The 144,179-nt window shown below is 38.6% G+C and overlaps 2 protein-coding genes across 5 annotated transcripts; both read right to left on the bottom strand.

Annotated features, from left to right (window-relative positions):
- Positions 1-65,257: 65,257 nt before the first annotated feature.
- Positions 65,258-128,634, bottom strand: LOC150078329 (lewis-type alpha-(1,3)-fucosyltransferase-like). 4 transcript variants are annotated; one of them, XM_090384656.1, is made up of 2 exons: positions 128,553-128,634; positions 65,258-66,551 (listed from the first exon to the last, which is right to left on the bottom strand). In XM_090384656.1, the coding sequence occupies exon 2, from the start codon at positions 66,526-66,528 to the stop codon at positions 65,269-65,271; it is 1,260 nt and encodes a 419-aa protein (XP_090240782.1). In that variant the 5' UTR covers positions 66,529-66,551; positions 128,553-128,634; the 3' UTR covers positions 65,258-65,268. The 4 variants fall into 4 exon arrangements, with proteins under 4 accessions (XP_090240782.1, XP_090240780.1, XP_090240783.1 ...); XM_090384654.1 differs by lacking the exon at positions 128,553-128,634 and adding an exon at positions 89,804-90,593; XM_090384657.1 differs by lacking the exon at positions 128,553-128,634 and adding an exon at positions 89,990-90,593.
- On the bottom strand, positions 92,951-94,081 carry LOC150078330 (lewis-type alpha-(1,3)-fucosyltransferase-like). The gene has a single exon (XM_090384533.1). It carries the CDS (start codon positions 94,079-94,081, stop codon positions 92,951-92,953), a length of 1,131 nt encoding a protein of 376 aa, XP_090240659.1.
- Positions 128,635-144,179: the final 15,545 nt, after the last annotated feature.

Below are 144,179 nucleotides of genomic sequence, written 5' to 3'. Positions count from 1 at the left end.
AATTTTAAAAATGATGCCCCAGGGGTTCTCATTACAGGAGGTAGACACCAGAGTTTGCCACGATTGCTTTTTGTTTTTGCGAATTTCTTTAGTATATTCATTCCTGACTGTGCGATAAGCTTCCCTGGCTGCAATAATCTCTTGGACTTGCCCGCTGGAACGTTTTCCTAGCATGGTGGACCCTTCTTCTTAGGTCGTCTAGGTGGTGGTTCCACCAAGGGACAGCATACCTATAGGGCCTTCTGCGTAGGATGGAAAGGTCGCAGACACTTCTGATAGTAGCGGTAATGCTTTTCACACAGTGATCACGAGTTAATGTGTCAGGGAGTGGAATATCTTCAGGGAGTCTCGTTGACAGTTCAGTTCGAAAGCGCTCCCAGTCAGCCTTCTTGACGTTATAACGTATCACATCTCTGGGGACTGGAACGGCACGTTCCAGAAAACGAACCAGGGAGAAGGATATGGCTCTGTGGTCCGACGTAGTCCAGGATTCTTGAACAGTCCATCTGGCGAGCGTGACAGCAATATCTGGAGTCGCCGCTGTAACGTCAATGTTGCTCTCCCAGAGGGGGCCGTTGTAGATGTGGAGATGATCAGGGCGGTTTATAACTTGAAGTCCTGTTGTGAAGAAGAAATCTTCGAGTGGTGCACCATTCCTATGAGCAGACCTGTCAGGTGTGTGACTGTGAAAACTTTAATAACCCAGTGACGAGAGGTGTCTACAATATATGAGAGGGTGGAGGACAATAAAGTGAAGTGAGTGAAGTGAAATGCGCGGGACCTGTCAGCTGATTTGAGACAAAAAGTTGCTCGTTTTTTTTTTGTTTTTTTTTGTCGAAGATTAATGACTGAATCTTTTTCTATCTTTCAAAATATGGACTTACTTTTACTGAAGTTGTTTTTGAAGTCATGATCACCAATTACTCTCACTTCAAACATTCTAAATTACTTTTTAAATACAGCATAGTCTCCTCCTTGGGAAAACTTTCCCAGAAGAGTAGACTGAAAAATGTATAACTCTGGAAAGGGGTGGTCCTTCGCCGCAATCGTTCTTGTAATTATTTTTCGAAGAGCTTCGGTTGATGATAAGTCGAAGTTACTTTTCAGTTGTTTTTTTTATATATAAAACTACTGAACAAGCTCCTCAAAGAAACCAACATTGTCGAATTTGAATATTGTGAATTACGATATACTGCTGAATATACATTGGAATCAATATACTTCTGCTAAGAGTACACCACACTGATTGAGGGGAAAAAAAAAAAACTCAAGTATAATTTTAAAATTATGAGCACTGAACACTTGATATTGATTTTATCAAGTTGAAAATGGAACACACACACAACGCAACGCTAGAGTAGTCGGGATGGGGGAAGGGAGCTTTATCCGAACGTAGCGTTCAGCAGTGTAAGTTTGCTGGTTGAGCAGTGAGTTTTATTTAGAGTTGTGCAATACTGATGCAACTCGTAGCGAAGTTCCTCCACAATGTGAGATAGATGCATTAAGCAGCAAACAAATTAAGTTGAGAGTAATGGAGTAAGGGGAGGGATATTGGAGAATAATAGGCTGTAAGAACATTGGATCTTGACATTGGATTAGAGATGTTCATTACGAGACGTCAGAAGTTTGAGAAAGACAAATTTATGCCCCTCGTTGTTTCTCATCGTACACGTGAACAAGAGCCTGTTAAAGGGCTTAAAACGTGATGCCCATTTAATAAAATGAGCATCACGTTTTAAGCAGACATGGTATCATTCGGACATAAGCGATGCTGAATTTGAATATGAAGAGTAAAATGTATACAACAGGAAGTACAGAAGGACAGGAAAGGTGGGGGGGGGGGTTATCCTCTTAGTTAAAAAGCATATTGAAACTAAGACAATGCATCCAGAGTTTATAGGCCTAATGGCTGTGATGAGTATAAAAACAGCTATAAAGAGTGGACCACCCCACAACTTTCCAGATATTGACTGGAATTCTTGGGGTGCTCACTCACACACTAGCAAGACTTTTGTGGATTTCTTGGATGATTGTTTTCTGCAGCAGCATGTTCGAGAGGCAACAAGAGAGTGCAATACTCTTGATCTGATAATCAGCAGTGATTCTTCGTGCATTAAGAATCTGCAGGTAAAAGACCTAAATGGGTATTTTTATTAATTAATTAATTAATTTAATTTAAGTTTATTAATTTAATGCAATTCAACTTTCAGACTTAATAAGATAATTTCAATTCGCTGATGATCACAGTAATAATAACTAGTAGCAAATTTCCTCGTTGTTTGACAAGAACAAAGAGGAAATTTGCATCCAATCAACAAATTTTCTGTTGTGATGATTGAGGAACTCTAAACTCCAGAAAGTGATGAAATGGTGGGGCACAGAGACAAACCGTAGTTTACGAGTTTCGAATTGAAAGTGAAGGCAACTAAGAAAATTTATGGATAGCAGTTGAATTAACGATGGTAATTTAATAGCAAACAGGGACCCTTCTACTTAAACAAAATTAATTACATTGGAGTCAGATGGTTGAGCTGATTATCCTGCCATATTTACTGAAGGCATTCATTATTATGGAGAAAGTGTTCGGAATTTCAAATGCGCATATACTGGAAAGTTAGTTGGGGGAGAGGGCAAGACAATTCGTATTACAATGACGTCAGTTTCTGACGTTGTAGTTAATGTTTTCGATGTTTTGAGATTTAATTCGTTCAGTCTCTGTATCAAAGCTAATATTTCGTGATGTAGTTAGATTAATTCAGTCTCTGTATTACAGAAGATCAAGAGACTGAAAATGGTGTGGAAATAAAGTTTAACAGAAAACAAGATGGTCAAATTCAAATTTGATGATCTTAGAATGCCGCGGCCCAATTTGGATTAACTACTGTATAAGTTTGGTTTATGTTAAATTGCGTGGAACACCCACAGGAAAAATAAAAACCTTGCAGTTTATTGCTCAATGAATAAACGTGACGTAATTTCGGCAGTTTAAACCTTCAGGCAATGCCCACTTCTTTTTTCTTAAAACAGTTCTTAATATGTCGAGAAAGTTTGAGCTCTTTCACATCCAAATACAGACGAAAAAAAGATTAAAAAAAAAAGAGTACCAAAAGGAAGGAATTTCAAAAATATGATAATGCACTTCTCAATGAAAGAGCCTTTGCTGTCCCAAGGGTAGGAAAACATCTCGCGATTCTGATGGATTTTTGTTCCTTGCTTATCCCAACGATACGATAATGTTTTTAAAATACGAAAATGATGATTCTGAAGCACTTCAAGAAACTTAGAGAAAAATTAGCTTTTACATTTACCTCCAGTTTAAATCGATAACTGTGCAGCGTTGTGCGTGTTCTTAAGAAAAGGAAAACGATAAGGAAACGTCTCCTGAAGAAAAGGATGCGAGGCAACTAAGTAATAGCAGCTTACGTGGAAAAAAGGGACAAGAAAACCGAATTTTACGAGTATTGTAATTGTGCAGTTCCACAAATATAGTGTGAGTGTTAAACTTTAACTTGAGAATTGTGTGTGAATTCTGAATAAAGGTTGTAAACAAAAAAATTCTCATTAACACGTTTGAATAAATCCAGCGAATCACTTTAACACTGCGAATATTAAACGAAGAGTATTTATCAGACACTTAAAATAAATAAATACTTATTTTTCTTACCATATAAATGTAGATAATTGAAATACATTCGTGACAAATTCCTTCCATAGGGGTGGATGTCAGGGAATGATAGATCACGGATAATTGGGATAAAAATATGTATTGGTTAATGAAAGTTCAAGTTCGCAGTTGGCAAACAATCTTGTCTACTGGAACATTGACAGTCATTGTACAAAATGTTCGATTTAACAGAGATGGAACCCTTCGCGATGATATAATGGTTTCAACACTTGTCATTTGTTTGGTGAGGTCTAGGTTCGAGTTCGTCGACGACTGATGGAATTTCTAAGGGCCCTCAATCGATGCTGGAGTTAGCGAAATGAGGCCGAGAGAGAGAGTAGGGTCCCCCCACACACACTTCTACAGCCAGTACGCATATTCAACTGCTCCAGGGGACCATTAAAATGATAATTATTATTACTAACAGACATGGGATAGGGATAATACGCTCCACATTGGTAACTTTCACAAGCATCAGCGCGGTACAGTACTATTACATAACATAGAGAAATATTCTTGGGGAGGAGGGCTTTATCAATCTCGGCCTATAATAGTATGACATTTTTTTCTTTTTATTAAAGGCCATTTGCGCAGCTAACGGATTGGCAAAAATATTAAAGACAGGGGATAGAATAGAGCTTTTATTCAAGGAAATAAAAATTGATTAATAGAGCACTCACTCATGAGATGGCGCTGTGATCATTTTACAGCTGTAGAAAAGTGATGAAAGGACTCGACACACACGCTCTTACCATAAAAGAAAAATAATAAAAAGAAACATCCAAATAGTAAAGTGTATCGCATAAACGTTTAACTGTCTCGTATTACATTCGAATACTTTCTTGAGCTTAGAAGCGTGCGAATAATCTCGAAATCTGATGATAATCCTTCAAATTCGGAGAGGGGGGAAAGAAAATCAATTTTTTATATATATAAAATGAAATATTCCAACATTTTTTATTTTATTGACTACAAGATACACAACAGGTAACCATTAACAGTGTATCTGAGAGCAGAACAATGAACACAATTGATAACAATAATCTGAAATCCAACAGGTAGATAAACATTGACATAGATTTAAAAATTAAAATCGTATGTACAAAAGAGGATTGCATTAAGTTAAGTTACCGGTAAAACAAATAATAAATAAATTAATTAGAGAGTAGAAAAATAATTTAAAAAAATAATAATAAACTACAATAATTAGATGAGAGCTAGTCATTTTGCATTTGAAGAGAAGAGGCAAACTTGTGGATGGAGTTCATCAGTGACTGGGAGTTGCCAAAAGAAGTCAATGAGAGAGTCATTTGCTAATTCTGTGGACTGAACTTCATAAAGTCCGTAGTGGCAGAGTCAGGGTGAAACAGTGTAAAGTTCCTGACTTGTCTACAAGTGGCATTTAAGTTGATTTAAGTATATCAGATGCTTCATAAGTTCCAGTGAGTACTTAGGCTAGAAGGATAATGTCAGCAATAACTCTTCTAGTGCACAGAGGCCTCAGATGAAAGTAATCACACAGCGATTCATAATACACTGAGTGACAGAATAGAGGATTGCGGTACGTAAGGTAACGGACAAAAATGTGTAAACAGACATAGCGAATATCTTGAAAGCAAATTAATGATTTATTTCGATTTTTAAATAATAGGTGTAAACATAGCCTTTGACTCATTGTTTATTCTACTCTATAATTAATATCATAATTTTATTTATTTATAAGCTGCATATCATAAATAAAGTTGCCTTCCTGATAACTGAATGCGCATGGTTGTGCTTTTTGACCCACAAAGATAAACTATTCATTGCTGTCATGGCTGTCTCCTGCAAATCCAGTCTGGACGTTCCTGGTACACAAACCACAAGACCATCCGCATAAGCCACACGATGACAGTTACCAATATCCACCTACATCCACAAATTTAATACTAGATTCCAGAAGATGGATCCCAGGACTGAGCCCTGGGGCACCCATGACTTACGATTTTGGAAAATGCCATATGCTGAGACCTAATCACCACTTTCCTGCTTTTTAAATAACTGCCCATAACTCTATATAGAAGAGTGGGACTTGAAAGCTGCCACAGAGAGCAGAGTATGCTCTCATGCCATACACTGTCGAAGGCACCCTCTAAACCAATATACAGCACAAGAACATACCTGCTGGCTGATTGATTTATGTAATCCACCAGATCTTTGACAGCATCCTCAGCTGAACATTGCGTCTTAAGACCCTACTGATATTGAAGCTGAAAACCAATTTCATTCAACCAATCAGTCAATCTTAACAACAACAACCTCTCATAAATTTTTGCTATGTTCGGCAACAAAGACATTGACCTATAACTCCTTGGATCACTTAATTCTTTCCTAGGTTTGCAGAACAATTTTACCAGGGCTACTTTCCAAAACCCAGGAAAAAGTCCTTCAAGATAATATTTATTAAATGTGTTAACCAAAAAGTGTGGATAAACTTCCAACATCTTCATAATCACACTATTTTCAATAAGATCCAACCCTGGTGTTGTACTGACATTTATATGTTGACATACCTTTTTAACTTCTAGCACAGTAAATAAAGTTTGGTCATTAGGGCCAATTCAACCTCCTTGCTCCTCTGTGTCCTCAGTAATTACATCATTCAGAAAAAGATTGTCATCTCTCAACTACCTGATTAGGTGAAAAAAACTAAACTATTATTTTAAGGCCACTCGAATAATGAAATTCGTCTGCCGTTCTGTGTATCTAATGTCTGTTAATTGCATGTGTTCTATGGTCGATTTGTCTGTTTTGCTGGACGATAAACCTCAGTTTCTGGTAGGAACCTTGCTATCTACGCCTGAGACCGACTAACTCAGCCACAGAGTGAAAAAAGTCCATTAAAGTTCCTCTCGTCATCGACGGGATTCGAACCCGGGCCTTTTCCACCCGGTGTGGAGAGGACGGTGACGATACCACTGTGGTACGCGCGCAGACTATCTGATTAGGTAAAGTGTGTTGATGTCTAGCGGGACCATGGGTTTCCCTCATCTACGCGTTGCTTACATTGTGGGTGTGCCAGTTTGCTGGGAAAGCCAGAGATTTAAAAGTGTCTGGGTATTGAATTTGTGTTATGTCGTGTACCGTTGTTTATCTGGTCGTTTAGCCACTAGACTTCTGCTCAGGCCCAAAGTTACTCCACTTATGCCTCGTGGAGGCAGACCAGGAACCTAGTAGACTATTTTTACTCTAACAGGTCCTGCTGCCTAATTTCCTGAGATTTCAGCGGCTAGGACCTAAAAAAAAATTATATATATATAAAATATATATACGTGTGTAATATGTACATATGTGCGTATCTTCAATTGCGTGGAAAAAGTATCGCTTAGACGTAAAAAGGCCGAAAGTGGGCGTAATTAATTTGAAGTTGTTTAAGGTTTTGGTGTGAGGGCATACGCACGTGTAAAGATAGAGGGGGAGGAGACGGTAGACTGGGGGGAGTGAGGCAGAAGTATGTGGACAATAGAGTAGGCAATCCCAGCAAATCAGTGAGGCATGCACATGCCTCACCAGAAGGAAAGGAGGGGGTAGGACCCTCCCACCCCAGGATTTAAAGAGAGTCGGGCTAGGTTGCCCCGCTCAGATCGCCATGTGGCGTCGACAGTTGGACTGCATGACACACACGACAACTCCGTCCGAGTTGTCGGTCCGGTATTTGTCCTGGCACAGGAGCAAGGATCCCTTCGTTCCATCTATGTGGATGTCCTCAGGTTCTGCTTGTGGTTGTAGGCGACTAGTCCGTGTACCTCGTGGGTGTTCATTATTAAGTTCACTTTTTGTTCCTCCTTGGTTGTCACAGTCGATGTACCTATGGTTCAGTCCGGTTTGTTTTTAGTTGGGGTCTCATTCTTGCGGGCCATCCCCGAGTGTTTATCTGTTCTTTTGTTGTGTTTGTAGTAGTAGGCTATTCGCCTGCTTTGTGAATTGACATTTGTCCTTAGTCGGGGTCTCGTCTGTGGTAGGACACTGGGTTTCCTTTTCATTTTACCTGATTAGTTCCAGGCTTTTCTCGTTGGTTACTGTTCATATTTTTAAACAGTGCCTTGGGGCTTAGATTTATCCTGATCCAGTTGCTTTAGTCAGGATTGAATTTATCCTGGGAGTGTTGTCAGTTGTGGGTGATGGCGTAGTTGGCTCTTCATCTTGCAAACAGTTTCTGGGTAAAATCAGTGAATGCTAGATGCTCATCTTTGGTGTCCAGGAGTTGTTGTTCAACTCCTCTTGGTACGTATCTGATTTTAATGATTACAGTGTTGCGTAGGTCGACATAGAGCTGGCAGTCATACACGAGGTGCTTCCAGCTCTCTAATCCTCCGCAAATACAGGTGGGGTTGTGTTGGATTAGGTATCATTGTACATTTGTATAGTATCTTATATAGGATGGCACCTGAACGTTAATTGATCTCCGCCTTTGTACAATGTGATGATTACAGAAAGCACTGTAAAAGGGCAGAAATGTGTATAATATTATGTTCGTGCAGTGTGTGTTTGGTTGTTTCTGGCCGTTTTGTCACCAGGCAGGCGATCACCTGGAAAGCCTGCCCAGTGTCCGTCTGCACCACGGGGAGGTAGGCTCCAACTACGCATGTGTCGCGACCACCCTCCGAACGCTCTGGTTTACTAGCTCTTACTGCCCTGATATCAGAGCAAAACAAAAAAAAAAATAAATAAATAAAAAATATATATATACTGTATATATATACACACAAGAGACGGGTAGTAAATACGGGACAAATGCTCGGGTGATATTTAAGACTGGCGTCTGGCTGTCGGTGATAGCAAGTTTTGGCATCTTAGGAAGTAAAAGGTGTTAAGTGAAACAGAAAGATGGCGGCGAACTTCAAAGCAACAGACGGCCTGGGAAAAGAACAGTGATATTAAAATGGGAGGTTGAATCTAGCGGGGATGAACATAGCAGGGGAAACCTACACTAGCGAATAGTCGGCATGCAAATTTAAATATTGAAGTACGAGTGGTTAAATTTCTGAGCGAAGGTGGGCCAACACAAAAGGGTGGTACATAAATTCGGAAACCAAAAAGAGAGCGCACGCAGCCAAGAGTGTCACACAGTTGAGATTTTGTTGGTTTTTTGTGAAAATGAGTTAAAGGACACACAGTTGAGATTTTGTCGGTGTTTGTGGAAATGGGTTAGTAAAAACACAGAGTTGAGCTTTTGACGGTGTTAGGGAAAAAATGAGTTATAAACACTGAGTTCAGCTTTTGTTGGTGTTTTGTGAAGATGAGTTTAGGAAAGACAGAGTCGAGTTTTTGTCGGTGTTAGTGGGAAAATGAGTTAATAAGTTGTGTAGGGTTAGATAAGTCCTGTCCGTCGTCGGAAGGCAAGGGTAGTGGCCCTGAATGAAGTGTATGGAGGAATAGTAGTCCGTCATCGGAAGGCAAGGATAGTAGCCCGTTTGCAGATGAATGAAGTGTATGGAGAAATAAACCTGTCCGTAATAGGAAGGTAGTGAAAGTGGCCAGCATGAAAATAAGTAGTGTAAAGAGAAAAATAACCCTAGCCCATCATAAGAAGGCAGTGATAAAGGCCAAGGAAAGAAATAACCCTAGTCCATCATCTGAAGGCAGTGATAAAGGCAAGGCGCAGATAAGTGAGCTGAGAAGGTAAAGTTGTAATCCCGAGTCCGCCAGAATAACTGAACCGAAGGTTAAGTAGCAGTATCGAAGACGAGCCCATAAATTCCTAAGAGACAGTGATGCCCTATCGAGACGTAGACTACAGCCCATTGAGAAACTAGAAGTCCTGAGATGAATGCCCTTGGCAAACGATGATGCCATTCCCAGACAAGGCGCTGAAGGCCCCAAAACGGAGAAATCCGATTCGTAAAATTAAGTAAGTGACTAGTTATAAGGTATTCTCACTTACCTATAAAGGACTGTAGGAACTCTAATATCAGATTAGTAGAAATTTAGAAAGATGTTAATGGAAGGTTGTACAAAGGTATAAATAAATATACATAAATATAGAGATTATTCAGATGATAGTTATGGGTTTTGATTAATGTATAATTAGACATGTGTAGAAAGGCAAGGGAGAGAAATATGACATTTGTTATTAGTTATTGTCTAACATATATGTATGATATATTTTGGAAGGGAAGGGTAGAGAAATAGAGAGAAAGAAAAGGAACTTCTGAACGTAGCTAACCCTTTGGGACAAGCATTAGTCCAGAAATTGAGGTCAAATGTACTATCTGTCTTGATTAGGGAAAGTTTGTGAAATCATATTCCCCAAGACAAAAAAAGGACATTAATTAAATCAGAAGTTAAGAGTGAAATTCCTAAATCTATTTTTAAGGTAAGAATTTGATTTACATAGGTTATATATAAAGAGTGTTAACTAAACCTCTTAAGCAATTATTGTTCATGTGTGAAGAAAGAAGAAACTTTAGCAGTTTTTTTGTGTAAGGATATTGATTATGTTGTTTATAAAGAAATAACCCTTCTGGTGTAAAACCAATGTATTTAATCCCATATATATCTGATGCTACATAGGCAAATTCGAATAATATTAGTATGTGCTTGAGTTTGATCATTTTTTCATGTATATATATATGTAAATAAACTATGTTATGTTATAAATTAACGTGTGCTTTTGTCATTCTTGAACATTCAGCCTTTCCGAAGGGAATTATACGTAATTGAGAAGTTCCCTTGAATCTGGAATTCTCCTGTGAAGTCCAAGGCAGATGTGTAAGTGGGGGTATAGGAAAAAAGGTCTATATAAATAATAGGGAACAAAATATTGAAGATTAATCATTAAATAGAAATAAAGTAAAGTCCTTATATCCCCTCCCCCAACTTGAAGTTTTCTCTGGTGCTCAGGAAGTCCGGCTCATTTCCGGGGACAGTGATACTGGTAGAGAGAAGAAGGTTCTGTCGGAGATCTAGGTATTGATGGCAGTGGTATAAAATATGTTCCCGGTCTTCTGGGTCGCCACAAGAACAGAGAGGTGATTCAGCAAGGTTGAAAGTTGCAAGTTTGGCATTAAGGGAGCCATGACCAGAGAGTAAGTAGAGAGTGTACAGACCAGGATGAAACCATTTCTGAGTGGACTCTAACGTGGCAAAGGTGACGTTACGGATGAACTTTAAAGTAACGAGACCCTTAGAAGTAGCGGACCATCTGTCTTGCCAGCTCTGCATCAAAATATTCCAACAGCGTCTTTTCTCTGTCTTGGGATCCACAGTGGCATCGATGGTAATGCCAAGAAAGGTGACAGGGACAGCGTGCCTAATATAGAAGCAAAAACCTCTGTACGTAAGAAAAAGATCGAGGGGCAGACAGCCGTTAAGGACCTGCAAAGCAGGAGTAGACTGCTACAGGCCCTGCACATCGCTAAAAGCATTTTATGTTGAATGCTGTGAAGTTTATTCTGTACTGAAACCTTCTTAACATGTCAGAACAAAGCGGCCGCGCCATAGGAACAAACTGGTAGAAACACAGCTTTGAATTTTTAACTGTAGAGAAGGAGAATTAAGACCCCAAGATTGTTTAGAGAGACGCAGAAGTGAGAAGGTAAGTTTTTTGACTTTCTCTGAGAGATCTTCCAAGTGTTTCGTAAACGTAAGTTTACTATCAATGATCATACCAAGAAATTTTAGAGAAGAAACCATGGAAAGTGATTTGTTTTGAAGTTTTACAACAGGTGGTCGTGAAATATTAAGCGAACCCTTAACCAGCTCATTTTAGTTTTCGTGGAGGCTATGGATAATTTATTTATGGTGGACCATTGAGAGTGATCTGACATGACTAAGTTGGCAATACTTTCAAGGGAGGTACGGGAATTGCCCTGGATCAGCAGGGTGAGATCGTCTGCATAACCAATTTGGAAGTATAAGGAATAGTTTTAAGGAGCCATTCGTCAAGAACGATGTTCATGTTCCAGGAGAGTGGTCCAAGAACAGAGCCTTGGGGGCAACCCCTAGTGAGAGAGCTGGAGACGGAGTTAGATCCAGAAATAACAGAAACTGTACGGTTTTAAAAATAACTTCTTAAAGGTTATAGAGAGGAAGAGGACAATCGGCAGCACGTAAGCGAGCAAACAAACTAGACCACCATAACAGATCAAACACCACAGAAAAATCAACAAAAATAGCAAGAACGTATTTAAAATTTGCAGAGTTAACTCGAGAAAGGAATTCAACGACTGCTTCTTCAGTTCCTCGTCTAGTTCGGAAACCATATTGATCGTCTGATACAAGAGAGGTGTTCATGAACAGTGAAGTGAGTCTTATAGCAATCAGCCTTTCAAGTGTTTTGGCCAAATGCAATAACAGAGCAATAGGACAAAAGAACTTGCCACATTGGGTGTTTGAAAGTTTAGGAATTAGTTTAAGAAGAGCTGTCTTCCAGATAACAGGGAATGTGCTTTCATTCAGACATTTGTTGAATAGAGTTGGAAGAACCGTTGGACGTAGCTTGTGGAATTGTTTGATAAAGATGCCCTCATGAAGGTCGAAGCCTGGACAACCAGAGTTGTTAATATTTAGGACAGCTGTATCCACTTCCAGCTGCGTAAATGGCTGAGATTCAGAAGTAGCAGTGTAGGAGTTATTGAGCTGTCATATTTGTTGATGAGTAGTCAAGTCATCCTCCGACCGATCAGAAGGAAGAAGATTGTCCAAGATAGTGTTGATGGTGTCCTTCCAGGTGAGAGTTTCGGTGCCGTTTGCGGGTACCGACCAATAAACAAATCCTATTTCCCTAGGGAAATAGGATTTGTTCCTCGTAAGGCGATAAACAAGTCCCCTTGAGTCCCGATTGCCAGTAGAAGTAACCAAGTTCTGCCAAGATTTTATTTTACAGGTAGTGATGGTTTTGACGTATTGCCTTTTGAGAACCGATCTTGGATTAGATAGGTGGTAGACGTCAGAGTGCCCTGCATATAGATGACTGGACCTAGGGTATCCTAGCAGAACATCGCCCAAATCATGACGCCACCGGCTTGTTTTCGTCCCATGGTGCATCCAGGCCCCATCACTTCCCCAGGTAAACGACGCACACGTACCCGGCCGTCCACATGGTGCAACAGGAAACGTGATCCATCGGACCAGACGACCTTCTTCCAATCACTCAAGGTCCATTTTCCATGCTCGCATGCCCATGGTAGGCGCTGTCGCCTGTGAACCGTGGTTAGCATGGGCATTCGGAGCGACCTACGGCTACACAGCACTATTATTAGTAGGGTTCGATGTACTGTGTGCTGTGGCTACTCTCGTCACCAGCATTCCAATTACCGCCATAGTCCCCCTTCTGTTGCCCCGTACCATCCGGGAGAGCCTCCGCCCACCTCGAGCATCAGTGAGCCGTGGTCGGTCAACGCCGGCGGTTCGTGGGTTTCTCCTCCTCGAATCACTTTCGGTAGGTACTAACTATGGCTGACCGTGAGCACCCCACCAGTCGTGCCGTTTCGGATATGCTCTGAACCAGTCGTCTGACCATTACAATTTGGCCTTTGTCACACGCCATAGTTCATCTGCAGTTGCTTCGATTTGCATTACGACTCGCTGGTCATAATGGTTTGGCTCATCGGTGTATAAACAACTTCCCTTAGTACTGATCACCTGTATATCTGCAGTCTTCCGGCGCAAGTTTTGTGAACAACGCCCATAGTCCACGATTTCGTCGACAAACTCACTGACAGATTTTTACCAATGCAAGCACTCTCCATTATACGTTTCTTGAAGGCAGATTGATCTCCAAAAAGCAAACAGTGAATGCTTAATATCGACTCTATATTACTGAATAACTTTTCTTTCTGACACATTTTGAGACCTGGCCAGCACATTCAAGCCGTCCCTTTGTGGCTGGCCTACAGCTCACCTGTTAACAGTGCATCTGAAGAGCAACTGCACAATGTTTATGCGAACACAACTAATCACTGGAACTTCGATTTTAATGTTTATTAAGTGTATTTAGTTTAAGATTATTTTTCGTTTTTTAATAATATTCAATTATTTTATTAAAAGCGAGATTATGTCCAAGGGAAAAGGAAAAAGATGGTAAGCTCTAATAGAAAAGATTGTAAGTCAGTATGTTAAAGAAATGTAAGATGAAGATTAATTTCTAAGTGGTGGAAGTTTTCATGTTTCTGCCAGCTACCATCAGCTCTACAGACCCACTGTAAAATAGCGTGCTTGCTTTATTAAATAAATCCTTTTTGTTTTATTCTAGAGGGCTTGTCTGGGTTTGATAAATAACCCTAACAAAAAATTTAGAGTTAATATAAAAACATGCTTTACTACAAACAAAACAGCTCAACGTAGTTTCATATTACTGCTGTATAGCTTATAGAACGTTAAATCAAGTGTGTGAGGAATACGTAGTAGTCAGTTGTTAGGCAGCAAAAGCCTGGCTTTCTTTCATCATTTGACCATTCTAAATTTATTTTTTCATGCAGACTGGGATCGCATTATTTCTTGAACAAATTCCGCCAGTAGTCGTGTTTCCTAACTATATTCTTAGCGCTATAATGAGCTGTTTTTTAGTTGCTGACGGGATTATATTTGAAAATCTTCTCTTCGGCACAAAATTCAGAACTCTTCTGTTTGCCATAACATATCTAAGCCAAAAAAAAAGTTCGTATTATGTTACTACTTAATTTACAGTGGACTCTTCCGAAATACATGGACATTCTCATCGTCGTATGAGAACACGGGTTACTTTATAACCAGTGTACAAGACACGAAAAATAATTCTCTTGTCAACTCTTTGAAGAAACTTTCCGAACTGAATGACCAAGCCAAAGAACTGAAAACTGGAGCTATTTTAGGATTTGGAGAAAGCATTTTTATCAGTATTTCTATTTTGGAATTAAGCTACTAGGCATTATATCTGTAAGTCTCATGTATTTTATGGTTGGGTCACTGTTTGTACAATAAATAACCTTGTACCTGAGAGGGGAAAAAAATCATCGCATCTTGACCGGCTAAGTTGGCCACGGTCTGAAGAGATCTCATAATAGCCGCTCTTATTCAAATAGACGAAAATCTAAAGCAATTATGAGATAATTAATATCGGCGCCCAATAAGCATCGGGTTATATCCTGGAGATTATGACAGATGATCCGATTCAAAAACAAAATATTACCATCACAAAAATTGCCCACACTGAACTGGTAATAAAACAATTACTGTTCTACGCTGAAATTATAATCAAAACAGGTAATCGACACACGAATGGGGAGCCACAGAAAATTTATGGGATTTTTATCTAAATATTAAGAATTCTGTCGAGTTTCGAAATGTAATTCTGGTGTTTCTTCTTTTTGCAGAACGGTAGAAAAAAATCAGAATTAGCAAAGAAACACAAAAAAGAAAGGAGGAGTAGAAAAACTGAAAAAAGGTTCGTTCCTATGGTGATTGGAGTTGCGAACTTTCCGCTCAGTAACAAACCACATTACACAAACTTTAGGATGATTACGATGCTCAGCTAAACTTCACGACTGCTGAGATTCCGCGTCTCTGCTTTGCTCGGAAGTAGCTGGATTTTAACAGCAAAAAAAAAGAAAAAAGAAAGGAGGATAAAGAGATTAGCTCTTATTTCACCCTTGGGATGTTTTACAGGACTTCTTAAAGTAGCCACGGGGAATGATCAGTTTGATATCTCCTTAAGGGGGGATTAACTCTGTCTTCCACGGGTTTAAGTTGTACAACTTTCGCATCAAAGGACAAAAGGTAGTTTGGAAGTATTTCTTCCAGAAATGAACACGCAAGCCATAAAGAGAAGGTTGTTTCAGGTCGAATGTCATCTTTTTCCTAGTAAGTTATTTTCATACGGGTCTGCACGATATTTTTCAAAGCAGTTAATCTTTCTGGTAGTTAAATAATGGGTTACTAATTCCTACTTAATCATAATATATAAGAACTCCAAGAAATGAAAGAATTTAACAGAATGGATTTATTAAGATTGATTAATGCTCAAGGAAAGATGTAGAATATTTAGGCTTTATAAAGGTGTGAAATGTTGTTCCAAAAGTTTCAAAGCACGCACACAAGTCTATATTCTGGTATCCATAAACCGATTGAGTGGCCATACCAGAAAGAGTCAGACTGCGGTATATCTATACTTGTTCCCATATGCGTAGACATGAAGATAGGACAGTTAACATAGACAGCTAGATATAACCGAAAAACTTAATTATGGGAACTAAAAGTTCATGTAGTTTTGGTATAAAATGAAAACTATTTTGGTTTACACAATAAGACTTATTCAACCAATTAAAGGGATAATGGAACGCTTATAATTCTTATACATAGTATAGCTGAAGGATTTTTTTCTCACTCTCCTCAGAAGCAGTTCCCACCCGGATAGAAAATAATTGCAGATTAGAACCCATTAGGTTAACCAAAAATGGCTAACAGGGATCGGTAGAGTGTACACATTATAAGAGTCAGCAGAGAACCGTGATTTGTTTTTCAGTAGTACTCGGTAGGTTGTGGGAATCCTCTTAAGATTGGGGAATGGAAAGGGGAACAATGACTACATAACTGCCAGCGAAGTGAAGAAAAATGACTGCAGAAATAGGAGGAAAAAAAGAAAGACCCGATTGCATCTGGAGCACGGGGAACCTCGACTGTTTGTTTGCGGCCACCTGGGAAGAAGAAGTTCAAGCAAAAAAAAAAAAAAAAAAAAGGCACGCGCATCAGTATTAGACGGAGAGGGAATTTATTGGGCAAAGAACAAGAAATGCACGATCTTGCTACCACTACGTGCTGCAGAGCTATTCCTGAACATGACTCATTCCATAACGTTTTGAGTCATAATTAAACAAATGATATTTCAACATAAAAAAGAGGAAAAGTTACACACAGTGATGACACATAATGAGATTTCGTTCTGGTGCTATAATTTTAAAGTTATTGTAGTAGAAATAATAAATAATAGCGCAATAGCTCGATGTAACCGTCCATTACCTTGTTGCTCCACTCGACAAACTTCATATTCGTGAAAAAAATCATTTTGATACATGACACTGGTGTTCATTGCATGGGCGTTTACGTGGCTCGTGAATAAGAATCTGTTTATGCATGATTTCAATAACGCGAAGCAGTAAATTTACATTTAAGAGATTCGTTTGTTTGCTGGAACTCAGCCATTTAGGGAGGATAAAAACAGCGGTTGAATGTAAGCTGTTATTGGGCATTTATTTTTGATGACGTGTCATTTTTCAATCTAACAAATCTTATTCATGCAATACTTCAGCGGAATTGCGAGTTTATCATCCCTCAATGCGATTCTTGCTTGAATAGAACCCTGCTGGCAATAGTGGGGTCAACGCTTACCACTTCGTTTGTGCGTATTCTTCGCAAAAGCATGCTCAATGCTGATGGGATTCTTCCTCTAGCTCAGAAAAATCACCTGAGAGGGCATAAATTCAAATTGAGGAAAGACAGATGTAGGATAGACGTGCGGAAATTTGCCTTTAGCCAGCGGGTGGTTGGTTGGTGGAACAGACTTCCATCCCTTGTGGTGGAGGTTGATAGCCTAAATAAGTTTAAGGCTCAGCTGGACAGGTATTGCAAACGAACAGAGGGGTGAAGTGGAAGTGGGTTTTTTTTTTTTTTTTTGGCTGATGCTGCATAAGCTTGCTTTCTTGCATCAAATGCCTCTACTAATGCTAATGCTAAAATACCTTAAAATGCGTGAGCGTAACTCCTCGTAGATTTACATGAATTTGCTTCACTATCCCTACATCTCTATGTTATTGTTAAGTTCCAGATAAAGACAATTTCCAATACCCAGGAAACTCTCATCCACTAAGGTAGTTTTACTTATTGGTACATACTAGATATAAATGTTACCAATGTGCTCTAAGAGGATTATTAAAATGTTGTTTAAAGAATCCTTTTTCTTGGTCTTTTATTTTCCTTTGGAATTTTTCTTGAACTTTTATGTCAGTTGTGCATCCTTCATTGTTATTTGTTTTTTTTTTTTTAGGAGCATTAGCAACTAAGGCCATATTGCTCCGGGATATGCCGTGGTCATTCCCTGACCTTTCCGCATCCTCCGTATTTGGTGGTCACGGGCTCGAAACCCCGTCTAATCAAGAAGCGTGTGCTAAGCACTGCTGCTCCTGCCCACCCGGCTACCTTGCATCCTTCATCAAAAGAAATATTACCTTACTCTGTTCTCTTATGATGCAGAACTCTTGATAGGAAGTTTGTCATTTAACATTAAACGTGATAATAGGGCTGACAGAATCCATCTAAGTGTGTTAAAAGAAGCAGCAAATGAGGTTAATCAAACCTTTAGTCACAGTAATTGGAGCATTCTTACATTTAGTGGAAGTCCCTAAGGATTAGTGATGCAAATTTTGATTCTATTGACGGATGTTTCAAAGGACGATGTACGTATTTACACTAACCTGTAAGTCTGACTTCTGTGAAAGGAAAAATAGAGAAGTCAGCATTTAAAGAAGTAATATCATCATCATTAAAATGGCGAATACAACTCTTGTTTAAAATCGCTAGTGGAAGACAATTTCTGGTCATTTTCGCCCACAGTTAAGAGTTGCTCTTCACAAATATACCATTACATCAAGTCAGCACGCACGCACTCCAGGTTCTGGCCGGAGTCCTCCCGCTGGACTTGGAAATCATCAGATGCGCCCTGACATATAATATGGCAAAAGAAATACCGTGCACTATCCTGAACTTCACGTTGGATCTCACCAACAACAGGAAGCTTGAAAAAACCAGATTGCTCGACCACCTCCGACAGGAATGGCAGGATCGGTGGACAGAATCTACTAAAGGGGAAATCACCAAGAAGTTCCTCCCTAGCGTAAACAGAGTCTTTCCAAACTCCCGAGTTGGTTCCAACCAGGGCTCCACGTCACCTTACTGCTCACAGGGCACGGGCCATTTAATGCAAAACTATCTAGCTTCCGAATCACTGAGGATCCCCGTTGTCTCTGTGGCCACGAGGAGACATGGCAACATCTCATGTATGACTGCGACCAGTATGAGGACCTGCGATGCAGGCTCACCACTGCTATCACCTACTTCCCACAGAACATGGAACAACATCTTCTCGACTCGGAACAAGAATACAAAGCCCTTACCATTTTTGCACAGAAACTCTTTGCTAGAAGGCGAGCACTTATAGCAAACCACCATGCACAGCACCCAGAAGCTGATGATGAATCCCAAAACCAGGACTAGAGAAAACCGGAATACACACAAGAAAACTGTACCCACAACTACGAACATGACCATCATTTAGCCTTGTTCACGAGGGAACTGACAACCAGGAAGACCTACGTCTGAACCAGAGACAACCTGACATAGGACTTGATTCATGTATGACCCTGCGACTGGGATCTGACTCCTAACATTGAAAAAAGAACACCAAAGAAGATCCAGTTCAGATCGCTTGGACACGCACGTGCTCACAATTGTCAATGCCTGATGGCGACCTGTACCGGGCTCCCTTTCCTGGTACCTTTACTCCCTTTCCCCTGGTGGGGAGGAGGAGACAAGTCTTGTCTCCTCTCCACCCCTGCCAACCCTGATTCTTCTCCTGGTGGGGCTTGGGCCTGCCTCACTGAAAATCCTGGGGTCGCCTTCTCTATCGTCCCCATACTTCTGTCTTTTCCCCCCAGCCTTCAGTCTACCCCCTACTCTGCCTAATACGCCAGCGTATAACCCCACACAAACTGCAAAAACTTAACTTCGTCCAAATTAAACCGCATACACCTCAATTGGCTTTTCTAATTCCAGAGTTCACCCCTACCGAGTATATATATATATTTTTTTTTTTTAGGCCCTAGTCACTGAAATCTCAGGAAACTAAGTGGCAGGGCCTGCCAGAGTAAAACTTCATTCTGTGTACCTGGTCTGCCTCCACGAGGCCAAGTGTGGACAACGTTGGGCCTCAGTAGGGGTCCAGCGGCTAAATGGCCAGATGAACAACGATACACAACACTACACATATACAAAATCCACACACTTTTAAATCTCTGGCCTTCCCAGTGAACTGGTACACCCACAATGAAAACAACGCGGAGATGGGGGAAACCCCTGGGGCCGTTAGACATCAATACACTTTACCATTACATCTTCTGGAAAGGTCATCACAAAAGTCGAGAGATTCATCACACCTTATGCATATGTCTTTGCGTGTTATTTTCTGTGGGGACCAATACTCAGATAAACTTCAAGCCAATTTTCAAGGTGTAACAAAATTCGAAACAAGTGATTGGACGAATGAGTGTATATTAATGAACGAGAACAATAATTTACATATTCGTGTTAAATCTGAGAGTGGTTAAAGAGCAGAAATTCTCTCAGGTTAACGTAGGCAGCTGTTATTAATCTCACGTAATTTTATGTACTGCGAACACAACCGGAAAGCTGTTGGAATGTTAGAATAAGGTCACATGATTGAGTTTGACCCGTATTGTTTTCGAAGGTGTAGTGTGTGCGCAGTAATTAATCTTTTGGTGATCCAACGTAATTACCGCCACCGTTGAACTTCCTTTACGTAATGAACGGTCAACGCTGTGCAATTAAGATTATTTCAGTGCCTCTGGAGGTGGAACTAAAATTGATAACAGAGAGAGAGAGAGACCAAAGACTAATATTTATCACAATGAAACATTTGTTCGCCTGTCTTGTCTTGTTCAGATTATCTGGCTGAAAATTGCCTCTCGTCAGATATAATGAATATGAGGAAATTTCGTTTCATAAAGGGAACAAATAAGATTGATGGGTATTGCTAGAATTTAATTAGCATACGGGATCTACACACAAACTCCTGTCATAGCTTCCTTCCGATATATACTGAGTGCTCGCTTCATTAGGCGCAGCTACCGTTTTCATGTAATGCAGCACCCCTTCAGCAGCAGAATCGTACCACGCGATGTAAAGCACGTGGGCAGATAAGTAGGAATATTGTAAGTGGGAAATTCAGTGCGAGAATATACAAAAACATTTAAGTGACATTGAACTTGACATGACACTCTTAGATACACGAATATCTCGAAAATTGAAACCCTGCTGGAGTTTTTCACCTATCATTGTGTCTCGAGATGGGTACTAATATCCAAGTAAAATCCAGCCAACGGCGATCCGTTAGTCGGAAACAGTTCTTTGCTGAAAAAGACCAACGGAGGCTCACAACGTTTGTATAGGGTAGCAGAAAGGCTATGTTAATCAAATAACAACTCAGTACAATAGTGGTAACCAAACAGGCGTTTAAGAACTCATAATCTGTCATAACTTGCCACGGTTGTGGAATCGTACCTTGTGGAGGGTGGAATTGAAAGATGATTATTATTATATTTGTTTATTGTTTTATTTTTTATTTCGTTCCCTATTATGTTTGTCCACTTTATTCTTATTTCCCCCACTTACGCATCTGACTTTATTTCCTAGGAGAATTCCAGATTCGAGGGAACCTCTCAATTGTGTATAATTCCCTTCAGAAAGGCTGAGTGTTCAGGAATAACAACTCACAAATTAACAAACAACAAAGTTTATTTACATATACAACATAATATACAATTGAATAAAAAACATGTAATATGCATAAAAGGTTAAGTCAAGGATACCTTGCATATATTATTCTTATATTAACAATCAATATGCTATTTTCATCCTTATAATCATTATAATCTGTGTTTCATCATTATAATCTGTGTTCTCGCCATTGTGTTACAATAACTGAAGACTAACCTTAACTTTCCTAAAGTTTCTATTTGTTATTAGTCTTTCAGTTAGATCAACAATTCTCCATTAATACAAACACTATATTCAATTATCTATCCTTAGAACAATCAAATATTCTCACATAAAATTTACTATATTCAATTATCTATCTTTAGAACATTCTAAGATTCTCACTATAAAATTTATTATCATTTCTAACATATTATAATCCTTTGAACAACAATTTAATCTATTACTTATCTTTCGTTTCTCTTGTATTTTACAATAACCTTTTTGAATTAATTAAACTCTGTTAGTATATATAATTTACTTAAGAGATAATTTATCAATCAATTTACTTGTAGTGCTATCCTTTTTTCAATAATTAATCACTATACTGTTTCACTTACAGTACTAACTATTATCCTTTTTCTTTCCTTTGCTTTCCGGGGCGGTTCCAAGCTTTCCTGGCACTCAGGGTACCTTCTGGGGATCTCTTTCATCAGCTACACCTGAATTTGCTACAGATGATTTTTTTAGGAACTCTTTGCTGCACTGGGACTGGCGTTCTTTCTCCACCTCATTAAAACCTATCACAAGGAAAACTCATAGGGCATCTCCCACTAACTCCTTCTCCTCCCCACTTTATTAAAACTTATCACAAGGAAAAACTCATAGGGTGCTACCCTCGTTTTACCGCTTCACCTATTAAGAACTCTTTCAAGAAGAAAACTTCCCAGGGCGCCACCCTTCTCTTTTCCCATCACGACCAAACACTTAACTGTTAACTGACACATATTTCCTACCACAACAGAACCCTCAACTGTCCATGTTACTAACTCATTTTACTTATCTCGACGAAAATCTCGACTGCTGTGTCCGCTGACTATTTCATTTCCCTAGCACCAACAAAACACTCAACTTAGAATCCCACTAACCCATTTCCATAAACACCCACATAACTCAACTCGGTGTTGTGACTGTCTCACTTTCCCAAGTACTGACAAAAACTTCACCTCTGTATCCCCTAACTCATTTCCATAAACACCCACATGAATCTCAACTCGGGATATGACTCTTTCCTACTCAGTCATTTTCTAACACAAAAAAAACTCAACTGTCTGTCCTAACTCATTTTCTCAAACGCCGACGAGAATCAAAAACTTTGTCTCCCCCTAACTCATTTCCATAAACACCCACATGATCTCAACTCGGGGTACTGTGTATCTGTCTCCCCCTGTTCACTCACTTTTTGTTCATCTCAAAACTGTACCGCCTACATATGTCAAAAACGCCCTAGTTTTCTTAGTTTAACCAATCTTACTCATTTTATCAACTTTCTCTCTCTTCTTATTCGCTCGTTTTATTTTCTCAAGCTGATTCCTTGTTGCTCGATCCAACTTCTCATTTTACGAAGTCTGCAAACTTTCTTAGGCCGTCAGCACCTTTGAAGTCAGCCGATTATAGTTACTCTGTAGCAGACTAATTTCCCACGATCTAAAAACTTGCCATCACTGCCAGCCTTAAATCTAATTCCCAGCATTTCTTCTGTTTTTACTGTCCAGGTGTAACCGATTAAAGAAATGTCCCGACAACACATGGTCCACCGCGCTATTGTTTACCAGAGTTGACACCTTTTACTCATAACAGTTGCAACCAGCTTCCATTGTTTTGGATGCTCCTGTGCGCTGGGAACCGAAGAACACTCCTTCCTTGCCATTAGCCTTTGTCAAGCTTAACGCTGACCTTCATAAACGTTGTCTAATTTAATCCTTGCCAGTGATCTTAGTAATATTCTTAACTTGTAATGTTCCGCTCCCCCATATTGCCATATTATAAGTTTTACTTTAAATAAATCTCCCTCTTCCACAAAATATTATATTTGTATGATTTTACATCTTACAACCTGACTACCGAATCAGCAAAACTCTTGTCAGCAAAAAACAAGAAGGTAAGGCTACAGTGGGAGCAGGAACGCAAACAGTGGAAAGTGGAGGATTTGAAAAATGGTACCTGGTCTGACGAATACCGGTTCCTGCCGTTTCACACTTTACGAGTGACTAGAATATGGCGAAAACAGCGGAAGTCCATTAACTCATCCTTCCCTGATTAAACAATGAAGACTGATGGTAGTTTGAGAGGATTTTTTTTTCATGTACATTGGGGTCCGTTGGTACCGGTGAAGCAATATTTAGGTGCCACAGGTTATCTGTAAATCGTTTCTAACTAGGTGTATCGATTCATAGCATCCATCTGCAAACGGATTCTTCCAACAGGTAATTGCCGTGTCACAAGGCTGTCAAATTCGATGCTCCTAAAGAATTTTCAGAAAATCTGTGGAACTGCACGCTTGGACCGGGTACAAGAATTCGGTAATCGTAAGAACTGTCAATTATGCTACTAATCTTTGGTCATTGGCATGCGCAGTGTTATTTATTTATTTTATTTTTTTATAATACTTGCCGATTCGTCAGGGTTCATGTCAGTCTACTAGTAACCTAAGGACTTGAGACCGATCTCAGTGGGTTGCTCTCTATTAAAAGTGTTTGAGAAAGCTATCTTATCAGCACTGATCGCCCAATGCTTCTCTCATAGACCGAAATATCTGCACACCGTGATCCCCAAAAGATCTACATATACAAACCTACTGGATACCCTATTTAAAATTCAAACTGCTCTCAACAGTAAATCTCAGCTAGACGTCATCTTCCTGGATATTTCATCTGCTTATGATAAGCTCTAAATTCCCGCTCTCATCAACATTCTGGAAAAGTACTTTGGCATTACTGGAAGCCTGCTAAAAACCATCAACCGCATCCTTACACCAAGACAACTCATCATCAGCTATAAATCCTTCCAACAGGAGTGCAGTATAACGAGAGGAGTACCACAGGGAGGTGTCCTATCCTGTGTACTGTTCGCCGCTGCCCTTGAACCCTTCCTCGCAAGGTATACTGATTTCTCATCGTATGCAGACGACCTCAAATTATACATAACGTCTAAAGAAGCTGAACAAACTCACCTGACCAATCAGCGAGTCTCCGTCCTGATCGACAGCCTTGTAGCATATCTACTGCAAATAGGTCTGGAAATAAATGCATCAAAGTCAGCTCAACTTACCTTTACAAAAAAGAGAATAAAAAATGACATCACAGCCTATCACAACGGAGTGCAGATAAGGAAAGTGAAGTCTCACACCGACCTCGGCTTGACTTGGGATGAGGGCCTCACTTTTCAGACCCACTTCTCGACCATGAAAACTAAGACTTTCTCGGCGATGTGGGCAATTCGACAAGAGCTGACGGGGTTACTGAACGTAGATGTAGTCGGAGGATACGTTCAGCGATGCCTACAACCTATCGCATTGTATGCATCACCAATCTGGTCTTCTGCCCCGACATCGTACATAAATAGATTCCTCGCAGTTGAGTACTGGGTAATGCGATGGATCAACAGGGTCACGGGCAATGCTTTCACCATCTCCAGGGCTGTGTTATATACCAACTTAAATATGACTCCCTGGAGAGTTCACATTGCATCCAGGAATATTCTTCTTCTTTCTCAGATGCTTACCGGTGTGATCGACGCCCCCAGTCTTCGAGGACTTATCTCTACTCCACGTGCTGGACGCAGTAATGACAGTCCCTACTTACCTTTGCATTCTAAACTATCCAACCTGTGCTGTCTGAAGAACTTCTTCCCAAACAACGCAGTGAACCTTTTCAACTCATTGACAATAGACCCTATGAAATACTCCGAAAGCAAGCAGTACAGAGTGAAGAGCATCTCAGAAGCGCACTGCTTACTTCAACTATAATCTTGACAATGAGTGAACTTGTAAACAATATTGTAAATATACGCACTTGTGTAAATATTGTAAATAATTGTAATCGTGCATTTTTGTACACTCTTCTTATATTGTAAATACTGTAAATAATTGTAATTTTTGCTTTTTGTACACCCTTCTTATATTGTATATAATTGCAATTCTTGCATTTTGTACACCCTTCTAGCCGGTCGGCTGTGTATAAGGGGTGAAAGCAAACACTTGCTTTTTTAATAAACGGATTTTAATAATAATAATAATAATAATAATAATAACTGACAGAGTCGGTTTAACTTTGAAATAAAATTTTAATTCAACAAAGAATGTTAATGAAATAACATTTTCCTTTCAAACTTTTCTTTTTTAAATATTTACTAATGGAAGGTAATCATTCATCTCTCACTTATAAACTCGGCTTGGGTTACTTTGGTTCTGCACTTTCATTATTTCAGAATTAACCTCAGATTCCATTTGTACAGAATTAATTATCTGTACAAAGTCTCCCCAAACAACTTTATTTTGCCTTCATCTACTTCCCACTACGAAGCCCGAGTTAATCTTCCATCACAATCATAAATCGACAGTTTAAGATTACAGAATGCTCATAATCTCCTCTGATCTGATTAGCATAACATTCTAGAGGCTGTTATAGCTTTAAGTAGTTTTAAATTTTAATTTATGATAATCATTGCTGCTCCAAGGAAGGCCAGAATTTTCCGGGCGTCGTGGCCCACAGTTAAGAACTCTTCCATCTATGTATGTAATAAAGATGGTCTTCGATTTATGACGTATAAATGGCGTTATTTTCGGTAATCCTTCTTGACAACTGCTATTTTAATCGCAAAGGTTAAAGATTTCACACCTGGTGGGACTAATCAACAGTTGTTCTGCCCTCTTCATAAAAAGTAACGCGCAGCGAAAAGCTTTTAAGTGTACGGGCACGGCATAATTGTACGCCTACAGCAAATCCTAACTTTGCGAATTTACGCTAATGGATGTAGTCTAATTACGCCCTCATATTTCTATGCAACTGTCGGAAAACTCGTTAAGGTGGCCATTTCGTTGTTAACACATCGCGTGCTTCGTGCATTACTCTGTAATTTGAGACACACCTAAAAGTAGTAACTTTAGATAGCTATGTAAGTCTTAAGTTTCATTATAGACGAAAGCCTCCGCACGCATATTTTTCACAGCTACAGGTCAAGCAATGTGAGCAGGACAAAGGGTACTGCCGAGATCATAATGAAACGATTTAACTACTTGGCATTAACTTTCAAGGATATCATTTACTATTTCACAAACGTTGCGTGGCTTGATCTCTTAGAGATCAAATGAAGCGAAATTGAAGAGGTTTAGTAATAGGAAATGTGCCACAATATATATAGTTTGATGGATTTGTTTAGAAAGATCAGTGGTAACATTATGATGGAAGGTTGTAGGAAGAAGACAATCTTAAGAGTAACGCTACAAGATTTGTCAAATTCTAGCTACCGTGGGTAGCACAGTTAGTTTTCCATCACACTGGATGGAAAAGGCTCGAGTCACGTCAATGAAGAGAGGAATTATGGGTTCTCCAACGTGGCCGAGTTAGTCGGCCTCAGAGCGAGGGTGGGTAGCATGGTTCTCTTTCCCAGTAACTCGGGTTTTTCGTCCAGCAAACCGACCACAGAACAGAAGCAATTTACAGACATATACGACGCAATATGGCGTAAGTTTCTGATGCACCTAAACCCCAACAACTACATCTATTTCTAAAACTTTTTTGGGCGATGCACTACAGACTAATGCAATCCACAAGTCTCCCAGTATACTTCCTACTGAACTGCCTACTAAAAAGGTGTCGAAAAATATCTTTCAAAAATTGTATACCTTTTCTCCATGCCACTTAATTCTCAAAAAAGGATTCCCCATACCTCTTACGTTTTCATATAAGAGAACGTCGCAGCCTCTTTCTATATTTCCTATGTGGAAATCTTTCTGGGTTAACGGAAAGAGCGTTGCCCCTTTCTACGGTGTTAGAGAGAAATATCCGTGAAATACACGCGGAGTTTGAGAGTTTAATGCAATAAGTACTTGGTTGGTAGTAGTAATGGTTCCGTCTTCAGCGATTTGTCATTCGTGTAACCTCTGAGACGGCAGTATGATCAAAGTTGACTGGTAGTAACGATGTTACGGGAGGTAACTTGATCTCTCTCTAAGGAATGATATTCTAATGGACAGAAGAGTAATGACTGATGCTGAGCTCCTTTGCGACCCTATTCATCCAACGAAGGAACCAATACTGAAGCTAAATGTATCACCTTAAATAGGTGGGATGGCAAGATGATTGATTATGATAAGATGAAAGGGTTGATACATTTCAGAACATACTGTAATGAGCCTTGGATGAGAGATTCCTGCAATTTCTTGTTTGATTTCCCACCTACACTCCCGTCTAAAAGTTCGAAATCACGTTTCATTTTTCAAAGGTTCTATTATAATAGGACCAACTTGTTTAGCAAAAATCTAAAATAATATTTAAGAAATTTCTAGAATATTAACGAATATTTCAGAAGGTGTAGAAGACTATGGTAGAACCTTGTAGAAGATTTGTTGAAACAGACCTTAACAGCGGTTTAAAGAAGGTATTTGAACTTAAAAGTTAAAATACCTTCTGGTTTAAAGAAGGTATTTGAACTTAAAAGTTAAAATACCTTCTTTAAACCTTAATAGTTTAAAGAAGGTATTTGAACACGCGTGAATGGAATTTGAATATACAGCTTTTTTTTTCAAAATCAAGTCGATGTTTTTTCAATGAAATATACTTACAGATTATGGAAAATAAATTCATAATCAGGGATACCTTATTTTGCTGGACGGAAAACTAGAGTTTCCGGGGAGGGGGACCAATCAACAAAAAATAACTCCCTCATGGGGTATGAAGAAAAAAAAAATGAGTTCCTCGCATTAGTGTCGGGATTCGAACCCGCGCCTTTTCCGCCCAGTGTGGATAGCCCAGGGATTATAATCACAGACTTAGAGATATCGACGTATAGAAAGAAATTTTAACTTGTGTTTTCTTTACTCTTAGATCCGCGACTTTTAGATAGAGGTTTTCTGAAGAAGACTGCGTTCCTCCAGTAATTGCAGACTAAAGGATGAAGAACCGGAGATCCTGTTGCGATAGCACGACTGATGATATTTTGAATGTTTACGCTCCCAAGCCGGGCTGCGAATGCCAACTCTAGGTGGCTGCTTCTGTAATCTCCCAGAGGGGAATCAACGTCTAGTCTTAGCGTAATGGGAACACGGATATGTGGACCAATACAGTTTGGAAACTGTCTTTTCTTCTCCTGAAACTGTTCGTTATCTTTATTGCTATACTTCACTTTTCCTAATCTTCTATTTCCGCTATCTGGCAGTCATAACAAACAAAATATTTAGATATACAAAAGGTTGCAGGAAAGGTGCTTTTGAATAAATAACTGCAATACTTGACGAAAATGAAATTTACTTTTAATGCAAGATGGCATTACAGTTGCTTTGTTGACATTAATATCGTTGCTCAGAGACTTTTGCTCCTGCTTTAATCAACTTTCCATAAAGAGGGAATAGGCTCATTCTTGCCAATATTTTTATAAAATAATTCTTGTACCAAAGTGACAACTGAACTGTCTCTTAGAGGAAATATTATTTCAAGAAATCTTTTTCGATAATATAATATAATTTTACGTTACACTACAACGACAAGGGTGAAGGACAGAGCTGTATGAAGAATACGTTAGAGGCTCGAATATGTTAAATTTTCAACATATATTCTGTTGACTCCTTGGGTGGTTCTAAGTTCGATTGGAATTGATAGTATTCCTCCAGAAATATTCCTAAAAATTTGAAACAGGAGCTCTGATCCACTTCAAACTTTCAATGCATACAAAAAAAATATTTTAGGAATCTTTTGTAACAAATTTTCACGTCGATGGGTTGACTTATTTTGTTATAAATCATGAATTATTAATATTTGTTAGTGCGTCTGAAATGTAACGCACTGAGGTCATTAACAAAATGTTGTTTACGTGCTTGGTTTAATTTCAACCTGAAATCTTGGGCAAAGAGCTACGCAAGGAAACTGCAATTATCAAGATTGCCTTAACAGACTTAATTACGGAAGAGAATTCCAAGAATCTTAACGATGTGAAGCGAATGTTTCTAAAACACTCTTGAAGCCTTGATTTGCTTTCAAGGTCAAGTTTACTTTCCATTGTTTATTCAGCACAAAGGGAACATACAAATTTTCTCGGTGACAATCGGAAGGAATAGTTACTTGTCACTCGTGTAGAGAGAACTGGGTTTGAATCCCATCGAAGAGTAGAAAAATCGAGACTGCAGTTAAGTGGTTTCCAAAGGATCTGTACCGCTTAAGTCATTTAGAAATGATGGCTTAAGTCATCTCTTAACTGACGATGAACGATGACTTAAGACATTTTAAGCGTCTTAACTGACGCTAAGCGAAGACTTAAGTCATCCATCATTAGAAACGATGACTTAAGCAGTTTAGTTTCATCAAATCGGAATCCAATAATTTCATCAAAGTAGTTTCTATCTTCCCGTTGACTGAAACAGGAAGATAAAAACCACTAATGGCCATTCCCGACTCGTATTAAAGACTGGTGAAGATCTTAACACGTTTAATGTGATAATGCTGTTCCTTTATTAAGTCTTTCGCTTAAGGACTGGATTATGTCGCTTATACGGTAGGTTATGGAACCCTACGGTATAAGCGACTGCACAAACGCTATCTCTTAGGAGTAGTCAAAGAACATTGGAATCTTTCGATGTTCAGAGAATGGTGCCTTTTTCTTCTTTGCACACAGCCTATTAGAACTTTTTCTAGAGAAAAATACAAGCCTGCAGCAGGCTATCTCGATAATTATGTGAAAAAAGCCCATGAGGGGTAATGACCCTTTATAAAGAGATTATACACAGATGACAAATGCGACTTTCCTCGAAACAATTGGCACAATAGATAAGGTAGATTTGTTCACAATTTCACTATGGACAGCTGCAGTTTCTGCGATTTTTGTGACGAAGTATGGATAGAGAATGTAAATTTTGTACAAAAATGCAGTTGTAAAATGACCTTAACTATATTTTACAGTCCGTGCACTGTCACTATACGCCTTAAGTACGCTGTCATGGTTAGCACTGCGGTTACGTCGCCATCCTTTCCCATTGCATGGAAAATGCCCTGGTTCAAATTCCGCCTCGACGGATGAATCCTTTTAACGTGGCCGAAAAGTGAGGGTTGCAAAGTTTTATTTCCCAAAAAAAATTGGGTTGTTCATCCAGCATCCAGACAAATCGCCCGAAGAATACATAGTGTTGGAGATAATACACTGAGTAGCTACTCTACATTAGGTACACCTATCTAATAGCGAGTAGGTGCAGCTTTAATCCTCAAAACAGACTGGATTCGTCATGGTACGGGCTTAATGAGGTATCGAAAGCGATGCTGGTCCATGATGACTACTGAGATGCTAGTCCATGATGACTGATTAAACGGATGGTTTACTCCGAAGATTAAACATCCTACAGATGCTCAATTGGACTGAGTTCTGTTGACTTTGGAAAACCACAAGTAGGCTGTAATTAATCATTTCATGTTCATGGAATTATGCACAATTTTGACCTTGTGACATGGCTTACTTTCCTGTTTAAAAATCGCATTCATACATGGATGCACTGCAGCCATGAAGGACGTTGGAAACAGTTTCCAGATAACCTGTGATATCTACATATTAGTGATTTTTATTATTATTATCATCTGTTTATTAACCCTGAACAGCCAGTGGGATAGGAGGGTGTACAAATATATTTTTTTAAATACAGCGTACAATTTCATACAAATTTTTGATATTTAAAATAATGAAATTGTTTAGAAAATTACATTCACTTAATAGCAGTAACTTTAAAATAAAATTGATATTAAATAAATTAATATTGTAATTACAAATACAGGTTGTCCTACATATTTTTTCTGTCATTACAATTTGCTTTTATTTATATTTTTGCATTAAATTATTTACATTTCTCATATAAATAAAGCTCGCATTTTATAGTAACTCTGGTGATTTGGTCAAGATTTCGTTAATAATTTGAATCTTCTATTTTCTCCAAACTTATTTGGATCTTTGGAGAAGGTGTTGAAGTATGTTACACGGGAACATTCCTTTCAAGGAGTCCAGGATAGTGAGCTTCATTCTAAAGGGACGTTGCTCGCTCTGGTGGTTTCTATTGCTTGCTTTGGGAAGTGAGATAATATCCTCTATAGATGGGGCATCAATCTGATGGGTTAGCAGCTTAGAGAATGTGGACAGCTTTTTTTTTTTTTGAGAACAGTGAGCTTCCAGGGGGGGGGTCATGCCTAGATTGACTAAAAGAATAGGTTTGGAGATGGTGAACGGGTTCCCTCCCAAACGGTTCAGCCAGAGCAGAATCCAGTATTCCATCCCCAAGAATCTGTTACGCAGAGAGGCAGGTGCTGAGGGCCAGATTTCAGATGCGCATAAAGGTATAGGAGTGAGACACGGATCAATGTATTCACAAAGCAGACTGATGTTGTGGCAGCCTACAAGCTCAGCCGACCGGGCTAGCCGGGTGGGTAAAGTGCCTGCCTGGCAACCCAAAGGTCGCGGGTTCGATTCTCGCCTCGGGCTTGGATCAAAGTACTACAAAAACCTTGGGAGGTGCATTATGGCCACAGAAGCCTATGCGCCAACAACTACCAGAAAAAAAAAAAAAAAAAAAAAAAAAAAACCTACAAGCTCCTGGCGGATAGCCCAGAATGCAGCATAGGTCTTCTTCTTTGTCTTCAGGAACTGACCTTTGAAATTTAAATCTTCATCCCACGTTAACCCTAGCTCAGTATGCGATGATACTTTTAGGATAGTCTCGCCCTTAACTACAACTCAGGATGTCATTCCTGAACTTCCTCTTCGTAATTGTCATGTGGGCTGACTTCGCATTGTTTAGTTGGAGTCCAGCTAGCTGTAAATAATCTATTAATTGTTGAATTTGATTGGAGGTTTGATTATTAATTTCCTGAATCTGTTTGGGATCTTTTGAAATAATAAAAAATTTTAAATCATCAGCGAAGGAGCAGAAATTTGGATGTGCAGCAAGGAATGGTTCAAGAAGAATTGCATGCATCAGCATTGTCACCAGACAAATGACGTATTTTTGCCATTTCTCAATACAGGTCCACAGGCAAGTTGTGTAGAAGTCCACTGACTGTCCTTCAAATCACGACTCAGCCATAAAATGTTTTTCACGAAAAAAAGGACTTGAGGGCAGGAAAGAGGAAGAAATCGGGAGGGCACAAGTTTGGGGAGAATAAGCAGAATGCGGCAGTATTTCAAACTCACATTCGTCGGGCAGGGGCATTATGGCGGAGCATCACCTTGCCAGCACTTGGTTGCCTTTTTGGAGGCATGGATTAGAAGTCTGGAGAGCTCATCTAGCAGATACTTTGCTCATATATAACTGTTGATGGATGATGAAATTCTCCATAGATCCTACACTAATTTGGAGCTCTGCAGCTAGATCTTTGACGCTAATACGGTCTATATCTTCTAGGATTAATGCCTCAATTTCAGCAACACTATTCTGTTACAGCAGTTGCTAGTCATCCTGGGATTTCGTCATCATGCACATGATGACTTTTAAATCCACTGCTTCCACTTTTGAACTGTTTATAGAAATGTGCAACAGCACTGTAACCTGGGCAGTCTTCTCCATAAACAGCGACCATTTCTTCATGGATTGCTTTGGGTGTTTTTCCTTGCAGAAAGAGCAACGGAATCACTCATCTGTATTCCACTTTATCCATTGTGGTACTTCACTTCATTCAGAGCTGCAAAGAAAAAAATGAACTGTCAGATATAAGCCAAAATTTGTGTGGTTGCTATAAATTTCAACGTGCTAAACAAAAAAAATCATCTTTCTACCCCAACTAATTCTGGGCGAATGCAAAATTTTTTTGAAACCCCCTTCCCCTCGTAAGTTAATATTGATTATAATTGAAATTGATTTGGCGATTTCTTAAGGGAATACAAAAAAAGGGAAAAGAATAACTAATATTAATGAATCTTTATATTTAGATAAAAATATTGTATGCTAAAAGAGTTGGTAAAATGGTAACTCCACCAATGGTCATAAATCTAATCTGTGTTGAACGTTTCGTATTTAGTGTATTTTCTTTGAAGGGAAATAACGAGTTGACAAAATCGTGAAGAAAAGCTTACTTTGATGAAATTGATAAATATATTATAAGCTAATGACCTGGATTCCTTAAGTGGCCAGTGTGTTTTCCAAGGCATGCAGATCACGAAAGCGGCATTACTCTTCAAACGCTGATTAATCGAGGTCATGCAAACTCCGTACTATATACCGGTTCGCTTTAATGTGATTAAAAATTTAATTAGCGTCCAACGTGCTAATTAAATTCTCTTCCAGAAAATCCTCGTTGAGGAATTCCTGTCAACTAAAATTCATTTAATGTTCTACTTACAAGCTAATTAGAAGCGAACGAATGAATCAACCTGTAGCTTTGTTGTCGTTTTCCCAAGGACACAGATATCGTTCGTTAATCTTTACGAAGAGTAAACTGTGCACTGTTGATCTGAACAAAAACGAGTGCCTCGATGATACAATTTGGTCAAGATACCACTATACTTTTAAGTACAGTACGATCTCCCATTTGAACATTCTACTGGGCATATTCCAGTTATAAGAGTTGGTCCAGAAGCTGGGAAGTTGGCCAGCCAGATGATGGCCGTAGATCTGCATTACAGCTATGGTAATTCCATTCAAGATTATCAGAGAATTGTTTCGGATATTAACTTGGACTTCTATGAGCTAAATAGAAAGGTTTTCCTGCACGAGAGAGAAAAAGGGACCCTCAATAAGAAACCTCCGGCGTGAAAAGAAAGGGAAACGTATTTATATTGGCGAGATTTTGTTACTCAATTAATAGGAGTTGAATTTTATACGGGCGAAACACTTTGTAATGGCAATGGTGTCCTTTGAGAATACGAAATAGGCGCATTAATTTAATGATTAATTCGAACTCAGATGTTTTCCATCAGGTTGTGGGATGGCGGTGATTATAATCACTGTGTAGCCGTGAGGGCTTTGAGGGGATTGGCACTGATCATAACACGCCATAAGTAGCATCTGCCCATGTTTTGTTTCAGAACGGGAATAAATTTAATCGATTCCTGTACCTCATTCTGATCCTGTGGAAGACGCCAATGATAATGCGAGATTGTTGTAAAAGACAAACTATGAAAACACAAATGTCAATCTGTGAAGGTGCTTCAAGATTGCTGAAGAATGCCTCAAGGTGCTCAAGAATTCTTCTCGTGTTGCGAGATGATTGCATCAAGTTTCTCTGCTTCTTTGGCCTTTAGCGCAACTGAGCAACAGGTCAGATTCAGGAAGATTTGCACACATTCTCTTTTGATATCAGAATAAAATTGCCTGAAAATCATTAAAAACATAATTAACATTATATTGTAGCATAAATAGACATGATATTGCTGCTAGCACGTCGTGTTAAGCTAGGGAGAGAAGCAATTTGTCAAAGATTTGGATATCAAATATCTTCCAGTATGGGTGCGTAACGTTTCGATATTGACGAATGTTCTGGTGAATATGCCAAATGGCATATCGATTGTGGTACGAAACTGTATTGTCCACGAAGTTACAATCTTTGTACTCTGATTCTTTCAGACCAAATTTGGATCGATCACGTGAGTAAAAACCGTGGGAGCATTTCTCGGGACAGCAAAGGCATCGAGAAAAGGTATCTGAGAAGGACAGGATGCAGCTATTTATGGCTGAGTGCCTTTGGTGTTTGTTACGAGGTTATCCCAATGACCACAAAAGTAGAGTCCAGTACATTACGTCCAATTTTCAACAAATTGTCGTTGTTTATTCCCTGCTTAATTAGCACCAATTGTACACAAAGGGAGGTTTCTCTTTCGATAATAAACATAGATACAGTATATTTACATGCAAACTGGTTTTCAGGAAAATGGGGAGGGGGGGTGGTATTGCGTTGCAATGAAAATATTATATTTATGATCAGCGCACATCCAAAATCGTAAAAGATTAAAACAGCATGAAATGAAGTTAATAGAATTCTTTTATAAATTTGTTCGGTAGTGTTAACATTTACATTTTTCTCAGAACATTTCAGAGCAGTTTTTGTTATATTTATTTGTTTTGCACTCAACACTTCACAATATTTAGGTGGTACTGTGGTAAAGTGTTTCGCTTTCATTACTTGATTCAACTCTAAGAGGTTATTGTGACCACTTTGAGCAATAAATCACTGCTGTTCTTCGTTTGACCTTCTTGCTTCTCTCGATCAATCAGCAGCTGTTTCTTTCCGCTAAACCAACACACAAGAACTGTCCTATTTTCTTCCCATTCGTACAGATGACAGCGATAGGTTATATTGCTCTGTTTGTCTCCAGATTCATTTCCCAGTGGAATGAAAGAATCGTTTTGTCTGTTTTTCACTTTGACCACAATCCTTTGTTCTGTTTCATTTTCAAGCGCAGTGTCACTATGATGAGATGTTTTGGAAGTTTAAAAAAGGATGAAAACAACGCACCCGTATCTTTAAAAACTGAACAAACCCGAAAAGATTCCATTAAGGAGAATTGCATTAATTGTCGATATCAAAGGACAAACGTCGATTTCGAAATAAATTCTCCAGGAAAACAAAAGAGTGAAATACACGAGGAAAAAAACCAAAGAATAAATCTAAACCGAACTAAAATATATTTTAGTTCGACAAAATTCAAGCAAGCTATTCTTTGAAAAGTAAGAAATTAATAATTCTTTTTACAAAAGAATTTCAAAAAATATCTTAATGAATTCCGGTACACCTTACTCTCACATCTTATAAATTCAGCTGAGAGAAATTAAAAATGTTTTTAAGATGGCTGGTCCTTGTGTTCATTTAAAATACGCACTCCAGTTTATTAGGCAGTTTGCAAAAACGGTTATCTGGCACAATTGCCAAAAATGGGTCAATGATGTGACATCATTAATTTCATACAAAGTATATAACGTTTGTATAAGTCTATTTTTGACACAATTTTTTTTTAAAATTCAGCTTGCAGGGACGTTTTAAACGAAACCACAGCTTTGTGTTCACCAAAAGGGTTTAAAAAGCAGGTTGAAGAGCCAAATTCAATCGTTCTCAGCATCCAAAATTATTGGCTTGTTTATCACCGTGGCTCTTTCTAAATTTTGGGTTAAAATGGTTGGAACTTAACTGTTATCGAATTTCATTAATTTCTATGTTCAGTAGCTTTTTTTAAAAGGTAATAGTGAGCAGATTTATTCTTTCGCTACAAACAGGAATAAAGTTTCGGTGGCTGAGGTTATAGGAGGGCTTGAAGAATAGGGTTGATGCTCTCAAACTAGTAAAACGGATGGCCCTTCAAACACTCATCCATCTACTCCAATGCCTGCTCCAGCATCAACCAACACAGAAACATCCTCCGCAGCAGAGATCCCTGATTCCACAGGAAGTTGCTACAGACGGGAGAGAACTTCCTCCCGTCCGATCACGTTCCGATTGCTGCTATGATATCTCTGCAGGCACGTAAGGATGAACGTACACAAGTACAAACTACAAACACTGTCAGGAGAGTATACAATCCAAAATACATCAATATTGGAAAAGTTACTACCCTTTTCCAACTTTACCCATGGAACATACTGGCTGAGCTTAACATAAATGAGGCTGCCTACTGGCTTTCGAGATGGATGGAATTCATTGCAAGGTCTGCAATGTCCAAAACGTGCATCCTTAGTCCCACTCAAAGCCATGGTGGCCTCCTGACTAAGGCCTTTAGGGAAAAACAAGCAGCCCATGCCTCCTACAAGAAGTCGCCTTCACGAGAGTCATACGCCAAATTTTCCAAAGCAAGGATGGATTTCCAGAAGAGTAAACAATTTACTATTGACAATATCATGAACGGCCGGCTATCCAGGGGAAAACGTGTGTGGTCTACAAGTCATACTTGCACCCCTCTATCTTCAGATGTCCAGGAATGGTGTGAGCATGTGCTGCGTTTTAAGCGAGATCACCGTGTATCCGAAGCATATGCTTGGAACGAAGCGTTTAACGTTTCTTCACACTCTAGTAATACAGAAATTTCCGAAGAACAGCTAATAAAAATAATAAATTCACTGCCTGACAAGTCCACCGTAGGAATTGACGCAATACCTCTTTTTAGTCTAAAATTGCTTCTTATTTCATCAGCAAAGAGTTCACTCAACTCTACAACAAAGTACTCAAATTTGCACAGGTTACTTCAAGCTGATTGTCATACGGAGTCGTGGCAGTTCCGAAGAAGCCTCGTGCGAATAGACCGGCTGACTTCAGGCCAATATCAATTGCTTCTCCCTTCCTGAAATGCCTCGAGAAGTGCATCTATAATGATGTAGCACTCGCAATCTTTGCGCATAAGCCAGAACATACCCATTATGCCATGCCTAATAGATCTACTGTAACCTGCCTACAGTCATTATCACAGAAAATACTTCATGCCTGGAATGACAACGAAGATCTTCACACCATTTTTCTGGACATGAAATCTGCTTTCGTCTCAGTCCAAATAACACCCCTTCTTGCCTTACTTGAGAGATTCTACGGAATATCCAGAAATATGCTCGAGATCCTCAATAATCTACTATCTAGGAGAATGCTTCACTTCACAGGCAATGGCATTACAGTCTCTAAAAGCGTTGAAGTAGGGATCCCACAAGGTGGTTCTCTCTCAGCCTTGCTATTTGCAGCAATATTCGTTCCACTAATGGATCAAATTTCAGCTTTCGTATTTTTTTCGTAATTTCAAATTTCAGCTGATGATGACTTGCCATGCAAACGCCATGTTGTTGATTCACAAGAAAGACAAACCTCCTCTGAATCTGTAAACAGCTACCTAAATACATTATGTAAGTATGCCAAAGTTTTTGGCCTGTCAGTCAATCCAGAGAAGTCAAACTATCTCATCTTTACGCCAAGTCAGATGACTTCTGCTGATACTGCATCTTCTCTACTTCCGGAATTGGCATGAAATGTTCTGACTCCCACAGACAGTGTCAAATTCCTAGGAGTAATCCTTAATGCCAACCTCACCAAAAAAAAAAATCCAAGCACAGTATTCCAAAGCCCTGAGAGCGTTCTGGGGAATGAAAATTGATCTGTGCAAAACGCACAATAAGCAAATAATCAAGAAATACTTCGCAACTTATTTCTGCAGTGTGCTCTCCTATGCCGTGGAAGTTTGGTCGGCGGCACCACCCACTAGCCTCAGGAAACTATGGGGCCTCGAATTCTGGGTGCTGAAGTGGGCCAACTTGTGGTCGCACCAGATCTACACAACATTACTCTCTGCTGCAACCTGCAATATACGCCCATAGTCCACAGAGCCCATGTGCTAAAAATAGTCATTCCTTCATCTGTGCTCAGCTAAGCAAGATCACATCAACATCTGGAATACGGTTAGTTGGCGTTTGCCAGGCAGATATCTGCGTAGTACCCTCTCCTTGTGCTCAAGTCTCCAGCGGTTACAGAATTTCAAGAGACACTTCCCAAATGTGACTCTGGGCACTCTCAACATCGACATTGACCTGAGGACTATAGACAAGGCATATCGCGATGGCATCTTGTCCTATCTTTCTGTTTGTAAAGGACATTTATGTAAGTACCGATCTTAGTTAGTTAACCGATGTCTATTTCATGTTCTGCTCAACTTGTAGTCCTTTTTTGTTGTAATTACTTCTTCATTTTTACATTTAGAGTATCATCTTTGTTTTTATCTATTAATTATTATTTAGTTATTATTATTTTATTTCATTTCTTTTTTCTATTATAAAACAAAATCACTTGTATAAACAACGAATTGTAAGATTCCTCTGGCTTTCTGTGTAAGGAATCACGATTGTATAAAATTTATGTTAATAAAGAATCTTATTATTAGATGGGGATTCGACTGTCAGGACATTGAGGTGGGGGGGCTCGTGGGTAGCACAGTTGGTATAACCACCATCATAACCAAGTAAACACATGGGTTGTGTTAGGATAGCTAAGAATAGAAACAGGTGCAGGTATACTTGCGTGTACACCAATGATAGGAGTTTAGTAAATAAATTTGATGAATTTGAGGTATTGCTCAAAACATCAAAGGCAGATATTGTTGGGATTTCAGAGACGTGGTGTCACACAGATATAAGGGATGCAGAATTGCAATTTGGGGAGTACAACGTCTACAGAAAGGATGGACAGGATAGGAAGGGGGAGGGGTTATGCTATTAGTTAAGAAACACATAAAAACCAAGGAAGTGAAGCCAGTCGACATCGCTGGACAGTGCAGTGTTGAGTCAGTTTGGTGTGACATAAGCATTGGGAGATCAAAATTGAGAGTAGGAGTGTGCTATAGGCCTAATGACTCTGATGAGTATAATAAGGAACTGTACAGGGAAATAGAGTGGGCCAGTAAATCCGAGAGTCTTATAATGGGGGATTTTAATTTCCCAGATATTGACTGGAATTTGGGGGCTGGTTACTCACACACTAGCAGGGCTTTTGTGGATTTATTGGATGATTGTTTTCTACATCAGCATGTTCGGGAGGCAACTAGAGGGAGTAATACTCTTGATTTGATTATCAGCAGTGATTCTTCATGCATTAAGAATCTGCAGATAAATGAACCACTAGGTGGCAGTGATCACAGTGTGCTGAAGTGGGATTTACTCAAAGAGGTAACTACCATTAGGGGTAAAGGGAAGGGTTATTGCTTCCGTAAAGGCGACTACGATGGACTGAGACAGTATTTAAATTCACATCAGTTGGTCCCACTGAGACAGTGGGACCAACTGATGATGTTACCAACAGCAAATTCAAAATGGGAAGCATTCAAAGAACTTATCTTGGAAGCTACTAGGCGTTACATACCAACTAAGAAATATTGTTCAAGGTTTAGGCCAAAATGGATGTCAGATGAACTAATGAGGCATATGGCAGAGAAGAAAAATGCATGGGATACTTACAAATTAACACATAACACAGAAGCCTATGATAGATACAAGTTCATATGCAACCAAGTTACAAAGGAGGTTAGGCAGGCGAAGGCAGATTACGAGAAATCCTTGGCAAGGGATGCAAAGAAAAACAGCAAAGAGTTCTTTACTTATGTAAACTCTAGAAGGAAGGGGATGAATCAGATTGGTCCACTTGATATTGATGGGTCAACTGTTGATGATCCTGCTCAGGTAGTTAACAAACTAAATGAATATTTTGCATCGACATTCACACATGAGGAGTTATTCAGCAAGGAGAATGCCAGAGGTGTATTCAACTCTAGCAATAAGCTACAGAATCTTGAAATAACTGGGAGTAAAATGGAGGAGAAACTGTTGAAGATAAACACAAGAAAGGCACCCGGAGTGGATGGGATCTATCCAGTTATATTAAAGGAGGCAGCAAAGGAAGTAAGCAAACCCTTAGCCATAATTATGAGAGCTTCCTTGGACTCAGGGGAGGTACCCATAGACTGGAAATGTGCAAATGTGACCCCAATTCACAAAGGAGGATCAAAGGCTGACACAAGTAATTATAGACCTGTGAGCTTAACTTCTGTTCCAGGAAAATTAATGGAGGCACTGGTTAAAGAAGCACTGCAGGATCATTTAGAGAAGACTTCGGTTATAGCTCAGACACAGCATGGTTTTGTTAAGGGGAAGTCTTGCCTGACCAACTTGATTGGATACTATGATGCAGTCACAAAAGAACTGGATGCAGGGAATAACTTTGATATTATATACTTGGATCTTAGAAAAGCTTTTGATACTGTTGCACATGGAAGACTGCTACACAAATTGGAGCAGTGTGACATTGGAGGCAAATTGCTGCTATGGATAAAGGGATGGTTGAGGGGGAGAAGACAGAGAGTGGTAATCAATGGACACTGCTCATCGTGGACTAATGTTATTAGTGGAGTCCCTCAGGGCTCAGTGTTGGGTCCATTATTGTTTTCTGTATTTATAAATGATATTGATGATGGTATATCAAGCTTAATGTCCAAGTTTGCAGACGATACAAAGGTTGGCAGGGTTGTCAAGGACACTACTGACACTATGCTGCTGCAACAGAATCTGGAAAGGTTGAGCAGATTGGCTGAGAGGTGGCAAATGAAGTTTAACATTGACAAATGTAGAGTACTACACATGGGAAACAGCAACCCCAGAGCAACGTATCAACTCTGTGGTACTACACTGACAGTGGTAGAGAATGAAAGGGACTTGGGAGTGGTTGTGCAGGCAGATATGAAGTTCTCTGAGCAGTGCAGACGGGCTGCAAGAGTAGCTCATGGAGTATTGTCAATGATATACAGGAATTTTTCCAGCAGGGATAAGGAAGTGATTATTCCATTGTATAAGGCAATGGTCAGGCCACACCTAGAGTACTGTATACAAGTCTGGAGGCCTCATTTCAAGAAGGATGTAGAGCTGCTGGAACGAGTACAGAGAAGGGCAACAAGATTATGAATGGAACAAAGGGGTGCTCTTACGAAGAAAGGCTTAAGTTTTGCAAATTACAGTGTCTGGAGACTAGGCACCAGCGAGGTGATCTGATAGAGGTGTATAAAGCCTTGAATGGTTTAAGCATGCTCAATGCTGATGGGATTCTTCCTCTAGCTCAGAAAAATCACCTGAGAGGGCATAAATTCAAATTGAGGAAAGAGAGATGTAGGATAGACGTGAGGAAATTTGCCTTTAGCCAGCGGGTGGTTGGTTGGTGGAACAGACTTCCATCCCTTGTGGTGGAGGTTGATAGCCTAAATAAATTTAAGGCTCAGCTGGACAGGTATTTTGAACGAACAGAGGGGTGAAGTGGAAGTGGGTTTTTTTTTTTTTTTTTTTGGCTGATGCTGCATAAGCTTGCTTTCTTGCATCAAATGCCTCTACTAATGCTAATCTTTCCAATACGGGGTTGAAAAAACTTGAGTTAGAATCCAGTCAATGATGTGAGGAATTTTTCTGGACCTTTTTCACAATTTGGTTAAGTTAGTCGGTCTTTTGGGTGTGTTCTCTGGTCAATTTGCCTGCTTTGCTGGACGAAAAACCCCAGTTTTTTCAGGGCAGGAGTGAACCTAGCTATCTATGCCTGAGACCGACTAACTCAGCCACGGATGTAAAGCCCATAAAGGTTCCACGCGTCATTGACAGGATTCGAATTCGGCCTTTTCCACCCGGTGTGGGGAATTGCTCAATGAATTCCTTTATTTATAGGAGTTACAATAAAACCAAATAGACTTAAAATTGAATAGCAAATAAATTTAAAGTATTGATCAAAAGCATCAAATGCAGACATCGTGAGGATATTTGGGTATTCAAATTTTCATTTATATATTCAACTTGGAAATGCTCGTAATCAATGAAACTCTGGGGATTCCCACGCAACGCTGAACTATAGTCGAAGAGGTGATTGTACAGAATTAGCATAAAAAACTAATAAACAAAAGCTAAATAAAAGCTGTTATAACCATATGCACTCCAGTTATGCGGTACACAATAATTTGAAACAATTTTTAGCTCCAACAGAATTCAGAAGTATTAAACACGAAGACGTTGTTTTTTAACATAAGCCCTAAGGTTTTATATTGAAATTAAATTGCCTCAGGCAACGCCAGATACTTCAGCTATTTGATTTATATTCAGTATTAAGTCTTAGAGTAATATTAACTCTCCACGTGAATTTCTGTTAGAAATTAAATCCTGGAAATTTACGTCAAGTGAAATGAAGATAAAAATGATATGTCCCCGTTAGCAGTCAGTAAGGCAAGATATATTTCTTTAATACGTAAATCACAATTATTTTTCTTAAAGATATCCTTCGGGGATTTGCACACTGTTCACTGGGAATACTTAAAGCGAGACGCAGCCTTAGTTTTTGTATTTTCACGACATGGATTAGATTAGACTGGCGCGGTAAGGGCTCTAACTCAATAGCAGGGCAAATATATTGCATAATTACACAAGAACTTGAATTGAGTACTTCTAATTTCCAGGCTTCCCTTTCTTTATATAACCGTTTTATTCTCAACTTCTTAGAACGAATAAAGTATTTTAATACAACAGTCCATAAACGTTACTCTAAATGGGAATTCATGTATTGACGCAGATAGGCAGCTAGGGAAACAACAAACAAGAGTTAGTCTGGCAGAAAGATAATCCACGAGTGTGACAGCAAATGTTTGGCCAGCCGTGTACTCAAAAATCGATAGTTACAGACTGTCGCAAGAATCAGGAAAAATATGTTATGCTAACGATTTAAAAATAATGATTCCGAAAAAATATATATTTTAGCAAACCATCATGGCTCGTTTAGGAGAAACTTGGGTACACCATATCGCGATGGCATGTTGGAACACTCAAAAGAGCGTTCCAAGTCAGTACCATAGAGCGCGAATGATGCCGAATCGTACTCAGAGCTTTCTAACGATTTATAGTATCTGCCATCACTGGAATATTTTGGTAGGGAAGTCTATATTGCCACTTGCAATCTAATTTACAACACAATAAAATTCAAATTTCGTCGTTTCAATTGCAATCGTCCAACTCAACATCCATTTTTCACTGACCACTTGAAGGGAAATTCTTTAAAAGCTACCTAAAGCTACCATCAGTTTCGAAATTTAATATCTGGGATCGAACGTTGAGAGGGATGGAGGACTGAGTGCAGAAATACAGCATAGAGTGCAATGTGGATGGTTGAACTGGAGAAAGATGAGTGGGGTGCTGCGTGATAAGAAAGTAAATTGTAAAATGAAGGGAAGAGTTTATAAAACTGTGGTTAGACCCGCATTGATGTACGGTGCTGAGACATGGGCAATTACAAGGGCCCAGGAGAAAAAGATGGAAGTGGTAGAGATGAGGATGCTAAAATGGATGTGTGGTGGGACGAGGAAGGGCAGGATAAGAAACGACTACATCAGAGGTACGGTTAAGGTGGGCCTCTGAGTAAAAAAAAAAAAAATGCAGGAATCTAGGTTGAGGTGGCTTGGACAGTTGGAACGAAGAAGTGAGGAGTATGTGGGGAAGAGGTGCGAAAAGCTGGAGATGATAGGGAAGAGGAAGAGACCTAAGCTGAGACGGAAGGACAAGGTGGCAGAGGATTTAAAAGAGAGAGGGTGGAGGAGAGAGGAAGTCCAGGATAGGGAGGAATGGAGGAAAATAATTAAGGACGGAAATGCTGACCCCATATAAAACGTGGGAAGAAGGCGAAGATAAAGACTTGAAGGGAAATTCTTTCAGCCAGTCTGCTGACACCTTCAAGGATCCTACTCTTTCACAAATGCCCCATTTGAATTCCCGTCAAAACTTCTCACCGACTGTCCTTTGTATTCACCAATTAGCCGCTAGCACTCTGTCCACTTTACTTCAAGATTAACAAACATCAGACTGACTACAATTTCAATTCATAAATGTTTAATAAGTTACCCTTTATTAAAATTACTTTGATTCCCAATTTTGTATAAATTTATGTCTTCTCTAAACTTTCCAACCTGGGTTTCAGGGTTTCAGGCCCCGTGTATCTTCTTGGTGAGAAATACGATATAAATAAATACATTTTAAGGATATGAGACACTCTAAGACAGATTGCTTTCAAAGACGTTCTAAAGGAAAGTACTTTGTTTCTTTCGGTGACAGTACAGCGGTTTCGCCATTAGTAACCCGTTGGGAGAGGTCCGAGTTCAGGCTCCGTCTATGATTGCAGGAATTTCTGGAAGCTTCCTTAATCGGGACTGTAGTTAGTCGATCTCAAGTGGAGGGAGTAGAGCTTTTCCCAGTGAAAGATTCAAGGTTTTTCATCCCGTAAAACGTGCAACTCCCCGTGAACCCATTTCTACAAACAAAACTCGAGGGGTTAAGGTGCTCGAGTTGCTGATGCGTCTAAAACTATACAACAAACGGTACTACTTTGCTTTTATCTGTTTATTAAGAGACAATTTCATGCGTTTCTTTTATATCTGGACTATTTCCTAACAACTGTAAGAAACAATTTCTATTCAAAAACAGAAGTATTAAATGAAATCGGATAAATTACAGGTTCATAATAATCATGCGAGGCCTCTGGGGTTTTGTAAACTGCAACATCAGTTTTTCTAAATTTACAGCGTCGTCTTTAGAACGTTCATTTATTATTTAGCCCTATTACATGAACATTAGAATCACTTGAGAAAAACTAATTTCGAGATTCTCTGCATATGACTGACGTGGGTTGCTAGTACTTTAAAGACTACATCCAGATCACTCATCTGCTTATTGTAGACTCGCATTTAAATTTTCACGCTTACATTAATCCTGAAAGAGTTGGTTTATGCATACTTATTGCACATACATCATTTCTACTACCCCGGTAGCATCGTTTAATTATATCTCATATATAATTAAACGGAAATTTACAAATGTTAAATATTGATAGCACTCCAGAATCCGGTTGCCCCTCCGTACGTCTGCTAAAAGTCAGAAAGGCAGTGATTGGCTCACTGCTTCTTCCCCATCCCCCGGTCCTCCTCGGGCGCACGGAAGTGTCACGTGACAATAAGTCGCAGCCAAAATAAAGAAAAACAGAAATGGCAGTACGGAACATAAAATACATGAAAATAAATACAAATTCATAAAAATAACTCCATTTTTTGCTTGAATCCCTCTCGAAGTCGCGTAAAAACTAACCATTTGTCACTAAACAAAAATGACTACTTCAATACCAAGAAAGGTTACCTCATCAATCAGGCCGGTATACTTCACAAATCCTATTGATGCTTGAATCCCTCCTGAAGTCGTGTAAAAACTAGCCATAAAAGCCATACTAATATCACTGCTGCAAGAGTGCCTACGACAGCACAAACTCTGCGAGATAGGACTCGAGCTGACCATCGACTGTTCTTGATGGCAGTAGCTGTTTAGTACCACTCCAGGAATCCTCTATACTGTTGTTGTTAGCACCAGTTTCAGGATGGCTGAAGTGAAGCGAGTGGTTAGCAGCTATGTGCTGAAACCCTTCGTCACCAAGACAATCGTACGACTTCCAGCAAACCGACACTATACTACTACCGGGATAAATGGAAGTATTGACGATGTCTAGTCGGACTTTACTCCGACTTTCAACAACCCTGAAATGCAAATTTTTAAAAACAAGTGCGTTTTTTGCTTGAATCCCTCCCGAAGTCGGGTGAAAACATAACCTTTTTTCAGTAAAAAACAATGGCAACTTCAATACAAAGAAAACTCACCTCATCAGCCGTGGCCAACGACAGCTTTTTTGCTTGAATTCCTTCCGAAATTGCGGCAGAAAAAATATCCAAGAGCAACACAATGGCGATAACAAACAACACACTGGCAACAGCAAAGAGAACACGACACCAAAAAAAATATATCCACCAGCACACAAAAACTTTTAACACCAAAATGGCGACGACTACACAAGAACGACACACGTGCAAATAATAATTTCGCATTTTCCCTCGAAATCAGAAAGTATTCTACATCCAATCAGAAAGACAAATTACACATTCATAGTACTGTAATCACCCAATCACAGAACTCGACAGTACAGTCACTCCGTTCTAGGACCATGCCCACGACACGAAGACAAGGGGTCGCCAGATTCTGGAGTATGGCGTTAAATATATATTTTTTTCCATTTACTAGTAAACCAGAAATTAAAGTTCATTTAAATAAATTTAACCACTATTTACTTTGTTCATTCCCTTATTCGTAAGATCAACTACACTCACTTGACAAGTTATTAGAAACATTTATTGTTCTGAAGAATATAAACCCTAAAATATATGGAGTAATATCAGAAACGTAACTAGGTTACAGCGAGGGCGACCAAGGCCAATGTGTCCTATCGATGATTTATCGAAAAATAGCTTGTAGAGATAGGAATGTCATAATCCCACTGTATAAGGCAATTGGAATACCGTGTCCAAGAATAAAGACCGCAACTAAGAAAAGACATCGAGCTTCTTGAAAGGATCCAAAGTCCTAAATATCGTTTTATAACCAATCAGCATTTTTGTGAGAAGCTATTATTAAGTACTGTATCGTGTGTGGAATTTCCTGCATATTACACAAAGAGCATTTATGATTGGTGATAAGGTAGAGGAATCAACGTAGCAACACGTCAGCACCCCAAAATAACGAATAAAAACGCATTTCAATAAAATTATCACAAGTAAGGCAGAGAATTTGATTTGAATGATATATATAGTAATATGAAAGTCAAACGTTAAAATAAAATTAGCTAACTACTGTATAATTTTATTTTAGTGTTTGACTTTTATTTTAATGTTTGACAAAAAAAGAATAAAAAGCAGTAGTAAAATTTACGTGAGAGAGGGCAACAGAGATTTTCTAAACATGCAAAGGTAAGCGACTCCAAGCGCCTCCTATCTGTATTTTGATCAGCATTTAATATCGATTATGAATATCGGTCTTCTTCACCAACCGTCGTTATATTTCAATAATATTTCCATAAAATATGCAAGTATTTCAGCTTAACTTGTTTGCATGCGATTCTTAGATTCTTATCAAACAGTGGAAGTCGAGCAATTTAACATTCGATTTTTGTTTTGTTATAAATTCCTTTTACCTTTTCTTGTCCTTCCATCTCTTCCATTAGAGCATGAGTCATGACCTCAAAAGGTAAGGATGCCACGACTCATATTCAGAAAAACACCAAACGACTAGACTTATCTTTTGCTGTTTTTGTGAAGCTATAACAGCAGGAAAATATTTTGCAGTGTTACAAATATCCGAGAAATATATGATTGTTACACTCTCTGCTAGTAATAAATAGATTCTAAACTTTACACAGGGACAGTGCTTTAATTTCAAGCATTTTGATCAAGATAACCTGTAAAACATTCGGTTCTAACCTTATATTAGAATTGTTAGGCCCAATGTTCCTTTTATTTCGAAGTAATTGTTTAAAACAGTTCTGGAGACTGGCTGCTAGATATTTCATAGATGAAAGCTATTGATTGATAATACCCTAAGATTTACAGACAATCGGATCAGCTTCTACTCTGGAAGGGGTGACCGAAAGGAGGCCGAGTAGATTTTATGCATGTCGGAAAAGGGAAGGAGGTTGCCCATACCATTGATGTCAAACTACTGTAACTGGATTAGGATATCTGATAAGATATCATAATCTTATCAGATATTTTTCTTTATCGAAGACTCACAACTTCCTAATCTGAAATATCTCTTTTTGATCTCGTTTGGCCAAAAATGTCATTACTCCATTCTGTCAGATTCACTTGTCTTCTATCTCTCTCTCTATCTTCCCTTTGTTTGGACAACTGGACACGTCACTTTGGACTTTGGATCGTGACCATATTGCCTTCGCCAACGGTCTAAAAGACCGTTGGCGAAGGCAATATGGTCACGATCACTTCTACTGGACATTTTTTTGGACATTGCAACAGTGCTAATTTGAGTTGTTGGTTTTGGATCTGAGCTGAGAAAATTAAAACCATGAGGTGTTACTATAGAAAAACACGAGTTAGTAAGATTAATAGTAATAGCCATATAATGAAAGGAAGTCACAGGAAAAAAAAACAGGTACAGAAGGAAACACAAATTAAATGCTTCCCTCCTCCCACAGGTAACTTTTCAGTTGACCTTTAAATTTATTCAAACTGTCAGCCTCAACTACCTGTGAGGGCAACGTTTTCCAACTACCAACAATGTCGCTGAGTTGGTCGGTCTCAAGCGAAGGCACCTCGCCTGAGACTAAGGTTTTTTTTTCTCCCGGAAACTGGGTTTTTCGTCCAGCAAAACAGAAAATCGACCACAGAACACACGCAATTCACAGAAAATATACACAGAGCAACATGGGCTAAGTAGCCGATTCTCCTAAAACCCAAATAACACGCACACACAACTTCATAGTTTAAGCTTTCGTTTTAGCTTAGATGTTGTTTAAGCTGGGATTTATAAAATTATTTACAAAACGAAGTTCAACTTTATTTTTCCCAGCTTAAAGGATTTTTTTTCATTAAAGCCGTTTCTCCCTTAAACGTATATTATGGCGTCGTTTTGATGATGCTCTTCAGTTCTCAATCACAGACTCTATGATGAATACTATTGCTAATTACTCTGCATCTGACTATGCAGAGTATGTCCAGGATGCTTTGTTTAAGGCCTGTTCTCGTGCTGCTAAGTGCTGCCTAAACATCCAACACTGTGGTGGAGTCACGACTTGTCCATCTTACGCCGTCGTGTGTTCCGTGCTCGCCTGTCCTTCCAACGACATCGTACGAGCTGGCCTACCGCAGCAACTAAAAAATGAATATCGCAACCTCAAAAGGCAATTTTACCAGTCTGTTGATTATCACAATGTTGAAACTCTGACTTGGACTAGCACTGTCAATGCCATACTTGATGCACTTCTTCCCTCAGATCACCCCTGCTGTGATCTTCCTATTCACCAACAAATTAGATCTCTCGACAGTGCCTATCTTACTTCTGAATCTACTCCCTGCTTCAGCCAGGCGAAGGTTGATTTGGCAATCTCCTAAATCAATAATAATAGCTGTCCGGGAATTGATAACCTCGAGGGCATTTTTATTAAGCGACTACACAAACTCTATCCATCTGTCTTTGTCACAATGTATAATAAATGCTTGAACGAGGCAACTTTTCCTGTCCTTTGGAAGATGGCATTGTTAAAATTAATTCCCAAACCTGGTACTCCTATCTCTGCTAAGGCATATCGTCCTATTGCGTTATTGTCCAACTTGGGTAAAACTCTTGAGCGACTTATTGCTGTCCGTCTAGATTGTCTATTTACTGAACGCTCATTAAAATCCTCCGGCCAGTTTGGCTTTCGTACAGGCCGTGGAACTGAGGAGGCCTTGGTTGAACTGGTTGAACTTCTCTCCAGAGTAAACAACTGCACTTTTAAATATGCTATGGCTATTTTCGTAGATTTCTCTGGAGCCTTTGACTCCCTTTGGTGGGACAGCTTCTTTGCTCGCCTCAGGGCTGCTCGATGCTCCTCACAACTCTACAACTTAACCTGCAACTACTTTCTCCACCGTTCTGTACAAGTCATTTCTGGAAATCGGCAACTTAGTCGTTTCGTCTCTCGAGGATGCCCACAAGGTTCGGTGCTTGGTCCACTCGTCTGGGATTTGGTTCTAGACGAGTGGCTTCTCCGTTCAACTCCCAATGCTTCTAAAATAGCATATGCCGATGATCTAACCCTTCTTGTCCTTGGTAATTCTCGTGCTTCTTTGGAAAGTACTGCGAGTAGCATTATGAATGATCTGTGCTCTTGGTCCGCTATTAATAAACTTACCGTTTCTCCTAACAAGACTAAGCTTCTTTATGTAAAGGGCAACCTTAACATTTTCAGGCCTCCGATTGTTAAACGTTTTGGTCGTTTTCTCTCCATGGTTGACTCGCATAAATTTTTGGATATTATTCTAGATCGTAAGCTAAACTTTCAGAAACATATCTTGCACCTTCATGATAAAATAGCCAAGTATATTTGAGAAATTTGAGAAACTTCAGAGGTTGTGTACATATATATATATATATATTATTGTCTTGCTTTTTGATTTTGAAATTACCAGTTCGAATTCGCACAAAAGTAACGATCCGAATGTGCAGCTTGATTGCAATGATAAAATTTATTGACAGCTTCGTGGTTTCTATTGGCAGGTGCTGTCTACTGATATGGAAGACACTGCCTGAAAAGATGACCAGCGAAGCGCATGTCTGGTTGCCGCTTGTCATGTCATCTTCGCCACACTGTATCTGTATCGATAGCCAACCACCTTGACAGTTTCGGGATAACTGAGGACGACAGTAGCGGGAATTTATGTGGCTCCATCTAGCGTATAAGAGATAAACCTGCAATGGAGAACACGTTTAGATTACATCACGAAAACTGATGTGTGGCATCAACAGGAACCAGTTGACTAATTCGTTTCAACGAGAGCAGCATTGGATGCAATGCAAGTGTTGTTCATTTGAGATTGTTGAAGCGTATCGCCACCCTCTTTCTACATAGCCTTTCTGTATGACATATACAAGGCGATTAATCCAGAAATAGATCATGAAATAGTAAATGGGTTATCGGATATCCTTTTTCTCGCCATTGTGAAATATGAAGTTTAAAAAAAATAAACGAATGTTTATTATTGTCGACGAGATACGTCAGTCAGGCATGACCGACAATAACGCTCAATACGACACGCAGGCCAAGGGTTATCAGTGTGAAAATAGTAAAGACGTTAATAAATAAGTGAACGCGTGAACCTACAAAATAAGTTTATTAACAATAAAATACAAATAAAGAGTTGCCATAATATACGGTAAATTGTATGGATGTCCAGGGTAATAGAGATGCGCAGTATTGGATTATCCGAGCATCGGCTCTGCCATGGACTTCCTGTATTGGACGCATTCCCTGGGGTTTTTTTTTTTTTTTGTATCACCCACAAATTAGCACTCGCGGTTAATACGGGGATGTAATCACTGCAAGGTTGGCATTACTGGATATAATCAAGCAGTTGGTGGAACTTTCCACAAATTTGCTGGGGAAGAAACCTGTTCACGAGTTCAAGACGGTTCCGATCATTGACAGGGAAGGTCTGTAGACATGTATAGTATCTTATGTAAGGCGGCTCCCAAACGCTAGTTCAACTCCGCCGTGGGACACTGTGATGTTACAAAAACTCTGCAGAAAGGCCAGAAATGTGTGTAATGCTGTGTTTGTGCCGTGTATGTGTTTGTTATGTTGTTTAGTTGTCTCTGGCCGTTTTGCTATCAGGAAGCAACAAGCACCAGGGAGGTGCGTCCTAATACCCGTGCACGCCGCGAGGAGGCGGTCCACAACCGAGCGCGAACCGCAGCAAACCTCGAGTGTCACGTACTGAATGTCGAATCATTCAAAATATGAGCAAATAAAGTTAATCTTAACAATAAATTTAAAAAAATATATAGTAAAATAATCAAAAAAAAATAAAGATAAAAATAGTCCAAGAGAGAAGACTCATTGCCTGGGGAGAATGGTTGACACTGAGTAGACAGAGGCTGACGAAGATCCAAGTAATTTGGACAGGTGAAAAGAACATGCTGCCAGTATTCTGAGCTGCCCCAGTTACAGAGGGGTGAATCAGACAGGTTAAACATAGCAAATTTAGCACGAAGGGAACCATGACCAGTTAGAAGAAAAAGAGTGCGGAGACTCGGACTGAACCATTTTAGAACAGACTTTTGTAAGGCAAAGGACACAGATGGAATAAACTTTGTGACCATGCGTATTTAAGAATAAGACCACCGATCTTGCCAGAGTTGAACCATAAATTTAAGGCTTCTTTTCACTGATGTAAAGTTAGACTGTCTCGAGCAAAGACTGTTCTTCTTTGACCAAAAGCTGGGGATTTTATCTTTTAAAACATGATATTTTGATGCATTTGGCCTTAGTTACCTCCGCATGTTTTCTAAACAATCCTACTTAAGCATAAGTTAAGTAATTATCAATCAAAATTCGTAGCTTAATGCACTTATACTGAACAATGTCATCATCAAAATTCCGATGACATTGAATTACATCCACTACCCCTAAAACGTCCACTGATGCCAAAGAGGCAAAGTATGCCATACATAATCATTTGGATAATGCAGTTTCGTCATTAAAATTACCACGACTGAAAGGAATGGATGCTTCAGCTGAAATAGGGACAGTTATCAATGTAGACAAGGAAATTTTTGTGTATCAATTCAGCAGCACTTATGAAACGGTCCATGCAGATCAATATGAAGTATGGCTTTAGTAAACAGCTGTGCAAGCAGCCTAACTTCTCGGTAGGGTAGTTTTAGATACTCGGTAGTTTTCGTAAGAAAAAAAATCATGTTATACTCGCCTGAGACCGACTGACGCTGCCACGTTGTGAAAAAAAGTCCATTAAATTTCCTCGCGTCATTGATGGTATTCGAACTCAGGTCTTTTCTGCCTGATGTAGGAGGTCATAGTGAACATAGCGTGTATTTGTCAGTGATACCAGTGGTCCCCTTCCCCCCAAAGCCGCGTAAAAGTGTCACTGCGAATAAGCAAAATCTGCCAAGGCCAGATGAGGGTTCAGTTGTGTGCCGGTATCGTAAATGTTAGTGTTGTTCATCTAGCCACTCAGTTGCTAGAATGCCTTCTCACCAGGAAGGGACTTTCCCGTATCCGTACAAGGTACGAGAAGCTGGACCAGGTCAATAGAGAGACGCCTGTAAGGGTCTACCCCTCCTGCCAAGAAAGAAGAGAGGACACAACAAATGAAGAAAGGATACAGGGGAGAAGGATAAAAACGTTGAGAAGTAGTGGAAACCACACAGAGAGAGTTCCACAGGCGAGCAGGAGATCAGAAGCCTCTAGCGGGAGAACACTTTGAGAAGGGCGAGTAAGGACAGAAAGACAGCACAGCAAGTTGATGACAGACAGAAACAGGAGAGAACACCGAGAGATTGAAAGAGAAGGCACTCCTTCCCCAAAAGAGGGTCAGTGGGAACCTAAAGTGTTTGCAATGATCTCGAGCTTTCACTCCTGAGAGCGGAAAAGACTGGGTTCAAGCGTAGTCCAGATAAGCGGGCTAGTAAGAAGCCAGAGGGATGACAGCAGAGAATGCAGTGGCAATAAGGTGTCTTCTTCGCTTGAAGAGAGCCATACAAAATTGTAGGAAGGCACTAAAAGCTCCTTGTTTACAATCAAGGAATGAAGTGAATTAAGGTCTGGGAGGCTGGTCTTAAGGAGGAGCTGTTGACTGAGGTCGGAATGGCCTCACCTTCCGCAGTTCTGCAGAAGATGAGGCCATCCTTCTTTCACAGCGCAGATACGAGTGTCATCCTCAACAACCAAAATCTGTTTTAGTCGGGCATTGATTGAGCCGTGGCCGGTCATCAAGAATGTAGTTTCTATGTTTGGAGTAAACCAGGCAAAGGTGTGTTTACTTAAGAAGCTGATGTCAGCTGATGAATTTTGTAGCGGCTTTGCATTTGCCTCCGGAGGACCATCGTCCCTTAAATTGGTAAGTGGATGTTGGGAGGCCGGTAATTCTATCAACTGTGCTACCTCCGAGGGCTAGGAGTAATGTAGGACTGTATCCATTGCAGTCTGAAGAAAAGCTTTCAGAACGAGCATGTCAGAACTTTCCCATCCGCTTGACAAATCAGGCGGAAATGATTTTCCAGAGCAGTTTCTCTCAAGTGCAGAGTCACTTCCACATTCATGTCTAAAGTCCCAACGATGTCCAGGAAAAGAAATTGGCTGACACTGAGACTGTACGAGACGACGACGGTCACCCAGCATGGCTTCAAAGCAAGAATGAAGTCTTTACCTTTAGTTAGAAGCGATTTATATTCTAGGGCGCCTCCGTAGCCAGGTGGGCAGGAGCAGCAGTGATTAGACCGGGGTTCGAGCCCGTGACCACCAAATACGGAGGATGCGGAAGGTCAGAGAATGATCACTGCATATCTCCAGCCCGGATAAAGGGTGAGGGTTGGCGTCAGGAAGGGCATCCGGCCGTAATAATTTCATGTCAAAGCAATAAAAAAACGCTGACCTCATATATATAATGGGAAAAGGAGAGGACAAAAAAAAAAAAAAAAAAAAAAGAAGCGATTTTCATTCTTGTGGAATTATATATAATACAGAGAATATGTTTTTGCCCTGGCGAGGTACGATGGTTTGCCTTCTGGCCGCTTTAATAGAGTCTGATAAACGAGATGGAACTGCGCCGGATTTTTGATAACGTTGAAAATTTTAGACGTTTTATAGAATTTACCGAAATGGTTTGTATTCGAAGGGAGAGGAATGTGAAGGCAGTATAAATTGCATTTGGAAATTGGATTTTGTGAAGTTTTCACGACATTTTTATGTTTCTGTTGTCTGTATTTGCTTAGAATTTATTAATGCGTATTTTGCTATCTTTATGGAGCTTTTAGATAAGACTGTTAGACAGTGAAGACATGCCTCGCAGTGGCGGTAACACCTTTCCATGAAATCTGACGAGACAGGTAATGGCAGGGACTAAGGGATCAAGGAGGAAAATCGATTTTTAAATTATGTGTTAAACACGTATACGTTTTTGATCGGAGATACGTTAACCAGTTTCGAGCGATGGCTCAAGGAAACGCGAAAGGTACAAAGGTATTGCGAAAAATGAATGCATTCTGAACGAATAACGCACTGTCGAGGCATGAGAGCCCTAGCTATGTGAGCAGGCATTGACTTTCTGAAAAATGGCTTTTAGGATGAAACGTAGAACAGGCAGGAGCACTGGTCTTGGAATGTTTTCAGCGTAATGTCCTTGCCGTCCATGTATCATCAGTAATGACCAGAGTTGAAGAGCCTTTGTAATTGATCTTTCTCCATACTACGTTTCTGGCTTATGCTGCCTGGATTACTTGCTGTTAGGCAACATAACAGAAACGTGATTGATCACTAGCGACTCTCTTCACCGTGTTATTTACCTGATAATGATTACACACTTTTTATAGCACCTTAAAATTCCTGTCCGGGCGATAACAGTAACATTATTGGCGGTTCTTCTGCACCGATCATTCGACGTTTACGTCCATGTATCACAGTTACACATGCAAAATCCATCCATTCTTTTTAGGTGGGACAGTTTGAATAACGTGCAGTGTATTTGCTTCTTGGTATCAACTACCTAAAGTTTGTTTGTACACGTTTTTAAAATGAATTTGAAAGCAACAGATTTTGAAAAGTGAATAATTTATTTGCATGTGTCCTTCGATTTTATTTATTTATTTTTGAAACTGTAACAGTAGCCGTGTGTTGTTTTCACGTAAAATACGATATTATGCAAATGATCTGACGATTTTATAATTATTTAAAAAATTGTAAAATTGCCATATAAATTATGAACGGTTATTCGCAGTTCCAAAATAAAACATAATCCAAAGTTATATTAAAAAAGAAAGAAAAAAAAGGTTGAGTTGAATAATAGAAAGAAAATGATAGAAAGTAAGCTGCAAGTCAGATGAGAACAGTGTCGACTCTTCAAGCGGGTCGAACAGTTATCGGGAGTCTCGAATTTCTTCCTCTTTCTTTCGTGCAAAGGTCTGGGACCAAGAAGTGTCTCGTGAGCTGGAGCTCGTTCCTGCGGGAGAAAGAAAACCACGTCAAGCCGCTGAAAGAACGGCTCGCTAATGGAAAGCTACAGGGTCGTCACTTTCGCCTTCCGCTGCTGGTGGGTACGGGGGAGGGCGTGATGATATACGAGTCACATTACAGAAACGTGTTGCTGCCGTGTCCGCAGTAACTTTTCATATCTGTGCACGTGCAGTCGGAGGGGCGTGGAGGGGCATGGGGGGTGGTGGTAAGAGATGGAGCGTGTTTGCGATGTCAATACTAGAGGGATAAGCATATGATTGATGCACGTAAAGTAGGGTAAAAGCTTTCTGTTCAATTCCAATCAATTTCGTCCAGTGGACTTCCATTAAATTCGATGTCACTCAATATGAGCTTCTCGCCCGTTTCATTTCGCACGCTGAGCAACGGTATCTCGTGTGTCCGTCGAAGTTGGGTGGCGGTGAAAAAATGTTAAAAGATGGTGCATATCGTTACAGGGTATATTTTGGCTGTTCATTCGTGGAAAGAAATCTTACTACGAACTCGATAAAGGAATATGAAAGAAGAAAAGGATACATTTTGATTATAAAAGAACAAGAAACAAAGACAGCCATTAAAAACAGGAACGGTGTTATAAGATAATCTGCAAATCGTTAGACGGAAATTGCTAGAATGTTCGTGAGCAGTAACCAAATAACTTTAAATTAAGCTCGCTTAAAGGCCCCGTTGTCTTTAGTATGTCCATCATCCCTGACATCGATACTCTAAAATCAGTTCACTTCCTGTAGAGAGACTTCAACACAATTTTAGTTTGTTTCAGAAAGAAATCTGTCTAAATGAAATCGGAACAATAAAAATCTGACATTTTTTGAAGTAATTATTCTATATAATCCTATCCTATCAAAAATCATGGGTTAATTGAAGAGAAGAACAAATAGGCATTCATTCAAATGAATTAATTACACGTTGATCCACCTTGGATTGTATTGATAGCTTCAGTAAATCATACAAGACTTTCTAGAAATTTCTTGCTAGAAAGCTGGTGGTGTTATTCTCCACTCCTGTTCTCCAAAACATTCATGAGTTCCACTAACAAAGAAGCCTCCCGACACAGCCTTGTTCTTGTCCTAATTCTCTATTCTAGTTCATCGAAACAATATTCGTTTGGGTTCAATTAGAAACGTTGTGCTGGCCATTGCAATGTTTGAGAATTACTCGAAAAGTCTAAAGGAAAATCCAACTTTTTTTATAAACAATACGTATAATGTCGTGCTTTTCTAATTCCCTGTTCAAACTCTTTTACAAGCAGTAGAAAATGATACACAGTTGATACCATCATGCCTTCTAAATGGTGGTCCCACTATTGACGGATTGCATTTAAGAATGCGTAAAGAATGGAAGGACGCTTTTTATAACCTTATTTTAAAACTTCTCACAACCGGAAATGTAATCCGTCAATAGTGGGACCACCATTTTTAGAAGGTATCAACTGATGGTATCAACTGTGTATCATTTTCTTCTGCTTGTCTAAATGAAATCGGAACTGGATTTCAAACTGGATCCTTTCTCCTCCAAAAACCTCGAGTTTTCATCCCCTAAAAGGCCAACCGACCAAAGAAAATTTTCCAAAAGTACAATCGCCATATACACACTCTTAACTTCAATCGCTTTAATGTTTCAGGAGATTATGGCAGTCGCTAGTGAAGACTACAATCACAGTGAGTGGCGTGTCCTTATCTATGTGGTCCAACAAATTCCTTGATTCTAGATGAGCATTTGCTACATTGCTACATTCTTAGTGTACTCCGAAGCTCCCACTAGTCCAACACGAGCTAAAGATGAGGGAGCATAAAGTAAAGACATTTGGAGCGTTTTAAATGTAATTTTTATTTTTAATTCTATTTAAAATTTCTTTATAATGAACCCACACAAGAGAAATGTCTTTCTTTTTTCATCATAATCGTAGTCTGCGTAATTATCCTGTTCAGCGACCATGTTAGCCATGTGAATATTATAAATTAAAAGTAAAGTTAACGTTGTCACCTCGTTCTAAAGTAAATACATTACGCAGCAGGCAAAGAAATGGTTGTCATTGTAAAGTTAGCTTACTCCCTGCCCTTCAAGGAATAAGTAAATAAGACACGAAAACTAACATGGCCGTCTGTGTGTATTTGTCACTCTCGCGGACGAGGCACCAAAAGGAACAGAGCGAGCTGCCGAGTAAATAATTGCAACTGGAGAAAGTGTTAAAGTCTTTGCGGACTGACATAGTCGCTACAAATCGACCAATAAATGAAACTACCCTTAAGGGTCACTTGGCACGTCTCTCTCTCTCTCTCTCTCTCTCTCTCTTCATTTACAAAGTGGGACATTTTTTTTTTATCTTAAGGTCCATTATGATGGAAACGTATTTTAATTTAAGCCACAATCAGAATTATCTTTCTCAGAAAGGGCAGTAAAGGTTGCTGTAGAAGAACTTGTCTTCCCTGTATGAGCTGAGACAGGAGATGATGAGAAATCATTTCAAGTTCGTGAATTTCAATTTAAGACAGGAAGTGCTACTAGTCTGCACCAAACATTTTACGAAAAATGAAATTGCTTTTGCGTATCGACTTTTCAAGGCTGTGGAAATATTAGCACACCACGGTTATAGTAAAAATTAATTAAATTTCAGTTACGAAAAAAAACAGAGAAAGATTAAATTTCAAGTTCTGATTCTTTAAAGGAAAAAATTTTAAATCAGTCAGCTGGTAAAGAATAAACAAAGCTCTTTCGTGATAGGAAATGTTTATTTTTGCAAGGAAATTTGCAAAAATAAACAAATAATAATAATAAGAATAACAATAATTGTTAATATTAATCTCATTTTTCATCAATTTACCTTTTGCAGTATGGAGCGTTAATGCGCATCCTCAGATTAAAGGAGACTTATGAAATGGATGGACATGTCCAGTTATGGATATTTAAAGATATGTATTCTAGAAATAAACCATTCTAATATTGAGAATTTGGGAATTTGGGACAAAGTGGATCGCTTAAGGGATCATCTCGATGAATTCTCACCTCTCCAGATGGGATCATGTCAATTGGGTTTAGGATAATTCCATATATCACACAGAGACAAGAAATTAGAGAATAAATGAAGAGTAAAATGTTTAGGGAATCAATGGAAATTTGGTCACTTAAAAATGCAGAAATGGAAAAATGCCGACATGGAGAAAGTAAAGAAAAAACATTGAGTATCACTTGTATTTTATTTTATCTATTTATTTTGTGTAAAATATTCGAGTCAATGCAATTTTTGTAACATGGTTGGTTGAGGGTGGGGAGATATTTGTTGAGAGACCAATTGATGTGAAAAAAACAACTTGAGGTATTCATTTCATAAATACATCTCTCGATTCTTCGAGCTTCCCAATCTTCAACCATTACGTGCCACTATGATAAAATGGCTTCAACAAACTCCTGAAAAACTCTAGAAACCGAAGAACAACAACAACAACGATTCCTTATTTTCTTTACACCTGGTCTCCATGCTAACGCCCTCTGGGAACAGCAGTGGTTATGATAACTGTTCTACTATGCCGTGTGGAGGGCTTGTTTCGAATCCCATCAAGATGAGAGGATTGATTTTGGCTGGTGCACGGTCCCCTCCCCTGGATATCAGGGATGTTTTTATCAAGAGGACAAGATAAACCCAAAATAGAATACGTGCGACTTAGAACCATTATATACAGACGCCTCATAGCCCTAGTTGCTTTGGTACAAAAAATAAAACCCCCTTAATTATCTCTTCAGCTATGGTAACCAAGTGTATTTTGCCTAAGCGACCCTAAATCAGGGGTGTCGAGAGCAAGCACAGGTTGTAGGGTTTTAGGCGACTTAGTCCATGTTGCGCCGTATATAATGTGTCTATAAATTGCGTGTGTTCTGTGGTCGATTTGCTGTTTGCTAGAAAGTTACCCACGACTGAGATCGGCTAATTCAGACATGTTGCGAAAAAGACCCATAAAAATTCCTCGCCTCATTGACGTAATTCTAACTCGGTCCTTTCCACCCAGTTTGGAGAGGACGGTGATTATACCAATTGTGCTAACCACGAGGGATAAGCCACAGTATTACTGGAGTTGTAGAGAAAAGCTAGCAGTCTCTACAGAACAAAATCTTGCAGAAAGTACGCTGTGGATATTAAAACCCATAGGGTTCATTCTCCATGTTAAATAATTTCTTTCTAACCAGATGTTTTTATCTCTTGTCCTAAAATACGAAAATTATAGTACACCTGGGCTCTTTTACGCTTTCTAGAGAGCCACCTACAGATTAGAGGAAAAATAGCTCGCTTTCTACCTTGGCTAATAAACAAAAAAACAATCCATTTCTCTCTGGACAGAAAAACGTTCAAGAAATGCTAATACAGAAGTAACCAAGGATGACGTGCTGTCTGGTCTTCTCTTCACTATATTATTTCTTCCATTTCTGAATGAAATCCCTGATTCTATCGGCCACGCTGATGATGTAAAGATGATTAAGTTAAATATATGAATATTCCCCAAACAATTACACGAAGCATCAATAATTAATTGATTGAGTCTCTTTTCAAATGCATCAATTGGTTGGTTGTTGTAGGGTTTTAGGCACATCAGAAATTTAGGTCACTTGTCGAATATAATATGTCTGTAACTGATTATGTTTTGAGATGGATTTGGTGTTTGTTGGACGAAATTTTCGAGTTTCCGGGAGAAAAAAACACCATGCTACCCTCGCCTGAGACTGGCTAATCCAACTAAGTTTTGAAAAGATATAAAAATTCCTAGCGTCATTGACGGAATTCGAACTTAGGTCTTTTCCACCTTGGGTGGGGAGGACGGAGATTCTTGAAACTGTGATACACAGGAGGGCAGAAAGAGATCAGTACTATGGGAATGTATGTAAACATATTTCTAAACTATTAACGTTTGTAGGGAGTTAGCAATCGTGATAAAACGTAGCAAAATGCAGATCAATCCCAGGGCTTTTACCTCTTCTCAACCAGCACGCTTTCTTTGGTGATACCTTTGAATTTCAGCTGAGGTTCAACAATCATATGACACTACTTTGTTTAAAACAACTGAGATTACGATCGCAGGCCAAGCATCGTGTTGTCCATATCAGAGATTTACATGCAACCAGAAAATGCATCATTAATATAGTTTATCGTGGCTTTTGATTTCGGTTTGTGTGTATGTATGCGCGAAGATTGGTAATATTATCTCAGTGCGTAACATATACAAACAGAACATGAAGGTCTCAGTGTACTGTAGAAGTTGATAGCTTAAATTCAAGGAGGAACTGGACAAACTTTTAGAGGGAATGGTTGTGTGAAATTTATTTATTAATTTATTTTTTTTTTTTTTGTGGCTGATGCTACATATGCTGATACGCTTGCTTTCTTGCATCACACGCCTCCATTACTATAAATATTATATTACGGAAAATAAACTATTATCTTAAGTTGCGTGTATTCCAGTAGATCAATGGAATACGCGTAACTTACAGATAATATTTTATACCAGACGAATCTGGATCGCTAAGTTTTTGTATTTTATTAATAGTTCCACCTCGGATAAAAATGTAAATGTAGTGCGGTTTTACTGAATGATTTCACGAACGAAATCAGGAATTCGTGATTCATTCGTTCATGAATTCATGAACGAATAACAAAGCTGGAATCAACATTAAGATACTAACATTCTCTAGAACGTTACTTAAACGTGTTACTCTTTCAGATCAATGAATATTCGTCGACTGAAATTTGTTATTATAATTTCGATGTCACTGTTGCTTTAATTTGGAATTTTAAGGTATACAACGTGTGAAAAATAGTTCCAAAAAAGTATTACTGTGGGCAGTCGAAGAGAGCAGATGTGTTTTAAGTTGGTTACGGTTTAGCTGAAGGAGATTAGCATCAAGTGTCTGGTAGACAATTTTATTGAAATTTAATTTCTATAATTTTTAAGACTTATTTCATAATTTTGTTTATTTTATTGCAGAAAATTTGCGAAATTATTTCTACAATTTGTAAATTTAATCCTTAGCTTTTCTAAAGTATTTCTGCTGACTTAAATTCTTTCCAGTAACTTCGGTAGCTTAATTTTCACTTCACTGGTGGATAAAGTTCTAGTAACAGATTAATGGATGATTGTTTTCTACAGCAGCATGTTCGAGAGACAACCAGAGGGAGTAATACACTTCATCTGATTATAATCAGATAATTATCAGCAGTGATTATTCATGCATTAGAAATCTGCAAATGAAGGAACCACTAGGTGGCAGTGATCACAGTGTACTAATGTGGGATTTACTTAAAGGTATAACTAGCAACAGAGGTAAATGGAAGGGGTTTTCCTTTCGCCAAGATGATTACAGTAGTCTCAGATAGTTTTTAAATCTGTGCAGTGAAACCAACTGATTTACCAACAGCAAGTTATAAATCGGTATTCAAGGAATTAATCTTGGAAACTACTAGGCTGTTCATTCCAACTAAGAAATACTCTTCAAGGTTTAGGCCTAAATGGAAGTCAGATGAACTAATGAAACTTGAGGCAGAGAAGAAAAATGCATGGGTTACATATAAATTATCAGGCGGAACAGAAGTAGATATAAGCTGGTCTGTATATCAATTCACAAAGGAGGTGAGGCAAGCGAAGACAGATTACGAGAAATCTTTCACAGAGGACGCAAAAAAAAAAAAAACAGCAAAGAATTCTTTACTAATGTAAACTCTAGAAGGAAGGGGATGAATCAGATTGGTCCACTTGATGTTGATGGTTCTACTGTCGATGATCCTGCTCAGGTAGCGGACAAACTTAATTAAGATTTTCTCATTTGCGTACACATATGATGAATTCTGTAGGGAAATGGAAGCCAGAAGTTAAACAAACTCTGACAGGGAACTAAATGATTTTGTAATAAGGGAGAGGGGTGGAGGAGAGATTGTTGAAGATAAACATAAGAAAGGCACCTGGGATGGATGGAATCTATCCAGTTATATTAAAGGAGGTAGCAAAGGAAGTAAGCAAACCCTTAGCCATAATTATAAGGTCTCCTTGGATTCAGGAGGTGTGCAAATGTATCCCACAAAAGGGGATCAAAGGGTAACTCTGGTAATTATAGACCTGTTAGTTTAACTTGTGCTCCGGGTAAAGTAATGGAGTCAATGGTTAAAGACACAACGCAAGGATCATCTAGACAACACTGCAGTGATAATTCAGACACAGCATGAGTTTGTTAAGGGAAAGTCTTGTCTGAGAAATTTGTTTGGATACTATAATGTAGTTACGAAGGAACTGGAAGCAAAAAATCATTTTGATATCATATACTTGGATTTCAAGAAAGCTTTCGATACTGTTGCGCATGGAAGACTGCTGCATAAATTGGAGCAGTATGGTATTAAGGGCAAGTTGCTACAATGGGTAAAAGGGTGATTAAGCGGGAGTAGACAGAGAATAGCAATCAATGGACTATGCTCTTCTTGAACTAAAGTTATTAATGGGGGTCCCCTAGGTTTCGTTGTTGGGCCCATTGTTGTTTTCTATAGTTATCAATGATATTGATGAAGGTATGTCAGGATTATTGTCAAAGTTTGCAGATGATACAAAAGCTGGTATTGTTGTTAATGATAGTTAATCAGAGTACGCCTCTGCAACAATAATTTTCCCCGCCAAACACTATTGGAACTATGATCTAGAAAAGTTCAGCAGATGGGCTGAGAAGGGGCAACTGAAGTTTAACATTCACTTTGACATTGACTACATTAACAAAGTGCTGCATATGGGTATCAGTAACACCAGAGCAACTTACCGACTGTGTGGTACTACACTTAGGGCAGTAGAAAAGGAAAAAGACCTGGGAGTAATTGTGCAGTCAGATATGAAAGTTTCAGAGCAGTGCAGACCGTTTGCCAGAGCAGCTCATGGAGTCTTGTCAACGATGTACAGGAACTTTGCTAGCAGGGTTAAGGGGGTGATTATTCCTTTGTATAAGCCATGGTTAGGCAGGCTGCATCTTGAGTACTGTATACAGGTCTGGAAGCCTAATTTTAGGAAGGATGTAGAGCTGTTGGAACGAGTATAGCAGGGCAACGAGATTGATGAGGGTTTAAAAGGGATGTTCTTACCAAGAAAGGCTTAATTTCTGCGAATTGCAGCGTCTGGAGAATAAGCACCTCCGACGTGATCTGATTTAGGTCTATAAGGCTTTGAATGATTTCAGCAAGCTCAATGCGCAGATGGGATTCTTCTTGTTGCTGAGATTTCGCATTTGAGTGGCATAAATTCAAATTGAGGAAAGACAGTGGCAGAATAGATGTGCAGAAATTTGTCTTTATCCAGAAAATGGTCGATTGATGGAACAAACTGTCGTTATTTCCATCTGTCGTTATTTTTTATTTTTATTTTTATTTATTTTTATTTTTTTTGCTGATGCTGCATAAGCCTGCTCTCTTGCATCATATGCTACTACTAATGCTAATGCTAAAATCATGACCCAGACCGAAATGCCAAGAGGCATTTCCAGTGTGAATCATGAGCTCCTTGCTTGTGTAGTATGCAGCATGTATTAAAAGGTTAGTCTACTTGAAAAACCAAGCTGTACTCACGATTCTTTTCCTAACATCCAATACAAGGAGTGTATTGATATCAAATTAAAAATTGGTGCGTTACTAGAAGACTTTGTGTCACTGAAGAAACGACTGCTTGCCCTAGAAACAAAGTAGTTTGTTACTTTACTTTTTTTTTTATTATTAACCAGAGCATATTACAGTTTTCGTCTCGTATCATTCAGTAGTTTGTGCATTTATGTCCAAGGCATGAAGCCTTCATTTAGCATCCATTTCTTGCAGTTTGCATCATCAAACATCCATTTCTTTAAATCTTTCCTTGCAGTACGGGATGGATTGTTTTGGTGTAATTTTTCGCACAAGTCGCAAGCCCATGGATTCAAATATGCTTTATATTGGGATTTCCACAAGAAGTAAGAATTATATAAAACGCTGTCATTTCCTATGAATTTCAAATATTTTGCTAGTGCACTCGGGTCGGGAAATGCAGTTGCATCAATGAAAGCATTTGAAGGTAAATAACGAGTGTAATTTGCCCCACCAAACACTACTGGAATTACATCGTAATTTATAACATTAAAAAACTTTTCTGTGACGTAATCTTTGCAGATGGAATTTTCAAAAGAGAGATAGAATTTATAGTTTTTCAAAACGTTATCGTAACAGGCCTTGGACTGCGATGGTTCGCATGTTTTGTTTCCACATTTCCCGTATATGTCCACACTAATATTCTTCTGCAATTCCCGTACATAATCTTCTCTCTTACTATAAGTTGAGCAGTGGCTTACAAACCATACAATTTCTTTTGTTTTGTCCTTTAATAAATCTTTCGTGGTGTCAAAAGCTCTCTCTTTAAAAGAATAAACGATTCCATACCTTGCTACGATGTCTGAATCTTCTCTATAAGTCATAGTCCAGTTTATGAGCCCATTTAATTTCGTAAAAAGATTTACTTGGCCAATTGGTGACTCCAAAGTCTGTAAAACCCAAATTTGCTTTTGATTTCTGTATGTCGGTAGATTGTTATTTGACAGACCAGAATAATGAAACCACACCACATCGGCCTGTTCCAAATACGATCTATTGTTTGTAACAAAACAGCTGACCTGTGCACATCCCTGTTTAATGAAAGTAGCGTTGCCGGGTAAAAAGTAATAGAAGTCGTTAGAGTATTTTTGACCCGAAAATGTTGTCCAGAGAAGAATAAGCTTTGGTGCCCTCTTCATGCGTAGTAACGGAACTTTCAACCCTCTAGATTGTCCTTCAATGTTATTTATTTCCAAAAAGGAATATGTTTCTTTTTCCTCCTCAGCTGATTCTTCTTTTAATTCAAAATATTGGTATTCAGTCGGATTTGTTCTCTGCATTCGGATCGATGATAACGGAGAAATAAACAAATACATCGCATAAGCCATTACAGCGAGACTCATGGTTCGAAATGTTATTAAAAGCAGTTTCCTTCCAGATGGAATCGGTGCTTGTTTTTCTGTTGGCATGTTCTTCAATCAACAGATTCAACCTGCGAAATGAAATAGAAGCATTAATTTAAATATGTAAAACGGCTTCTTGACAATAAGAGTAATATTTATCTTTCCTAGATAAGGAACAAAATCTAACAAAGCAATGCAATTTATAAAGAACTTACCTACTTTAAGATGCTAAAAAAAAAAAAAAAACTTTCTGAAATACAACTGGGACGTTTCGTTAATCACAGAAATATAAATATAACCATAGGGTAATTGAAATCTACTTAGTTTAGAATTAAAAACTTTTGAAAGATCATCACGCACACTACACAAATAGAGAGAAACCGTGAAACAAATAATACCAGTGGTGGACTTTCGAGAATCATCTCCAGTTGACCCATGTGTTATAAATAAGAACTTTGCTGCATTTAATATGGAAGTAAGTTTAAATCCCATAATGCTCTTGCACAATGCATAATTTCGAAAACTTTAAGTGGTTTTAACTGCCATAGCTGTGAAACCAAATAACAGAACAACAAGAGATGAATTCAGCCGAAACTATTTGATATCCAATCCATATGTTAATAACTTGTAGCCGGATCTCAATTGAATGAAATTTGTGTTGAGTGGAGTTAGCAGATGGAGTGCACCTGTGGCTGAGTTCTATCCTGCAGCAATTAGTCCGGAAATTTGATTGGTGGTAATATGCTCTAGTGTTAGATATTGTGATCGAACAGTTAGTAACATGTATTGAAACCTGGTTGGCACTGAATTGAGCAGTCAGATTTTTATTTTAAAGTCTGATTTAGTTAGAATGATTAGAGGGTAGCCTTTTCTTTTTCTTGCATTATAACGTCTTTATTCTGCCGTAGTATTTTAATATAATTCATTTGGTGAAAGAGCCGGGGGGATGTTACAACGGGCGTTTCTCAATTAGTCATCCTGATAAGATGACTAGTTTGTTGAAATTTGTTATTCTGTGTAAGAGAACACTTGTCTGCAGGAGGGTTCGTTAACCTATGATGTCTTCAAAGTGTGCTGAGCCTGTGGTCACTTACATCGAGGTTGAATCAGAATTCGACGCACTCAACGTTCCCGTTTTGCTCCAGCTATTATAAAGCCCCTTCCTCATTGGCGGAGTCTTTACGGTAGCACAGTAGTTACAGTCACTGTGCAACCGTAAAGACTCCAAGGGTGGAAAATGCCCAGATTCCAATCTCGTCAATGGTGCGAGGAACTTTTATGGGCTTAATTCATAAAGCGAGTTAGTCTGTCTCGGCGAGGACACCAATGTTTTTACATCTAAAAACTCTGGTTTTTCGTCCAAAAAAAACGGTCCAACCGACCAGAGAACAGACATAATACACACTGGTAGATTCTTGGAAGGCCCTAATGTAATAGATTTTTCCCTCTTTAGTGAAGATGTTTTACTCTGTCCTCACTTCATAACAGGACAATTAAGCTGTCAGCAGGAACAGAGTTTACACCAGGCGTATCACGGCTGGAGTCCCAAAAAGGTTCGGGTCTCTCCCGGCTTCTGTTCACTGTGTTCATTTCTCCACGGGTTCGTAACAGGGCGGATCTCACCTTTCATCCCTATCACAGCCTAGGACAATTCTATCCAGACAACATCAACATAGTTCTTCACGTCGGCACATACCTCAAGCAACATGATTTAAAAATCAACTACAGTAGGTCTGGCTGCATGCTCTTCTAGGTGAGACAAACTGTTAATAAACTTAATTCGCCCCACCCCTTTGCTTCTTATACATCCCCAGACCATCTGAACGGCGGGGTACTTTACAGTCGGTGTTATGCAGAATGGTAAGCCTCCGATTTTCGTCTTCTGACATATCGCTTCCCATCCGAGCCATGCAGGTTGAATTCCGATTCGTCAGAAAAGATGACGGTGTCCCATTGCTCTTTTGTCCATTGTTATTGTTATTTTTGGCGCAAAAGAAGGCCATATTGCGCCTTCTTTTGTCCATGAAGCATGCGTTTCAGCCCAAGCAAGTTGCTTCTTCATGATTTGTTGGGCCAACAAAGGCTTCTTCTTGGGCCGATATGCATGCAGACCACATCCTGAAAGCCGTCTTTGGATAGTTCGTGCATTTATTTCAACACCAGAGGCCAGCTCAAAGTCCAGTTTTAGATTAGGAGCACTAGCATGGCGATTACAAAGTCATAGCCGTTTCAAATATCGATTTTGGAATGGCGTAGTCACTCTCTTACGGCTTGATCCAGGTCTTCTCTTCACATCACCGATTTCACACTTTAATTTCAGCATCCGGGATACTGTTGACCGGTGGCAGCCTATTTTATCAGAGATAGAACGCGTAGAAACCCCTTTCTGGGACAGAGCAACAGCTGCGCTTTTTTTTATTGGTGTCAACTGAACATATGGAGCCATGCTTACACCTGCGCAAAACAGGATATTAATAAGCTTGTATACCTTTCCAACGCCGTATTGATAGAAACGGCTGATGCAATACTTTGCAATTACTGACTATTGCAATAGAAGCGTTATATGACGATAGTTTGCTTTGTGACAGTGTGCATAGTGTTGGGGGGAAAACGCCTCCTGGGGTTTACCACATCTGCGCCATATGAACTCTGTGGAGACAAACAGTATCACTGTGAAAGCCAGAAAAATGTTTTGTGTTGTGATATGAAGTATTGTTCCTGGTTCTGTTGGGTGTCTTTTGGCCGCAGGGCCCTTGGTGGGACCCCACGTTGCCCGCACACACACCAGTAGAAGGTAGCCAGGCTGCCCATAATTCTCTGGCTAGTCTCCTCCAGATCGCCTGAGCTTCTTGGAAAGATACCAAAAAAAAAATATATATATAGGGTACAGGGTGTACAGGATATACCGGAGAGGGTAAAGGAAAGGAGGTACAGACAGAGGATGTAAGGGAAGGCATCCTCCGCAGGTTGGGTGGGAATTCTCCCACCTAAGCGTAAGTGGAAGGAGAGGGCCCTCAAGAGGGTGGAAAGACAATCACGTATCAAGAGAGACATGGATGAAACAATTCAAGCGACCTGAGGAGTGTCAAGTTCAGTAGCTAGAAGTGGTCACAATCTAGTTGAAGATGTTCAGTATATGAGAAAAGGGTATTGATCAATGTGCATCAGTTCCAGGACGTTGCACCAGTGATCTTCTTCTGGTGAAGAGATTATGGGCGAAGGCAGAGAAAGCGTGGTACTGGTCTTCCTCATTGATCAGAAAATGTTCATTTCCTCGAGGCAAGGCATGTATTTTTGATATGAGCAACGTTCGTAGGTCCTCGTAGATCGGGCAAACATAGAATAGATGATCCCAGTCTTCGTTATCACCACAAAGACAGCGAGGGTCATCCACGATGGGCAAGTTTGTGATTTATGGATCCATGGCCTGTAATCAGGAAAGTGATATATAACCCTGGGCTTTACCATGCTGGAGCTTTAGGTGAGATCTGGGCTATTTCAGGTAAGAATTTTTTAGTGATGGAACCTTTTGGGAGGAGGGGGTATTCCATCTGTTTTGCCAGGCGTTAAGAAGGTAGACTTTCTTTACTTATATAAACTCTAAAAGGAAGGGGATGAATCTGATTGGTCCACTTGATATCGATGGTTCGACTGTTGATGATCCTGCTCAGATAACAAACAAACTGAATGAGTATTTTGCATCTACATTCACACATGAGGAGGTTAAGGTTTGAAAATGGCAGAAGGTTATCAAATTGTAGCAGGGTGCTTAATGATTTTGTAATAAGTGAGAGCAAAGTGGAGGAGAAATTGTTGAAGTTAAACATAAGAAAGGCACCTGGGGTGGATGGGATCTATCCAGTTATATTAAAGGAGGCGGCAAAGCAACTAAGCAAACCCTTAGGAAGGAATGGTGTGATTTTTTTTTTTTTTTTTGGCTGATGCTGCATAAACTCATACACTTGCTTTCTTGCATCACATGCTACTACTACTACTACTAGACTGCATTCGCTTTGTGACAAACAAAATGACTGTAATCAAATAATGTCTTATACGTTTCGCTACACATGTGAATTTTTTTATGATGCAGTTTTTTGTCCGCCACTGTAGGTCATACTACTTAATCATAATCATCGCCAGACCGTCAGACAGGAGAAGGTGCCAGACCAACTCATCCCCATACAGATCGAAGCTGCGTAGCATGTCCTCCCTGGACAACATATCTCCTTCCAAATATTGAATAGATTAATCATAGATGTTGATGAGAAGCTCTGCAAGGACAGAACCTACAGATCTTCCCTTCTTGCAGACATGTATGCCCTCGTCATGTTCTAGGTGGAATGAGATGCCGCGCTATCAACGCTCTGTTGTATTTGTATGTACTTTTATATGTTGTATCTTTATGTATCTTCACCAGAGGCTGTTTATGGTCGTGTATTGTATGTGGGCTCTGTACACAATGCATTTGTCTGTCATTTATATTTAATCTCTGTATGTAACTCGTGTCCTCTAGCTGCACAGCTGTAAAAGGATATTTCTTCGAAAATAAATTGATATGAATAATAATAAAGACTCTATTCTATTCTAAAAACTCCTAGAACACATTTGTGTAGTTGGCTGATTAATATAAGTGATTATGTAATTAGTACAGGCATTTTAATATATAAGTACAATCATTTAATTGCATTAACACCAAAAATTCCACCAAAGGCATAATCGCTTTATGCCTTTGGTGGAAAATATCAGTAACAGCAGCTTTGTTCTTGTATGGTCTGTGCCACTGGGGAACAGGAACTATCCGGTTGACCTACGGATGTACTTGTAAAGGAAGTTGTCTCGATAAGTCATAGAAGGGGCTAACTGACAAACTAGATGTGATGCAAATTTATAACTACAATTTTACGCTATATATAAAACAAATTGTTTTCGGAAATCTCTATTCAATCGTCACACAATGATTCCACCAGTGATAGAGAGAGAGAGAGAGAGAGAGAGAGAGAGAGAGAGAGAGAGAGAGAGAGAGAGAGAGAGAGAGAGAGAGAGAGAGAGAGCCACAATTCCAAATTAGAAAGAGTATTTCTTTATCATGATAGTTGACTATAATGCGCGGCAGACTCGTGTGTCAATTGGCATGTATTCTGGATTTCAGTGAATGTATCGTTATCTTTAAAAATATCCTTGTCCATAGCGTAAATATTCAACATTTCTGGACGTACCTTATCTTCAATGATGTTCAGATGAGCTCTGACGTTCACGGTTTCCTCCACTGGGATAAGGGTATTGGTATGGCACATCCAGTGGGACCAAGACTAAAGGCATTTATATTGTCATATTCCATGAAAGATTTCAGAAAGGTTATAGTCAACTGTTCCTCTACTAGAACACTAACAGAGCAGCTGAGTCATTCCCTCCTCCTGTCTCATTTCGAAAAATCCAAAGTTAAACTGAATCGCTGGCAACTCATATCACTTCAGATTAGTGCAAACAAGGGAGTATCAGAGACACGCACTCACTAGCTCCCAACTGTTATTCAAGATAAAAGAGATAGAAACGAAAATAGCGAAAAAAAAAAAATAAAAATAGTATTTGATTTTGAACCAAGAACGATCTGGACAAATACCACCAATGGTCATAAAGGCTCTCTAACTGATGAAGTAACACCGTCCAATAAGGAAATTCTTCAGTATTTAAATCCTGCCGTTCATTTATTTACTCATCTATTTACTCATCTTGGTTATTACTGAGAGATGAAAAACCAGAGATTTCAGGACAGAAAACCCATGCAGTCCTTTAACCTAGAACGAAAAAAACATGGTGACTTGGCCGCGTTGTGGCAAAAGCACATAAATGTTCCTCTCTTCCACACAGTTGCAGAATTGAATCCATGCTTTTACTACTTGATGGAAGAACAATGGCATTCATTAATGTGTTAGCTGCGAAGGACTCTCGGGAGAAAATGATATATTTTTGTTTTTCTGAAGTTCTGGTTGTTTTACGACAAAAACGAACAAACCAACCAGAAAACAGCATTTCAACGATGAGAACGGGCCCAAATCGAAGTAAGAAGCCGTCTCGAATTGTAATGAAATTTGAAAACGCCATGACGCTTTGGTATAAGGAGGGGCGATATCTTTAATTTACAAGAGACATACTACACAAAAATCTTTCCCATTTTACCTTTATCTCTGTTCTACAGCAATCAATGTTTTTTTCTTTCACTTGTTCATTAGTATATGCTATGCTTGTTTTTATTTGTTTTAAGATCACACAAAGCTATGAGAAATCAAAGTATTGTGCTTGAAAATTTCTCGTAATTCTGGTTCGTTTACCAATTTTCTAGATAAAAATTCCATTTTTATCCAGGGTTGGGTATGCAATTCTCGTCCTAACCAACTAACTCGATTACAGTGAAAAAGTCCATAAATATTGTTCCCGTCTTAACAGCGTTCGAACTCAGGCTTTTTCCACACAGTGCAGGAGTACAGCGATCGTAGCCACTAGGCAACCTACGAGGGTTTTTTTCTCTGCCAGTGATATCAGTTTTCTTCCTATCTACCCCTCCACATTTCATGGAAGATAACTGCTCAGGCCGATAGGTGTAAAGCGCTTTATGATAGCACTTCTGTACTCACTGAAATCCTTTATATCAAGACTAGAGTGAAACTTCAAGGTAGAATGCAGAAAAGTTAAGGTTGAATATGACTGAGAATTTGAGGTACGGAGTACGAAAACTAAACACCTCTCCTATAGGGATGAACATGGTATATATTCCTGGATATATCTAATTCGATATTATCTTGTTGTTCAATACAGGCTGAGGAGGAGGTATAATGGCGAGGAGCACATTTTAGTGCCATACACTTGGTCACCTTGTCCCACAAGAGGAAACCTGTAAAAATCAGAGCATGCACATCAACATCGTTGCGGATTAAGTACATCAGGCAGGGTTACATGGTTATCCCTATGGCTTACTTACCTCCATATGTACACTCTTACATCGGTGCTGTGAGTGTAAAAAGAAATTCATGGCCCAAGACTCGCTTGCAAGACTCTCGCGTCAATGCTTAGCATTCCTGGCACGAATACAGCCGTATTTTCGGGTTGTAGGCAATCAGCAGCTTCCTTGAAGGTCTCCCTGTGATACTATTCATTCTCCATTGACGTTGAACAGATTTGAGCACTAGGTGGGTCAGGCGTTGTTATAACGCCTTTCTACACATGACACACCATGTGATCCCATCAATTTACATACATTTTTGGATACGTTGTTGCAGAAATCTCTATGGTTATAATAAAGAGCCATAGAGATTTCTGCAGAAGTGGTTATGAAGTGAAATACGTCCTATATCAGTTAGCGCTCGTATAAAAAGTTCGCAGGCTTTACTCTTGAACAACGTAAACTACCGCTTTCAGTATGACAGGCCCATGCATTATTCGATTTTTCAGGGACAATTTTATCGAAGTTACTTTGTTTCCGCGTTAACGAATGAACATAAGAACTTATGTAAAAATCGTTATTCTCGGAGAAAAAGAGGTAGATAAGGAAAGATGGAGGGGGAACTGCTGAGAAGAATAATTGACTCAGTTTCGTTTAAGACAGGAGAGAGAATATGAAGTACATGAAAACATCTGAATAAGTAGTTTAATTCACATACTGCAGAGCGCTGGATACAGAATAAAACTAGCGAACACACGCCAGTATTAGGCCGCGACATCTAGAACAACTGTCATAATCGTTATCCTTTGTGGAAAAGGCATAGGTTCGTATCCCACCTAAATAGGAAATCCTTCTATGGACTCTTGTCACATTGTGGCCGAATTAGTGGGTCTCGGAGGAGGATTACTTAGCTTTTAACTCCAGCAAAACAAGCAGACCGATCAGAGAATGAATGCAGTTTTCAGACACGACGTATACACTGGCGTCTCATGGCTTAAATTTATTCTCCACTAAATAAAAATAATCAATATCGACTTGCATAGATTAATGGAGTTGCAGAATCGGAATATCCATCACGTAAAGTTATTTCATCTTTTGTAAATTAGCTCAGAAAGATAATTTAACTTTTTTTAGAAGCAGCTTTCTCGTTATACCCCACAACAACCACACAGTCCAAGGAGTTCACAAGATAAAAAGAATACAAGAAACAGCAACATATTCAACAATCACGCAGGCAAGAACCACGGTCATCAAAGCACGTGTATTTACGAGTATATACCCTTTTTGTGCGACCACTCAGCTACAGCGAGCCTAATATGATTCTCTCTCGAAACGAAACGAAACGAAAATTTTAAGTTTAACACTTGAGCAGAATTATCTTTTACTCGGGGAGAACTAGTAAAGGTTTGTGAGGGATTTATCTTCCTCGTGTAGGACGAGACGAAAGTAATGAAGAATCAATTCAATTTAAGAGCGGGATATACTACCACTAAAGATAAAATTGAAATTGCTTTCTCGTATCGACTTCTCGTGGAAGCGAGAATATCGGTTGCATGAGAAATTAAATTGCAGTTTCAAATTAAAAATAAAAAAATTAACGTAAATTGCGAACCTTAAACTGCAAAAACGCAGCATTTCAATCGATTTGGAGATCAAGAAATAAATAAGTTTATTTAATAAAAGGGAATAACGTTATACAAATGAAAGTCATTAACAACGCAGTCAGATTTCTTCTATCTGCTTTCTGATGAAATTTCAGTATAGAAAACGTGAGGGTACATAAGAACAGGCGTTTGTACTGACCGTTGTTCAAATTCGCGTGTGTTTGCTATAAGGAGATATTCTTGTACACTCTTATCTTTTGAAATTATACAAAAACTATAAGATGAGGAGACCTTGAGAAAGATAATTGTAAAGGAAGGCAAATGATCCAAGGTTGAGTAAATATCAAGAGACAAAATACTCCAAGGACGATTCTACTCTTGTGATGGGTCCGAAAGCTTTGCAGAGAACGGAGTCAGTCTCCGGTAAGAGAGAATTGAGAACGCCGCGGGAAATGCGACTTTTAAAGTAGAATTTAGCAATACATTTACCAAATGCCTTTGAGAAGATGTTTGCCAGCTTTGATCAAGGTCATTTGGTGACATGCTGCCAGAAGACTACAAAGTTAGCTGTAGTTTAACGGGATAGGTTGAAACTATTCCGGCAACTCGAAATAACACCAGTTATGACTAGATAACGACTGAAAGTAATTGTCTGGTGCACGACGCTTATATCAGGCTGAGAAAAAAGCCTGTAAATTGGCAAATTATTCAATAAAAGATATCTCGACGTGCTAAGAGACTATCTCCTAAGTTACATCCAAACTCTCACGCATCAGAAAAGTAAACAATTTCTTCATTAATAATGCTGTCTTCAAGGAGTGGTGATGTGTATTTCATAACCTCTCCTACTTAAATGTCAACCTCACCTTCTCGGGGCGAACTGACCCGTTTCCACAGACGAGGCTCTGGCGACCGAGTCACAGCGGTATAACTATCCCATCACATACAGAGGAAATGCTGTACCTGAAGCCTGTCTAGAGGCTATAAGGTGGCAGCCCTACCACTAGACTTACCCCGCGAAAGGCTGGTAACCTATCCGGGGGACATTCTAAATACTCGAAATAAGCTCAAAGGAAAAAACTAGACGGATCTCAAGGGTAACGACCTAGGCAATGGATATAGGACTACGATTAAGGAACTTAAAGTAGCAACTTGGAACGTTAGGGGAATAAATCACAAATTAGATGAATTGACCATGGAACTAGAAAATAGAAATACTGACATAGCAGTCATTACCGAAACAAAAAAGAAGAACAAAGGATCCAAAGAAATAGGTAACTTCATAATGATATACTCTGGCGTACCAAGTGAAATGTGGGCGTCATCGGGAGTTGCTTTATAATAAAGAAAGAATAGGAAAACAAAATATTAGACTACTCTTGGATATCACCCAGAATATTGAAATTAAGACTAAAAATTCTATCTTATACAATAACAATCATTGGCATCTACGCACCAGTAGAAGGCAACATTGATGAAACCACAGAATTTTATGACGAATTACAACAGATAGTAGACCAAACTAACAAAAACGAGTATCTCATACTAGCAGGAGATTTTAATGCAAGGGTTGGTGCTCAATCAGTAGACAAATGTATAGGATCAGAAGGTGAACCCGTGGTCAACAATAATGGAAGATACCTGATAGACTTCTGCATTTTTAATAAACTTAAAATTACAAATACTTTTTTCAGACACAAAAATATCCATAAATTCACATGGGAAGCAAGAAACACAATGTCTATAATAGATTATATTATCATTAATGAAAATTTAAATGACAAAATTAGAGACACTAGAGTATTCAGAGGCAGTGAAATTGACAGTGATCACTACCTAGTAGAAAGAACTTTCAAAATAAAAAGAAATTATCTTAATAAAAAGAAGAAAATACCAACAAAAAATACTAAGAAATTAAAAATACATTTGTTGGAAGACGAAAGTACTAAATTCCTGTATGAAAGTCGATTGAAAGATAAACTCAAATCAGATAAAAGTGATAATTTTGAGGAAATCTGGTCAAACATGAAATAATCAATCCTGGGAGCTGCTGAAGAAAGTCTTGGATATAAACCTATAAAAAATAAAAACTGGCAAAGAACTTGGAATGAAAAATTGAAACAAAATCAATGAGAAAAAAAAGACCTATAAACTGTTCCTACAAACTAAAGACCTACATCTACATATAAAAAGCTTAGAGCAGAAATCAGTAAACTAACCAGAAGAATCCGACGACATGACTGGGATAAATTTGTTAAATATTTAAAGTGATATCGGGCCCACAGAGAAGAGGTTTTAAAATGTTTAAGAAATTACAACTAGACGCAAATGATCAAATAAAAACCAACTCCATCTCCCAAACAGAATGGAAGCAACACTATTCCAAACTATGGTATAACCCATGCACTAGGGAATTGGAAGATGAATCTGTGAAAACCAAAGATGAAGAAAATATAACAATGGAAGAACTAGAGTTAATATTACAAAAATCAAAAAACCGAAAAAGCCCAGGTATAGACAATTTGAATGTAGAACTATTTAAATATGGGGGCACCTTAGTAAAAAACACTAATAAAATTATTTAACATCATATAGCATAAGCAACAGATACCCAAAGATTGGGAAACAGGAACAGGAATCAATTTACACAAAAAAGGCTCCAGAAATAACACTAACAACTACAGAGGGATAACACTGCTGTCAAATGCTGCAAAGCTATACTCTAATATACTAAAGAATTAACTTAATAAATACAGTGAACAATTCTTAGAAGAAGAACAATGTGGGTTCAGAAAAGGGAGAAGCACAATAGATGCCATTTTCTCACTACAACAAATTTTGGAGAAAAGAAGAGAATTCAATCTACCAACACTTCTGCTCTTTATTGATTATGAAAAAGCATATGACAATGTAAACCGGGAAAACCTTTGGCAGATTCTACGTGAAGAAAATATCCCAACAAAACTCCGGAAAGCGATCCAAAGCCTATATAAAAACTCGAAAGTCTGTATAAAATATTCTAATGGCCAACTATTAGACCCAATTAACACCAATAAAACAAGTGAAACAAGGATGTGAACTATCACCAAATTTATTCAATATCTACATCAATAAAATTCTTAAAGAATGGAAACAAAACAATTAACAACGGAATACAGTTGAACAAAATCCAAACTATATTATATGCTGATGATCAAGTAATAATTGCAAAATCCGAAGATGAACTACAGATAGCAGCAAACGAACTTAATAAAAAAGTAAAGAGTACGAGATGAAAATCTCCACCTCAAAAACAAAATCAATGGGATTATATGGAAAAAACATAGAGTCAAAATTGTTATTGATGATAAAATAATAGAACAAATGCCTGACTTCACCTATTTGGGAAATTTATTATCAAATGAAGGGAAAGACATCCACACTAAACTACAAAAATATAACAAAATGAATGGAATGATTAAACACAACTGAAACAAAATGACGACTGCACAACATCACTTTAAAACCAGCCCTCTTCTACAGCTGTGCGACTTCGGTCATAAGAAAGATGCACACAAACTAGAAGCAGCACAAATGAGATTTTTAAGACCATTATTAGGCTTTACAAGACTAGACCACCAAAGAAATTTAGATATCCGCGAGAAATTAAAAGTAGATAACATAGTAAATGACATAGCATGGTATCAGAAAAATGGATCAGCCACACAGAAAGAATGAACCCAGACCAGATCCCAAAATTAGTCTTTAACTACAAACCTACAGGCAAGAGAGATGTTGGTCGACCAAGACAACGATGGCGAGATCAAGACCACCTCCAAGAGCTATAACGGAACAGGTCTTTAAAGACCTAAGCCGGACCAAGTTCATGATGATGATAATACTGTCCTTTCTATGGAACATTTTCCTTGTACGATGATATGTTTTACGTTTGAACAAAAAAACTGCAAAAATTACTTCGGACTAAATACAACCTTTTACAGTAAAAACAAATATATAATTGCCACGTACTTGGACATCTCTCTTCTTTGTGTAATTAATGCGTACTCAGTTCCTTATATCCTCATTTTAATGATATGATGGCGGCGCATTATGGCCTTGTTGCCTTGCACGTAGAAAAATGTTTGTAGAGGAGGCCTAGCTGCGTTAGAAACGTTTAAATTTGCTTGAATTACAATTAATTTTTATACTTGGTCAAATATTATATAAATAGATAGAAAATTAAAGGAAGAAAAGTATTTTTTGTCACTTTTACATATTCTAGAAATTTCAGAGTAAGCTGTCCTTAAAATCGCTGCCTTGGATACGTTTGATTCATCACGTTTAACGCTTGTATCTTCAAAATTGTGCTCAACCCCTGGCCCCACGAAGCTTAAATGGGTCTTGTGAAATTTTAATTTCATTATAGTTTGCTGTGATCCAAAACCTTCAATATATAAGACTGTCATCATCGCACCTTTTTAAAATTGTTTTTTTTTTTTTTTGTTAGGAGCACTCATTCTAATTAAAATTCGATGTATATGATCTCACTGTTAGAGAGACGCTGACTAAAAATATCAAACACCGTTTGATACACGAGCTAATCGTGGGTGTTTTCCGAAGTCGAGTTCATACTTGCATTCCACGAACTGCTATGATTTGCCAGTAACCAACTTTTGTCTATTTCAGGCAAGGGTTGCTTGGATTTTCATCTCCTAAGACCAACTGATCTTGGAACATACACATTTTACAGCCACAATATACGAATGTTTCATCTTCAGTAAAATTACAGAATAAACAACAGCAACAGTTTTTATGCATAAAAAACGATCAATTTATTTATCACTTTAATAATAATCACTTTATTTATCACTTTCCAGTGTCACAACATGTAAATAGACACGGGACAAAGGGGTGGTCTAACATAACGTTATATGAAATTAATGAAGAAAACTATTAAGAGAAGGTATATGCAGATGGGCTAAATAAAGATAAAACGATATAGCCAACAAAACGACTCATACAGACACTGTCTTATATTCGAAGATCAGAAAAGTATTTAAGTTATTTTCCCACATTTCGCTACACTTAGATATTCAATTTTTAAAATAAAAAAAAGAAAAAATAGATTCGCTTCAATGCTTAAAATTAAATACAATATATTACTCACTATGATGACATCATAAGGATCAAAGTCGATGTGGTAGCTCAGTCAAGTTAGCACATTTGTAAGAGTAGTGGGGTCAGGGTCATAGTCTTAGGGTCAGGAGCCACCTGTGGTTTCTCACATCTGCACAGTGTAATGCGAAAATTCCTGTTGACCTCCCCAGTTTGAATATAATAAACTTTGATTCCGTGTGCGGGCCTTTCACAAACTGCAGCCAAACATGCAAGATCTGCTTCACAGAAAATAGTCGCCATTACGCAACAGTTTCAATTAAAAATAAGATTTTACTCCTATTTCCGCTGGAGTTATTTCGTCATTGCACTGCTGAACATGACTGACGTCACACATCAGACTCATTAAGAGCAATGCGAAGTGTGTACAACTTAGCATTTCCTTATGACCTTACACTGGAGCTAGTCAAGTGCTATCAGATAAGTTGTGAGAATAGAAACTGCCAGAAATGAGACAAAAATACATTAGACGCATTATATACACTCCTGGGAGGCACGCAATATTTGGGGCCCCCCAGATATAATTTTTTTTTCTGAATTTTATTAGCAGTCACTAGATCTAATAAAAATGTTCAAATGATGACAGTTTGTAATTGTTTGTGACGTATGCAATAAAACATTAATCTGAAATAGAATTTTAAATGTGCAATGTATAATCTCATTCATTATTAAAATTTAACCACACACCATTCTGCAAACTAAGGCTAAGGTTTGCATTATTTTAACTTAAGAAGGTAGTTTTCGAGATCAATTTACATCACACTGTCTCGATCAACTTGCATATCGGCACACAATCGTCTTGCATAACGACCACCTCTCAGCTGTAACAAGGCAATATATGGCACATTCCACTCATCTTTCGATCATCAGCCTATCACTGTCAATTCACCGCTGAGTGGTTCGAGATTCATTTCCAGCGTATAACAGACAATGTTAAGAAAAATATTCAAACTGGAATGCCATGAACCTTTCTGATTGCGAATCCACTGAACACCGGCAACGACTGCAATGCGAATATGACATCACAGTGATAGCCAAACGCTGAAAACTTTCTCACTTCGAGAGAGGCAAACCCTGAAAACTTCTCAAGAAATAAAAAAAATCTCACTAATCACAATTTGCAGCACAAATCCCAATTAGAGAAGTCATTGCACAAACTAACAAGAATAAACTTTTTTTTCCTCCAGGATAGCAGCACAAGCTGTTTCAGACGACATAGTCACTGAACTCAGGAGAGACCTTGATGTTTACGCCTGTCTCAGCTTGCAGTGATGAGACTGACATGAATATCAGTTTCTATATGCCGATCTAATCTTGAATAATATGGCACGAGATCTAATACCGCCTCATGGACAAAGGTTTACAAATTAGACCATTTAGATCTTAATCACTGTCATCATATACGAAGACAAAAAACTTGAGTGGAGAAGAGCCTCTGTCTTGCAAAAAAAAGGTGAATCTGAGTGAATGGACTTCTTTTCCCCAATCGCAACATCCTTTAACGCAAACAAACTAATTCTAGTGTAAGTCACGACAAGAATCTATCAGCTATATTTATGTTTACAAAGCCCTTGTTTCCTACATTAATGGTTGCAAAACATGCTTGCTCCCATTGGAGAATGAAAAAACTCAAACAATGACAAGTTGTGGCACAAATCAAAATTAGAGGTCACTGCCCTAACTAACCACAATAAACGTTTTTATTGCCAGGATAACACCACACGACCAGAAGACATGGTCAGGAATTCAATTTTCTGGAATACATTCAGAAAATGCTTTCCACATACACATTATTTAGGTACCCTCCAGTCAGTAGCTAACAGAGGAAAGACAGGGAGTTTATACACCAGCAGATCCAGATTAGAGTTGATCTGTAAGATATAAAATCTTACAAACTAAGTTGAATAAACACTTTGAAGTTTTTTGATATTATTTAAGGATCTTTTGTTAAGTTCAAATAAAGTAACAATAGTGGAGATTTCACTAGTAAGATTAATTCAGAGATAAGATAAATTTAATGAAGGGAAAGTAATAATAGCAGGGACTAAGCTATCAACTACCAACATACTTGGGACAAACAAGGGCTGCGGGCAAAGTAGCAGGGGGTCATTTACGAACAGGCGAAAAAGGGTTGTTCGGAGACTTACACTAGAAGGGGAGTGGGGATTAGTATAGTCAAGGCGTGAACACCATCAGAACAAACAGGATGTGGGTACTTGTCCAGCAATCGGTTTATAATTAGACGCGGTGGTTACCAGATCGGGATGAAAAATTTTCATCCCGATCTGGTAACCACCATTGAAGGCGTTATATGAGATTTGAGTGTTTTAGGGGATAGTCGGTTAACATCAGAGGGTGTACGGTCTGGGAATGGAACAGGAGGAATATTCAAAAAGAAGATTGAGACACGTGCTATGGGGTAGTCTGAGAAAAAAAAATACTAACAAATGAAATGGAACAAAGTTGGATAGTAATGATAGGATTGGATGGAGCCTCAAAAATAGGCGTGGCAGCCTGGGAGTACGATTTAGAGAGGAGGAAAACAAAAAGGGGGTTGTGGAGTGGAGAAGAATGTAGAGAAGTGTTGAGGGTGTAGAAGAGCATAGAGTAATGTAGTGTAGTGTAGTGAAGTGTAGTGGGAAATCGAGCAGTAAGAAAAATGAAAAAAAAAAAAAAAGTGTCTATGACAAGTAAGTGGACGAGGAGGAAAAATATAGTCAATGTTAGCTCGTTGAAATGTCTAGGAGTTGAGACGAATTAGTGAAGTGAGAGAAATAAAAAAGGATCTCTCACCAAAAAAAAGTAAAATTAAGTCCGCTGTTAAAGACCAAGATACCTGAAACTCTTGGAAGGCAAAGTGCAGAACCGGATGGAATCTGAAGCCCGACCGACATGAGTAGCCATTCTGGAACAGAAGAAATACATTAAGCAAGCAGAATGAATGAAGTCGAGACCTACATAGCAGCACTACAACCCATGCTAAACTCTCCGGAAATTGTAAGATGCTGCTCCAGAAGGTGACGGTACGTGGTACCTGACGGGAAAGATGGAAAGACATACGGCAACGTCCCGCCGAGTTCAATAAGTAAGTGGCTAGATTATATTAGTACCCTCATACACATATAAAGGACTGTAGGGACACTGATAATGAATTAAAATAAATTTAAGAAAGATAATGTGGGAAATATACAAAGAAGTACATAAATGTAAGGAATAGTTAGTGAAGAATTAGTGTTGAAAGACGTTAAACAAAAGGGAATAGATAGATATATGATAATCGTTATTGTTTTAACAGATGTATAATTAAAGAAATTTTAGAAGGGAAAGAAAGGAGAGACAATAGGAATAAATACAAATTACTACAAAATAAATACAAGATATAAATATAAATTTGTATATTACTGTATGTAGGCCGTATTGCAATGTAAGGGTCCAGCAAGAGTCTAATAACCTAACGTTGTTGTAGTCATAATCAAATGGACAAACACTGGTCGGAAAGATAATGTCAATGGAATAAGTTAACTTTGATTAGAGAAAGTCTTTCAATTATATCTCTAGGCAAGAAGAAGGTATTAAATAAATCAGAGGGTATGAGTATAGACATCAAATTGATCTTTAGAGTAAGAATCTGATTGGTATTGAAGGAGTAACATTAACAAAATTTCCTAAAAGAGTTATTAATCATATGTAAGAAAAGGAGTAATATTAACAATTTCCCTAAAGTGTTATTAATCATGTGGTATAGGGAGAAGTAACCCTACCAATGTAAATTGGTATGTCTAATAACTTATAACAAGTATTAAGTAAACGATAATGTCAAATATTATTATGTGTTTAAAAATTGATTATTTATCCTGTTGTAAATATGTACAATAAACAGTATTTTATAATATTTGGTGTGTATTGCTATTCTGAACACTCAGCCAACCTGAAGGGAATTATACATAATTAGAGATTCCCCCGAACCTGAATTCTTTTGAGAAGTCATAAGTCAGATGTGTAAGTGGGGGATATAATAAAAAGGGGAATAATATATATAGGGGAATAAAGGAAAACATAATAATATAATATTAAAAAAAAGAAAACAAGAAAAAATACCCCCCCCCCACACAGATCCTTGAAATGCCAGGAATATTGGATATTGCTATGAGCCTATCACACTTTGAGGGGTTTTCAGGGCAAAAGAAACCCAGGTTTTTTTGTCCAAAGCGACCAGAGAACACGCATGTATTTTTTTTACGCATTGAGTGGACCAGGGTACACGCCACTGACTGTTAAATACGATGAAAATGTGTATTTGTGATTTATTATAAACTCCACTGACCTGGTAGTCGTGCCGGAGTATAAAAAAGAACAGATAAGATATCTTGGATGGCTTTAATATGATAGTTCTCATAGCCCATCACTCATACTGCATGATGGAAGATGTTGGGATTGCCAGAGCTTTGCTTTGGAGACTAAATATGAGTTTTACCACTTAAAGCCTCCAAAGCACAAGGTGGTATTGCACCGGATGATGACGAGGTGTGGTGGAGAGGCATTCCTCTCCACCACACCTCGACCCCTACTTATGCAGGTTCATGGGCAGTTCCAGTATACTAAGTAAGTGTTTTGAAACTTGTTCATGGAGGTATACACAGAGTTACTAATTGTGTCACCAACCTGAAAGTGAAAGCAGAGGAATTGGTTGTCGCAGAATGACCGGACTCCAACAAAATTCAGTTGACCTTACTCAAAAGTGGAATCTGAATATCAGCTCCTTCAGCGTTTTGTAAGATGTAGTTCTTAAATTAAAATGGAAATATTTGTTTTGCTAAAATAAATCCAGGAAGGACGATGGAAAGTGAGAATTAGCATTAATGCCCGAGTATTAAGTTAAAGATAGTAAGTATTAAGATTGGATATTTAGTTTTAATGTAAATAAGGTTAAAGTTTGAAGAATACTGGATTTAGTAATGGACAGTTTTAGGCGTGGGAATTAAAATAGTGGTTAAATGGAGACAAGAGATTCCGAATAATATAAGAGAGCAAACAGGGACAGCAGGACTAGGTAAGGGGTGCCATTTGAGAACAGGCATGAAAGGGTTGCTGAGAGCAAGAACAATAGGATCATGAAACAGGACTATGAAGCATCTCTTTTGATCTAAGTTACCATTAGGAATTAAACAGGAAATGAGTTTACGTTCAGTGTTCGCATAAAAAGAAAACGGCGTCAGGGTGACTGATAAATTTGGGTAAGCTCGATATATTTAGAAGAGTTGGGAACACGAAAATGAGTATTTGGGAGGTGACCTAGAAAACATGAAAAAGTCATACTACCGTGTGAAAAAAAAAAAAGAAATTTCTAGAGAAGGGTAGGTTTGTGCGCTAGGGAGACAACTGGGGCGAGTTGTTTTAGCAAATAGGTAGGAATGAAAAATTAAGCAGAGTACGGGAATTGGTTGGAGTCCTTGGGGGAGGCGTTCCAAACTTGAGGGAAAGAGTAAAGTTCCGGCGGAGTAATTTGAGCAAGTGTCCATTCCGTATCTGACTTCTGTGTGGTGAAGAGGAGAAAGTCGTGAGTTTGCTGGTAAAAGTGGAAGTAGATTTTTTGGTGGTCGGGGTTCACATCTCGTGGTAGCAAGATGAAGAAAAAAACGTGAGAGAAATGGGTAGTGAGGCATAGAGGACGCGAGTAACTGCGGACTGAAAGTGCTGGTTTTTGGAGGTATGGAAGAGTGGGAACATGTGCGTTGAAAGTTGTGCAGATAAGTGAGTCAAGAAGAGAAAGAAAGCCTGGTCCGGCATTGGAAGGAGTGATAATGGCCAGTTGTGCAGATAAAGTGGGCCAAGAGAAGAGAAAGAAAGCCTGGTCTGGCATCAGAAGGCAGTGTGCCCAAGAAATGTAAGAAAGCCTGGTCCAGAATTGGAAGGCAGTGTCCCCAAGAAATGGAAGAAAGCCTGGTCTGGCATCGAAAGGCAGTGTGCCCAATAAATGGAAGAAAGCCCGTCTGCCAGGAAGGTAGCCTAAACATTCCATTCCACAGACTTACATTCCATTCCGGAATGTAAGTCTGTTCCTGTTTTTTTTTTTTTTTTTTTTTTTATTGAACCCTGAACTGAAGGACTCATAATCTAGCTCTGTAAAGAACTGAGTGATAGTCCTTTTCAAAAAATAACATTCATGTTATACTAGGCAAGTTAGTTACTAAGGTTGAAATAATTTGTTATTAATGTTAATGATTATGAAATAAAGAAAGTGTGGCACAGGGGTAAATAAAGGGAAAGTAATAGTATAAAGGAATTATAAAAGAAATTATATTTATAGCGGTAGTACTGTAAGGATATGTTAACCTATATTATTAATTTAGGCCAGGCACCAACACAAGTTAACATACCAGATGGGGCGTAAAGAGAAAACATTTATTAATAGAGAAATCTAATGAGTAAAGAGGGATGACTAAGATGGTAACTAGAGAGTAACTAAGGTAGAATGAGTGATTTATAGTAAAAATTATTGAGGTAAGAGGATACCAGTTGTAATACACTTTGTGTGTTAAAGGCTAGAAACAAATATACAAAAGAGTAATAAGAGCTGAAATGAGTTTACTGATGCAAGTGATAAAAATTGAATGATTGAGTAATCATCGAGGATTCATATTTAGTAAGATACAGCTGATACAAACTGATGTAAATTGAGAATAGTTGATGAGAGAGAAAGATAGTGTAGCGTACTGTAGTATGGTTCAAATATATGGAAATTCATATGATTGTATGTAATTATTTGTGTCGTATGTGATTGTAAATTCTGTATATAATGTTCATTAAAGGTTGTAAATTTTTTTGTAAATAAATGTCTTTAATGTTCTGCTAACACTCGCTTTACACACCCTAGAATCTAGAATTTTCTGTGAACTGCAGTCAGATTTGCGTTTGTAAGACTGTTTGAGACTTTAGTAGGGTAGAGATCTGGAGAAATCCCCCCCCCCCCACAGTTTCAAACTCCAGGGAGCAAACCCTAGCCTGTCATTCCTGAATATATGATCGTGACAAGCCACAGGGACCAAATATAAATAATGCTCGATATTTTAAAAATAAAATAATTTAAAAAATCGCCACTTTCATATTTTCTCTTCACATTCCTTGTCAGAAGAACCCTACGTCTAAACACCAAACTCTTTACTCCTTGAAAGTGAGTCACTCTCCACTTTCTTCAATCCTTTATTCACACTTATGATAGTAAAAGTCATAATGAATGCTTTTGCTAAACATAGCTGGCATAAAACTGATTGTGAGTAGTTATTGTTTTTTCAGTGAGAAAATGCTTTGCAGTAGCGTGGTTTTCATTAAAAATTGTGATAAACACCTGTTTATCTCAAAATAAATTTAATAATAATTAAATATAATCGGAACAAAATCACCGGCGTATAAACACCTGAACATAAAGATGAAATTTAAAAATTACTCACACAGGTTTTAATTTGAAACATTACATTTTTTTAAATGTAATCTGGCAAATTAATGACAAGATGACATTTAAAAAACGAATCACCAGTTAACTTTTATTCTCTAATAACTTAATACAGGTCTTAAAACGTCATCGCATATTCTTATAAAAACAAACATCTCAAAGAAATAATTAAACACTTGGGAAAACGGATGCCATGCTCATTTTTATAACCTGAGTTAATCTACGGTTCAGCTTCCTTGGACCTGTGACCTTCAGTTTTTCAGCAAGCCACCTTATCTATTTAACTCAGAAATCTCCCGTACATAATGATTAAAAACACCCTACTCAACTACAAACTTAGGACTAAAATAAATTATCATAAAACCAAAGAAAAAGTGCGTTGACTGAAATTTTAAACATATACTTATTAATTTTTTTTAACCTGTACAAAATCCTTACGAAAAAACTTTAAAAGTAAAAAATTTATTTTTAGCAAAAAAAGGAGTATTGGTTCATGCATATTTTTTTTAAAATTTTGATTAGTATACTTTATCTTCTCATTATAATTAATGTATGTCTTTTGGGTGTTTTTTAACAATTTATTTTGTCCTAGGTTCGTAATCATGTAGGGCAATATTTAATCATCTATCCGTGTGCATTGTGTGTGTGGAAAGGGGGTGAGTGGGCATGGAATGGTTATCTGTTGAGTAGTTGATTTACTTTTCTATATCTTTCTTTTTTTTTTCTATTTAATGAGGTTAAGGATTTTTTGTTATTTGGATTTCATTATGTACTTTCGTTGAGATAAATAGGCGATGTCCGTTATAAGCTTTTGTTCACAATGCCTTGTCTTTGTTCAGAGGATCCATCATTACATATAGCTTTGCTCTGATTCTTTGATTCATTAAACCAAGCAGGATCTTCTTCAATTTCAGGCATACTGCGACTACACACATGAGGGAGGCATAAATTCAAATTGAGTAAGAATGTTGCCAGACAGAAATGCGGAAGTTTTTCTTCAGCCAACAGGTGATTGGTTTGAACAAACTTCCATCTGTTTTTATGGAAGTGGGTAATTTGATTATTCAAGGAAGAACTAAGCAAACTATTGGAGGGGATGGAAAAGTGATGTGGGAAGTTTTTTTTTGGCTGATGTTTTATATAAGATTGTTTTTTTTTTCCTCATTTGCCAATACGAATACTGTTGGAACCTCATTATAGGTGTCCTCCTGGTCCAACTAAATGTCCTTCTACCCCTAATTATCCAACACTTGTCTATATCAAATTCCTCTTTCACGCTATCGACAAATATTAATTCATTACTAAAAAAAAAACCATCTGCGAACTGTATGCCCTTACAGATCATCTAATTTATCTTCTAAAATGCATTGAGAAGCTCGGTAAAACGTACTATTGATCTCCAACGCACTCCAATTGCATATTTTATATCAAATTCATCGAATCTGTGATACCTATCGGATACAATTAGAAACAGTTCCATAATTCCATGAGTAGCGTTAAAACCCCTCTGGATGTCACTCCATCTCATAAATAAATGTCTCACTGATAAAACCAATTTTATTGTATAAACTAATGTGTATTACTTCACTTCATTCTTCTTCTTCTTCCCCTAGTTTTAGTGCAAGGAGACAGTTGCTTTTCATTTCCATTATTTTCACATGAAGTAAGTCAGTGTGGCTCTCGCTTATATTAAAACTCTGTTGTCAACATTCTTTTTAATAAAACGATCGGTTCTTTTCACTACCTCTTTGTCTCCAATCTTTCTTCTGTTTAACCCACTGGGATCATCCTTCAAATCTTGAATTTTTCATCTGTACATCAACCTCTTTTATTTGATGTACATGTCTGTACATCAACCTCTTTTCCTTCATAAACTTAAATTTTATATTTATTCTTCCAACTTTTGAATGGATTTAAAATTTCTTAAGAAACCCTTCAGTCTTAATTGTTTATATTTATATATATATATTTATTATTTTTTTTACATCAAGTAGAAGTGTACACTTCTCCCCGAGACGGCCTGGTGTTCGAAGTGGGAAACACATTACACATACCATAAGTATTTCAGAAGGTAAGAGATATTTTACAATAATGATAATATTTATGTAGTAAGGATAATAATTGTAGTAGGATATTTTCACGTATTGAACAGCATGAAAAATGAGATATTATTTTAAAACATATATGCGTCTGCACCTGAAATGTCATACCGGACAGGATCTAAAGCATCACTCATGCGAAGTTGAACCATACCATCTGTACGTTGTCTTTGATCCGAGAAGGGTGTCTGCAGTCGCACCATGCTGGCTGAACACGAGATAGGCTTGAATGGAAAGTTTAATTACTCACACTCAACACAGTCTGCTCATAATCACAACTCACCGGGAGTTCGTTGAAAGAGTCGAGCATGTTGACGGGATCAGCTTCTGGAGGGACTTCAGCTAGGTTTCATCTACGCAGGATGGCGAATTGCTGTTCCATAGGAATCTGTGCGGAGTAGGCCAAGTGAGGAGTTCCACCATGGAGAGTGCCTCTATCCTATGGCTGGATCTGGTTGTGCTTGTTCTTTATCCTATTGGAAAGGTTAATGTAGTATCTTTGCCACTTGTTACCACTTGTAAGCATCTTGGGATTATTTTGATGAACAATTGGCATTCTTTCCACATATCAAGGATCTATTCGAAAAAGTTAGAACTTTTACAGCCATTTTATTAAAAATCTCGTGACAGGATTGGAGTTTAAAAAAGGGAACGCTCAGAATTCTATACTACACATTTTTAATTCCAATTGTTACATATGCAGCCAGCATACGTTTCACATAACCAAACTCATTACAGTTCAAAACAAATAAATTAAACTGTGTTCCACGGACCTTTTTGCTAGCTTTTCTCGGAACTTTTAGGACAGTTTCAACTGCATCTTTATAAAGCTATCGTAGGATCTACATCTCACGTACAAAGGTTTTGTTTACTATATTCGTAAAGGATATCCTCTCACTTTTTCTTATTTTACCTATGATCCCACTGCTGATCCAAAGAATGAAAACACGAAATGTTGGACTGAGTTACATAAAAGATGGCAAATGAGATGGAATTCCTGGAGCAGTCACCAAGTGTGCAGTCACCAAATGTTTTATATATTAAATTCACTACCTCATCCCTGCTTCCTGATAGCTCAGTGGCCAGAAACAACTAAACAACATAATAACACTCGTTGCGCAAACATAGCATTACATTCATTTCTGGCCATTGTACAGAGTTTTGTATATCATCACAGAGAACCATGGCGGAGTTCAACTAACGTTTAGGGGCCGCCTTACGTAAGATAACACATGTCCACATTATGAGAAGAATCTTTCAAGGGTCTTGTGGTAGTGTAAAGCATGGTTTTTGGAATGGTGAATAGCCTTCTCAGGGAGCGGTTCAGCCAATATTCGACCCCTAGAAGGCATTTAATCTAAACCGTGGGAGCAGAAGTCCATATCGCAGAACTATATAAAGTTGCTGGAGTTATACATCTCACAATGTATCGAGTGATTAGTGAATGATGAAAGATTCCCGTAAGCTTCCATTACGCTCTCCACAGTGCCCATAGGGTTTTCCTCTTGGAAGTGGAAATGTGAAGTCCAAGGAGGATCAAAATCAAAACTAGTTAACCTAAAATTGGTTTTCCATTGATTGTGCTCGCTAGTGAGACCGTGATGTTGTTCTTCAACCTTTCCTTTGTGAATGTGATTTGTGCTGCGTTAAGAACCAATCCGATTGTTTTTAGGTCTCCGTAGTGGAGTGGTCAGGAGCGGGAGTGCAGCAGCACACTCTCCTTGAGTAGACCAGGGTTCAAGCCCCTGACTACAAAATACGGTCGATTTGCCAACCCGCACTGGACCAGCGTGACAGATTATGGTCCATTTCCTTTAACATGAATTGTTGAGGAGGCTTCCATCCTGCCGTGGGTTGATAATGACTGCAGTTTACCTTTTTAACCGATTGTTTTGAGGAATTTGGCCACAGCCGAGATCTGTAGGGTGGCATTCTTATGGACATTGCGGACTTGCAGATTCCCTGGAATAAGCAAACATTTTGTGGTCATCTGCATAGGAGATAAATTCGTTATGCAGGAATATGAAGGATTGAAGTGCGGCACCAAAGAGAAAGGAGGACAGTACCCCATACTGTGGGACACCTGTTTATGGCAATGCTATCAAGAGGTGGTGAAGTTGTGGAAATAATTTCGAAGGATTTCGAGCAAGGCACGACAGAGTCTATCATATGCAGCTTGGATGTCAAGAAAGACGATGAGAAAGCAACTCATCTTCATTGTTTAATGCATTCCACACTCCCCAAGGTTTTGAGCAAGTTGGTGATGATTGATTTACCTTTAAAAGGTGAATGATATTAACTTGATCTGCGTCTAAATTAGTAGTTGAGAAGCTTTCTTGAAGAGTTTAAAATATAACACCCAGCGAGAGACGGCCTGAATTCCTTAACTGATTTAGACTGAGGATTTTGAGACTGGTCTTGTGATGTAGAAGTTCCATTGTTGAAGGTGCTGCTATTCTTCTCGATATGGAAGATTCCCTGCAGCGATCTCCTCGTAAGTCCTATTCTTCATTGTGCAGATTTCTTAGTAAGAATTTCTACCTACTGGAGATATCAAATAACCAGTTTGTAAAGCAAATATATCTTTATTGCAAACGTTCAAGTGCTGTACAGATCTGAATGAATTATAATCAGATGGCGTAAGATCAGAAGACTATAATCGATGAAGTAGAACTTTGTGTTGTAAGGGTTACATTTTTTCCTGTGTCATCCTTGCGACATGAAGGATTTGTTTTTTATGCCTTTTTGTTTTGCTAATTAAAGTTGTTTTGTATTAATGTTTTGTCAAAAATGGTCATATCATAATTGGAAATTGGCAGTTTTATTTAGTTTAAATCAAGACTACTGCCTTTTGCTTTTAAAGGTTAATTAAAAATTGCAATTTTGTCTTTTTTTCCCTTATATTTTCAAGAAGTGATTGGCTTACTTTGGAAATCTGCAAGTTCACTCATGGCACGGTATTTTTAAGAAATTAAGTTACATTTCTTTCATTTTTGGACTCCAGACGGGATGAATTGCTAACTAAACTTTTTATTTTCTGTGAAAAGTAATTGCATATAATTATTAAACTTTTACATCAACGTTTTGATAAGACTTGAAGCCTTCTTGAAGTGTCCATTTCTTGCACTTTGCGTCATCAAACAGCAATTTCTTTAAATCATTCTTTGCAGGATTTAGACTGAGATGCCATGCATCTCAGTCTAAATCCTGTCGAAACCATGCATCTCAGTCGAAACCATGCATCTCATCCTGCAGGATTTGCAGGATGAGATGCATGGTTTCGGTGTAGTTTTTCACACAGTGTGCAAGCCCAAGGATACAAATATGCCTTATAACGAGTTTTCCATTGAAAATAAGAATTATATAAAATTTTGTCACTTCCAATGGATTTTAAGTGTTTTGCTAGTTCGCTTGGATTGGGAAATGCAGTTGCATTAATGAAAGCATTTGATGGTAAATAACGAGTGTAGTTTGCCCCACCAAACACTACTGGAATTATATTGTAATTCAGAACATTGAAAAACTTTTCTGTGACGTAATCTTTGCAGATGGAATTTTCAAATGAGAGATAGAATTTATAGTTTATCAAAATGTCATTATAACAGTCACTGGACTGCGGTGGCCAGCATGTACTGTTTCCACATTTCCCGTAGATATCAACACTAATATATTCTTGCAATTCTTGTACGTAATCTTCTCTTTTACTGTGAGTCGAGCAGTGGCTAACAAACCATACAATTTCTTTTGTCTTGTTCTTTAAAAAATTTGTTGTAGCGTTAAACGTCCTGTCAGTATCTTTCAAATTAGAAACGATTCCATACTTTGCAACAATATCGGAATCCTCTCTGTACGTCATGGTCCAGTTTATTAGTCCATTTAATTTCGTTAAAAGCTCTACTGACGCAATTGGTGACTCCAAGCTTTGTAATATCCAAATTTGCTTCTTGTTTCTATATTTCGGTAAATCCGTATACAGGAGAGTGGGAACATGAAGCAACACCACATCAGCCCATTCTAAATAAGATTTGTTATTTGAGACGAAACAGTTGACTTGTACACATCCTTGTTTAATAAAAGTGGCATTGCCAGGTAAAAAGTCATAGTAGTCTTTTGAATACCTTGGACCCCACACCGTTGTCCATAGAAGAATAAGCTTGGGAGATCCTTTCAGGCGTCGTAATGGGACTTTCAGACTCCGAGATTGTCCTTCGATGTTGTTTATTTCTAAATAGTCATATGTTTCGTTTTCTACCTCAACTGACATTCCTTCTAATTTAAAATACGGGTTTACATTCTGTTTTTCTTCCTGCATTTGCTTCAATGATGATGTACAAATCAACAAATATAATGCAAATGCTAATATAGTTATAATCATGATTCTAAAAGTTATTAAAAATAGTTTCGTTTTGGATGGAAATGTTTTGTTGGATACTAACATGATTTTCGTTTGAAGGAATTCAACCTGTAAAATGAAAAGAAATAATCAACATTTTTAATGGATTTTATGATCCAGAATTAAAAATACTCGTTTAATAAAAAACAGAAACAGATAAATTGAATAGACAAATAGAAAATAACATTTACTCACCAATATAGCATCTCGAACACGATGGCTGTTACTCAAATTATATATGTATATATATATATATATATATATATATAATATAAAACATTATATATTAACATGAAAATTAGCTTTAATATCAATGTCCTCCCACCTGATATTTTGTCACTTCAACCATGATTAATTACATGGAATTTGTCTCGTAAATTAGCGCATTTCTGGCACTCTTCATTTTATTATTCTGCTCTTAATGCATATTAAAGGGATCTATTATACTGCCATTCCTAGGTTTATGTCGCAGTTCTTTCTTCACCTTATTTCATTGTATTATTATCATCATTATTATCTTTATTTTGCCTAATTTCATTGCATTATTTTGGATTTACTTTACTATTTCTATATGAATTGTTGGTATTCTAGTAACATACTACATGGACAGAGCAGGTTAAACCTAACCCCGGGGGCTTATGTTTAACTCTGTATAGCCCTTTGAAACGCAATGTAAGCTTAGTACATTCACAAATAACACACCACACAGAGCAAAACAGCATATAATGCTTCCAGCCTGAACATAGTTGAAGTCCTCATCACCCAAACCAATCATAAATATAATAAATGTACCAATAAGCGATGCCTTACTAGTCCATACATGCACCCTCAGCATGCTTCTGAGAACACCACAGACCCTATATTCTGCAAAAAATGGCAATATAATATACCTCATTATATGCCTCACCTGCAATATGAAATATGTTGGACAAACCTGTAACAGATTACACCTCAGACTCAACCTCCATAGGTATGACATCAACATCTACTGCAACCATAATAAGCGTATTAAAAATTAGAACAGGAAATTGACTATAAGCACTTTCAAGTACATCCCTTTACAAATATCCATATCTCTATATTAGCACATATATCTGACCCCTGCTCAAGAATTAGATTAGAAGAGTTATACATGCTAAAGCTAAAAACCCTCTACCCATATGGACTAAACAACAAATTTCACCACTACATCATATCCAGCAATACATCTATAACAAATTCCAAATGATTTAAAGGTTTAAATAAACCCAAACCTCACAAAAAATTTAAAGCCAAGATTAATAAATCCAAACAACCTTATAAACTAGGAAGCTCTTCACAGTTGATCTCTGAATGGGATAATGGTTACAAGGTAGGACAAAAAATCCATAACCTGCTTTTCAGCACTAAACTAAAACTAAACTAAAAGCTCTACAGATTCATCCATAATACAGATATTAAATCTGTGCACATATTAAATATCAATCATATTAATATGTATCTAAATTTACATATTAAATATGTAAATTTAGACTATTACTATCAATATTGATAGTTTTTAAAGAGCATACCACTTAATATTAAAGTACATTACCAACCTGGAAAATTAACATCAATAGGTGCATCAACAAGCACGGTAATCTCCTCAACAAATCTCCACAAATAACATTTGTGGCAGTTGGTAGGGAGGAGATAATATCAAGATTCAGCTACTCAAAGCCTTTCGGGCTGACAGCATGTAATCACAAAACCTTGGCCACCAATCTAGATAAATTTATACTAGACTCCAAGTTGCATATGTAACCAACCACATTTTAAACATTATGTCAATACTCATTTTGGACACATCATCACTGGTAATCTAGACATAATACCAAAGAAGAACTAAAAAACATCATGGCACATTGCTTCAAATTCAGGTTGCACCATCATATCAACCAAATTAAGGTCAAAAAAACAACTGTATCACAATTTACTCAACTTTTGCTTGATGTTATCGTACAAAATATAATACACCCATAGAAGCCTTCCAAATATGGATAAACTCAGTCCTCACTGACCTACCAAATACTAGTTGTACAAGGTGCCACACTTGCCACAGGTAAAAAATACAATTTTTCCACTATCAAATAGCACCTAGCTGAACTGCATAAGCATTTTATAATAACTACCGTAGATAAAGCCCCTAACAATTTTGCATTTATCTGCAAACATTTTTATTATCATACGTTAAATACAGAATTGAACTCAAGTAAAACAAACCTATAACCAACAACAATAGTATCATCACTCAAAAGTTTGCCTTCAGTAAGAAATTAAAAATTAACTTTAACAATTATAACCTACCATACATCTATTTTATACCCAAATTCCACAAAAATCCTATAGGATTTAAATTCATCACAATATATTTGTGTGCATAAGCATAGCTATTCACACAAACCAGGCAAGACTTAACTACTTCTGAAACCCATCCTAAACACCTTACCAAATAGCAGAATTATTTATAACAACCAGCCTGTAAAAGAAGCATTAAAAGCCAATAACATCACCAGTATATCAACGTTTGATTTTTACAGCCTCTTCACCAGCATAGACCTACCTAACTTAAAAATAGTCCTCGACAAACTTTACAATAACTACAATCACCTGATAAACTGCAAACCAACATTTTGAACAGCTTAATCAACCTCTATATTACTTATGGAAGAACCATCTACCTACAGACCAAAGGTACATCAATGGGTAGTCCGGCCAGCTGTGTCCTGGCTAACCTTTATTTATACTATGCTGAAACTGCATTACCAACTGAACTATCAATGTTCAGATACATTGACGACTTACTGGTAATAAACTGTACCAACTTCATACAACAGTTTGCCAACATTTGCCTTCCAGAACTGACTCTGGAAAAAACCATTGACAACAACCATACAGCAAATTACCTAGATCTGAATATTAGTATTAATGGCTCACAAATATTCATCAATATCTACAGTAAAAGAGACTCCTTCAATTTCAATGTTGTCAACTATACACACTGGCTCTCCAATATCTCGAAAAAAGTACATTTAAACGGTATTCTTTCACAATGCTTCAGAATAGCTAATATATGTAACAGTAACCGGCTGATAAAGAATAATATAATAACCCTATATAACAAGCTATTGTACAATCAGTTTCCGACAACCTACCTTCATGACCACTTCAACAAAGCATTCCAAATCTTAAAATATAAGAATATAATTAACCAATCCCTATATATGACAAATATATTAGCATAATGACATCCTCTGGCTGTGTAAATAATGTATAGGCAATACTCCTTAACCTGTTTGGTGGTGTCTCACGGTCTGAAAAACTTGTGCCCACCGATTGGTTATCATAGGAGTATTTTTTCACTATTTCTTACGATTTTTCGCTATTTTTATTGGCATTATATGTAATTATATTTTCATCATGAATGGTAATAAAAACCTAAATGGTATTATAATGGTCTACCTCCACCATTATTAACATTGACTTAAACACATGAGACAGTCCCAGAAATTACGTTCAGGGTCCTACTACAGGAACGGGCTAGCGACCCCCGGGACTACCCAAGCACTATTAATTCCTCTCATCCTCACTCTCCTTTTTACTGTTCTGAATCCCTATCTTTTATTTCTTGTGTGCGATTAGGTTTCGAAAGCAATATCAAGATGCTATTTTATTGCTATACATACTGACTTCGCCTCATACAAAATTCAGCGTCTTTTTCACGCTATTTTGTACGTTATGCTTCTCCCCCATACCAGGACTCCTGGCCTCACTGTGTTTAATCCCCCAGTCAACCCCATACGACTTATTGCTTTCCAATGCCCGAGGTTGCTTCTACATACCATATAGTCATTGAAACAAGCATTCTTTCTCTCCCCGTAGTATATCGGACGACCGTCCTCACTCCTCCGGCTTGCGAAATCAGTAAGTACGATTCATGACCGTCTGATCCATCTCGCGATTTCAACTGTCAATGATCTTCAGTAATTTTTGACTACCTATATATTGCTTATTATCTATCATTTCTCCGCCTCTGTCGGGTCAGCCGTGATATATGCGTTAGCATTACGATTTAACCTGGCTTTCGAACATTAACAATAAACTAAAAACCTGGTATATTTTTACCACGTGCTAAGTATATTTCATGTCAGAAACAGAGGCCTTACTTTTTGCTGAATTTTGACGGCTGGCCCTCGTTAACGACGTTGAAATCATCTGAAGTACAGCAGTAAGTACTTATAATATAATATTTTTGACTTTCTGTGTTGCAGGTTCGAATTGTGATATTGTATGACTGCTTTTCCATTTTAGATAACCCGTTGCTTGATTACACTACCTACTGTTCTCTCTCCATACTAAAAGCATAACCTCCCATCGTTTATATATATACACTGAAAGGATAGAATTCATGGGATACCTGGTTCCTGGGCAACGCGACGCTGCCACCCCTCTCGCTAGTGGACGAACCCACCACTTCGCAGGAATAGGTACACTGAATTCACGTAGACGTTAATTTGACGTCAGTATGGATAAACGTCGTGAATTAACCGACTTTGAAAGAGGGATGACAGTGGGTGTCCGACGCATGGGTCACTCTATCGCTGAAGTGGTATTAAAATTGCACTATCTCCGTTTGAGAGTATCAAGAGTGTATCGGGAATACGCCATTTGCGGAATAACATCTCATCGTGGACAGCGCTATAGGCGGAGAAAGGTGATGGATGAACGTTGCCGTCGACGGCTGTCTCGCATTGTTTCAGACAACTGGAGAGCTGGTTGGTTGTTTTGTTGTTTATTGGCGCATTGACAATGGAGATCATAGTGCGCCAACTGGAGAGCGACAGTGGCATAAATCACTGCTGACTTGTTGATGCATTGGAAAACATGATTGAAGGCGCAAAGAGCACGGACATAAAATATTTTTTAACCATCTCAGTGGACTTTTTCCGGGGCGTTTGATGCACTCTGGTGGCCAAGCGTCCTCGGCAGACTCCGTACAGCAAGTCTCCCTAGCAAGCTGTACCAGTGCATAAAAAAATTATCTATCACAGGGGAGCATAACCGTCAGGACACCGTATAGCAAAGTTACGCGCCAAATCTACAGAGGATGTCCCCAGGGCTCTGTCCTGGGCCCCCTACTGTGGAACATCGTACTTGATGAGTTCCTGAACATAGGCCTGCAGAATGTTCAATCACAAGCATATGCAGACGACTTAGTCCTTACCCTTGCCGCTGATACTAGATCCCAACTAGAAGCCGCAACAAATAGAGCACTCGGCACTTTACAGGACTGGAACTGGCACAATCACCTGGAAATCTCACCAATAAAGACAACTTCTATCCTGTTTAAAGATTCTCTGAAGGTAGCAAGGCCACCAAAAATCAAAATCCAAGGGAGAACTAGCCGGTTAACAACTGAGATACCTTGGAGTGATATTGGATAGGAACCTATCTTTCACACCACACCTGAAATATCTACATACCAAGATTCGAAATATACTGCACTAGTGGCAAGAATCGCACGTCGGGACTGGGCATTGAAGCGACCTGCGCTCACCCTCTTCTATAAGGCTATGTTCACCCCCATAATCACTTATGCATCCAGTATCTGGTTTTCAAAGGCCACACCATAGCAGTTAACAAGAGGAAGCTTGACTCGATTCAGCGCGTCATCTTGCTCATCATCGCCCGGGCCTGCTGCACGGTCAGCACACATGCCTTGCAAGTGCTGGCCGGCGTGCTAACTCTAGATCTGGAAATAATCAAATGTGGTTTGCTTTATATGCTTTCCAAAGGTAAAGCCATCTCCTGTCTGGATTTTACCACTGACTCCTCAAATAGCATCAAGGCCGAGAAGAAGCGCCTCATTGCATACTTGCAGCAGGTCTAGCAGTCTAGGTGGACACAGTCTACAAAAGGAGAAGTCACCAGAAAATTCACTCCTACAATAACAACAGTATACCCAAAATCTCCCGCACGGTTTTCCCCTAGCCTATACGTCACTTTTTTGTTAACTGGCCTATCAGAGGAAATCTCACTGCACTGGGGATCACCGAAAACCCACAATGCCTCTCTGGTTCCCTTGAAAGTTGGGACCACCTGATATGAGTGCGAAATATATGAAGATTTGAGATGCCTCCTTCTGACTAGGAGTCATTACTAACCAAGAACAGCACATCCTGAAAAAGAGAAGAAGACTATGTGGCCCTTACGCGCTATGCACAAGACTTATTCGCACGACGGAAGACCCTACCATGGATATAGTCACTATCCGGATCATCATCAAGACCAAGAGAAGAAACCACCTATATTTTGGGAATCAATGTAGAGGCCTACCAGCAAATGAAACTACACCAGCACCAAACCTGAGAAGATCCAGTATAGGACAACCACATTTGCATTCCTATTTATATCTCTACTGACTTAGACACAGATCACCAGATTGGACTTTAACTACCAAACTGGACATCACCACTGAAACTGATATCAAGACCGGACCTGAATGAGAAGAGCAAGAAGATTGTGCCAAATGGCGATCACGCTTGTTCTCTCTCTTGCACGGCAACTTTTCTCCCACTCCCTATTTTAGTCTGATGGATATATTCATCGTACCTGGGGGATGCCTTCTTCATCCCCCATATTTCTACCTGTTCCTCCTTTTCTTGACTCTAAAGCCCTCCCGCTCTAACTCTCTCTCTTTTTTTCACATTGGTCTCTGTCACGAAGCTTAGGCGACCCTGCAGAGACTAGCCAGAGAATAATGGGCAGCCTGGCTACCTCCTAGCGTTGTGTGCGGGCAACGTGGGATTCCACCAGGGGCCCTGCGGCTAGGACACCCATCAGAACCCAACACAATACTACGTATTAAACACAGAATACTTTTCTGGCATTTACAATAGTTCTGTATTTCTTCACAGTGTACATATGGCGCAGATGTGGGAAACCACAGGCGACGCCAGACCCTAATACTATGCACACTATGCTGACTTCAACGAGGGAGGTGTCAGAAACGTCTCAACCAAGACCATCGGCGATCACTAGCCGAGATAGATTATGGGAGCCGCTGACCCACCACAGTCCCATTGCCAACATCACTACACAGGACTCTACAACTCAACTGGGCGAAAGACATCAGCACTGGATCTTGGATGATTGGAGACGGGTCTCCTGGTCCGATGAGTCCCGTTTCCAGTTATTTCGAGCGGACGGGAGGTTGAGTATCTGGCGGAAGCCACACGAAGCTATGCACCCGTCATGTCAATAAAGAACTGTTCAGGCAGGTGGACGGTCGGTAATGGTCTGGGGCGAATTCAACTAGCACACGTTGGGACGCATCTCTGAACAGTTCAGGTTACGTCTCCATCCTTGCAGACCATTTGCATCCCTTCATGGTCATCGTGCACCCATGGGGAAATACTCTTCCACCAGGACAGTGCACCTCCCACAGAGGGGTGGCGACTAGAACATGGTTCCAAAAGCATTCCGCAGATTTTTTCCACCATGAAATGGCCTCCCCGGTCACCGTACATGAACCCTGTGGAGCATCTTTGGGATGCTGTGAAAAGGTCCATTCGAGCTTTGGATCCTCCACCCAGGAATGGGACGGAATTATGGAAAGCGGTGCAGCAAGCATTGATGGAAATACATGTGGAACGCTTTCGTTAAATCAATGCCTCGCCGTGTGACTGCCCTTATCCGGGCGAAAGGTGGGCCTACCCGTTACTAGGTAGTTATCCCATGATTTCTATCCACTCAGTGTTTATATATATATGTATATATTTATAGTATACAGTATACTGTAAGAAGACTGAAATAGTTACCAACATTTATCACATTGAAATCTTCGAAATTAAAAACTTCATTAATCTTATTTAACAGACTGTTAATTTACTCTACGCCTCATGCTAAAAAGTTTAGCACGAATTTTAACGGATATTTCAATCAACCCAAATAGAGGTAATGATGCAAGTTTCTTGCATCATATACCTCTACTAATGCTAATGCCAACACAAAGGGCATTTAACGGTATCAGTTCAATGTAGTATTCCTCCACATAAAGGCTGCATTTATGTTAGTGTTCAAATTTGCCGTTGACAATACCTACCCTATATACCCACGGACTGGAGATGTGCAAATGTATCCCCAATTCACAAAGGAGGGATCGAAGGGTGACACGAGTAATTACAGACCAGTTAGTTTAACTTCTGTTCAGGGTAAAATTATGGAGTCACTGGTTAAGGATGCATTGCAGGATCATCTAGACAAGACTGCAGCAATAATTCAGACACAGCATGGGTTTGTTAAGGGAAAGTCTTGTCTGACAAATTTGATAGGACATTATGATGTGGTTACAAAGGAACCGGATGCAAAAAATTATTTTGATATCATATACTTGGATTTCAGGAAAGCTTTTGACACTGTTGCGCATGGAAGATTACTGTACAAATTGGAGCAGAATGGTATTAAGGATAAGTTGCTTCAATGGATAAAAGGATAGTTGAGGGGGAGAAGACAGAGGGTAATAATCAATGCTAATGCTGCTCTTCGTGAACTAATGTTATTAGTGGAGTCCCACAGGGTTCGGTGTTGGGTCCACTGTTGTTTTGTATATTTATTAATGATATTGATGAAGGTATATCAGGCTTAGTGTCGAAGTTTCCAGATGATCCAAAGATTGACAGGTTTGTTAATGACAGTAATGGCAGTGTGCTACTGTAACAGGATCTAGAAAATTTGGGCAGATGGGCTGAGAAGTGGCAACTGAAGTTTAACCTTGACAAATGCAAAGTACTGCATATGGGTAGAAGTAACCCCAGAGAAACGTACCAACTGTGTGGTACTACACTTAAGGTGGTAGAAAATGAAAAAGACCTGGGAGTAATTGTGCAGTCAGATATGAAGTTTTCTGAACAATGCAGACAGGCTGACAGGGCAGGTCATGGGGTTTTGTCAATGATATATAGGAATTTTTTGCTAGCAGGGAAAAGGAGGTGATTGTCCCTCTGTATAAGGTAATGGTCAGGCCACACCTTGAGTACTGCGTACAGGTCTGGAAGCCTCATTTTAGGAAGGATGTAGATTTGCTTGAGCGTGTACAGAGAAGGGCAACAAGATTGTTGAGGGGAATGAAGGGATCTGTTACCAAGAGAGGCTTAAGTTCTGCAAATTGCAGTGGCTGGAGACTAGGCACCTGCGAGTTGATCTGATTGAGGTGTATAAGTCCTTGAATTGGTTGAGCACGCTGAAGTCTGAAGGGATTCTTCCACTTGTTCTGATTACGAACCTAAGGAGGCATAAATTAAAATTAATGAAAGACAGATGTAGAATAGATGTGCGGAAATTTGCCTTTAGCCAGGGGGTGGTTAATTGCTGGAACAAACTTCCATCTGTCGTTGTGGAAGTTTATAGGTTAAATAAATCTAAGGAGGAACTGGAGAAACATTTAGAGGGAATGGTTTTGTGATTTTTTTTTTTTCTTTGGCTGATGCTGCATAAGCTCATACACTTGCTTTCTTGCATCAGATGCCGCCACTACTACTACTCGTATGATTTTGCTTGTAAAATTGGATTGCGCTGTACTCATTTCCTCTCGCTAAACTGATTCGTTATTATACGCTATCGAGGTACAGCCAGCAGTAAAAACGGAATTCGCAGTATTTGGTAAAATAATCGAAGTCTGAAGTAAATATGTAATAAAATTAATTAAAAATGTAATATTTCATTTAATTAAAAAAAAAAACTGAGTTCAAAATTTAACTTTTGGTTTCTTGGGATTTATCTTCCTCACTTATGAAAAACATTCTCACAGTTGTCGAAAGAGAAACTGGTTATCAAAATGGCGTCAGCTGGATGTGGGTTCAAATAAACCGAGCTGTAACTGAATTGTTGACAATGGAGAATATCACGGGCCAACCTTGCGAAAAGTTTAAGACAGCCTACGGATTAGACAATGTGGGCAGATTTCAGTCGACTATTGGGCAAAACAAGTAAAAGCATCAGAAGAATAAGTTAATTTCGATGATGTGCTGCACACTGGTCATCAGCAGTAAAGAAACCAGTCCTACATAAGAAATCGAAGCTTACGAAGGACGGTCAAGACAGAATCGCCTTTTCCCGTGCCAGAGCCCACTTTAATCGGAAAAAAAGCTGCTGCAATCCAAGAAAATCTTGATCGCACTCTGGAGAAAGGAAAGTCATTCTATGGTGCCCCACATGGTGTATTTAATCAAATGCTTGATTCCCAAGAATGGCTTAAATACATCGCCATGTTTTAAAATACAACCACAATCTGATCTACAGCTATCCAGCATGACTATGAAAACCCTTCAGATGTCCTAGGGACTATTCATATAACGAAACAGGAGCTCATACGTGCCATCAATTCCCTTCCCACAACAGCCACTGTTGGGGAGGATGGAATTTCTCAATTTATGGTCAAATGCTTGAGTACATTTATCATAGCCCTTCTTTCGATCTACAACAGATGCCTCACTGAGCATTACTTTCCACCCCAACGAAATAAGTACAGAGTGTACCCCATCCCTAAAAACTAATTTACAACAAACATCAGTCACTACTTCAGACTCATCTCAGTTGCCTCCAGTCTGTTAAAAACTCGCGAAAATGCTTTGCTACCCACAATTACTCACCAAATGCTCCAGACGAAACCACTTGAAATCCACTACGCCACCATAGGAGAATCAATCACTAACTTGGCAGCCACCACAGAACGCATTCTATCAGCATTCGAAGAAAGAGCTGAACTGGCTGGCAACCATATATCTCGACGTAAGCGCAGCCTTTGATGCCGCGTCGATCCCGGATAAATTTAATATTCGAGGTGATATGCTGTGCTTTTTCGAATCTTTGCTCTGTCACAGAACACTTTATTCTACATCAGGAACAACACACCCTATCCTGGGACATTACTGCTGGAGTACCACATGGGGGGGGGGGGGGGTGTCCTATCTGGTGTCTTGTTCACGGCTATCATCGTGCTTTCATGAACGGTCTCTTATCAGAGCCGCGCCAACCCGGTGGTGAAGTGGTGTACCAGGGCGGCAATGACTAAGGTGCGGCAGAGACTAAGAGGCGGTAAAGACCAATGTTCTGTAAACACTAAAAGAGACGGCAAAGACCAAGGAGACTAAAAGCTCTACGTATCAAAGAACACATTTTATCGTATTTTATATTGACAAATAATTAATTTTAAATTTAAAACTTTTGTTTTCTATATTTCTTAGATGTCTAAGTAAGGAAACGACTCTCTGGTAATGGACACAGAAAAATAAAAAGCGACGAAATAAAAAAGCAACAAGTTCGTTTGCCAGGTTTCTGGATATCCGGCCACAGTCAGGTCCATCGACTTCGATTTCCTCTAGCTTTACTACCTGTCAAAGATGTTAACATTCCAATTCAGTAAGAAACATCAAGTGCAAATGAAGCAAATTCGGATGAAGAGAAAAGTGAAGATCACAATAGTGGTATACAAGATCAACTAATTTCACTTAGTGATCCCGGTTAATAGCCACAAATTTTAAATAATAAAATAAGAATGATTTTAGTTGAAAACAAAACAGAACAATTAAAAAAAAATTGATTTTCCAAAAGATAAAGATAATAGAAGAAACTTTTCTACTGAATATTACACTAAAATATTACAAAACGGTGAATCACTTTCGCGTAAGTGGTTACTGCATTCGATTTCGCAAAATGCTGTCTTTTGTTATAATTGTAAATTATTTTAAATAGTACTGTAATACTGGAAGGCGGTACGGTGCTGAGGTAATCCTTCTCCATGTGCATCTGTTCCGAGGTACCATTGGCTCTGAGTTCGTGTTTATGGATAACGCCACACCCCATCCCACAAGTCGGATAACAAAGAAATTCTTTCCAAATATAGATAGATTCCAACTTAAATTACCAACCTAGTACATACCTGGTCTGTTTGTGACGTACCTACTCACAGGAAATGGTGCCTTAAACGCCAAACTAACAACTCTGGGAATAATTGAAAATCCAAATTGCACTTGTGGCGCTCCAGAAACTTGGTCGCACTTAATGTATGACTGCCACCAATACGACGACATCCGCTGCCAGCTGGTGACAAGACTACAACATTCACCCAAGGACCAGGAGCAATTCATTCTGGACGATAAAGAACCATATATGGCATTCACCGAATTTGCACAGAAACTGTTTAACAGACGCCGAGCCACACTAGCCCAACAAGCAAATAACAACAAAACTGGAAACTAAAATGGAGTGAAAAATGCAGAAAGACCCGCAGACCAAAACGCTAGGAAGAAGTAACAAAAGGCAACTAAGAATGGAACAAGCAACATAAACAATATAAAATGAGACAAGCTACTATTCCCACAACAAATTCCATTCCTCCAACGAGAATAAAAGGACATGGTCTACAACTATGCGACTGACTGAACCCTGAATCTGCAAAAGGGCCACATGGACCTGAACCATGCAGCTTCGCTGCCATCAAGCCTCGTTGGGGACCAGAATCGAGCACCTGACTCGAATCCTTTCCTACCATGGCGGGGAGAAGACACCTTGTCTCCCCTCGCCGACCCCCCCTCCCCTTTCCTCTCTGGTGAGGCATGGGCATGCCTCACTGACCAACTTGGGGCACCTCCTCTATCGCTCCCTTATTTCTATCTTTACCCCCCCAGTCTTCTGTCTCCCCTCCTACTCTACCTATATACAACGTGAACGCCCCACACACTAAATTTAACAACACTCGAAATAATCTTCGCCCAGTCTCGGCCTATCCATCTACGTAATACCAAACCCCCAAGCGTTGTGTACGGGCATACAACGTATGTTGTATGCAGACAAGCGAGCGAAATGAGTATATACGTGTCTTTACACACATACATTTTTTTAGATCCTAGCCGCCGAAATCTCAGGAAACTAAGCGTCAGGACCTGCCAGAGTAACTATGTTTACTGGGTTCCTGGTCTGCCTCCACGGGGCGAAGGTGGGGCAACGTTGGGCTCCAGCAGGGGCCCAGCGGCTAAATGACCAGATGAACGACGATACATGACATTACACATGTACAATACCCACACACTTTTAAATCTCTGGCATTCCCAGCAAACTGGTACACCCACAATGAAAGCAACGCGGAGATGGGGTAACCCCTGGTGCCGCATGACATCAATATACCTTACACCATCGCACTGCAGCTGTGATATGCTTTTGGAAAGTGAGGACATTGTTCGTATGGATTGGTCTGCCCGTTCCTTCGATCTAAATCTCATAGAACACATATGGGATGCTCTGGGAAGACGCCTAGCAGCACGTCCACACCCACCAGAAAATGTTCGCCAGCTGAAGATGGCGCTGACAGAGCAATGGACGACGTTACCGCAAGAACTTATCAACAACATAGTTCTAAGTATAGACAGGCGGTGCAAAGCCTGTATCGACATTAGGGGTAGTCATATCTCCTACTGAGGACCACCTCTTCCCTTTGTTCCATTTTTGGCAGTGATGCATCTGTATCATGGCAGCCAGTGCTATGTTGCCATTTTTGAATAAAGTCCCTCTTTACCGTTTTGTTTCCTTCATCACTTCTGTACCTCACGAGGTTCCTCCTTTGGTATGCTTTTCCTATATCCAAGCTACTCCTATGTGAAGCTACAGGTGAAAACCTGACTGGTCCTTAAATTTTGCACAGCAGTGTATATAATTGGTATTACTGCACATAATTTATATCCTTCTGTTTACGGTTTTATTTCGGAACAGAGTTTCTTGTTTTAGAGTTCAGATTCATTGATCACAAAGTTTGAATTTATTCTATTGAATTTCCGCACTTTTTTTGATAAGAGGGGTTATTAAGCGCTTGGAATTAATTTTTCTGAACAGAATTCCTGAGTGGTTGATCCATTTAAACATGATGGTATAACAAGAAAGCCTTTCTGTTCCAGAGAAAGCCAATGCATTCAAGATGCGATCTCTCTCTCCAATATTTTCTTACAGTTCTTGTATCATATGAACAGCTATGTTGGCCATTCAGTAACACAATAAACATCACATGAGCGTTTCTGTTTCGAAGTTAATACGGCGTTGTGTTTACAATGATTACACAAATCATTGTGTAATCATGACTGAACGATAATCATTCAAATTTCTTGGTCGATCAACTTCGATGACGAGAAGTTTGTACAAAGAACAGCTTAAACATAATACTCTGCCTTTTTAAGTTGACAAACAAAACGACGATCCTTCGATCTAAATCTATTACGCGAGAAAAATCTCACACTGGCCAAGAAATCTCTGACCAAAATATAAACAAACTTAAAACTACCGATCTTTTATAAAAGAAAACAAAACTCTAACTATAATCCAAAATGTAACTCGACAAAAAGTGATCATACAAAACGACACAATCTCTTGCATCCGATATGATGAATAAAGTTTGTAAGCAATAAAAGGTACAGTGTTAACTGATTATAACCAATGCATTTCAATTTATGAGTAAAAAATTGTCGTGTAGAGTATCTAATTTGACAAGATCTGTAAAAACTCCAGAGTCAGGTTTTGTTGCGTTGCATTAAATAGATTGTGTTACAAGTCGATGAATGTAGGACATTTTTTTAGATTATAGTACATGGCACAGGCATTGTCATGGCATGGCACAGGCATTGTATAGAAACACATTCTAAAAGCACAAAGGGTCCAAAGACGGGTAACTCGCCTGGGTGAGATCGGCAAAAGGGCGTCCATATGAGGAAAGACTTCGAATGGGTTGCAGAGCTTGGAAACTATACACCTTAGAAGAGACTTCATTGAGGTGTTTAAGGCTCTGAGAGACATAAGTAAAATGAATGAGGAAGAAATTTAAGGTTATAAATGATTCTAAAACTAGGGGCTATAATTTCAAGTTACGGAGGAAAATGTTTAGACTGAATTTCAGGAAGTTTTATTTTAGCCAGCGAATTGTAAAACAACTAGAATAAGTTACTTACATGGGTGGTGGTGGGGCTGACAGTTTCGGGAAAGTCAAAGGTCAGCTGGATAATTACTTACCGGAGGAGGGAAACGCATAGGTTATCTATTTCCTTTTCTCTTGTTATTTGTTTTTTTTAAATTTTCTTCTTATTTTGTGTTTTTTATTTTATTTATTATTTTTTGGCTGGTGCAGCATAGATTTCCTTGCACTATATGGCCATTGCTAATATTAAACGTGATTTTCACATTTAAGGTTTTAACTTCAAACCAAAACAGGGAAGTGTTTTTACACATCATTCTTGCGTTACTAAACCATGCCTTTCAATGATCACTTTGCATTGCTAGTGTAAATATATGTATATAAAAAGAACTATCACGCAATTATTATAAATGATCTAGTACATCACTACATATAGTTAAGTTTATAACGCCACATCTGATTAAAAAAAAATAAAAATGTCCAATACTTCAGAGGTTTAACTCGTACAATAAAAGGATCAAAAATGTAAGTAAGAACGTGACCTGAAGGCTGTATTCATTATTCGACATAATCATTACAAACATTTTTTTATTATTATCTGTTTATTTCCATAAGGAAACCACCCCGGGACGGCAAAGTGCCAGGAGGGTGCTAAGTACATATCAGGGTACATATTTGAACTTGTCTCATCGCTTTATCAAATTCTGGAAATCCGCTGCGTAAAAGACGTTGATTTCTGTCCTAACTAGCTTCGTACATCATTTTATCCTCGGCATAATCAAATTTCCTCAATTCACATTGCTTTCCAGAAGAGGCGTAATTAGGGTTGATGGCGCCCAGGGAAAATAAAAGAAATTGCGCCCCTTGAATGAATACACGGAATTGGAATTTATATTAAAACTATAAAAATTGCACCTCCCAAATCTTGCGCCCAAGGGCACATGCCCCACCCTAGTTACCCAATGCTTATAAGAATACATCCCCAGTCCACGTGAGTACCTTAAACCTGACATCTGCTATTATAAAAACAGTATTTTTGTTGCATTGTCTTTCAAAAATTACAGCATTTCGTTGGTAAAGACATCCATCCCTAAGTTCTGAATTGGATTCATTATTCTCAAGTCTTGCACATTTGGGTTGTCCATCGCGTCTGATGATTGGATTTCAGTATTTTGTTATTGCTCAGTGAAGTTGAAAAAGAGTAAACTAAATGATTGTATAAACATCTCTGCAATGTCAATTTATCGACTTTGAATGCTTCGACACAACTCACTACAATTGACGTTTTAGATCGGCTACAAAGATATTCACCTTGAAAGAACGACATTTATTAACAGTCTTCACTAATGTATGGAGAAAAGTAGCTTTAAAATCTCACGTTGAATATATTCCAACAGCAAGGTCTGAATTATGTGTTTTTGGTCAATATAAACCCCTGATATTAAGTCAGTCCCCTTAAAAATTCTGATTTTTGAGCTTATGAAAAATGAATTAAGACCAAGTGTTATCAGATGTTTTCTTTTCAATAAGACACTTCAGAAAAAAGTATACTTTGTAAATGTAAAGGACAAATGAAAAAAGTATATATTTCTGTTCACATTTTAATTATCTCTATACCATTTGAACACAGAGTTCGTTAAAATACAAAGCATGACTACTTAAAACGCAGCCTTAAGTTTGCTGGTCAACATTCAATATAGATTAAAATTTCACATATACTTTAATTGTCCACTTTATTGGATCGTGTTAAAATTGTGCGTTGGGCTACCATTGATCCATAATACTGCTCTGGCACCTATCCCCAGAGTCAAAGAGTATTTTAAGGTGACAAGAGGAACGCTCTACCAAGGATTCAGCAAAATACTTGCATTTGTCGTAGAGACAATTGGAAGGTGTGAGTGTCAATTCCGGAGATACTATTGGACTGAGACCGTTAGACTGTGTTGACCCAGAAAGATGAGTAAATTCCCTCCCGCGTTCCTCAAACTGTACGTGTTTGGCGTAGCTAGTACCGTTATATCCCGTCAGAGTAGACATTAGAACTATTCTTAGATTAGCATTTCTGAATCCACTTGATCTACAACACTGTCCAAGTAATAAACTTTTTTGTTTACATTGGTAGTCGGTGACACGACTAGAGAAAGCGTATGTTATGAAAGCATTTCTAAACCCTTTATTTCTCTTCCAGCAGACGGGAAAGACCGTATGATATTATTATGATTTCTTCCAGACATACATTACACCGCATGCACTGCCCACCACATTACTGGTTCATATGTCCAGATATGAATAAATACGCTCCAAGACATAATAAACTGGCCGGGTACTTTATTTCATATGAAAAGCAATTTGAAAATGTCATTTGTTCCTTTAATCTTGGAAAGCGTATTACAATTTTCTATTAGATTTAGTATGCTGCACGTTCAATAAGGCTTGAAACCTTGTAGTGTCCATTTCTTGCAATTTGCATCATCGAACATCCATTTCTTTAAATCATTCCATGCAGCGCTTGGTGAATGTTTTCTGTGTAATTTTTCGCACAACTCGCAAGCCCATGGATACAAATATGATTTGTAATAAGCTTTCCATTGAAAATAAGAGTTGTACAAAACTGTATCATTGCCAATCGACTTTAAGTGTTTTGATAGTTCACTTGGATCTGGAAATACAGTTGCGTCAATGAACGCCTCCGAAGGTAAATACTCAGTGTAGTTTGCTCCACCAAATACCACAGGTATGATGTCATAATTCAGAACGTTAAAAAATTTTTCTGTAACGTAATCTTTACAGATAGAATTTTCAAAAGAGAGATAGAATTTATAGTTTATCAAAACGTTATCGTAACAAGCCCTGGACTGCGATGGTTGGCATGTATTTTTTCCACATCTTCCGTAGATATCCACATTAATATACTTTTGCAATTCTCGTACATAATCTTCTCTCTTACTATGAGTTGAGCAGTGGCTAACAAACCACACAATTTCTTTTGTCTTGTCCTTCAAGAAATCTTTCTTGCTACGAAATATTCTATCAGTGTCATTCAAAGAAGAAACAACTCCATATTTTGCAACGATATCAGAGTCTTCTCTATAAGTCATTGTCCAGTTTATCAGCCCGTTTAATTTATTTAAAAGTTTTACTGAGTCTACCGGAGACTCCAAATTTTGTAGTAACCAAATCTGCTCCTGGTTTCTGTATTTGGGTAAATCATCACCTCTGAAAGTGGACGCATGAAACCACACCACATCGGCCTTTTTTAAATACGATCTGTTGTTTGTGACGAAACAGTTCACTTGTGCACAGCCTTGTTTAATGAAAGTAGCGTTTCCAGGTAGAAAGTAATAGTAGTCTTTAGAATACTTTTGACCCCAGGCAGTTGTCCACAGAAGAATAACTTTTTTTGATCTCTTCCTATATAGGAATGGAATTCTCAAGCGCCGAGATTGTCCTTCAAAGTTTATTTCTAAGTGGTCATATTTTGCTGTTTCTATCTTGAGAAGCACTTTCTTCAATTCCAAATTTTGGCTTGTTACCTGTTTCTCGGTTTGAATTTCGTTTCTTGATAATCCACCAACAAATATATAAACCACAGTTGCTAATCCACTGAGAATTATGATTCGAAACTTTATTACAAATACTTTTATTCTCCATGAAAATGATGCTGTGTTTTGTTTTGACATGCTCTTCAAATATAGCGATTCAACCTGTGAAATGAAATAGAAGCAATCAGCAAATGAAACTTAAATCTATTTTTAATTAAGAACTTGATGCTTCATAAATTAAATAAAATAAAAAGTAAAATGAATATGTTGATGGGAAAATTCAAAATTCAGGGCGAAGGAAATTAGCGATAAGGTGACCTTAACTGTGGGGTTGGCAAAGGCAAATTTAAATGAAATTAGTTTCCATAAAAATAATGAAAACGGGATTTAAATTCGATTATAAGAAACAAACGAATCAGGGCTTTAAAAGAAAACGATGACATCATTTGGAAAATTAAACATCAAAACGCTATTATCAAATTTTAATTCTGTGTACCAACCCTCTTGCCAAAGTATCTCAGCACCCTCTCCCCAATGAAGTGGATTGCTAATGAGATATATGAAAAGCAGGAACAGAGGCACTGCAGCAGAGATCATGCAAAACAATAACGCAAAATGAATTTCGGCATGGCTTACGCTGTTTCAATGAAAGTTGATTGTCGGAAGCGATATCAGTAGCCAATATAGTAAAAGAGGGAAAACGATTGATTCAGGTGTGCTCAAACGGTCAGGCAGGCCAAATAATCTGACAGACAGGAACTGCCAATTACTGAAGAAAGTCAGGAAAGCAACCGAGTGATGTCTTTGAAAAACATCACGCTGCAGCTGTATTGTCCGTAAATGGGGCGATTGTCTGTATGGATTTGCACAGCGTTTTTAATGGTAGCGTTCCTGCTCACAAGCCCTACATTACACTAATGAACATTAGACGTCATTTGAAGTGCTGCCTAACCCATCATTCTTAGACTAGGAAAATGGAAATAGGCCTTCGCTCCTTCATGGAGCGAAGCTAGACCTCATGGTTCGGACTGATTTGATCGAAAGCCATTGATACCTAGAGGTAAACTGACATTTTGGATAATTTTGTGGTATCCACACTATGGAACGAACTAGTCGGGGCAGAGATTCACAACCATCGAATTTCCTTGGAGGATCTTCAATAGTCCTGGAAGCTTATCACAGGCATTCTCTCAAGTATGACAAGCTAGACCTTGCTACCTGAGAGTCTAAATCGGTGATGGAACTGATATTCAGCGGACACTCGTTAGTCAAGTGGACTTTTTGTGAAGTCCGATCGTTCTGCGACACCCAAATCCTCTTTTTGCACCTTCACGATGGTGGGACTGTTAGTAAACCTGGGTGTATCTCCATGTCCAAGTTCTCAAATAGGACTGGAAGTTACAACCAGCTGTGAAGAATCGTAGCAGAGATCGAGTTGTGGTGTCTACACTGCAGAGAAAAATGTAGCTCCTCGTGTCATCGGGTAATACTAGTTGGCAGATGACGCTCATCAACAACTCCAATACCACAACTTTGTTTACTAGAAGCTTGGAACGGTGACCCCATGTTTAGTTTCCAAAGCTAAGCTCCGGAAATCTCCATCGCTTCCATTATGCAGCATGATTGATGAAGTTTTTATGGACAATCATGGCGAGATCCAATCTTCCTTAAATTTGGAGGGTACAGCTCAAAAACGGTGTTAGAAGGCCGAACGCTAGAATAATGTCAAGGCGCCGGGCATATTCTTGCAGTGTGTATGATGTATACAAAAATTACTACTTCTTACATATTTCCCCCACTTAATTTCCTATTGAATACAACGTAAATAGTCAAATCAATATAGAAAACTTATATGGATAAGATCTAAACCACCCGAATACTTTCTCAATCATTTCACACAAATAGTTTCATTTCCAAACTCAATGATGTCCGTTACCACCTGTACCAAAAGACAGTAGATCCTGGCCACCTCCAAGTGGCAGGGATGTGGTGACCAGGTATTGCAGCTTCCCACCTGCTAAGAGCCACGGTACCGGTCGATACATTTACACACCCAACATGCTACATACAAATGGCCGGTTTTGGCATAAGCTTCAACACAAGAAATACAATAGCAGCTACTGGGGGAACCGTGGGCCCACCACAACACATGAATATTACTGAATAGCCCTGTAGTCTGCCAAGCCCCACTTACTTTTACTGACAGAATCCCAATGATCGGTTGCCCTACTGATATGATCTATTATTTTCCTTATTGATACGGTATACTAAAGATTAATACTATGATGGCATCATCATGGTTGGCACTCCCTGGAGTGCCTGACTCAGAGTGCCTGTCCTTTTACCGCTCAAACAGGGGCAGGTGCCCCGGTCACTTCTGATCCCTTTCCCCAACCTCTATTACGCTTTACTCGGGCGGGCTGCCTTCTCTATCTGTCAACCATAACCTGGAGGACGCCTTTGCCTATATCCTACATATTTATAGCTATATCTTCTCCTCTTGCGTACATTCTATACTCCTCCGACTACTTTTTTTTGACTCCGCCCAGGCGACCATGGCGGAGACAAGCGAGAGAATAATGGGCAGCCTGGCTAACCTACACAGAACGCATGCTGAAAGTGGATGTCCTGTAGGCCGACGCTTCACTAAGTATGGTTCCTGTATGCAGGCTATATCAATATTCTCTTTGCTGCACACTAGTCTAACTTCATCAGCCATCGATCTTAATCTCGGAGCAATAATCTGTAGTACGTCGGTTACCATTCGATTTTGCATTGTACTGATTAAGAATTGTGATTATCGATATCTGCCATTAACATTATCAAATTGTAGTGCTCCTTTGACCAACTTAAATACATTCAAGTATTCTGGACATAGTTTACTCCTTACAGAAGGATTTGCCGCTCGATTTTTTGCCTTACAATTAGAACAGTTCGGTTGTTTTCACTGATCAGTACAGGTGGGCAAGTGCAGCAGTGCGTAGCATATGCTTCTTGATTAGACCGGGGTTCGAGCCCGTGACCACCAAATGCGGAAAAGTCAGGGAATGATCACCGCATATCCCTGGAGCAATATGGCCTTAGTTGCTAATGCTCCTAAAAACCAATAACAACTGATCAATACAGAATGTGTAGGAGTGTCCTATACCTGCACAGTGACTGTAAACAGGGTCTCTGCGGTAACGTGTTCTGGCTGTATGACCAAATCCCTGACAATAATAACACAAGGTAACTAAATGAAAGTCACTGAAGTTACGCGACATGAAGCCAATGAAAATCCTACCCTGCAGTAACAAATTACTTCTACTACGCACTGACACCTAGAGGACCCAATTGTTTCCTGTTTTTGCTTTATTAATACTACAAAAATGGACAAATATCTCCGTCTCCACTGCCTCCCTGGAGATATTCATACTTACTAAATTTTTGGTGTATTAGTCTTCTAACAGGTCTTCCTTGTTGATCGTTTTTTTTTTTTTTTTTTTCCAAGTCCCAAAGGTGGCGCTTGACCCTAACTCTATGCACAAGTTTTACCGATGAATAGACAGGCACTACCAGTGCCGTCAATATATATGCTGTGCTGGTCAGTGGCTTCACTCCTAGGTGCTGGTGGATGCATCCACTCGTAGAGACAGTGGTGCTATAATGTTTTGTCTCATGAGTGTATTTCTACATGTTGGTGTTTCAGTGTTAGTACTGACGTGCCCATGCAAAGCGCAATTTCTTGTGTCTCACCCAGGACGGCCGTCAACTGCCATAGCCTATACGTGCTAATATCCGACGCGCAGGCCATGTCAATATTATTCTTTCTATTTTTAGGTTGTACTGGACGGTTATCAGAGTCACTGTGCTGCGTCGCTGTCTTAAGAGACAAGACACTACGCTCAATCACGGATGTCGACCGCACGTGGCGATCCTACGTGCGACATTTGGCTTGTTGTTCGACCACTGTTGAGCCAGTCAGGGTATACTCGTCACACCACAGAATAGGGCAACTAACCACGTTAGCGGTTGTTGAGATATTATCACTTGCACGTCTTATAGGACATTGCACATTCGAAGTTGTGCAGATCTCGAAGCTAACCGGTTCTTATTCGCAGACACTCGAAAACTGATCGCCAGGTGTGCGAACTATAAGCTTATATCAGCCGTTCCCGACTTCCGGACTTCACCAGCGTCACATACTAGTCCGTTTCTACGCAAGGGGAGTAACTGTTACTAATGCAAACTAAACTTACTGTATTTATGTCTCGTGGCTTTAACTGGTTCGGAGCTTATAAACAACCCAGACTAAATACAGACAACGCCTGATTAAATACATGAAGGCGAAATATTCTCTAATGCACTTTATCATGTTGGACAATAGAAAATGGTCTTGCTATTTGTGCATAAAAGTTATGCAAATAACGTCATCGTATGTAAAGGATTTTGTAACTGAGAAAAACTACCGAATACTTTCTGTATCTCTGATGGCAAGGTTAATTCCAGCATTACTGGGGCTGGAATTTCAAATATGTTGGAATGAACATATAGCTGAAAAGATAACTTAAAATGGCAAACTTAATAATTCCAGGCCTTAACTGTATAGTGCTGGTTATAATTGTGTATAAATTATTTTATAAACACCTAATATAAAAATTAAATAAATAACACGTAACAAGCAATAATCTATGTTTATAAGAATGTTTAAACTGCAAAAAAAAATAAATAAAAACACACACACACACACATCACCTTTAGCTGAACCGGCACCATTCAAGGGCTACAAACTTCGAGTTTTCTTACTGTGCGTGCTAAAATACAGCTCCTACAGAGAAAAGAAAATCAGCATTTCTATATCTACTACGCTAGATATAGAAATGCTGATTTAAACTATTTCTTATACGACATAGAACGAGCGAAATGGAAAAAGGCTAGTGAAGTATTGCTGAGAGAGACTTCCGAATGTTTGATTAACGGTGGTTCACTAAGGTGTTCAAGGCTGGAGGCATGAACGCCGGATGAGAGTAATAGGAATATTGGGAGAACTGTGTGGAAGAATGCAGAGCTTACGATGAAGAATTGTTGCAACAACCTCAACGGGTTGAGTTAAACTCAGGTCATACGTTACATAACAGAAAATGAAACAACAATATTCATTAAAAAAGGTACACCGCTGATTTTAGAGAAAGAAAAATCAGATACAAATTGCTATTACTTTGAGCATGTTAACGCAGGTTACATTAGGCACTCACTTTCATTTAGAGATCACTATGTCACTTCACCAAAGGGCTGTATTTTAACATATATATATAAAGGATCCATCGATACTTCGTCACTGTTAAAAGCTGAAATTAGATATTTGCATTAAATCAATCATAATACTGCAGATAACTGTAAAGTATAAAAAACATGCTTATTATTTGGAACAGTAGAGGGAAGTGTTGTCACGTATCCAATGAGTTCGACATATCGTCAGTATTTGACAGTTTTCTGAACATATTTGTGCATTATCTCTTCTAAGGTTAAGATAGGTGTTACGATTATGTAGTTGTTTAGAATTACGATGATTTTGCCTGTTTTGACCAATTAACTATGCCACGGTATCAAAAAAGTCCACAAAGATTCTTCCCATCTCGATGGAGTCTGAACCCCTGCCTTTTGCACAGCGTAGAAAGAGAACGATTGCAATCGCTGTGCCAGCAACGAAAGCACTGCAGCATGGATCGTTAATCAATTCTCAGCTGAAGAGAATGGCATACACAGCTTTTAGGACTTTTGCATGAAGAAAATTAAGAGTGAACAATAATATAAACTAAAAATTAAATTCAAGCAACATATTATAAAGGGATTTACTCACTAAAGACGGTTGTTTGACAAACTCTCTCCACCTCGATTTCAAAACTAATAATTTTATTAAGTGCTAAAATTAATGAATTAAGTTCTTGTATAACAAACCATAGAATAACATGAAGCAGTAAGTCCACACAACTAAATCAAGCTTGCTCAAGTAATAAGATATTCCTGATCCCGTTCTAACACTATAAAATAGAAACTTTTGCGCCACCACAGTCTCAATAATGTGTGCAAACTGTATTGAGTACTCCTATCTCCTGTATAAAATACAGGAAGTCACATGCGATCTGACGGGGACTGACATCATGAGTTTAAAATTTAATCAGGTGAGACTTATCTAAAGGTAGTAAGTGAATGAGTATATAAGTTTGTAGGGGGAAAAATTGCTTTTTGAAGGAACATTGTATGTGCATTATCTTTCTGTAATGTTTTATAAAATTTGCCCGTTTGTATTGTATTCAAATTAACATTTAATATTTGCATCAAGGTAAGTTTGCTATGACAGACTGGCACAGCCGTGCAAATTTTGCCACTTCGAAATCAGAGAAATTAGATCGGATGTAGTAGTAGTGGCATGTGATGCAAGAAAGCAAATGTATGAGCTTATGCAGCATCAGCCAAAAAAAAAAAAAAAAAAATCACACCATTCCCTCCAAATGCCTGTCCAGTTCCTCCTTAAATTTATTCAACCTATCAACTTTCACAACGACAGATGGAAGTTTGTTCCAGCAATTAACCACCCGCTGGCTAAAGGAAAATTTCCGCACATCTATTCTACATCTGATGAGCAGTTCAATCTAATTAGAACTACTCATCATGAGTAGAACTACTCATGTAATTTGATGAGTAGTTCAAGTAATACGATCATCTACTGCTTAACTGGATTTTCAGTCGAACGATTAGTACAATATTTAGGAGGTTTTGGACCAGAAGAGCAAAATCGTTTTTTCACCAGGACATTGTCAGATAAATAGTATTTAAGAGTGATTTTGAGGAAAATGGTTTCATAGCTTGCTTGTTAATGAGCTAGCATATTAGTTATATAAACTATAGATGAAGAGGGCAGCATGACTTAGACAGATATGGTTGTCAGGATACAGGGGAAAGTGCCGTGGTAGCTTGCCAGTGTCACATTCTAGGAGAGTGTACAGCATTTGTCTGTACCATCTCTAAAAAAGTTATGACAGTGCTGGGGAAGCCAAGGATGGCCCTTTTAAAATGCAAAGAAAATAAGGAGTTAAAATTTGGATGAGAATAATCCTGTGATGTTAAATGAAGAATATCAGTATCACTAGGATATTGCAATGGTAAAGGGATGGTTATCTGAGAGAAAAGAAAGATCAAATGTAAAGCGGCAAAACGCTTGATGTCTTCAATGGGATCCTTCAGGGTACTGTACTAATACCGTTCTTAATTTCAATTAATAACAATGATTACGTATTAATGCAAAATATTGCATCTGGGCAAAATCAGGTTGGATCACCAATTGGGGGAAGGGTTAGAATTACACTCCAGCCATTTGAAGTCGGATATTAAATTCCCTCGACAGTGCAACAGAATTACTAACACAGCGCAAGAGATTCTTTCAATGGTATATAAGAACTTTTCCAGTAGAGCTAATTATCTGACAGTACAAATATACAGTCAGAATGCATCTTGAATTCAGTATTCAGTTCGGGAACTACCGAATTTCTTGAAAAGAGAAGCAACGAGATTAGTCGTGGGTCAAAGAAATATTTTTTTCAGAAGCAAATTCCGTATTGTGCGAACTACAAAGAATAGAACCCAGATAGCAGTGTGTGGAGATCTTGATCAGTTCTCTTTGTGTGTTGCACAAAATGTACGGCTGGTTTACGTAAAAAAAAAAAAAAAAAAACACATTTTCTGAAGGGAAAATAATGCAACTACATCCTAGATCGGATAACTTAGCCACAGGCCTCAAGAAGGTTTACTTGAGTTGTCGAATGGAATTGTGCCATTCCCGCGCAATATGAGATAGCAGAGAAGAAACTGACGAGGATTGCAAAACCTAGTTCTTACAAATAGAATAGAAATACAGTATTTGTTTAGCTAAAATAAATCCAGGAAGGGCGATGAAAGGGAATATTAAGTTTAAAAATAGTAAGTATTAAGGTTGGATATTTAGTTTTAATGTAAATAAGGTTAAAGTTTGAAGAAACACTGGATGGAAAAGTTAGACGTATATGTTAAACAGTGGCTAAATGGAAACAAGTAATTTCAAGTAATATAAGAGAAAATAGGGACAGCTGTCAGCACTAGAGAAGGGGGTGCCATTTGCGTACAGGCGAGAAAGGGTTGCTGCGTGCAAGAACAATAGGACTGTGAAACTGTATTATGAAAGCGTCTCTTGATCTAAGCAACCGTTAGGAAGTAAACAGGAAATGAGTGGACGTCCAGTGTTCGCATAAAAAAGAAAACTGCGTCAGGGTGGCTGATATTTTGGTAAGTTCAATTTATTTAGCAGAGAAGGTGTGAACACAGAGTTTTGGAGGTGATTGGCAAACATGAAAGGGCCATGCTGCCGTGTGAAAAAATAAGAACATTTCTAGAGAATGGTTGGCTTATGCACGAGGGAGATGGTTATGGTGAAATGTTTTAGCAAATAGGAAGGAATGAAAAATTAAGCATAGTATGGGGATTGGTTGTGAGTCCTTGGGTGGGGCGTTCCAAACTTGACGGAAAAAGAAAAGTTCGGGAGGTGTAACTGAGCAAGTGTCCACTCTGTATCCAACTTCTCTGTGGTCGAAGGGGAGAAAGTCGAGTTGCAGGTTGAAGAGGAAGTAGTTTTTTTTTTTTTTTGGTGGTCTGAGTTCACATCTCAATGGTAGCAAGATGAAGAAAAAAAAGGGGGGGGGCGTGAGAGAAATGGGTAGTGAGGCGTAGAGGATGCGAGTACGTGTGGACTGAAAGTGATGTTTTTTTGGAAGTATGGAAAAGTGGGAAACATGGGCGTCGAAAGTTTAAGGTTAGGGTAAACATGCAAGAAAGCCTTGTCCGGTATCAGAGTGCAAGTGATAGGCCGTGAAGGCGGTGATTAAGTTTAAAGTTAACATGCAAGAAAGAAAGCCTTGTCTGGCATCGGAAGACAGTGATAGGGTGACTGGTCGCTGGCAACGTAATCGCAAGTTGTACCTCCGAAGTGTGTAAGCGGCTACACTTGTGTCTGGGGTCCAGCCCGTTGAGAAATGGCCAGTTGTGGAGATATGTGAGCCGAGAAAGAAAAGAAAAAAAAATCAGAAAGCCCAAGAAATTAACTTAAGCCTTTCTGCTACGAAGGAAGCCCGAGCGCAAGGGAATTGGAAACAAGGGCTATTTAGAAATGTAAGTCTGTTCCTGATTTTTTTGTATTGAACCCCGAACTCATGGACTCTTAATATAAACTCTGTAAGAAATTGATTGATAGTTCTTTCTAAAGAAAATTCAATTTGAAATAGGCAAGTTAGTTACCAAGGTTGAGATAAATTGTTATGAATGTTAATGAAATAACATAAGGGTGGTACAAGGGTAATAAAAAGAGAAATAGTATAAAAGAATTAATAAAGAAATTAAATCATAGCGCTAGTAAGTCGAGGATATGTTAACATGTATCATTAATTTAGACAGTGTCGACAAATGACAACTTGACAGATACGGTTTGTAAGAGGAAAACATTTTTATTTATTTAGAAACCTCTTGAATGAAGGGAGTAACTAAGATAGAATGAGTGATCTGTAGTGAATATTACTGATGTAAGAGGATACCAGTTTTACTACATTTCATGTGTTAAAGCTAAGAGATCTAACAAAATAATGAGTTGTAATGAGGATTACTGATGTGAGCAATAAGAAATAGTAATAGATGAGAATGATTGGATATTCATTGAGGACCAATAATATGTAAGATACAATTGATACAAAGTAAAGTGGATAATTTGTAACGGAAAAAGGAACGACCTCGAGCATTAGTTCTGAGGGAGAGTTAGTGTATTGTACTATAGTATGAGAGAAAATCTTTATTGTACACCAAAGATACAATAATGTGCCCGCCACAGCCATGAGCTTGACAATGATATAGGGTAACATAAAAATATGTACAGTATATATAACATAACATGAAATTAACTTAAAAACGTACCATTAACCATTCAATATATATGAATATAAGGCAGACAGTACACCAAGGTATGTACACGTTCATATGTACAAAGCACATACCGGTATTTCAGGATATTCACACAGTCAGAATATTTCACAGTGCCGAATTGATGTATGGTTTATATATATATATATAAATTGATATGCATTGTAGTTTTTTTTAATGTAAAATGTTATATATAATGTTCATTAAAGGTTTGTAAAACATGTCTTTAATGTTCTGCTAACACCCACTTTACATACCCTAGAATTTTCTGTGAATTTCAGTTAGATTTGCGCTTTGTGGGGTGAGCTTGTGACTTCAGTAGGGTGGAAGTCAAAACTCAACAAAAACAAAACAAATAATTTTTCTTTTTCCCCCACAGGGTCTTATAAAAAGTATAATACTGCTATTTATTAATGCACTACAAAAATCCAATCAAAACGAAAATATTTTTCAAACCATGATAGAGTCAGTCTCGAGCGAGATTTCCATCGGTTCCCCCCCAACACACGCCACCATTTTAGTACCATTCTCATTTCACCCAGTCAGTGCGAGGCACTTTGTTTCAACAGCCTTACAAAATGAAAGATCAGTGTTACTGAATTTGAGTATTTTTCTTTTCATAATCGAGTGCATAACACCCACCTGATATTTGCAGTAGTAGTAAGTCTGCTTGTCGTTTATTCAAGAACAACTCCGATATAAATTGAATTTATTAAATTAAATCAGTTTTTTTTTTCTTTAAAACCTGGTAAAATTAAAAACGTGATAAAAAACAGGAAAAATTTGACATTTTGAAGCAAAAGGAACAGTGTTATTATGAATTAACTGCCTTTGATATTTATAATAATAGTAGGACTTAATAAAGCATTCTGAAATTGATAAACACATTGCCAACCTTTCTTCCTCTGTAAAAAATATGTATTATCTCAGTCTCTCCTCAAACACGCAAGCATTTTAGGGTCACTACGTATGGTCATTCAACACAGACACCATGATACTAGTGCTTAAGAAACAGTCTCCAGTAAGTCAGTATACTTTTCGTGCTTTTCCGGTATCAATCGGAAAGGTATAATTCATTATTAATATATTATCATTAAAACGTTATCATTCAAATTTTAAATTTAGCGTTGCCAGGAGCAGTGGTAAAGGACATAACAACCGTGAAATCTAGAAAAAAGGCGAGTTAAATGAAATATTACTGAAAAATGAAATAGTAGGGCAAATATTACTAATAGTAGGGCAAATAGTATTATTCAGTCAATAGACTGTCATCCGAATTATATTAAACTATTAATTAATCCGAGAATCAATTAATAATGTAACTTATAATCGATTAATACTATACACACACATATTTCATGAAGTTGAATAATGTGAATTTTACGCTGCCATTATAGCTGACGGCAAGTTTTATATAACATTATCCTACAATGTTGAATAAGTATATGTAATGATACCAATAAAATAAGAAGAAAACAAAAAACTTAAATATAATCGTCTACGTAAGGTCATTATTAACGACCCTAAAAAGCATTAATCACTAACCTGACAATATTAATACTAATCCACTATACTGTAATCAGTTGCGTTATGCTATACCTACAAATGGCTGAAGTTTATGGTTTGCGTATAGAGGTCGCTAATATAAAAATATGAAATGAAAAATAATGAAATTATTTTTCATTTCGTATTTAATGAAAAATAGCAAATTGTTGATATTGTAATTAGTATAAATAGCTGGTTGACTCAAATATATAGTCAATAATTCACAGAATATTTAATACAGCCTATACTACCAATGGAATATTGGAAAGTAATCCTCTTATGGAAATATCGTAGAGAGAAGTCTTGGTAACAGGGGAAGCTATTTAATGAATTGCAGTTGAAGTGTTATTTAAAACAGACAATAACACAATGGTTACTTAAGATAGACATCTTATGAGTATGGGCTTGGCGCACCCAGGGTCTGGAGTTCGATATCATCATTCTCTCTCTCAGATTTTTTATTTTTTATTTTTTTGGCTGGTGCAACATATGGCTGATAATAATAATATTAGACAGAGAATAATCAACAAAATCAAGGGTGGAGAAATCAGGTTGTGCACAAACGCAACTGATAATTTATAATAACACAACGGCTAAAATCATTATGCAATTATGACGGTGTTCTTCCCTCGAAGGACCGGTATTAATAATAATAAACCAAATATCGTTCAGTTTTCTTGCGGATAGCCCGATTGAAAAAAGAAAACTCTAGCAGAGCACGAAAAGTTATTTTGGCCAATGCACCTCTTTTTGGGTCCGTAGTCTTATAAAAGGCCCCTTATGCAGTAATGGCACTCGGTTGTCTGTCTATCCGTCCGTCTATCACAGCATTGTATCTCTGGAACCACTCAACCTATTGACTTGAAGTTTTGCATGGGCTTGTACCTCATGTGGGTCAACATAACACCGTATTGATCGTCGTTGATCAAAATTTGTCTCGGAAATGGGGGGATAAGATGTGGGGGCACAAAAATGTTGTCAACAACCTATAGCTTATTATACACCGTTGGAAAGAGCTCAACGAGAAGGTTTAAAAATATTTTTTTAATTAAAAATGGCGGCGCCAGACAGGAAAATGAGTAATTTTCGTGTCCCCCCCTCTATTTCCCCTAATGCAGCTAAAAATGTAAAAATCACATTAGCTATGCGTTATTCGATGCTTATCAAAGGAAAACTGTTCCGATTAAAATCTATCATTTACTTTTTGTGTTAAAATTTAAAAACACATTTTTTTTTTCACTTCGATAGCGCGCTTCTTGTTACTAAGTAACTCTCCTTTTGGTGACAAAAATGTTTGCTAAATTGTTAGTTAATAATTCTATAAAGGTCATTTATAAATTTTGCGACGAGAAGTATTTTTTAACAATTTTCAAAGCTGGAGTTGTCCCGGCAAGGAGGTACTCAGAGAGCCAGTGTTGAGGCGGCGGTGGTAGAGAGGTGCTTGCGCGGAGTCTTGCACGGCCCTCATCTGCCAGTCACTTCTCCCCCAAGACTTTAATCACTTCTCCAGGAAGAAGTCCGAGTCGCTTCTTCCCACCCTTGTCATTCACAACAACTGGAAAGACTCAAATAGACAACGTTTTCGTTATTTCCTCAGTTTTAGGCAAAGCTGGGGTACTAGAAACTTTTCATTTACCATAAAGCTCTATTTGAGATGCTACACTAACGACCATTCGTGACTACGGACCCTTCATCCTGAGTGCCCGGCAATCAGTAGTTGACCGATTTATTTTATTCAACATTGTGTAACCTACTTAATCCGCTATAATCTTTGATCTGTCATAAAACTGGAAATACTTTTTTTTAAAATATTAATGCCATTTTGTTGCGATTTCTTTTCTTCTTAGTAGTGAGAAGTCAATTGCCTTTAAGTCCCATAGAATGTTCTAATCAAAAACAAAGTTGCTTCCTTATCGAAGATATCCAATTGCATCATATATTCTTATTTCAATAGTACTTTTGTGTGTGTAAGCTCCAAGGCAACCAAGGCTATGAGCAATAAGCTGAATTTTCGGGGAGGGAAACCGAGCCATCCTCACTCGACTAATTCGGCTATAATGTTAATAAAACTCACCCCCTTCTTGCCGATATTCAAACCCGGACCTCTTCTACACGGTGTGTAAGGAGTAGTAATATCCACTGTGTTATTTGCGAAGTCTATCGTGCTCTTAAATTCCTATTACGCCTCACAATTAAGACCAAATAACAGTCATCTTGTGGAAGCGATACGATTAGGGCTTCAAACAGCAAGTTTTCATGTTGAAACTGGATCTGTAATCTTTTTACGACGCTGCGAGTCGCATTCAGCTACCTGATTACTTAACGTAGCTGAATGAGTCCCTCCTCCCTTATCTCTATTTGCTTTCCACTTAAAAGAACCACCGAAAAAACGTCTTTCCAACGTTTTCATGATTCAATAATGAATACCGACAGTGCAAGAGATATGTAAAATACAGAAAAAAACCAGTGAAAAAAGGAGAAAAGTGAAATATAGAAGTAGACCTGTTTTTTTTTTCTGGTTTTCCGAACTGTATATTGCAATAGATTGTGCCCATTTTTATTTACGGAATCAGATTGTTTTGTTCATTACTATTCGAATTTACAAGTTTCACAAATTACAAATATTCGTCTATATTTTTATTTAAAAATGCATACGTATTAAGACGCATTTAGGGCTAAAGCCTCAAGCTGCGAGCAAATTTAGACTATGTATATATTAAGTGCAATAGCATCATTAATACACAGCCATTTCTGAATAAACAGAATATTTATAAGGCGGCATCGTTTTAAGTTATCTCATTGTGAATACCTTCACAACGATTTGCCATGATATTGCACTACTTTGAAAAAGTAACGCTTCACCTGAGGAGAAGACTAATTTTACTTATTACCACCCAGACGGCGCCGTTTCAGGGCTATTTGGCCCTTCTTCGGTGGGTATTCTTATCTGAGAATAAGTAACATTAGTTTTCTCCTTAGGTGAAGCGTTACTTATTCGAAGTAGTGCAATATCATGGCAACTCGTTGTGAAGGTATTCACAATATGAGATATAACTTAAAACGATGCCGCCTTATAAATATTCTGTTTATTCAGAAATGGCTGTGTATTAATGATGCTATTGCACTTAATATATACATATTTGTTTTTTAGTGCTTGAGCACAGTATTAAAATAAACTGATTTTATAATTTCTTCTTTACAAGTAACTTAGGTTTCCAATACCTAAAAAAAAAATTTCACGTCTACTGAAATCGTTTCGATACGACTTCATTATAGTTTCCGAATTATTAATTTTTAAAAATGGAAAAGGGCTTTATAACACCCTATACTTTTAAACGATAGTGATGTGTGTTAGGAGAGCGTAATCTATCTCTCAGGGGCACAGTGGCTAAGGAGGAAAAATCTTCAAATATATGTATAACTTGGAGATGTGCAAGTTTCTTGAAGGTGAGGAATAAGTTGACCGGTTTGCTTATGCGTACTGAATTTCGAAAGATTTAATCTTGCAACAAGAGGCCGAGTCATTTTATAAGTAATGAGTTGCCCGTAAGACTTTTGAATGGAAACTACATTTTTCGTAAAACAAAAATAACAAGGGAGAAGAGTGAAATCCTTTGAATAATGAACCTGAATTCTAAAACTTGAATCTGCAGTCATTTTAATAACTGACAGAGGTTGGAAAGGCATTTCGGGATGAAGTTTCAAGACCTAAGAAAACGTGAAGAATATTTTTCGTCTTCCTTTTAAGTAGAGTTGAGTCAATACCCGGAAGATATTAATTGGAAGCAGTCGATCTAAAAATCAGTATGAAACTGAAACCAATTTCTCAATATGCTTCTTGTAGCATTTTACAAACTCAGACTTCCTCACAATACTTTCCCTCGACCTCCAAGAAACACTGTTATACCTACATCTTTATTTGGAGGCTATCTATTTTGAACAACAGTTTTCAAAAAAAGTGACGCAACACAACAAAATTCAGAATCTGATTTGCAAACGAATATTTTCAGAGCTAATTAATTTTCTCTAGCGCTACCATCAAGCTGGATGAAGTAATTAAGTACTTCAATATTTTGCCACGTATTCACGAATGGAAATTTATTTTTCACCGTTGTTTGTAGCACTTTTTTAAATATCTGAAACGTATTTAAACCTTGGTCGGCGTTGGTATTAAATTATATAACGCAGCTGTCTTTTTGTTCTATAATTTAATTCTTTTCATATACGAGCTTGATTTTCCCTAGTAAAAATCGTAAAAAACATTAATTTCACCCTATTTTCTTTAAAAATGAATTTTTTTTTTCAATTAAACATTTCAGAAAGGTGTTGCTGCTGTCATTTTAGTGAAATTTAATATTCAAATAGACATTTCTATAACAAATCAAATTTTGCAATGCGGATATCGTTCATTTTTTCTACTTACTTGGATAGGCTGAAACCGAGGAACACCATGCATCAGTTACTCTGCTGCATAAACCATATACATCTGGTAAAAAGCTCATACGTTTCGCAAGCGTTGCATTATACAGTTATGGCATGTTTTATACCTGTGCATTTCCACATGGCAATCCGGATAATGGGACAATCAAAGAGAACGTACATCTAAAACAGGAAATAAGTCTCGTAGAATGGCAGTTTATTTTAAGTGAACTAGATTTTCATCAGTTCCGTGAAGTACAATCAGTATTAAATATTCTTAATATTATTATAAATAAATGTTAAAGTTAACTGGAATGAATTGAGTGTTTTTTTTTCAGTTGCTGACACACGTGATTAAATTTTTCTGTTCCTGTTTAAGCCGTTTAACTATTTCAGAGAGACAACATTGAGGTGACAGTAATCCATGCCGATGCAGTAATAAAAAAGTAAATAAATATTAGGTGAAATGAAAGGATAGACCTTTTCAAATAATCAGAGCAAGGTAGAGAGAAAAAAAAAAAAGTTTCATTATAATATTGTGTTTTAATAATTAGATGGTTGGTTGTTGTAGGGTTTTAGGGGCATCATAAATTTAGGCCATACTGTGCCGTATGTAATTTGTCTGTAAATCGCTTGTGTTCTGTGGTCGAGTTGCTGTTTTTCAGAAGGACAACGTTTCCCCGAGAAAAACCATGCTATCCTCGCCTGGAACAGACTAACTCAGCTAGGTTGCGAACAATTCTGATATCATTTACAGGAATCGAACCCTGGTCTTTCCCACTAGGTATGAGGAGAACGGCGGTTATACCAAATTACTCTTAGTCGCTGTTTGTTATTGTTTGCTACCCAATAATTAGAATATTATTGAGCAGCTCACAATAATTAAAGTAAATCTATAAATTAGCATTATCTTTTACAGGAAGAAATGTGATGCAACGTTTTCTAGTCTGATTCTATTGCAACTGCACTTCAAAATAGAAATTTGTGAATTTGGACAAACGTCCGAGTAACAGAATGGCTGGCTACATCAGGTATCTCGATAGGGACTCTGGATTCATTAGAGGGTGGACTGTTGTTGTTGTAGTAGGATTTTAGGAGCATCAGCAACTAAGTCCATATTGTACATGTATACCAATGCTAGAAGTATAGTAAATAAATTTGAAGAGTTGGTCAAGACATCAAAGGCCGATATTGTTGGGATAGCAGAGACGTGGTGTCACACAGATATTAGGAATGCAGAACTGGAATTCGGAGAGTATAATGTGTATAGAAAGGATAGACAGGATAGGAAGGGAGGAGGGGTTATTCTGTTAATTAAGAAAAACATAAAATCGAAAGAAGTGCATCCAGTTGATATAGATGAACAGTGCACTGTTGAGTCAGTTTGGTGTGACATAAGCACTGCGAAAGCAAAAATACGAGTAGGAGTGTGTTATAGGCCTAATGACTCGAATGGACAATTGTACAGAGAAATAGAATGGGATAGTAAATCAGAATGTCTTATAATGGGGGATTTTAACTTCCCAGATATTGACTGGAACTTGTGGGTTGGTCACTCACACACTAGTAAGACTTTTGTGGATTTATTGGATAATTGTTTTCTGCAGCAGCATGTTCGAGGGGCAACAAGAGAGGGTAATACTCTTAATCTGGTTATCAGCAGTGATCATTCGTGTATTAAGAATTTGCAGATAAAGGAACCACTAGGTGGCAGTGATCACAGTGTACTGATCTGGGATTTACTTAAAGATATAATTACCATCAGAGGTAAAGGAAACGGTTTCTGCTTCCGTAAAGGTGAGTACAGTGGTCTCAGACAGTTTTTAAATTCTGTACAGTGGGATCAACTGACGATGTTACCAACAGTAAATTCTAAGTGGGAAGCATTCAAGGAATTAATCGTGGATGCTACTAAAAGTTTCTTACCTATTATTAAGAAATATTTTTCAAGGATTAGGCCTAAATGGTTATCAAATTAACTAATGAGACTCGTGGCAGAGAAGAAAAATGCATGGGATGCATATAAATTATAAAGCGACTCAGAAGCCTATGGCAGATTAAGCTAGTCGGTAATCAAGTCACAAAGGACGCTAAGCAGGCGAAGACAGATTACGAGAAATTTTTGGCAAAAGATGCTAAGAAAAACAGCAAGGATTTCTTTACTTATAAAAACTCTAAAAGGAAGGGAATGAATCTGATTGGTCCACTTGATATCGATGATTCGACTGTTGATGGCCCTGCTCAGATAGCAAACAAACTGAATGAGTATTTTGCATCTACATTCACACATGAGGAGTTATTAAGGTTTGAAAATGCCAGAAGGTTATCAAATTGTAGCAGGATACTTAATGATTTTGTAATAACTGAAAGCAAAGTGGAGGAGAAATTGTTGAAGTTAAAACATAAGAAAGGCACCTGGGGTGGATGGGATCTATCCAGTTATACTAAAAGAGGCGGTAAAGCAACTAAGCAAACCCTTAGCCATAATTATGAGAGCATCCTTGGACTCAGGGGAGGTTCCAACGGACTGGAGATGTGCAAATGTATCCCCAATTCGCAAAGGGGTATCGAAGGGTGACACGAGCAATTACAGACCAGTTAGTTTAACTTCTATTCCGGGTAAAATTATGGAGTCACTGATTAAAGATGCATTGCAGGATCATCTAGACAAGACTGCAGCAATCATTCAGACACAGCATGGGTTTGTTAAGGGAAAGTCTTGTCTGTCTAATTTGATAGGATATTATGATGTGGTTACAAAGGAACTGGATGCAAAAAATAATTTTGATATCATATACTTGGATTTCAGGAAAGCTTTTGACACTGTTGCGCATGGAAGATTACTGTACAAATTGGAGCAGAATGGTATTAAGGATAAGTTGCTTCAATGGATAAAAGGATAGTTGAGTGTGAGAAGACAGAGGGGGGTAATCAATTCTAATGCTGCTCTTCGTGAACTAATGTTATTAGTGGAGTCCCACAGGGTTCGGTGTTGGGTCCACTGTTGTTTTGTATATTTATTAATGATATTAATGAAGGTATATCAGGCTTAGTGTCGAAGTTTCCAGATGATACAAAGATTGGGTTGTTAATGACAGTGTGCTACTGTAACAGGATCTAGAAAATTTGGGCAGATAGGCTGAGAAGTGGCAACTGAAGTTTAACCTTGACAAATGCAAAGTACTGCATATGGGTAGAAGTAACCCTAAAATGAGGCCTCCAGACCTGTACGCAGTACTCAAGGCGTGGCCTGACCATTGCCTTATACTACACCTTAAGTGTAGTACCAACTGTGTGGTACTACACTTAAGGTGGTAGAAAATGAAAGGCCTGGGAGTAATTGTGCAGTCAGATATGAAGTTTTCTGAGCAATGCAGACAGACTGGGCAGGTCATGGTGTTTTGTCAATGATATATAGGAATTTTGCTAGCAGGGAAAAGGAGGTGATTGTCCCTCTGTATAAGGCAATGGTCAGGCCACGCCTTGAGTACTGCGTACAGGTCTGGAGGCCTCATTTTAGGAAGGATGCGGATTTGCTTGAGCGTGTATAGAGAAGGGCAACAAGATTGGTGAAGGGATCCTCTTATAAGAGAGGGTTAAGTTCTGCAAATTGCAGTGGCTGGAGACTAGGCACCTGCGTGGTGATCTGATTGAGGTCTATAAGGCCTTGAATGGATTGAGCACGCTGAATTCTGACGGGATCCTTCCACTTGTTCAGATTACGAACCTAAGGGGGCATAAATTCAAATTAAGAAAAGACAGATGTAGAATAGATGTGCGGAAATTTGCCTTTAGCCAGCGGGTGGTTAATTGCTGGAACAAACTTCCATATGTCGTCGTGGAAGTTGATAGGGTAAATAAATTTAAGGAGGAACTGGACAGGTATTTGGAGGGAAATGGTGATTTTTTTTTTTTGGCTAATGCTACATAATCTCATACACTTGCATCACATGCCACTACTACTCCTTATGTACTCTGTAAAATTTGCATGTGTTCTATGATCGATTTTCTGGAGGAAAAACAGTTTCGGCGAGGGAACAAAAAACCATGCTACCCTCGTCTGAGACAGACTAACTGGACCACGTTGGTAAAAAGGCCATAAAAATTCCTCACCTCATCGACGGAACTCGAACTCAGGTCTTTTCCACCCAGTGTGGGAGGACAGCGATCTTACCGTTTTACCCACGAGGGCTCACGGTGGACTAGTAGACATCTTAGTGTTCATTGGAGAGAGAGAGAGAGAGAGAGAGAGAGAGAAGTGGAGAATTCAGACCAAATATTTAACTGTATTAGTTCATTCTTGGAAATATTCAATAGTTTGACTGGAGCTTTCTCTAAGTTTTATGTTGCTTAGATCTTGTTCTAAGTTATGTCACAAATGGCTGCCCTCGTGGATAACATTGGATATAATTACTATCCTCCCCACACAGTGAAAAAATGCTGGGTTGAAATCCAATCAATGACGAAAGGAAATTATGAACTTTTTCCCAACATAACTGAGTTAATTGGTCACAGGCGAGGGTTTTTCCCACTCCGGAAACTCAAGTATTTGGTACAGCAAACAGACAACTCGGCCATACAATACACGCAATTTACTGACCATACACTATCACCTTATAGTCTTGGTTTTTCTGGTGCTTAACACATTCATTCACTTATAAATGGCTCTTGTATTTCTGATCCCTAATGTGTGGTATCTGCAACATAATGGGACACGTTTCTTTACGATAATCAGCTGGAATGAGATTAATAGCGAGTTAATTTAATGAAATTGAAATCCCTCAAACAGATAAATCATAAGTGATTTGATTTAAGTTTAATTATCCATAAGGATTAACACAGTAATGAATGTGTATATTATATTAATAACAGTTTTTATATTTAAAGCGACCTTCATACATTCTGCAAGTTCATTAGTTACAACGTTAGAAATTAAGCTACCAAAACTGAAGAGAGGCAATTGATTATTAGAAGATATAAATTAAGCGTATATACTGTACAGTATTAGCTTTCACAAAGAGGTGATGAATTCTAGATATACAGGGTGTCTCAAAATACACGGCATAACTTCAGGAATGAGTTCCTCATATGTAGACAATAAAAACATTTTATATCGACATAGTTCCGGAAATGCTTGGTTTCCTAGTTCTGAAGGTCTGTCCATGACACTTAACTGTTCACATCAACTTATAGTAATTGTTCAAAATGTCCACCTTCTGCTTCAATACAGGCCTCACATCGACGTCTCATGGACTCGCGAAGACGATGCCAAATTCCTGGCATCGTCTTGGTCGTCCTCTGTCGGCAGCACGAGGTGTAAAAGTCCCATGTTCACAAAGGCGGCGATGGATACCTTCAAACGTTTTCCTGTCTGGACATCTTCATTCTGGGAACCTTTCGTGGTACAAACGACGAGCCTCCAGAGCATTGCCCTCCGCCAAACCGTACATAAAGTGCAAATCCGCTTGCTCCTGATTTGAGTCGGAATGGAAAACCACCAGATTCTGTCAATACCTTGTGATGAAGGAAATCACCTGCGGGAGATAAGACATTCCGGTTAATAACTCGGGAACCAAGCATTTCTGGAACTATGTTGATATAAAATATTTTTATTGTCTACATATGAGGAACTCATTCCTGAAGTTTTGCCGTGTATTTTTAAGACACCCTGTATATACACCGATCCTCGAAAGCTGTGGACAACAAAAACGGGCAATATTCAATATGCATACACATGAAAATGGAAAAACAACAATTTGTAGTTTCAGTACAAAACAATCTGACTCTGTAAACAAAATCGCAAGGAACCTGCCACAACATACAAATCGGGTAAGCAGATGACAATGGCTGTTTTCTGGACTTTTGTATTTCGCATTTATTGCTCGCTCTGTCGGTTTCAAGCTAGTCGTCGTTTTAAGAATATCAAAAAGACACCGTTTGGATGATTCTTTGAGAACGAGACCAATATGCAGAATGGATGCAGGATAAAGTCAAGCAGAAATGGTCAAGTAGCCGAATCCCGTTTTCAAAACACAAATTCTTTCGAAGAACCGTCCAGGTCTTCGAAGCAAGATTATCATTGTCACTTGCCTCCATGATTACCGTCATACATAACTACAAGGCGTCATTGAGACTTTACAGTAGGGCAATCTGCTTTAAAGTTAGCTGGATACAGGAGGGCTTGTAACTAGACAGTTTATAGTCAGCTTTGTTCGCTTGCACTCCGTAACGAAAAGAGTCCGTTTCAAATGGTGCCGAGAGCATGTTGAGGAATTCTGGAGCAATGGTACTCTTCAGTGATGAATTAAAGTGTAGCATTCAATCGCATTCTCGACACATTCATCTGGACGGACCGGGGAACTAGATTCTGTCTTGTTAACATGGAAAAAGACAATTATAGACTGAACTTAAGAGTGTGAGCTGGAGTCATTGTCATTAGCCGTACAGATCTTCATGTGTTCCCATGAGGAACTATCTGTTGTAAGGTATCGAAATCAGATCCTTTTATTTGATCTTTTGCACGAGCATTTTATCCAGACTTTTTTTATAATTCTGGCCCTCACTGACTTCTTACACTGAACCAATAGCTTCGAGGAAGAGTGCAAACTCTTCCTCGAAGAGTTTGCACTCTTTGCACTTAAAAGACTGATTTTTTAATTAAACGGTGTTCGAATGACACGTTTTCATAATGTCAGTTTTTTTTTGAATGATAAATTGTTAAAATATACAAATTAAATGTGTTTTAGTCCGACCGAAAATGTTATTTCATAATTTGACTACCAAAAGATACAGAAATGCACCTTTAATTATAAAATTACAGGAATTTTTGTATTTTATGAGGTCCTGTAAGTATTCAAATTCTTTCAACACATGGGCCCCTCAATTGTTATTGTCAAATATTATCAGTGCATGGCAAGACGAAATGTTTAAGTGTATTTGAACATGGTAGCGTAGTCTGTGCCATTTTGAGAAGCTTTCAGCATCTCGAAATGTAATCTCTGGGGGTTTTAGATGCATCAGCAACTTGGGCCATATTGCGCATGTGTGTATGTAAGGGGTGGCTCCTAGAACGTTAGTTCAACTCCGCCTCGTATCTCTGTGAAGAACAGTATCACTACAAATGGGCCAGATATGTGTGTGACGGAGGTTTGTGTGTAGTCTGTTGTTGTGTGTGGCCACTTGGCTACCCAGAAGCATCAGTCACCTGGACAGATGATTCTGGGTACTCGTCCACACCACGGGAAGGTGGGCCAGTTCCAGTAGAGGGGACACCTATGGTCTCAGAGTATGAGACAACAAAAAAAAAAAAAAATTCCCTTCTCTGGGGCCCACTCTAGAGGGGAGGAAAATAAAACCCGAAAGGAAGAGAAAGAAAAGAATAATTAACTAAGATAACAAAAAAATAATAATAATAAATAAAAAATAAATAAATATACTAAGTATATATTGGTTTTTAGCATATATATATACAATCATACATGCATATACCAAAAAGCAAAAGGGGAAAAACAGAAGGGGGACGAGAGAGAGAGAGAGAGAGAGAGAGAGATAAAGAAAAGAAGAGTAGATCTTCCAGTTGTTCAACCATTAAGAACAGCAGCATAAAAACACTTCCATGCCTCCAGCCAGATGGATTTGATCAACCTCGTATCACACTTTTCCTTAGTTCAAGCACTTCTTTAGCAAATACCTGGAGTATCTGGAACTTACTACAGTCTCTTAAAAATATAGCTTCTTCTCCTGGAACTATACTCTCAAGAATTTCACGTATCGCTGTCCTGGCGTTGTCATATATTCGACAATCATATAGTATATGCTGCCAGTCTTCCCTGGCCCCGCAAAAACATAGGTCCGTGTTACTTAGTCCTAATGCATATAAATTTCTCATTCATTGACCCGTGCCCTGTTAACAAAAATGACGACCGTAAACTAGGTGTAAACCAATTGCGAACTTTATCATTCAGAAAATTCACGTGCCGGATAAACAAGTTGGTCACTCTTCCAGTAGTTATGGTATCCCATCTTGTCTGCCATAAATTGATTATTTCATTCATACATCTTTTCTTTTCGCCTCTACAGTCAGAGCGAATATTGATCTCTATACCAGGCCTCCGTAGCCGAGTGGTCAGGAGCGGGAATGCAGTAGCACACGCTCTTTGAGTTAGACCTCTCACAATCTTCAAGCCGCTGACTGCTGAATACGGTCGATCTGCCAACCCGCACTGGACCAGCGTAGCAGATTATGGTCCATTTCCCTCAGCATGAATTGCTGAGGAGGCTATCATCCTGTAGTGGGTTGATAATGGCTGCACTTTTATCTTTTTTACCAAAAAAGATCTGTAGGAATTTCCCTCTTAATACGGTAGCAAAAACCACGATACAACAAATGTAGATCCAAGGGTAGCGCTCCGGCCAATACCTGCAGCGCGGCAGTGGACACCGTTCTGCACACTCTTACAATACCAAGAAGCATGATGCGTTGTATGGAATTTAGTTTAGCCCGAAACGTAGCTTTTTTAGCTCCATGGAACCAGGCTCCTGCAGCGTACGTAGTTATAGGAAGGAACACTGCCTTGTAATACAGAAACAGTGTTTTATGTGATAGGCCCCAATCAGACTTTGAAATTCTAATGATAGCTCCAAAAAATTTCCTGATTTTATTGCTTAAATATAATAAGTGCTGGTGAAATGATAACTTACTGTCCACAATAATTCCCAGGTATTTGGTATCAAGGATCATAGGTAACTGTACACCATTCAACTTGATCTGAGGAGGTCGATTTATATCTAAAGCTGTTTTAAATAACATCATTTTAGTTTTGTAAGGACTAATAGCAAGCTTAAAGCTTTAAGCCCAAGAACTTAAGTCTGTCAGCACACTACTAGCTCTCTGTTCTAAGAGTGAGCGAGATCGTCTTGCAATTATAATTGTCAGATCATCTGCAAATGCCAGCACCTTACAATTCGGGAATGTGCGAACCAACCAATTCTGTAAGACTAGGTTCCAAATAAGGGGTCCCAAGACAGAGCCTTGAGGACACCCTCTCACAATCTGTTTTCATAGCTCAAAGTGCTTGGACTTCACTAGCACATATCTATTTGAAAAGTAACTGTTGAAAAGCATATGTAATTCCTTGGAACAATCATCGTTTCTTAACTGAGCCATCGCTGCCTCCCACTAAACAGTATCAAATGCCCCTTCGAAATCAATGTAGATTGCTAATTCATATTTGGATGTAGAATTCTCAATATGCGTTCGAAATGCCACTAGACAATCTTCACAGGATAATAAGGCTATTTTTCCCAGAGATAGAGAACAACACCTCTAAAGAAAAACCAGAGTATTCTGAAGAGAAAAACCTTGCCGTCCCCTCCTGAGACCGAAAACTCAACCACGTTGTGCAAAAGGCCTATAAAATTTTCTCGCGCCATGGGATTTGAACTCTCGTGTTTCCACACCGTGTGGAGAAGACAACGATTATACCTACTGTGCTACCCACGAGGGCACGGTATGTCGAATCGAATGTATCGAGATTGGTCTGATCCTGACAAGGGCGATCCCGTGGTTGGAAACAGCAACCAAAGAAGCATTTCAGAACGAGAACTCGTTAACATATCACGGATGGGGTATCACAGCTGACGATAGAACCGGAATGCACTCCTCCAATATGCATCCCCTTAGAACCGGGATGCACATTGGATAGAGAAGGAGTGTAAAAACGTTATCTCTCTGAAGAATTCCTGGTCTTGCTTCTTCATGCTAATGTAATGACCAGAATATGGAGAAAACAGCATGAGCCCATTGACCCAATCTGCCAGATGTCAATAATGCAGACTGGTGTGACGATAATAGCGTTAGGAGCTTTCCTCGTTTCATCTCATCCCACAGGTGTGGTACCTATGGAACGAGTTTTTTGGAGTAGACACCCCCAATCATCCAATTTTTATCAACTGTTGGAAGCAGTTGAGCCAACATGGACCAGCATCCCTGTTACACGCTTTATACACCTCGTTGAGTACATGCCATGAAAAAGGCAGACTGTTCTGGGGGCTAAAGAGGGGGGTCTACTCTTTGTTAGGTAGGTGTACACAACAAAGTGGCTACTCGCTGTGTACATGTTGGTTTGAATATCAGTGATTGAAATGTTTTCGTGCTCAGCAGAATCACATCTGCTGAGTAACTGAGATGAGACAATTCCAACACGAAACTTTTCAGGAAGCAATTCAAATAAATGATGCTACGTCAACTATTAGAATCCTGACTTTGTTCGATGATGTTGCTACGTTATTTACTTAATATAAGCCCTCGCGGTAGCACAGTTGGTAGAATCGCGGTCCTCCCCACACCGGAGTTCTGTGTGGGGAGGATCAATTCACAGACAATATACATGAAGCAATATGGCCTTAATCGCCAATGCTGCTGAAACTCTTCTACAACAACCTAATATAGCATTTAGGTTTGCTAAACTCTTTATAATGCTAATCACTTTATTGTTTATATATTATCTCCTGTGTTCTTTATTTGAGTAGTTCTTTGCGACCAAGCCATATTAACTGTTTCGATTATTAGGAATTCTAGCAAGCCTTGAATTCGTAGACCATTACTTTGGTAAAATCCCTGAGGGAAGGCAATGTTTGCACATCTGTCAGAGTTTAATGAAATGTAATCGACAATATAGTTACTCTCAGATATTGTTTTCATCGATTTATGCGTTTTCCTCTCTTCAGAAACTTTCCATCTTTCGGCATTCAATAGAATTGTCAAAATTCATTTTAATAGTGATATTTAAATCAAGAATCTCTCTATATATCCAATAAAAACGAAATAGAATTTCTTTATTATTAACTTAATTATTTAATAACCGTATGTAATTGATTCTCATATCTCATGTAATCTCTCACGAAATAGTCAAATACAATGTCAGGAATTCATCAAATTATGTCCAACTCCATTTGAATATTTAATAATAATTCAATCTTGCTATATGTTAGTGTTAACCACATTTTGTGGTACTTGTATGCTAATATACGAGAGCTTTTTTTCACAAAAATTAGGGGAGTACTTTTTGGCGTACTACTCCGTAGCAGTCGCTTTCTGTTATTTATGTCCTTTCTTTCTCCAGATGAGGGTGCATCGACAATCGGAATTGAGACTGAATCTGAAGTCATCCGTTAACACCACTTTGGATCCATACTGTTTCGTATGTATCCAATACAATTCACATGTTCACAATAGCTGTTTAAAAGATTGTTTTATCCGTTTTCAGGTGTGAAGAGCGAAAATCACAGATCGTCTTACGAGCAAAGGCACTCGTCTTACGAGCATCAAAGGCAGCACTGAAGCACCCATGATATACAAACAACCCCTCGGTATCGTATCCAACTAGCTTCTGTACAATCCGGTACCGACAACCCTTTCTGACGAAGCAGTCCTGATGGGAAAGTTCAGTAATAACTTTTATTACTGAACTTCCCCATGCTGTCAACCTCAACCACCTATGGAGGAAACCCGTTCCGTTAATTACTAACTCGCTAGCTAAAAGAAAACTTCCTGCAATCCAGTCTAAACCTATCCACCCGTAATTTTAATTCATGGCCACTAATTCTGGAATCATTTATAACAACGGAAAAAGTGAGAGTTTCATGCATATCAATCAAATCTCCTGCAAGACGTTTAGTTCCCAAGCTCTATAGCCCACTTATTCGAAGTCTTCCCTCATTGCGATACCCCTCTATCGATTCCACCGGGTGCTTTGCCAGTCTTCGAACCCTTTCAAGAAGTCCCATGTCTTTTGTAGTTGCGGTCTCCATACCTGGCCACAATATTCCAAGTGTGGTCCCTCAGTTCCCTTATTCAGTGGTACGATGCCCTCCCTGTCTCTACAAGCAAATGTTCGATAAATCATCGATCATACCTTGCCGCCTGTCTACACTGCTCGGAGAGCTTCGCATTCGATCGTATCATAACCCCCAAATCAATTTCTTTCTCTAATGTTTTGAATGAGTTCAACCCCACCAAGTATGCACGTTGTTTTGTAGTTTATATTCCCCACGTGTAAGGCCTTCATTATGCTGCATTAAAAGATAGCAGCTACTTGCTGATAATCTCTGAAGAAGTTGTGCTTGGCGTTGATAATTAACTATTCTACTGATCTTGATATCATCTGAAAATTTTAACATTAACCCCTTGATCCAATCGTAGAGGTCATTTAAGAAAATCAAAAACAAGAGTGGCCTCAGTACCCATCCAAGTGGAAACCCATTTATTAGCCCAATCTGAAGAATAACATAACTGTCTGCCTCCTGCCCTTAATCCATCCACGGTCCTAGCATACTACTACCTTCTTTGAATAAAAAAGGTAGTTCAGGTTCCCATCTCATCTCTGTTTTAGGGTGGCCCCAAGACTCTCGTCCAAATCCACCTAGTATTATTGTCTAACATGCACTCCGTATAAAAGTCTGAATGGCCACCTTCCCACCAGGAAGCAGCCAACACTTGGGCAGCTACTTCCTGATGCTCGTCCCAGGCATGATTTCCAACCTGGGTCTACTATAGCTCTTAATTTTCGAATTGGCTAGTCCAGCACCCACCTGAAGTAGTCCTATACAGGTGGGTGCCAACATCCCGCACACAGGCCGTCCAAACTTGAGTGCCAGCAAAAAAACAAAACAAAATAAATAAAAAATTAAATTTCCTCCCCACATAGCCAAAGTAAGCCAGGGATAAAAAAACCTCCGCTGTTCCATTTATGGAAAAACACAGGGCAATTCCGCACTAGGTAGTTAATACTAATTTACGGTGCCAGCCTCGTGTTCTAGTAACTCACTAGATCGCCAGCAAAAAAAAGAAAAAAAAAAAAAAACTCTGTAAGGCCTGAAAGACTTCCTTATTATCTAAACATAAGATGCTCTTGTCCTCTGACACAACAAGCATTAACTTCCTGCTGTAATCCTCATATATGGGGCAATAAAATAAAATATGATCCCACGATTCTGACAATGTACCCGTACTATTAGGATGCGTTTAAACCCAAAATAAAACAACTTTTGGTTCAAAGACCCATGCCCATAATTAAATATGATGTTTCCATATTTGAGTAAAAACAGTTCTTATTTTTGGCATTGAGAATAAATAATAATCTGGTAACTTTTCCCATTAAACTCTGCTACCAACGATATTACCATATCTCTACTAATCTACTTCTAATGTCTTCCTTTTCTTTTTTAACATCATCTGTAAAAGTAATATTTATCCCCCAAAAGCTTGTTCTTACACTTTTCCTCAAGAAATAACAAAACGCTCTATATATAGCATATAAATCTAAAGGCAATACCCCTCCAATTACCTGTAAAGCATTTGTTGAAACGGTCTTGCATTCTCTTATAAAAACCAACATTATTACCCTCTGTAGGGATAATAACATTTGTCTAAACTTAACAATATTTATACGCTTAAACGATACAGAGACTGCATATACTACAATTGAGAGAAATACCGCCTTATAACATAAACTCAAAATTATTTTCCCAAGTCAATGATCAGTTTTTGTTACTCTAATAATTGCTGATGTACATTTTTTATATTATTACTTATATAATCAATATGTGGGAAAAAACTGGCAATTTATCATCTAGTAAAATTCCTACGTATTTAACCAGAGATTTCAAAGGTATTTGCTTCCCATTAATTATTAATTTTAGCGGCCTTCCATAATCTAACTTGCCTTTCAGCAACATCATTGCTGTCTTGATATTTGAGATCCTAAGTTTATTTACACCTGCCCACATACTCAGATCTCCTAATGGAAGACCACTTTCCTGCTATCTGGAAGGAGGCATGCCTTAAACTCATCTTGAAGAACCCAGACAAACCACCTGAAGAGCCAAAATCTTACAGGCCAATTGCTCTCTTTTCAGCCCTCGGCAACTTCTGGAAAGAGTTGTACTCAGCAGGTTGTCAAAATGCTACTCTAAAGAAAACTTCATTTCTCCACTTCATTTAGACCTTTTCTAAATTCAAAGCTGATTGCAGCACTGGAGATGCTCTTCTTAAATTAATATCTACTGCTTCAAGCACTCAAGCTAAGTATGCGCTAGCCATCACAGTTGACTTTGCTGGAGCATTTGATCGGCTGTGGTGGCCAAGTATTCTCAGAAGACTCCGACAAGCCAAAGCACCAGTCACCCTTTATAGTTGTATCAAGGAGTACCCGAGACACCGCACTGTCCATGTTAGCACCAGGTACAAATCTGTCACTAGCCAGGTCTCCAGAGGCTGTCCCCAGGGCTCGGTCCTGGGGTCTTTCTTTTGGTCCATCGTCCTGGACGAGTTCCTTGGGATGGACTTAGGGATGACTCAACCCCTTGCGTTTGCTGACGATTTGGTTTTGGTGGTGCATAGTGACACAAGAGCTGATCTAGAGGAGCGCGCAAATCGCACACTTAACTAAGCTCCAGGATTGGGCAGCCATTCACCGACTAAAGATCTCGGGAGAGAAAACAAAATCTATATTGCTCAAGGGAACGCTCCAACTACGAAGACCACTGGTGATCAAAATTGACAACACCTCCATAAGATTATACCCAGAAATCAAGTATTTAGGAATCGTCTTAGATATGAAGCTAAATTTCCATCCTCACTTGAAATATGTCACAGAAAAAAAAAAAAAAAATACTCGGCCATGATCATCCGTATAACCCGTGCAGACTGGGGCCTTAAGCGCCGGCGCTCATCTATAATGCCATATTTGTCCCAATAGCTTGCTGTGGAGCCTCAGTATGGTGTACTAGAGTCTCACTCGTCCGAAATCGCCAAAAATTAGACTCCATACAGCGTTCTACGCTCCTTGCCGTAACAAGGGCGTGCCGTACAGTAAGCACCCCAGCTCTACAGGCACTAGCTGGATATATAGCCCTACACCTAGAGGTAATAAGAACAGGATTGTATCAACGGCTGAAGAAGAGTATTCCCACCGAAACAGCAGGCATCACTCTTAACCTTGATAACAACCCCAAACAGGAAAGGAAGAGAATCTCTGAAATTATATACAGGACCTGGCAAGAGACATGGGACACCACCACCAACAAAGGATTGATAACCAAAAAGTTCATTCCCTCTGTGAACCTCATCAGTCCAAAGCCTCCTTCCTGGTACTCACCAGGCCTCCATACTACATTTCTATTGACAGGCCATGGACTCTTTAAAACGAAGCTAACATCGAATTGAAGATGATCCACTGTGTCACTGCGAGGCTGAAGAGATGTGGGATGACGTAATGTAGAACTGCATGAATATGACGAGTTCCGGCTAAAGTTTTCCACTCAAATCCAAGAAAATCTCCGGCATTGTGAGCACCCGATTATAATGTACAAGCAGCGCTACGCCGCCTAACCGAGTTTGCGCAGTTTTCTTCAATGCTAGACGGATTAGGCACCCAAACACCACCCATTGAATATCAACGTAAGAAACTCCCTGGATATGACAGTCCTCTCAGGAGGAAAAAAAAAAAAACTCCTTCCTTCCTTCGTCCCAAGGAGTGACAGAATCCACAGCTCAGATGCTGCCATTAGGCCTCCCTAGCCACGCTCCCTTGCGTGGTCCTTTGCCTCCACTCCCCGGCGGGAGATTTCG

The sequence above is a fragment of the Mastigoproctus giganteus genome, chromosome 11 (assembly GCF_048544385.1).
Source record: "Mastigoproctus giganteus isolate SK-2022 chromosome 11, ASM4854438v1, whole genome shotgun sequence".
NCBI classification, from domain to species: domain Eukaryota; kingdom Metazoa; phylum Arthropoda; class Arachnida; order Uropygi; family Thelyphonidae; genus Mastigoproctus; species Mastigoproctus giganteus.
This window is presented reverse-complemented; position numbering and strand designations above follow the sequence as displayed.

Excerpts from the sequence above, each read along its gene's own strand:
- LOC150078329 (XM_090384656.1), bottom strand. The coding sequence starts at position 66,528 with ATGCCAACAGAAAAACAAGCACCGATTCCATCTGGAAGGAAACTGCTT.
- LOC150078330 (XM_090384533.1), bottom strand. The coding sequence starts at position 94,081 with ATGATTATAACTATATTAGCATTTGCATTATATTTGTTGATTTGTACA.